The following is a 144179-nucleotide window of genomic DNA, read 5'->3' on the forward strand; positions in this document are numbered from 1 at the left end:
GGCAACAGAAGCTCAAAAAACCATTAGTCACAGCCAAGTTATACAGAAGAGCATCTCTGAATGAACAGCCAGTTGAAATTTGAAGCAGATGAGCTACAGCAGCAGAAGACCACTCTGAGAAAAATGCTGTCACAATTTCTGCAGCAATATTTGGATGGTAGAATTTGACAAACACAACATGAAAGAACAGATTCATCCTGCCTTGTATCCTGCCTTATACCAACTGAGCATCATTTAAATGCCACAGCCTACGAGAGTTCTATTGCTGGCCATGTACATCCCCTTATGACCCATTTTCCGATGGTTGCTCACAGCGGGAAAATTCACTGTGTCAAAAAGCTCAAATAATCTTAAACTGGTTTCTTGAACACGGTAGCCAGTTTCTGCACTCCACAGTCCCCAGATCTCAATCCGATAGAGCACCTTTGTGATGTGGTGGAATGGGAGAGTCCCATCGTGGAGGTGCAGCTGATAAATCTGCAACAATGTTATCGATGTTATCGTGTCACTATGGATCAAAATCTCTCAAGAATGTTTCCAGAACCTTGTTGAGCCTATGCCATGAAAAGTTAAGGCAGCTCTGAAAACATTAGATGGTCCAACCTGGTGCAACATATACATAGATGATTCATACTAGTCATAGCACTCACATTAAAACTAGTTGTGGCAAATTGAACAGGAATACAGTTAAATTCAAGTGTTTGAACAATGACACTGTTTTTTTTTGTTTTTTGTAATTTTACTTATGCACGACAGCAAAGAGGATTTTAAATCAAAGAATCATGATGTGATTGAAGTTCAGACTTTCAGCTTTAGCTTCAGGGTTTTAACTATTCAGGGATTAAAACTATTTTAATACCTAGTCCCCACATCATACAGAGGCACAAAATAATTTGACAAACTAAAATAATTCAAAACAATTTAAAAAAAAGTTGCTTTTAATACTTGGATGGAAAACATTTTGTAGTCATTTGCTGAAGTCTAGAACCCTTGGACAGCACCAAATGCTTCGTTTCCTCCCTTGAGATTCTCAGCCGCTCCTTCACTGCAGCTGCCTTCAGTTGCTCCTTGTTTGTGGGTCTCTCTCTTCCCTCAGTTTTGTGTTTAGTGAAGCAAGCTCTGCTGGGTTGAAATCAGGTGACTGACGTGGCTGTTGAGGAACATACCAGTTCGTTGCCTTGAGAAGTACCTGTTTGCTTTTGCAGTATGTTTTGGGTCACTATCGATTTGCAGTGCTGTCTGATCACTTTTGCAGCATTTTTCAAAAGAGTACAGGCCTGTACACATCAGAATTCACCCTGCTACTTCTCTCAGCAGTCACATGATCAGTAAATACAAGTGGCCTAGTTCCACTGGCAGCTATACATGCACATACGATAACATCGCTGCCACCATATTTGACAGATGGTGTGGTATGTTTTGGATAATGAGCTGCTTCTCTCCTTCTCCATACTTTTCTCTTCTTATTATTCTGGTGTGAGTTAATCTTGGTTTCATCTGTTCAAATGTTTTTTTGTTTTGTTTTTTCAGAACTGTGGAGGCTCTTTAGATGTTTTCTGTCTAATCTGGCCTTCCTGTTCATAAGTGATACCAGTGTTTTGCACCTTAAACTCTCTGTATTTACATTCATGAATGTAGACAATGGCTATGACACACCTACTTCCTTGAGAGCATGGATTCAGCTAGATGATGTGAAGTTTTTCTTAAGGAAAGAATATGCAATCATCCACCTTAGTTCTCTTCTTGTTGATTTGGGCACTCCTGACACTCTGGCAGGGTTATTTTGATTTTTCAGCCTAATTTTGGCCTTCTTCACTTGCATAAATATTTCTTTGGACCTCTCGCTGAGTGTTCCAGTGTAAAGCTGCAGAATCAATTCAAAATTTTTTATATGTTTGATTTGTCATGAAATAACAAGAGAACCTGTGTTCTGACCTTGAACAGTTTCAGTGTCTCAAAATTTTTGTTTGATTTAATTGGACACTCTTATAATGGCAGGAACTACTATTTATTACACATCTTTATGTAATGCAGCAATAAGACCACTAAAGTAATATCAGTATTTAGTCAGCAGTCATTGTTAAAGAACAAGTGTAAACAGGTCATTTGCACTAAAGGTAAGATACTCAAAGCAGGGGAAAAATACCTAAGTTGTCATTTATAGTAGTGAACAAATACAAATGAAAAGCAATCATGCAGGGACCATATGTTTACAGTTTTTCCATTTATTGCACCAGGCATAAGCAAATCTATCTGCTCTGTACTCTGTCTTTGGTTGTCCCAAAAAAAATCACTGAAGTGACTCAATTTCTCTTCTACTGTTCTGCAACAAGCCAAAAAAAGGAAAAAGTCAAAAAGAAAAGAAATCCCACTTATGCAAAAGACCTGCTGAGAGCAGTGAAAGCCTTTTGTTTTGGGTGAATTTATTGTTTGGCAGAAAGACAAACGCTCATACCCTTGTCTTTAGAGAGTTCTATCAGCCACGAGGCCAGAGGGTAGCCCATCAGCACATTGCATTATGACTTCCTTTGCAGCAGTCTGACTCTACCTCTTTACAGGAATGGGGCTTACCTCGAACAAATGTTATGACAAGAGGGTTTTAAATATGAACTTGAAGAAAAAAAAAAAAAAAAAAGCACAAGATCAGAAGTTTTTAGTGTTTTTAACCCCCCCCCCCCCCCAAATATACACACAACTACCACAGATATGTTACTATTAAAGTTATTGAATTTTCCATTGATGACTATGGCATGCCATATGCTATTTTTAAATAAATGATCCCTCATTTACATTACATACTACTGTATATCCCAGTTTCCTTAGACTGAAATACTGTTGAAATATAAAGGATAAGTGGAAGAGGATGGATGGATGGATGGTGGATGGATGGATAGATAGATATTTTGTCTCATGTCTTTAGTCTTAGAATTTCAATGTGGAACTGAATGAGGACCATTGCATGTTTAGATTTTGTTTTTTGTTAAAATGATTTGTTTTGCTATAACAAAACAAAGGCAACACAATTACCCCAATTCACAACTTCTGAGGTTTTCTTTTCATCTCATTGCCCTGAACTTTTAATGTTACATGTGTAAGTCTCATTTTCCAAGCAGGTACAAGTAAGTAATAGGTACTAAGCCAGTGTTTCTCAATAAATATCTAAATTACAAGTCAAATAATATATCAGCTCTACTGTTGTAGCATCGTTTTGCTTAAATACTTTCTTCAGTTTATTACTGAGCTGTTCACTTCAGCTGTTCAAACAAGAAGCACAAGAGAAATACCTTAAACTTCACTAGATATGATTTTTATTTTATTTTATTTTATTTTTGGACTAAAATATCCACATGTTGATGGAAAAGTAAAAAAACCCAAAGTAAAAAATGAAACAGTAAAACCCTAAATCGACATGTTGCCTGTGTCACTCGATCAATCACCAGCTTGTTTGATGCTGTGCTTGACTCTCCACCAAAACGGATTTTAAATGTTCTAATGTAATGAAATGTCCAATTAAATTCAACCGACAGGCCCAAACTTCATTAAAGGGAGTTTTGTGCAGGAATGGAATTAAGAAGACACAACAAAGTCCACATATTCATTGTTTCTTATGAGGTTACAAGTGTTTCTGTTGAATGGAAACTGAATATTATTTTTTATTTGTGTCTCTTTGTCTTTGGTTAACATATAAAGTCTGTGCATTATTACTAAATACGTATCAAAACTATTTGTTTCATGCATATTAATGACTGCGTTAGCAGCAGAACCAATAATTGATTTGACAGGGCTGTGTGTTTTGTCAATCCGTTTAAGATTCTAAAAAATGTGAATTGTTTCATTATTAAATAAAAAAACATTCTGTTATTATTATTTTACAGTAAAATATTTTTTATTTTACTGTATAGCTGCTACAGTAGTGAGATGTGCAGAAAAAAACAATTTCCTTCTCAAGAATTGACCCACAAAAAATTCCACAATGCCATGTTTCTTTGTGTGTAGCAAAGATGGATGGTGCCATGGCTTACAGAGGAAGACTTGACTTGGGAAGGCTTAGACAGACAGCTGAGAAAATTATCTTGGACAAGTTGGTATTGAAAGTCAATGACTGATGTTACTTGTTTCATACTGATCTGATCTAAAAGGTTCACGCTCGGTACAGTCACTGGAGGATTGACATTGTTGCCAAATTAGGTTTCTTTTATGCAGCCCCAGAGGATATGTAAAAATCAGCACATTGCCTTACACACAAAGAAACAAGAATCCTTGATAGAGAGAAATGAAGCAGAAATGCAGCTGTGTGCTAAGGCAGTAAGTAAGCCAAAAAAGATGAAAGCCAGATAGTTAACATCACTGACATCAAGCAGAGGGGAAATTGCATCAGTTTCTTCAAACAGTCCTATAAAATACCATAGGAGGCTTGACTGCCTATTCTCATCATAAAAGCCCCCCCCACCCCACACCCCCCCCCCCCCCCCCCCCCCCCCCCCCCCCCCCCCCCCCCCCCCCCCCCCCCCCCCCCCCCCCCCCCCCCCCCCCCCCCCCCCACCCCAAGAATCCACTGACAGTGCATTTGTAATCACAGCCCTCCTATTTGGCCTCCAAAATGCTTTCAGTTCAAGTTTGAGCAGCTTGTCATAAAGATGAAAATAGTTTCTTAGAATTGTTTTATTGTCAGTTTTAACAATCACATTTAGACTGAGTAACACCATCCATCCATCCATTCTCCTCCGGTGACCACCATCTGGTTCGGGGGCTACCACCATGACAGGCACCAACCACCTTGCAGCCACAGCTCTGAGCAGCAGCCTCAACAATGGAGGTGCGGAACATGGTCCATTCGGACTCAATGTCCTCAGCCTCCCTCGGAATGTTGTCGAAGTTCTGCCGGAGGTGGGAGTTGAAGATCTCCCGGACTGGGGCTTCTGCCAGACGTTCCCAGCGCACCCTCACAATACGTTTAGGTGTGCCAGGTCTGTCCAGCATCTTCCCCCGCCACCTGATCCAACTCGCCACCAGGTGGTGATCAGTTGACAGCTCAGCTCCTCTCTTCACCCGAGTGTCCAGAACATACGGCCGCAGATCTGATGAGACGATTACAAAATTGATCATTGACCTGCGACCTAGGGTGTCCTGGTGCCATGTGCACTTATGGACATCCTTATGTTCGAACATGGTGTTCGTTATGGACAAACTGTGGTTCAGATCGGGCAGGCCGTTCCTCCCAATCACGCCCCTGCAGGTCTCACTGTCATTGCCCACATAAGCGTTGAAGTCTCCCAGCAAGACTATGGAGTCACCAGATGGAGCACTCTCCAGCACCCCTCCCAGCGACTCCAAAAAGGGTGGGTACTCTGAACTGTCATTCGGCGCATAAGCGCAAACAACAGTCAGGACCCGTTCCCCAGCCCGAAGGCGCAGGGAAACTACCCTCTCGTCCACCGGTGAAAACTCCGACATACAGGCAGCAAGCCGGGGGGATAGAATAATACCCGCCCCAGCTCGCCGCCTCTCACCGAGGGCAACTCCAGACTGGAACAGAGTCCAGCCCTTCTCCAGGAGACTGGTTCCAGAGCCCAGGCCATGCGTTGAGGTGAGCCCAACTATATCTAGCTGGTATCTCTCAACCTCACGCACTAGCTCAGGCTCCTTCCCCACCAGAGAGGTGACATTCCATGTCCCAATAGCCAGTCTCGATAGCCGGGGTGGTGGGCCTACAGGAGGGCCAGCCCATGTAACCTCTTCGGGCTGCGCCCGGCCGAGCACCACGGGCTAATCCCCTGCCAGCAGACGCTCTCCCTCCCAGGCCTGGCTCCAGGGTGGGGCCCTGGTAACCCTATCCCGGGCAGGGTAAACTGTTCCTTGCTGTTACAATCATCGGGGTCTTCTGAACCGCTCTTTGTCTGGACCCTCACCCAGAACCAGTTTGCCATGGGAGACCCTACCAGGGGACAAGCCCCTGGGCAACATAGCTCCTGGGATCACTGGGACACACAAACCCCTCCACCATGATAAGGTGGGCGATTCACAGAGGAGAACACATGAAAAAGTAAACATATTAGAGAAACAGAAATATATTAAATTATATGTAATGTGTTGGTAGTATTAAATAGCTGATAGTATTACACACTGTTAATGTGTGTGTGTGGTGTGTGTGTGCGTGGGGGGGGGAGTTACACTTTTCGTGTAACTCCCTACTATAAAGTGAATACTGTAACTGTACTTCTCAGACCATTGACTGTTCTTTGACGCCTCTTTGGCATGAATTTGATTGTTTTGGTGACAAATGTTTCTCATCACACACATTTACTGTATGTGTGACTCGTGACTCACTAACAGCTCCTCAGATCTGATTCACTGTCCTCACTGCCAGAGGGAACGACCCCCAACTCTCTCATCACATTCCTTCCTCCCATAAAATGCTCTTGTGCTCATTTCTTGTAAGTTAGCACAAGTCTAGTTTAGTGCAAGTTAGTGTTTAACTACTTCTATATCCCATCGCTCAGTGCTCCCAAAACGCTAACATAGAGGTTCTCCTGGGGACCCCAGCCGCTGCTTCAAGACACCTAATTCAAACAATCAACTGGGTATTAAATGCTGCAGCTGCCTGATGATAACATGATCATTGAAACAAGTGTGTTGGAGCAGGGAAGCACTTACAGTAAAATAAGCAGTCCCCAGGAGAAGAGTTGAGAATCTGCCAACAAAAAAAAACAATGGTAAATCAAATCTGTCTTATTGTTATATTATATTATATTATATTATATTATATATATTATATTGTATTAACCTTACCAGCTGCTGGTTCTGTGTCCCAGGCTTTCTTTCCTAAAAGGATTGCTCCAGGAGTCATAGTTGGTTCATAGTTATACACTCACATCCACACATACAAAAACAACAACAACAAAGGGAAACCAGTATCTTTACTTATACTGACCCTGCAATATCATTATTAATGTATAGCATTAAAAAATGCTGCACCGAACAGCAAAGCTTCAGTTGTTCTCATTGGAGTTTCTTCTCTTTCATCCTTATTTAACCAGGGAACTTGGCTAAGAGCATATTCTTGTTTACAGCAGTGGCCTAGGGGAGTAGTTGCAGAAATAGGGAAGTGCTGCACACATAAACACATTTGGGAAATGACTGTTGCAACGGCAGTTGACAGCTGGCCACCAAGCAGTTTCATTACAGCGTTTCTTAGTGTTCAAATGTTCTTTTAATGGAATTTGTTGTCTCACCGTTTATGTTCATTTTTACATATTCAACTCTACTCAACAACTCCCAAGCTAACTGCTGCAATTTCTATACCTCTCATTCTCATCTTTCATACAAGGTTTCTGTGGAATTTTTTTACCTGGTGCTTTTAAAATGTGCTGCATCAATTTGAACACTTCGCAGTACTCAGTATCCCCATGCTGTAAGCGGGGGTGAGTGTCCTGTGTATATTTGAAGCCACCATTCCTGTTTGCTTTTTTTTTTTTTTTTTTGATAGTTGAGGCTGCATGTTCATCCAGTCCAATGAGCTGGCAGCTTCAGCACCAGCTAGGGTAATTATTTACAGGAGGGATTGTGGAACCTGCTAAAAATATCCCTTTTCCCTCTCTACAAGACCTCCTTGAGCTTTGAAGACAAGGCAGGAGGAAAGAGGAGCGAAGTGAGGCTGTGAAGAGGTTTAACTCATTCCATTCTTTTACAGGCTCTTAATTCTTAATGTCAAGAATTAACATGGATTAATTAACATAAGGCGGTCCTATAATCTGTAAGGCCTTATCAAAAAACAAGATTATCAACCCAAATCTAACATCTAAGCTACAATTAATCTCACCTGCTTACAACAGACGAGCATTTCCTTTATTTGCTCTTCTCTACAGGAAGGCCAGAATATTAGGTCAACTGCACATCAGCATCCTGCACTGATAAGGATTTGGTGTGTAGTGGAGAGACCTTGAGCAAGGTGTATGCATGCATATAAACCCCTGTCTTACTGTTGAATGCTGGTCTCATATGTACAAAGCCAATGTACTGGCACTGAGTATAATTTGAGTTATTAGGAAACCCTGGAATCAGGGGTAAAATGTTGCATTCAGTTTTCTCTGCAGGAACTGTGTACAGTGACTGACAATTGAAACACTTAAGGCTCGAAAATATCTCCTAGCTGATTGGCCCGTACTGCTTAAAAAAATCTGTTTTACAGTGTGCTGCAGCCATGGCTTTGCATGTCACGGCAGGGCACAGCTAGCAGTAATAAATTAAGGATATAATATGTTGCTCAGGATTATGTTACAGTATGTGTGGCTCTAACTGGGGATGTACACAGCTCCAAGAACAAGCTTGTTTCTGCACCTCGGCTTCTTCTGCTTAGCAACAGCAACTGAGGCTTGTAAATACTCTGCACTAAACATGATTTATCAAAAGGCAATAATTAAAACTGGAAGAGACCGTAACACATACCTATAGAAGTGATGCATTTTTGAACCCCTTTGTGTGATGAGGGATATATTATCTTTGAAAGGGAAATTCAGAGTGGGGGATATTTTGCAGGATAGTATTTTTTTTTTTCCTTTTTTTGGGTAGAAAGACAAAGATAATCTGCTTTTGCCTGTGATGGCCTTTTATTTGCAAATCGCCACATTGTGTTTGAGCTTTAGCTTCAGTGCTAATTACTTTGAATGTTAAATGCCAGTGTTAAGAGGCTATTGAAACTGCTGTGTATCTGTCATGAAGGCTGGGCTCTTTTCTTGTCCTCTTGAACAACAGATTAACTACCATGTTACAAACAAGTACTCAGTATAGAGACATACTTGAACTGTGCTTGAACTATGTCTAATTACTTAGGTATGCATTCAAGCTTCTTTGCTTTGGTTTTGGCCTCTTGTTTTCACCTTCACATTTTGAGGCACACAGCGGATATTTGCTGTTCTGTGTTAGTCATTTTTCATATAGTAAATAATTATATAGAATAATTCATTTCAAACAGTGGTTACAGATACTTTTTTTTTTTTATTGGGGAACTGTTAATTTAAACAAAAACTACTGGGTTATTTCATCTTTGAAAAATATGCATTTTGATGCAGTGCAGTGAAATCTCTGCTGTTATATGCATGGTAATCTAATCCAAGCATCTGGTGCAGTAATTTTTGCTAAACACGTCAGTGACTGAATTCCTTTTCTGTGGCAACTGTTTTACATCCTCAGAAGATTAAATGAATGTAAGGTGACGATGAGGCTGCATTTAGAGGAAGGGTGAGGTTGACCCTCTTTTTTTTTTTCATTGGTGGTTTTAGTAAGGTTTGTTTCAGGGCCTGAATGAGTAATCAGCATATTATTATAATTAGTTTATGAATCACCTTTCAGCTAGTCAGCTCACTAGACGAGGACATCGTCTTTATCATAGCCTGAATATAAAACCTGGCTACAACCTTTGCGTCTGAAATATGAAACCAACACAGATGCCTTAAACCTGCATTCTTTCTAATGCGTCAGTAGGAGTAGACTGTTTTGTTAAAGAAGCTGGGTGGACTGTTACTTAGAAAAATTATACTTTTGAAGAACAGATTTAAAGTTAGACGTGCAGTTTATAGGCGTGACCGAGGCTCAGGAGAGTGGGTTGTGTACCAATCAGAAACTATCCTTAGGTAATGACTGGACCCCAAGTTGGCCCTGATGCATCCATAGGAGTGTGAGTGTATGCATAAGACAAAGCACTCAAATGCAAAGAATAGAGGTGCTGTGTTTGTTGGTGAATGAGGCTATTGTACACTACAGCAGAATCTGTTGTAAGCAAGTGAGATTAATTGTAATATTATATATATATATATCGTTAGTTCTACTGTGTGGCTTCAGTGCAATATAGAAAAAAATTGTGTTTTTGGTGAAGTATTTCTGTTTATTCCCATCTCCCTATCCTGCATGCTGAGTATTCACAAGTTGCCCATCACGTGAAACAAGCCCCTTGTTTATGTTGAGTTACTTTATAATTAACAAATATGACTCCCAAGTCTAATCATAATGTCTGGCAGTTAGCATATGAACTAATTACCCAATTACATTTGACATATTGCATAATAGTCTAGCAGAAAAGAAGAAAACAAATTTGAATCTCAGTCAGCTATATTGAATCCAGCTGGGTTGCCTCTCCTGTGTATTATTGGACTATATCAGATTTGAGCACAATCGGTCACATTTCTACACCTCTCCTGTCACCTTGAAGTCTGCGTTTACAATAAAAACGTTTTCTCCTTTCCGTTCCCTCATTTCTCACTCTGGATGGCATCAAGTTGTCACTCTTTTGATTTTTAATGATAATGGCTCACAGATGGTATGTGTGCAGTATCAGGAAACAGGAAATAGACAGGACGTAAGGGAGATGTAAAATTTGAGCTACTGGTAAACAAACCAGAATAAAAGAAAAAAAAAAAGACCTTCTGTTTCACTCTGAGCAGTTTATCAAAAAAAAAACAGTAATGCAGCAAATATACTGACATTTTGAGGACTATTCATAAACTGATGCCTAAAGGCTGCTTTAAAGTCAAAAGAATGTGCCGAAATCCCTGCCTCCCAAACAGTATTCTAGCTTTTGATTTTTTGGAGTGATTTGGAGAAATTTCACTCCAGTCGTTTCTGGCATGGGGTGAAATGACTTCCTGCATGAGGGAAAAATACTCCCTCTGACATGTTTAATTGGCTTGATGGACGGTACCATACGGTCAAGCTGTTTCCACAACTGCTCACAGGGTCCAAATTCGTGTAACCTATTGCTGGCTACTCCATTACAGGCAGAATACCATATGCTGTGTTTCTCTCTAAATATTTCTTCCACAGTTTGTAATTTTGCATGATTATCCTGTTGAGGAATGTCCAATGAAGTGACGTACAGTGGTGATCTAGAAAAAGCAGATTCACAGGTGCCAAAAGAGGAATTGTGGCCTGCGTGAGGAGAAGTCAGGAGTGGCAGAGAAGTATGTGAGGCAGGTGCAGGACATGTGAGATACAGTAGTTGGTGAGGTGTGCAGCAGGAGTGACATATGGGTTCAAGGTGTGGGTGGGATTACATGAGGGATCCGGTCATCACTTGTGATGGTGAGGTTCAGAGCGGATCCCTCGTGTAATCCCACTTGCGATGTTGAGACTCAAAAGTGATGGTGAGGTTTTGACCATAAATCACTACATAAGTATACTGTATCATGAGGTACAGACATGGATGTAAACTGCAACTTGCCTGTGGTAAAATGTGTACTAAGTACAGATTATGACAAAATTAAAGAATTTTTGAACAAATGCTGGATAGGCTGTAATTGTATAGTTTTTTTATTATTTTTTTTTTTTTATTGAAATAAAGAAGTTCATACATGAAGTGAAAACAACTGCCTGTTGTTCTGAGAACTTGAGTTCCTCGGTTTTTCAAGCCAATTTAAATTAAATCCTATAGGATTTAATTTAAATTGGCTATAGTATCAGTCAAAAGTTTGGACACATTTACCATTCATATGAATGGATGAGTGTCTCCAAACTTTTGACTGCTATTGTACCCCAACGATCAAATGGTCCCCTATGCGCAAGCACAAGGCAACAGTGGGAAGGAAAAACTCCCTTTAACAAGAAGAAACCTCCAGCAGAACCAGGCTCAAGTAGGGGCAGCCATCTGCTGTGACTGGTTGGGGGTTGAGGGGAATAAGAGTACACACATCTACTTGAGTAGTACAAGCAACATGAGACTCTTTGGACTGTAGGTGGAAAATAGCATTCCATTATTTAAAAGGGACCTGGACCGTGCTGAAAGTGTCAGTAGGGTTCGAGGAGACTGCAGGCCCAGTCCCATGAGTGTTGTAGAGCTACAGCTCTACAACGCTGATGGTGGCCCTGAAAACTGAATAGATTAGAACGCCCCCCACGGCAAGACCCAAACCTACTTTAAGTAGGCATTTGCCACTGGGAAACCACGAACCACTGTTAGGAGGGGTTTCTTCAACAGGATTCATCATTTCTTCAGAGTCAGCCAATATCTTTTCCTCCTGGAGCAACACTCGGGCTGCTCCTTAAGATCTTGTGTTATCTGGCTCTTAATTTCACTGACTCCATTCAGACGATCTATCTGGTCTTGCTTGTGTGCATTATCCTGTCCTTTCTTTTATTTCATCCTTCATTCTCCTCTGGCTAGAGATTCAGCCTCTCCTATTTCCTCTTTAAGATCTTGTACAGCTCCCTGTAAGGTCTGAAGACTTTTCTTCAGTTTGTCTCTCTGGCTCTTCCAACTGGATCAGCTCAGCAAGAACCTGACTGCTTTGATCAAGGAGAAATTCTTGTCTTTCCATGAAGATTATCCAGTTCCCTCTGGAGTGGTTAATCTTTGCCTCCATTTTTTCAGTCAGAAATGCCACTGTGGCCTCTTTGTCAAATACAGCATCGTCCACCAGCCAGTCAAGAAGATATATTTTTCTTTCAATGTTCTGACCTCTTCATCTCTTTCCTGAGCAAGGCTTTGGAGAGCGGCGAGTTCAGCGGTGAGACTCCTGTTTTTTAGAGTTAAGATTTTCTCATTTTCCTCAACAGTGCGAATCTCTTCCAATACACTTTCCTTCTCTGCTTGTTTTTTCCTAACTGAGGGTCAAGCCTAGTCAACTTATCCCTGATGCTCTTCCTCCGCCTCTTCAGAACCTCCTTATTGTTTCTTTAGCTGAAATATCTCCACTGGAATTTCCAAACATTTCTTGGTCCGCTTCCCAGATGTAATGTTTAACTGGCTGTCAGCAGCAGTCGCACATTTCTCCTTCTGAGCCTGAAGTTCCAATAGGCGCAGTTATTTCTATTGTCACTTCCTCTGAGACATCGTTTCTTCGTTTGTCTGTTGAATGAATTTGCAAAAGCTTTGGTCTACTTATAGCCTCTGGTTGCCACAACCCCTGCAACGTCACTATCCAGCGCCTTGGTGGGCGATGACGTCACTCTACGTCAACAGTGACTGGTCAGCACTTTTTGAAGAAATTGGAAGTTATCGCTACGATCAAAGGCAGCATTCTAGAATGTCCATTTTAGCTCCGAGCATTCTACACATGGAAACAACAACATGTATATGGAATTATTTTCTCTGCAACAATCCCAACAATGATAATAATTATAATAATGATGTGAGGGATTTACTTTTTCAACATAATTTATTTTTGTGGTATTAATTCAAGGTGTATTTTTTATTGAACCGTTCTACTTTAAATAAACTTGTTTAGAAGTTTTCATTTTTGGCCGTTTTATATATTTTTTCCGACTCTGCACCTGCCGCACATGGTGGTGAGGATCTCCGTGGATAATGTCCCGTTTCATATGTATTTACTTGGCTACGCCTTTGGGACTAATCTGGGACATCCACTGACTGCTCAAAATTTCGTAAAGATTTTTTGAAATGAGGTCCCCCGGGATAATTTGACCAATCAGCCATTTCGACGGGAGATCAGCGAAGCGACAGGAGGTGTTTCTGGTTGTGAAGCGGCAGGAGGAGATTCTGCTCCGTCTTCCGCCTTTCCCTCCCGGTTTCTCCACTTTGCCCTAATTGGCGCTTCGCTCTGGTCCTTTGTGCACGTTTCTGTCTCCGCCTGATTTTAATCTTCAATAGGAATAGATAAGGCAACTGTAGAATATTTTTTCTCGTTTGTGTCCCCCCCCTCCAAGCTGCCCTAAAACAGCACTATAAACCACATTTGACCTAGCACAAGGCAGTGAAAACCACCCCGTTGATATCTAAAACAATTATGTTCTCCCAGAGCCTTTGTTTCCATGGTTTACGACTCCTGCTTCCACCCCTCTCCCGCCTTAAACCTCCAAAAAGAGGTTGAATATAACTGCAGTGACCTGATTGTAACATCTATTATTCTATCCATTTATGAGGGGCAGTTAACAAAATGGCAACACAATCAAGATGATTAGGGAAACTTAGCAAAGTTTGGGTTGCCTGCTTTTAAGTTTGTGTCAGTGAGTGAAAAGATGCTGCAAATGTCAGTTTGAATACACTAGACTTGCTCAGCTGCATCATAAGACTCAAATGTACAAACAACTTGTGAAAACTATCAATCATGTCAACACTAAAGTAGCTAGGTAAAATACTACTGTACAGCTGTCTGATAAATGGCGGCTCCTAGTGTGGGGCTGAATTTCCAATTACTTTTCGGGGGCTTTTCCGGTCGGGCTGGTACCCGTACAGCTTTTGAAGGATGGAGGGTGTGAATGCAAAACAGCTTTCTGTGATTTTCGGCAGCCTGGCCCTTCCAGGTCTTTGATGTATGAAACCCCTTGAGCCCTCGGTTGCTCTTGGTACGGGTTGTTTTCCTCACACCTTTATGTTGTGCTGTTTGTAATGGTATGTATTGTCAAACAGGAACAGACCAGGAAGTCAGTGCAGGTTTGAAACACTTAATGTCAACTTCTGTCAGACAAACCTCCTTGGCATTGTGATGTGAATGTGTTTAATATGACTCCCTGCAGCAAAATTCACTACACGCATTTTTTTTTTTTTTGGAAAACCTTCAGGTATTTAGAAACCTGTCAAAAACTCAGAGAGATTCAACTCACACCCTTGTTAGGACAAAAATGTGTACAAGGTCTTCTTAACATTCCTTGTTGGTCTCTGACTAAATAATTGAAGCCTCATTTGAGCTGTGGTGAATTGAGGATAAGGGTGTTTTGGCTGACTGCCTGCTGCTCTGTCAAAGGAAAGAACTGCTCTTGGTCCTTCATTGTGAAACTTCATCACTCGATCTTGCTGTGTGACATTGGCCTCTCGGTCAGTATTTAGAAGCTTTTATTTACTTGTGATGTGTTGGAGTAAGCGTGCCTCTGCAGATAAAATTTCCTCCTGCATGATGCTAAGATTAATATTGATAACTCATGGAGGGCTCAAAGCTCTTATTTGTTCAGTTGGTTTAGCAGCAGTCTGTGGCTGCTGTATCGCTCAATGACACTTTTTCATTTGTTTACTTTCGTGTGTGTGTGTGTGTGTGTGTGAGCGAGAGAAGAGAGAGCGAATAAGACAACAAAGGCCAAATGAAAAATAATTGCATTTTTTACTTCAAACTGATTAGCTTTCTGGAATTTCAAAGTATACTTGATTTCTTCAGTGCAGTCACTAATTCCAGACATGCATCCAGGATCCTGCAGGCCATTCTGGAGCATCACTTACTATCTCCACCCTCTTTTGCTGAAGTCTGCTATTTCAGGTTTATACAGGAATCCTAGAGTTCAATTTACTACCTTTTACTACCTATTTTTACTACCCTCTACAATATTTTTACTACCAGCACGAAATCGAGCAGCAGCCTTTTTTGGGGTGGCGGTGGATTCACAGCACGTATATAAGATGAGCATGTAAGATGATGGCCCATCTCGCACTGAAGACAAAACTTTATCCCACTTACATGAAGGTGTAACTGTGACTTTGTCTTGACTAAGACCTCATACACATTAATATTCCAAACACATTTCAAAAAGACTCAGGAAACCTCTGGGGTCCGGGTATATTTGGCCATTTTTGACTACTTTTGTTTTTAGCTTCATAGTTGACCTTAGAAATTGTTTACCTTGCCTTGTTTGCTATCATTTTTTCAGCACAACCTCATGTGTGTGACTGTATATTTATTCTTTCATTTTGACATACTGTATTAACACACTGGAGTTATCACATAAAAAACATAAATCCAAGTAGAAAAAAAGTTTGATTTTTTTTTACTGTAAAAATCACAAACATGCTTAACGATTTATTTTTACAATTAAAATGCAAATATAAGTTGTATCACAGGCAAAACTTGCCAGTAATGTACTCTCTTTTACCACTTTTTTCACCTGCTCCTCAGCAGCCAAATGCACCCAAATGCATCATGTTACCGCATAATTTTCTGATTGGTTGATATGATGCATTTTTCCACCAATAGGAAAAGGGTTGTCGGGAATTATTATTTTTTTTATTAGCAAGCACTTCCTGTTAGCGAAACTCACGTTTTCGCCGTTTATCTCTGCACAAAACGCGCAGGTGAGGACAATATATAGGAAAAAGCATGGCCTAAATTATTAGGCATAACTCTGGTTTTACTTGGCCTATCAATGTATTTAACAACTGGTACGTAGTTTGAAGTCTGCACTTCCGATTCATGGCAGCAGGGACCCAGTGCTATGTCATCTCAAATCGGCGATGTCGTTTTGACGGGCCAGCGCGTCCTTGGTCTCCAGAGGGTCTTTGAATGCCGGTGTTACACCAAATTCTGCGACCCATCATATTCTGCGACCACAGGGGGCGATAGCGTACATCCCTCTGCATGTACGTGCTGAATACCAGCGAGAAGGAGACTATTTACGTAAACTGCAACATTTATTTATCGTTTACCAATTTATTGAAAGATGGGTAGTAGAGGGTTTATGTATTTCAAACGATAGAATAAAAGCATTCAATGCACGGTCCGTCCAGCTGTGTTCAATGTCAAATAAAAAAAAACGCATTTCCTTCGTCAATGCGAACGAAATAACATTCCGTAAGGTTTACAATCTCCTGTTTTGGTGCTTACACAGTTTACGTAAATAGTCTCCTTCTCGCTGGTATTCAGCACGTACATGCAGAGGATGTACGCTATCGCCCCCTGTGGTCGCAGAATATGATGGGTCGCAGAATTTGGTGTAACACCGGGTCATCGAGCCAAAGTAGTGAAAACTTAAACTTTCCCATGACGAGCGCAAAATGTCTCCGCGCATGCGCACAGCAGATCGGACAGCGTAATCAATCCAATCTATCATGTCAGCTCAGGTCCTGCTGAGTAGTTAGTATTTCTATACAGATTTTATAGTAAACAAACTTAAAACAAAAAATCTGCATCAATGGAAAAGTCAAAATATATAGAAGGGGTGATGAAAAAATTTACTACCTTTTAACAGCCTTAATTTGAGCTCATTTAATTTACTACCTTTTACTACCCGTGGAAACCCTGTATTTAGGTCTCAGGGCTAATTGTACTATAAATATGACAGCATTACAAAAACCCTTTGGGCCGCAAGCAAACATGTCTTTCTGTGTGGGCTTGTTTACATAAAACTAGTCGGGAGAATGACCAAGAAAGCCTATCTAGGAGGCAAGTCCCTCCAACAATGGCAGAGGCTGCTCTTCTTTGATACGTCAATCAAGCTGACAGACAGTGCTTATCTGTCAGTGAGAGAGAAATGAACCAAGCACCTCGTTTCTCTGTCACTTCATCCATAATGGTGAGACCCAGAGTCTTTCAGAAGTTCATCAGTTGCACATCACAGATAAGGCTATTGAGATGGCTGGTGGGGGGATTGGGCAGTTTCCTGTAGGACCTCCTTGTACATCTCATCTGAGATTTGAAGAGGTTTCATGGACCAAACATGAACCACTAGCCAAAAATGAAAATGTATCTTGATGAGGAACTCACCAAGAAAAAAAAAAACAAAACAAAAAAACACCAAACAAACAAAGAAATTATCCATCTTCTCAATTTGAAAACAAGAAAGAAAACTCAGCAACTGAGAGACTGCACGGAAATGTGCTGGCATATTATTATCTCACTATTCATATTATTCAGATTGTTTGTACTTCTGAGCCCCAAACAGTCAAGAGTTGAACATCTACATAATAACAAATTTACATCAGCCATTAACCGTAAAATGCCACTCCATTGCACTTTATCTCATTTATACTTATGAAATAGGCTCAAGTGCTTTTGGCAGCAGTTTTTTTTTTTTTTTTAGTCATGCACTAAATCTCAAGTAGTTTCACACCATCTGTTGCTCTAGAATTTGCCTCTTTATTTTTTATTTTTTTACTTTCCTTTCCTTGGACCAATCCTCAGTCCATTATAAATAAATGTCCCTGTTTATAAATGTGGCTATTTTGCCTCTGGTGCCACATGGTAAATTATGTGGCTGGATTCAGTGCTAATATAAATCTTATTTTGTTAAGGGAATAATAGCAATTTGTGTTTGTGACTTGGTGTCATCATAAAATCAATATTAAGTGAGTGTGGAATGGCTTAATCAGCCTCTCGCATCACTAGTGCTTCACAAAAAGAGGGAGAGCTTGATTTTGTTTGTTTTTTTCTAACCTGGTAATCAGTGTAAAGAGGGGCGAGACACCAATGACACTGGGGATGGAGATGGAGCAGATGTGATACTGAGTCAGCAGAAATCACTGAAGTGTATGTAGCTGATCTTTTTCATGAGGATGCTTCAAGGTTGGGACCTGTGTGTGGCTGAGATTGTGTGTAATGTCACATTAACATCTGGCATTGGCCGGGACACAGCTTCCTTCATGGTGATTTTTTTCTGCAGCAGTGACGGAAGAAGCAGCTGCTATGATGCTGCAAATTAATGGTGAGACCATCTTCTGCATGTATGCAGAGTCACAGTGATTTGATTGGTTAAGAACAGGAAAATGCTATAAAAATGAAGCTTTTACCATTTATGGTCTTAATGTGAAGTGTGTTTGTTATAATATTTGTGTGCCTCTTCACACACCCCGTAAAATGCAAATATGGAAAAACGGAATCAAATCTATTTGATTTGTCAACCTATACTTGAACCAGACTATATTTTCAGTTTTATCATGACATTTGCTCTACAGTATCAAATAAAAATACCACCATTATTAATTTAGTTATTTTCTGTTGGCCTTTCTGTAATCTATATTTTCAGAGCACTAGTGATTAGAATATTCAGACTGCACTGTACTGTCTGCAGTAATGACCTCCTGTGTCTCCTGGCATCATAATTATTATTCATGGCTGGACTGCAGGTCCATAGGCCAACATGAACTGTGCATGCATTATCTGTCAAGACAGCCATCAGAACAAAACATTCTGAGCACATGCACGTAGCAGATATGCATTAATGAACTGTGCACTTTAATTGTGCAATCACGTTCCGCTAAGTTGTCAATTTTCCCAAAGGCATCCCAGGAGCTGTCAAAGTCAGTCACACAGAAATCTCCCCCTGCATGCAAAGTGTTAATCTACTGTATTTGCTTTAACCTAGTTTTATAAACAGAATAATCTGTTTATTTCCTTCTGTTCATTTTGATGTAAAAGCTGACAATGGCCTTAACTCAGCACACTTCTGTGAGATGAACATCAGACTGACACTTTCCCGTGACGTCATTTTGTTGTTGATTTGACCCCAAATGGAGAAATATATCTACAGACTGTTTACTTCATTAAAAGTGTCGGAATAGTTCTGTGCTGCCAAAAACCATCTTACCCAAATGCAAAGCTAAATTACCTTAAGTTTCCAAGAGATACTGGCTCATTTACGCTAAAAGGACACCAGAGCTGTCTGATAGACACTTTAGCAACTTAATCCCATCAGAATAATTCCTCATAACATACTTGTGACTTTACATTTAAAAAAAAAAAATACTAGCTACAACTGCAATTAAAGTAAGTGAGGGTGATATTTCAGACTTTTATTATATGGCAGACACCCATCAGGAAAATAACAAAAATAAAAAATAAAATAAAACTTGCAAATACTTACAAGACTGAGACAATCTGCTGGTCTACTTGGAGATTTGAGGGATTTCATTGTGAGTGACTCACTCGCTCAGAGCAAATGCTCTGACATGTACAAAGACAAGAAGTACATTTGGGCAGCCTTGAGACTCTCGTTAATTTATCACACAGGGAATGAAGTCAAACTATAGTTAGAAACAGTTTTTCTCCATTGCACAATGAACTAAATGTTTATTAAAAAGAATAAAGTGGTGCATTGTTTACAATATAAAAAAATAAATGAAAAGTGTTTGTACAAAACTCATCTAATCAGATTTAAAGCTTTACTCGAGCAGGTCACACTCACTGAGCCTGAATTTAAACTTTGTTATTGTGAACTTTGGTGCCAAATATAGACCATATGGAAAATAACATCCTGAGTCAGCTCAGCATAATGCTTCATGACCCAAGAAATCTCTGTGCTAATGTACTATGTGACAAAATTAACAAAGCTGAACTTCTCTGCGATGTCAGGCTGCGGCTTCTGTTTTCACCTCAGATGGAATGATTCATGAAATCATTTAGGCATCATTTTCAGGGATACACTGCTCCTTAATGATATTATAATTATCCACTGAAGATTAATTTGCTTGTGTGAGGCAAATTATGTGATGGATTACCTATAAATTGGCACAGAGCTGTAAAAATGTCTAATCCTTACAGAGCTTAGTTTTCTCACGGTGCACTGAAATGACCAAAACATGTGGTAATATATTTAAACACCACTGGACCGCTCACAGGTGCTGCTCAGTAAAACCTGGAAAGGTAGAAAACACATTTAAAGTAAACAAGACAACAATTAAGATTAGATCAGGTAAATTTTGTTAATTGCCCCTCATAAATGGGTAATTGATAAATTACTTAGCCATTAATTGGAGTGGACCTGCCATGCTCCCTGGACTCCTCTCTCATCCATCCCCGTTAAACTCCTGCCACTGAGGTGGAGACAGCAATAACGGGACGACTGACATTTGCAGCATCTTTTCACTCACTGACACAAACTTAAAAGCAGGCAACCCAAACTTTGCTAAGTTTCCCTAATCATCTTGATTGTGTTGCAATTTTGTTAACTGCCCCTCATAAATGGATAGAATAAATAGATGTTACAATCAGGTCACTGCAGTTATTTCAAACCTCTTTTTGGAGGTTTAAGGCGGAGAGGGGTGGAAGCAGGAGTCGTAAACCATGGAAACAAAGGCTCTGGGAGAACATAATTGTTTTTAGATATCAACGGGGTTTTCATTGCCTTGTGCTAGGTCAAATGTGGTTATAGTGCTGTTTTAGGGCAGGCTTGGAGGGGGGGACAAAAGGAGAAAAAATATTCTACAGTTGCCTTATCTATTCCTATTGAAGATTAAAATCAGGGGGAGGACAGAAACGTGCACAAAGGTACCAGAGCGAAGCGCAATTAGGGCAAAGTGGAGAAACCGGGAGGGAAAGGCGGAAGACGGAGCAGAATCTCCTCCTGCCGCTTCACAACCAGAAACACCTCCTGTCGCTTCGCTGATCTCCCGTCGAAATGGCTGATTGGTCAAATTATCCCGGGGGACTTCATTTCAAAAAAATCTTTACGAAATTTTGAGCAGTCAGTGGGATGTCCCAGATTAATCCCAAAGGCGAGACAGCAAAATTAAGAGCCAGATAACCCAAGATCTTAAGGAGCAGCCGAGTTTGCTCCAGGAGGAAAAGATATTGGCTGACTCTGAAGAAATGATGAATCCTGTTGAAGAAACACCTCCTAACAGTGGTTCGTGGTTTCCCAGTGGCAAATGCCTACTTAAAGTAGGTTTGGGTCTTGCCGTGGGGGGGCCTTCTAATCTATTCAGTTTTCAGGGCCACCTCAGCGTTGTAGAGCTGTAGCTCTACAACACTCATGGGACTGGGCCTGCAGTCTCCTCGAACCCTACTGACACTTTCAGCACGGTCCAGGTCCCTTTTAAATAATGGAATGCTATTTTCCACCTACAGTACAGTCCAAAGAGCCTCATGTTGCTTGTACTACTCAAGTAGATGTGTGTACTCTTATTCCCCTCAACCCCAACCAGTCACAGCAGATGGCTGCCCCTACTTGAGCCTGGTTCTGCTGGAGGTTTCTTCTTGTTAAAGGGAGTTTTTCCTTCCCACTGTTGCCTTGTGCTTGCTCATAGGGGACCATTTGATCGTTGGGGTACAATAGCAGTCAAAAGTTTGGAGACACTCAACCATTCATATGAATGGGTAAATGTGTCCAAACTTTTGACTGATACTATAGCCAATTTAAATTAAATCCTATAGGATTTAATTTAAATTGGCTTGAAAAACTGAGGAACTCAGGTTCTCAGAACAACAGGCAGTTGTTTTCACTTCATGTATAAACTTCTTTATTTCAATAAAAAAAATAAAAATAAAATAAACTATACAATTACAGCCTATCCAGCATTTGTTCAAAAATTCTTTAATTTTGTCATAATCTGTACTTAGTACACATTTTACCACAGGCAAGTTGCAGTTTACATCCATGTCTGTACACTCATGATACAGTATACTTATGTAGTGATTTAAAAAAAATCATAACCACAATCCATCCATACATTTTATCTACTTATTTGGGGCCGGGTTGCAGGGCCAGCAGCCTAAAGACTTAGTAAACACAATGGAGATTCATTTCACTTAAAGAACAGTGAATACCTTGAAATCTAGTACACTTCTCAAGCTTCAGTCTCTAAATTGAAAATAAATTACAGAATATATAAATATAAAAAAATGAATTGCAAAATAAATAAATTATAAATAATAGGAAATTAAATTGATGATAAAAAGTTGATGGCCAGATATCATGACTAATACTAGGGAGAAATGGGACCAAATCATTTAGACCAAATAAATTTGCTTACATTTTAGTGCACTGCCACAACATATTGACAGATCCTGTACATGTATTCCAAAGTTTCTGTATTAATATTGCTACGGACATGCATCAAATCAGTTTCTGGGGCGGGCTCAGTGTCATGCCAATTACACCCGTGGCGCAAATATAAGTATACAAATATAAAAGTGTACAAAATCATCACTCAAAAACAAATGAAAACTTTTTTTCCAGGTGGAATGTTCAGAAAGCTCTGATACTGTTACAGGATACATTCAGCTGCTAGTAAAAAGTTTAGTTTGAAAGTGTCTGGAAATCTCATCCCAGTCTTTACAATCCTTCAGTAATAACAGTTTTGGAGAGTGGCAGGGCATCAGTACAACTGGAAATCAGCATTTTATTACTTACGTGTTTCTCTTTCTGGTTGTTGGAAGAGCTCAAAAAGATACAAATGAAGTGATTCTGACCATTATGGAGTCAAGACTGTAACTAAACGTTTCCATTAATGGTTGAAACACTGTTTTATTGTGAAATAAATTGCACATGTTAAACTCATTGTTTTTCCTGCCAAAATCTAACAAAGCACAGCGAATCATCCACTTCCTGACTGGTAGAGGAAAATGTGGTGACACGAAGATTTGACAGACAGATTTGCTGTGGTTATGTGGCCCACACCACAGTTTGATCATAGCTTACAGATCCAGCTCAACAAAACTAATCAAATGGGTAAATGACTTTATTGGAATGAAGTCAAACAGGTTGGGATGGAGGCAGGGGGGTACTTTAAAGCTCATGCTATTGTTTTGTTTTGTTGTCAAGTTCAATGGACTAACAAGGCCCGCTTGACAATAGAATATGTTTGCATCCACCCCGGCGCACGCATGCGCACACACACACACACACACACACACACACACACACACACACACACACACACACACACACACACACACACACACACACACACACACAAATACTGAACATACAGTACATACATATAATATTCCCAGGTACACAGGTGGGTATCGATTTGCACCTTCAGATCTTCCACTTATGTTTTAGCTCAGGATCTGGAACACAGGTCACAGGTCAGGATGCATTTTTCAATTATCCAGAATACACAGGTGCTGGAAGGTTCACTGAAAGCCAATGGAAAGTGGGAAGGCTGATCTAAAGAAGACAGCATCCCACAAAATTAATAATAATACACAGACACAGAAATATCTAATGACCCATACTAGGTGTGTTACCAGCATTTTACTTGTGACTGATACTGCTTTCTACAGTATTTGTAAGAATCAATCAAATCCAAAATGACCAGAACTCATGTAATGTAACTGTCCAATTTTACTGGAAAATCTTTGGTTATTCCCTAAACTATAGAGTGATTTCATACTTCATACTAGTCAAATGTAAAAAAAAAAAAAGTCACACATAAAACAAAACAAGACAAAAAAAAAAAAAATACTGTAATACTTCTTTACAGTCTGTTTTAAAGTTTTTCTTTTTCTCTATATACTTCCACTGCACTGGGGCACAGCTGGCTGAATAAAAATAAAAGGGCAAAATGCACACTGTCAAGGCCTAACTGTTTAATTACAGTACTTTAAGAAAAGAAGAAAAATACATGTCTGGACCCATCTGAGTGGTGGTTCACATGACCCTGTAGTTTTCAGCTTTTTCTCCCTATTTTTGTGGCTTCTGCAAGAAGAAAAAAATATATGAAGGGTGTATATATATATATATATATATATATATATATATATATATATATATATATATATATAGAGAGAGAGAGAGAGAGAGAGAGAGAGAGAGAGAGAGAGAGAGAGAGAGAGATGGTCAGCTAAAGAGGCGTGCCATATTCTTGTGCCCAGACCTGCTGTTGTTATCGAGCACAACAAAAACATGGGTGGGGTAGACTTGTGTGAACACATGATTAGCTTTTACCCAATGTCAAGTCACACTAAAAAATCGACCATTCGAACCACCATCATGCATTTTTTTTGACCTGGCAGCCACAAACAGCTGGATTGAGTACAGGTCAGACCACCAGGTATCCGGGAAACAGAGAGAAAGAAGCTGCAGTATTTTGATTTCAAGTTGCTTCTGGCTGAAGAACTGATTGCGCAGGCACAGGGTCTAGGTCAGCAACTTGACAAGGGGACCAGTGATGATGATGAGAGGAGCAATGAAGATGGAGATTGCATTCCAACTACTAAGAGGAGGCATGTTGAACCCCCACCCAGTGATGACATAAAAAAATATGGGGCGCTCTTTTTGCCAAAGATGGTAGAGGCAGCAGACTCATCACGGTGCAGGAGACAGGGATGCAGAGGCAAAACATTTGTGAAGTGCGTCAAATGTAACATGTTTTTTTGTGTGTCCAAGCAGAAAAACTGTTTTATGTTGTACCACACATGAGCTGGTATTACTGCTATATAATATAAGATAATATATAAGACCCCAGCTCTAGGCCACTGTCAATGATGGAGAATGCATTTTAATCAAAAATCTCTGAAATGAAATGTTTTGTTGCAGTATTTTGATGTTTAGATGTGTTTCAGACATGTAATTAGTTATGTAAGCACTTTTTAATGCAATCTCTTTAACTTTGCTGAATGTTTATGAATTTAAAAAAGTATGAATCTGTTTAGAAAATTAAAAAAGGAAATTTATTAGTTTTACACGGTCATTAAGTAAAGAAATTTTTTATATTAAACAAGACCCAATGTCCACTGTAAGAGACATTTAATAAACTCTAAATAAATAACATCTATGAAAGGAAAATTGTTGCAATATGTTTCTTTCAACTTAAATACTTAAATTATGAAAAAAAAATCTAAATACCAAAACCTTTTTTCTTCTGGGTCTCAGCATTACGCCCCTTCAAGTTAAAGATGTCCATTGAAGACTGAAGAACAAAGAGTGACTCCTTGATGGATCTAAATTTTGTTGATAATAATGTTTGGATTGTGAAACTGTTGGTTCTATTAGGCAAATTAAAAAATAGAATTAGAAAAACCATGACATCACATTTCTCAGCTCTCATTCTTGGCAAGAACGTAGATATAAATTTTTTACTGCAAACTTTAAAATCCATGTGACTAAATCCAAAATCATTTGTGGCATATTCTGATTACATGCTGACAGATGGTTCTTTATAATAAAACTAATAAAATTAATAACTGTACCAATGTCCATTGTTTAGATTGATCATTCACATTTTTCCCCCTAAGCACACAAAAATCCTCAATAACAGTTCCTGTCTGGCTGCTTGTGTATGCATCTTTGTACCACAGGTCACAGAAAAATCCCAACTGTGGATTTAGGGTTAAGTGTTTTGCTGATGGACAGCTCAAAGCCGTTGTCTAAGCTGTTAATTGTTGAGAGAGGTGACTCTTCATCCCCCATTTGCCCAGCGGGCCAAATAAATTTGGGCCTATGAAAATGTGTTTAAAGCTAAATGTTTCTCTTAGAAGTCCTGATTTATTTATTAATTTTTTTGTTTGTTTATTTTTATCAAATAACTTGTTTGTGGATATTTTGGTTAAGGATTATATCTAATTAGGGAATAGTGTAACACAAGAAAAAAAAAAACCTGCCAAAAAGATGAGAGTAACCGCAAAAAGGGGCTTATTACTGGCACAAAAAACCCCACTTTTCTCTCAAATTGATGTTCCAGATTTGGTATTGGCATGCACTAATAGCTGTCATTTTAGAACATTGTTGTATTTGTTTATGAATATGCTTTTGCTCCTAAGAGCTAAGTCTAGAATTTATTTGCATATTGCCCGTTGAACTTCTTGAGCTAATGACAGTTGTGTTGCTTGTTGCCTCTGCTGAGGAACTGTGTGTACTTTCCGGTACAAGCCACAAATTTATTTACAGCTTGAGAGAAAGGACTCACAAAGCCCATGGGAATACAGTTTTAGACAGGGACGGTTGAAAAATGTTATATAGAGGTCAGATCAGTTTTACCCACTGTGCATGCCACTGTAAGGTAAACTCCCCAGGATACCTGTTAGTCACTGAGGCCCTGATGTGTTCTGCTGGATGCCTGGGGGGCGTGTACCACACAGGTGATGCTTTTGCCTGTCAGGTGTCTTGTGGTGAGAGTTAATCCTGTTGAAAATAGAAGTGTTTTCTGTATTGGCGAAGTAATGCAAAAGTGATGCGGCCAGCGCCAAGGAGTCAGTGATCCATCAGCACAAGGGGAGAGCATCTAATCTTGTCACTGACACACGGGAAAAAGTGAAAGTTTCTATTGTTCGTGGAGCTGATTTGTAAAATCATATTAGCACATGATGGAAACTGAGAAAAGTTTTTGTTTTTTCTTCCCAGGCTTTTGTTGTTATGTTGACATTTGTCACTGTGCATACATTTATGTGTGCCATCATACTCTTAACCTTGACATTCCCTTTCTGTCAAGCTTACTGAAAAGAGTTACATAAGAACTCTGACGTCTATCATGCCCTACTTTTTCATTTAATTTAGTTCCCTATTCTCTATTTTAAATGTTTAAATGTTAAATGCTGTGCAGATGGTGTTTATCAGTGACTCATCATCTCTCTCCCCAGTAGCCTGGTTTCTGTATGGGGTTAAATTCCTACTGCAGTAAATGCATGTGTTTTGACTTTTAGCTGTTATTACATTCCCAAGGATGTTCAGGTAGAAGCTGTGTGTGTGTGTGTGTGTGTGTGTGTGTGTGTGTGTGTGTGTGTGTGTGTGTGTGTGTGTGTGTGTGTGTGTGTGTGTGTGTGTGTTCCAGATTATTTTCTGATTTCTGTTCATTCCCCTGACTTCATAATATGTCAGTGAGGTATTAATGTTGCCTTCAAGTCTCGGCTATACTCCACAGACAACATATACAGCAGCTGCTGCTTTGCATGCTGTGTTGGTGCTGCTCATGTGGCTTTCTGGAGGTTCTGTGAATGTGAAGGAGTGGAAGGAATCTCTTTGACCATTTTCACCGGGGAAACAATGGAATAATTCCCTTATCAAGCTTTGCTTCACTCTTAAAATACCCAGCAGCAGTTTTCATGTGGAAATGACGTCCAGGTTTTATTCATTATCAGAGAGAAGCCAAGCATGAGATGTTTATTCAGCAAGTGATGTCATTAGGGTTTAAATACTAAAAGGATTCTTTGGTTAAATAATTATATTTCACATCATGTTGCAGTTATGCTTGTTATCAGAATTAAGGGTCAAAAAGGACATGAATTGTTCAATAAGCTCAACTATTCAGAAAACTAAAGATATTATGGTATGATTTATGCATTTATTTGCAATTAAATGTTAAATAAGATTTTTCTTTCATTTCCAAACTTACTTTTTTTATTAATGACACTTATGTTTAATTTCAGTTTGATGCCTACCATTTCATAGTAACAGTTTACAAAATTATGTTAACATTGTGAAATTTGCCAATATCAGCTTATAGATTGAGTCAAACTGTAAACACAATTCAATACAATTGTCCTGTGCTTTATGACTCTATATCCATATCATTCAATATCTCATTAATTAAAGGGTGAAATCTGTGAGGACTGTTTGGCTGTATGTTTTTTCTTCTTTCTTTTTTTTTAAATAACATATGCTTACATTTTGTGTCTGAATTTTGCAATGTATAGTATGTAATAATCAAGTCAACAGTCTTTGCTGGTTCTGAACTGTATCACTCATTACGCAACATTTTCACTGTAACACAGGTGCTAGTAAATAATCTGAAACCAAATTTTATGCATTGAAATTAATTGTTTTGCAAGTAATGAGGCAGATGAAATGTAGAACATCTTGCAGAGGAAGAACAAGGTGTCTCTGTTACTGCCAACAACTCAGCAGACAAATTACACCAGCACAGATGCTTTGGACCAGAACACTCTGCTTTGGATCCAAGGTCTGACTTTTCCCAGCCAGGAAATCAAAGGGAAGTTGCATCCCTCCTGATTTAAATGCGTCAGATAGTTTGTAGGATGTGGAAGATCAAATGTTTGCCAAGTCATTTGCCGGTCATTGAATTTTGTGGTTCTTTTTTTGCAGATAAACATATCTTGCTGGGTTATTGTATCTATGTTTGTATATTTTATGATTTTTCTGTGTGATTCCTTCATGTTTTTGGATCAAATGTGTCATAAGTTGATCTTACATGCTGTAATACAAAATCAAGTCTTGCTGATACCATGAATATTAATAATTTCACCACCAATAATTTCATCTCCTTTTATTTATTTCATGTAATGAAGAAACAAATTAACTTTGGTATCCGTCACCTCTGAAATACTCAAAATCTCTTTGGCATTTTCAAAGTCTCATCGTCTCTCACCCACAGAGAGGGATATGGAGCATGTGGTTATTACTGGCAGGATGCTCTGATGTGAAATCCAAAAGCCAAACTAAATACTGTTGTACTCTTTAGGAAAGAGCATTTCCAGTGTGAAGTTATTGGTAGACATCAATAATAGTCACTGTTTAGTTGTTTCATTTTTAAAAAAATTTTTTTTTTTATCTGCAGTTTATTATTTTTACACTCCCATCCAATCGTATTGGAACAGTGAGGCAATCTCTTTATTTTTGCTGTAGGCTGAAAACATTTAGGTTTGACATTAAAAGATGAACATGAGACAAAAGGTGATGGAGAGGCAAAAGTTTGAGGAAAGAAAGGATCTGCTCATGATCACAAACATACGAGGTCATCTATGAAACACAGTGGAGGTGATGTCATGGCTTGGCTTGCGTGTCTTCTTCTGGGACAGGCTCATTAATCTTCATTGATGATGCCACACATGATGACAGCACGACAAACTCAGAAGTCTGCAGAAACATTTTGAATGACTTTATAATCAACAAAAGGTTAAAATCTTTATTATTGGTTGTTTTTATTATTCTGTAATTTGTATTTTTATGCTAACAGTGGCATATGTGACTGTGTGCATGTGAATCTTTGTAGTGTGGAAGGAACAGAGAATTATCCCCCAGCTCGGCAGTTCCACTCACATCTGTGGAGGAATTCAGCTTTAGGCTTTAATTGCGCTGGTTTTGTGGCCCATAATTTCAAAGTTCTGGTTAACTCCCACCGCTCTCAGCAATAACAAGGCATTACTTTTAGTGAACAGCTTTTATTGGCACACTGTACACTATACCTGCCTAGCCGCAAACAGCAGAGACACAGTTAGCTGGTAAATATAGTGGTGCGAGGAGCAGCTGATGATACAGATATTTCCCTCAGGGGTTGGTGGTGATGAAAACAGAGTTAAACTAAACAGAAATATTGGACTTTTTGTTTTGAAATTCATCAAGTGACCAGAAGCACAGCTCCAGATAAATAATAATGGTGTTCCATGTCTGCTGGATGTGTTTGTCTTCAAAGGAATGATGTCAGCATTGTATTCACAGCTTGTTTCCACTGCCAGCTAATGACAGAAAGTTTAGTTCACAGTTTTAAAGAACACCAACAGTCACAGTTTACACATTAAATCAATTGTAAACAAGTCCAGTTCACACATTTTCAAAGAATCAAAGATTAAAAAAAAATCATAATTTAAATCCTCCGCAGGATAAACAATCAAGATCTGCTCCTAAAATACATACATAAATAATGTTTTTATTATCTTATACATTATCTGATTTATATTCTTGGGAGTAAGGTTTCCTGTGTTGGTTGGATCGTGCAGGTGGCTGATCAAGTGAAGAGGGAATGCTGCAAGGGTATGTGGATTAAGGGGAGACGCTGCTCATCGCACACCTTCAGCCTCCCACCTTCTGCACAGTAAGCAGATCCGGCGGCCCTTTGGAATCAGCAGGCCAGCAATTACTGCCTGTGAGTATTACTCCTCTACCAGAATTATTAAAAACTCACGCTGGTCATCGCACAGTATAAAGAATCTGACTTTAGTGGTGAGATCATCTCTTAACTTCAGTACAGTAAAATGTTCCGCGCCTAGTCTGATACTTTTTAAACCTGCCAACAATTCATGCAGTAAATAAAATTATTAAAAACAAAACAACTTGACATTTCAAATGTGTGGGGATGATATAAATAGGTACTTAGGAAAGACATCTCATCGCACAGCAATCAGAAGAGACACTTTGAGTATTGAAATAGCTGATCTTCTTATCTCATTGACTTAATTAGCGTTAATACATCACAGCTCAGAAGCAACTTCTTGATTGGCTTTACAGATCTTGCAAACAGATGGGTGTTTTTTTTAAACATTAGTGACTTTTTCATCTAACCTTTTCTTTGAAAAGGTTGGTTTTTCAGTCCCTGTTATTGCTGGGTGGCTTCCTTACTGTCTGGATTGTCTTAAAAGGCAAATTTTGGCTTATATTGTAGGGGGAAAAAAGCTGATATCATAGTGAATGAGCACAAACTGTAGGGAAACAAAATTCCATGCCAGTAAATATTTCATTTACACTTACTGTTACATTACTGCTATACTTGCACAGCTTCCCACATACTCTTATTGAAAAAGTTTACTAATTTCTTAATAGAAAAATGTACACCAGACAGCATTACACATTCTTCTGTCATTAAATAGTGGTGTAGATAGAAATATAATTTCTGGGAAACAGGATTAATTTTACCATCATCATCTGCTGCCAGCTGTCAGTGTTTACTGTGTATTGTAGCAAAGCCCCTGCATTTAAGTTGCACCTTTCTATTTCACTGTAAAAATAATGCTAAATAGTGTATTTAAACATAAATTGCCTTGGTTTTGCTTGGATTGCTGAAATGCCCTTTGCAGTGGAAGTAGCCTCAGCAACGGCAAAAAATAAATATGCCACAGCTGGTCAGTAAGAAAATCATCCTGATGCAACCCTACGTTCACTACAACTAAACTGTTTTCCCATTTACATTTATGTAGCTACAATGTAATCACCATTTACTGTATAATGTATTGTGGATACAAGACATACAAGACATTCAACTCCTGCACCAGAGTTTGCAGTTCAAATCCAAACTCCTTTGTTGTGTTTGCTTAAGATTAGGGAAAGAGGAGTTTTGCTTCAGTATAATGGAATATATATTTTTCAGCAGTAAAGAAAATAAAAAGTTGACTCATACTAAAATCTTTATAAATGATAATGGTCTATAAGATTAAATATTTTACCAGAAAAAAAAGGTGTCCTTTAACATAAAATCTATATTTTTAGCATCAAAGTACTTGAAAACAGACTCGCCCAAACAATGCAGTCCTCTGGTTTTGAGGTCATACATTTTAAATAGAACTATATCACGTTCTTAAATGTATTTTTTTTTAACCATTTGATCTAGATTATTGGAGTGATAAAACTATCTGTTGGAGAGCCATTAAAGCTCATTTGTCCAATTAACAATCATTCTGTTATTTGGTAAATTTCCATTACTTATGTCAGATTATGTAGCGATGGCATGTAATTCCTCCATTGCACTCTAACCTGCTAAGAGAGGCTAACTCTTTCCCCTGTAAAAATAACATCTGATAACAACAAGAGTCAAATCTCGTGACTTCTAAAATGTGCTTATTACTCCTGCAGCATAGCTGTGCCATTATTATTATTGTCAATCAATGTGGTTTATTTTAATTTAGTGCTTTCAGCTGTGACTTGAAGTGAAGGTGTGATAACAAAGGTATATGAAATATAAAACATGAAAAAGATATTCACAGATCCAAGTCACCGTGAAATACAGGTGAGTCACATCATAATTTCATACACTTGCCTGCCTCTTTTAATATTCTACTCACCATTAATCTCCAGTGATCCATCTTCATAGGCAGTCACTTTTTTCCCTCACTGCCCCACTTTCACCGGGCTATTGTTTTATTTCATGACTTCTCATGACTTTGCCACACATTTAGCTACCTTTCACTTGCTTATTTCGATTGACTTTTTTTTTTTACTGCACATTGCCAGGATATTGACTGAATTTTTTATTTATTTTTTTCCATGACTGGCTTATGCGATCTTGACCTTGTTACAGCAAGAATAGAAGAAAGGGCTACGGAGTAAAAACTGAGATCTATTAGACTTGTGTACCTCGGTAATATGTCCAGTGGACTGTAACTATCTCCCTGCGGATGACTAGACATCTATGCTTTTCAAGGAAGGAGCATTGAAGGAAGTGCCATCACTTCAGCTCCTCTGTGCCAATTGCTCCAAAATGGCCAATTTCCTGTCTAGGATGTGTGTTTTCACATTTTTATCATCCCCGGCCGTAGTTATCTAGTTGCACTTAGGGCCATCAGTCATCGATGCTGCGTTTAGAGGAAGCCGATGTGCAGTAAAACTGACGGACGGCCTTCCGCATGACTGAAGATGTATGAGACATGCAGGCAAGCTAGTGGGGCTTTTATTTATTTATTTACTTATTTTATAATATTTTCAGTGCCGCCAAGAGCTGCCAACAGGGAAAATAGCATTGCTTACCAGAATTTCAGGTGTCTTTAGAATGACTTCCTGATGTTTTATTTGTGGCTGCTATAAGACTTTCTTATATTAAAGTACAAAAGTGTTGGTTTGCAGTGATTATACAACATAGTTTTAATGTTTCTGGAAATATTTCCAGACCAAGTGCAGTGTATCCTAGTTTAAGCAGAATGTCACATGTACACATTTTTTGTTATGCTGTGCATACAGTTCAGATGCAAATCAAAAATTTGGGATTTGGAATTTGTGTAAACTTTGGCAACAGTCTCTTGTGTTCAGTCAGTTGCTTTACACTTACAAGTACACTGTGTACAGTGTCCAAGACATCACTCAAAAGGACAGAATTCAGTTGTCTTTGCTTATATGCCGTCCATTAGAGTGCAGTACAATAGAATAAAGAAACTGCATGACCTATTTTTTTATATCAAGCTTAAGAGCCGAAGCTCTGCATCTACCAGATTTATTCTCCTACATCAGTGTAAAAAATATCAGAAGCTGTTGTACTGTACCTCAAGAATACATATTTTTACTGCATATTCTGCTGGAGAGGATAACTATGTACAGCATCAGAAAATGATTTATTATTTGCATAAGCACAATAAAGGGACCCCTCTCAGTAAGCTCTAATGGGAAATGTTTCCTGTTCAGCTGCTTGCTTACGTACTTGCTTTCTTAATTTGTGAATATTCTTCACTGCGTGAAACTTCATCCATCAGCAAGACAAGGGAGATATGTGGAGTAAAAAATGATGCGCAGAAAACCCATTTAGTTAATGTCTGTGAGTCTGTCTGTTTATAACAGAAACAAAAAAAGAAGTGTCTGTTTTCGGTATGCCGGTAAAGTCTAAAATCTTTTTGTTTTCATCACAGCGATTGCATTTCAAACATTATACCCTGTCGGGTTTTCAGTTTTATCTGATACCATGTCTGCTTTTACTTGATCTGGAATTGATGAATCACTTCTCAAAGAATGGTTGAGTGAAACAATCTGTGTATTTTCAGTACCTGCAACATAATTGGTTTCTCGTGCTTTAGGGCAGCGCACTGTTCTTTGTCTAATTAGACACCATTCCCTCCAGTTGGACCCTTTCATTTTTAATACAAGCTGTCAAAAGTAGATCATATTTTCACCAAAGGATACCTTTAGGCCAGCCGTTTAAAATCAAATAAGCTACACTGGGGTTTCTGTTTGTATTTCTGGAGAATTCATGTAAACTCTGTTTGAGCTCTCAGAACAAAATATTTTAGAAAAATGTACCTGCTTGGACTGACATTCAAAGCCATCCCATTGACAAATAGCGATCTGGACAGCTTTACCCTCAAATTATTGCGCACACTTAAATTTGAAGGGACAGAAATGTTGCATTATCATAGCTAGCATTTTTTCCTTCATATATATATATATATATATATATATTCTAATGAATGTGCTCAGCTTGACTCTGTTATTTGGGGCATAAGCTGTGAAAGGGAATTAAAAAAACAAACTCTATTTTCTGTTGCCTACATTGTAAAGGGTGACTCTGCCTCCACACCTAAACAAAAGAAAAGAATCACAACCTTGTATTGTGAGCGCCAGTAGATTTTCTTTGTGTGTGACGTGCTGCAGCTACTGCTCTGAGGTTTACTGCTCTTGATGGATGAACTGAATTCAACAAGTTGTAAGAACGATGTTTCACAGCTATCTTAGCTGATTTCCATCCCCTACACTGACAGTACACTGTTTATACTGTTGCTGTAAAGGTTGAATTAAGTGAATGAATCGAAACTTCATCAGCTTAAATTCAAATTCATCTCTGCTACACTGATGTAACCAAACTTTGACCATGAATACAGTCGCTGTGCACCAGTCCAACATGGAGCTTCACTGTAAATTCTCCACAGTATAGCAAACTTAGTGTACTTTGTTACTTCCCCCCGCTGTCTATTACACAATAATTATGGTATTTTCTTTACATATGCAGCTCCCTTTTCTTCTAGGCCCTTTGTCCAAAAGTGTACTCAGTTAACCAGTTCATTGACTGAGTAGTAAATGCAAAGGCTGTGTTTTTTGTTACAAAGTGCACCCTTTCTGCTTCTAGATTTTATCACTACAAAATACACAATAAGTAAGGAAAATATGTAAGCATGGTACCAAAGGCAGCGCGTCCCTGTCCTTCAACATACAAAAGAAAACATAAAAGCATGCAGCCCTTGTAACAAATAAAAATCTTTTCAGTTATGACTTTGCCAAAGGCAGTGAATACGCCTGGGTTTTTTTATACCTGTCCCAGTATTCTAGCTGTTGAGCTGTAGCATGTAAGCTTTCAGTGAGTGCATAATATCTATTAACAAGAGCTTTTATTGTCCTTATTTTTGAAGAGGCAACAGGTTGTGGTCTTGAAATTCAGAACCATGATGTTCGGTATGGACAATGTTACTAGTCACCAAAAAGCCACTTGTATATTTAATTTAAGGTAAGTAAGTGTAAAACCAGCAAATGACCCTCAAGAAAGATAAAAGCTTTTCAAGTATCATATATTAAAATATCAGAAATTTTAGATATGCTGTTGAACCAGCTCACTTGTGTGTGAAAAGGCAATCAAGTCAGTTCCATATTTCATTTTACAATGAGGGAGATGATGACATCCTTCAACTGTACTCTTGCAATGGACTAATGGCAACACTTTAACTATTGTTAATAAATGGTAAATGGCTATTAAATGAAACTTTAGATAATATAGTTTGTGTAATATTAAATAATTACTTTAATTATTTTTTTTTTTTAAAAAAGCTTATAACAAGAACCAAAAATCCTATCCTTTGCCAGTTTTAGTTGTTTTGTGAAGCTTTACATTTATTTTAGAATGTAACATTACTTAAATACCATAATACCAGTTGAGTATGTGAGTTGCTAAATCTTCTCTGAAAATGCCAAACAGCTTATTCTGCGCTTGTTTGGTATCATTTATTGGACTGGATGATTGAAGTCTGAAGAAACAAGACATTTTGGCAATTTAACAATTTATTCATTTAACAAACAGGGGTCTCAGCAGCACTTGGAAAACCATACACGGCCACAATAGCCTGACAGCTTCCACTCCCGCTGGTCACCAGCTTGGTCACACACTGCAGTGGGATGGCATCCCATTCTTCAATCAGCATTTGTTGCAAGTCAGCCAGTGGGATTATGTTGGTCACTCTGGCATCAACAACATGGCCAAGCTGATCCCGCAAGTGTTCAATGAGGTTGAGGTCAGGACTACAGGCCATCCTCTCCACTCCCAAATTCTGGATGTAGGTTCTGATAAACCCCACTCTTCGTTCCCAGACTGTGGAGATTTTGGGATTGCCACTGGTTGCAGAATCTCATCTTGATATCTTGCTGCATTGAGATTACCTCCAGTGACGACAAAGCTGATTGTCAGCACCTGGGGTACCAGAAGCTCAAAACTAGCATGTCATCATCTCCCTCATTGTAAATAGAAATAGAAAGTTGGTGACTAGTAGCATTGCTGTAGTTCCCATGCCAGGTCACAAGTTGGTGGTGTGTAGAAGTGTCCAAACCATATGCCGTGTTTCCACTAGTACCTACTCAGCGCAGCTCGACTCGACTCGGCACAGTTTGTAGGCTTTTCCATTAGGTCCTGGTACCAGGTACCTTTTTAGTACCAACTCAGCCGGAGTTCAAAGCGATCTGAAAATGTGACATCGAAGAACAGCATGCCACTGATTGGCCAGAGAATGTTGTCACTAGCTGAGTCATGAGAACGACTCCTTCACCAGGATCAACCGCACCATTTTTAAAACCAGACAATAGTAAACTGGCATTAGCCACCGTTAGCTTGCCTCTATCTCATCCATTGCTGTGTGGTGTTTTGAGTCGCAGACAAATTATGTCAAAAGACTACTGCCCGCATTGCAGTAGTCTTTTGACAATTGATGTGGTACTCAATTGTAATGAAAACAAAACAAGACTGTGTCGAGTCGAGTCGAGTCGGGCTGAGTAGGTACTAGTGGAAAAGAGGCAATAGTGCACATGCGCCGGTGCCCTTGTACTCAAAAACTAGTATTTCAGCCATTTACACGGAGACCGGAGCAGCTCTGGAACCCATTTTCAAATTGTATCATTTTTAGGGACTGGAAATGTTGTTCTTGTGTAAACAGCAGGCCATCAAAACTTTATCATTTGCACTTGAAAATGTTCTCATGTAAACAGTTGTTAATTTAAGGGGAGGTCACGTTGCCCAAGAGTTTAGTTTGACTTTTGGGAAGTCTTTTCTATTCACACAATTGAATATCATTAAGTTTTTTTTGCCTTTCAGCTCGACCTACTTTTGACACATATGCACAAACACAGACACATATACAAAAAAAGATAAGCAAAAAATCATCCCCTTGCACAGTATTTTGCCTTTATGTCAATAGGCAAAGATTGCAGTTCAAAAGTAGCCTTGTTTTTCTTTTTAAAATAAAGCTGAGGCAAAATAGGGCTTGATCTCTTGGAGCAAAAAGTGTGTTTGTGGAAGATTTCCTCTAATCCTTGCAGCTAAGTGCAAAACAAGAATCCAAGGTCAGCTTTCCAAAGGATGCAGGGGCCATATTTCTATCATATAAAGGGATTTACAGAGTACAGCTTTGTGGTGTGGAGGTTCTTAGCTGCCATTGTCTACCGACTCTGCTTGTTTACATAAGCAGGTATGCAACCTCTAATATAACACACAAAGCAAAAGCACATGCTTGAAAGGCACCACCCAGGCATTGCTTCGTTATGTGTGTATATATGTTGGTTTTGGCCTGTGATGTTGCTATGGAAGCATATGGTGTATTTATGCACATGGGTTTGTTGGCATGAGCTTTTGCACATCTTCATATGGAATATGAAGCAGCTCATTTCTAATAAGAGAATAACTTGGATTTGAAATGTTACTTCTGCAAAGGTGAGAACTCTTCGTGATAGGTGAGATAAGAAATTCGAATACATTATATTTGTATGGAATTTGTATTGTTTGTGAACGCATGTGCGGGTGTGTTACATATGCGTCATTACTGGGAACGATATTAAAAATATCCCAGGGAATTAATCTCTATTGCTTATGATGTATGTTTTAATGCTCCCCCTAAATGGATATTCAGTAGTCATTAATCTTAAATATGAAATGGCTTCTGTAATTATTTCCACAAGGACCTTGCTCAGAAGAACTGACAGCAGGACGTCAATGTATTTTCCTAAAATAAATGTATAATCACAGAAGGGAATGAGATGATCATTTTTTTTTAATATTATTATTTCTTGTTACATCACAGGTTCAAAGTTTAAGGATAAAAAATGTGGCTGTGCAGAAGTGAATGATGGATTCAGATATTGTTCTAGCAGGTATGGCAGTTTGTTGGAAACGTGTTTAGTCTGTAAACAGATTTTGGGCTCAAGGGTGAGCAGCAATGATCTCTTGTAAAGGTGTAGTCTTATCTGTCTAAAGGCTGTTGGGGTGAGACTTGGCTTTTAAAATGATTGAAAAGCATTAGTGCATGAAGGTCATTGCCCCACATATTGGCAAGCACCCTGTGCTACCAAAGATTATACTACTGAGCCTTGACCAGGGTTGGCAGCAATAGCTCAGAGCTGAATCTACATACAGATATTGGTGTTTTTAACAGATAAGTAATACCTTAAAGTGAATGATGATTTCTTTAAAAAAAAAAAAAAATATGATGGACAGATGTTGAATCCTTGTGCCACAAAGTCACAGGCCAGCGTATTAAATGAAAGTTGTCTAAGCAACAAGGACATGATGAACTAGCAAGGTAGCCCTGGCTTCCAGGAATGCCCAGGGGGATGACTTCATAATCCCATCCAGTGTAAATCAAAATACAGACATTTATAGCTTTGACCCTCTGTTTTGGTTATAAAAGTCTAACCACTGAGTGAGCCAGCTGAAAACATTTCAGAGTCAACAAAAATCTGATTGGATACTTCGGTTTTGAATAGTATCAGGAAGTAATCCAGTTATTGCTAACTAAACTTGACAGAAAATAAAGTTCATATAATTACTAGAGAATTATAAACATCTGAAAATAAATGCAAAATATGAAATGTTGAAGAAGGCCCTAAGGTTCCCTTCTGATGTATTTGGTGTTTGAACATCAAACACTTCAGAGCTCTCTGCAGAGCTCTTTCTTTTTAGTTTTTTCTTTTTTTTTTTTAAAGTGTTTTAGTTTTGCTTATGCTTATCTTAATGCATGGTTTACATCACATTCATTTTGTTTTTGACATTTGACTGATGTTTTTATCAGGCTTGATTTACAACAATCGAGTGTGCTGGATTTTTTTTAATACATCGTTCATGTTCAAGGGCACTTTTACTGTTGATGGACACATAGGATGTTGTCAGTTTTATTTAACACATTATCCTTTTCTATGTATTGGTGTCTGTTTTTCTAGGTCATCGTACAGTTCATGGATTTGAAGTCAGTTATGATCATCGTACCCTGTGAATATCCACAGATCAATTGGAAGAAAGGAGCAAAATTACAGAAAAAATGTGAATGTGGAAAAATATTTTGGCAGCAAGACTCTTGTGAGACATCATATAGCTAAATCACAGATGAAGGTAGGAGATAGTGACTGCAGCTCTCTGAGTCTAGACTCTGGTGGTGATGGAGCAGAGTAACCACATGGCTGACGGAGATTTTGGATGGGGTGCCCTGGGAGGAGGAGGGTTGAACAACAGATGTCACGTAAAGCAGACTGACAGGTCACAATGAATTTAAAATACAGGGACTAGGGGCTGATTGTCTTGGAGAACATGAGCAGATAATTATTGGGGAAAAGTAGTAACAATGTAATTACAAATGGAGTGAATCTGAGAGTGTGGGAAAATAGAAAAGACAATAAAAATGGAAAATAGAGCTGTAAGAATAGCCCATATCAGAATAGCCCACTCACACCATATACCTGTAGACTCTGAAAAGGTTATCTGTTTCTTTAGCTGCATTCACACAGGAAGCAATTTGCAGTGATGTGGTGACCAGAGACCACAGAAAGTCAATGAGATTTATGGGAGAAAAAAAAATGTTGGCAACATAAAGTGGGCGGGTCTCAAGATAAACTTTTCTCAATCTTTTGTTCGAATTGGGCTATTGACTACCAGTGAGAGCACAGGATCCCAATGATTGACACGTGACAGGTGTCACCACTGTGAGTTCTCCCAGCTTGTGGTTTGTACACACAGTTCTTTAGTTGAGACACTTTCTTTATATACACGCATGCTTATGTTTGCTCCACTTAATGTGTTTGGCTGTGGAGTGCTGGCAGCTCTGAAAATGCACACTGCTGAATGCCTCGTCCATATGTGTCTGTCTCCACCCTGCATCACCCCCCCCCCCCCCCCCCCCCCCTCCCGCCCCACAGCAGAGTGAGGGAATCACACCCCCACCAACACCACAACAGGTTAGTTATCAAGGTTATCAAGAGTAAGAGATGTCAGGGTTTTTTTTTTTTCCTTTTGTTAGTGATTGGGGATTTTGACTCATATAAATTTCTGTCATATCTTGTTGCATCCTGTCTCACAAACTCATTTTTTAACTAATATTATTTTAATCTAAAACCACATTAGTGAAAATGTCTTTTGACAGAACATATTTTTTCCATATATAACTTCTAGTTGATTGCAGAAAACATGACATACAAATATTACATACAGCATTATTTTAAAGATTTACATTGATTAGTAAATGATTAGTGTACCTCACTGCCCTGTTTCAGTATACCTTGAGGTTAGTGTAGCCACATGTAGTTGTAACTGCAACAATATATTCAGTTACAATGGATTCAAATTACATGATAAGCAATCAACTTTATTGAAAATTTATTGTTTGGTTGTGTTTGGTATTAATACTGCTAAATGTGTCTTCCAGTCATTCATTCATTTTTGTTGAAAGTATCATTTCTAATGAACACTTTACTGCATCCACTGTGTGAAATATGCCATATGCAGAGCGTCACCTCACAGACTTCCCTTTGAACATCAAGTTTAGTGTTTCTGTATCTCAGCCATTGCAGATGATGTTTCTTGCCTTTCCGTTTCTGGCATTAAGTGAACAAACTGTGACAGTTTTCCATTTTTTTAGTTGAAGTTCAGTGGAAATGGCCACTTTATTTGACACTGTATCAGCTTGAAGTATGTTTCCTCTGAAAAATGCATGATTTAACTAGTAATTTCCATTATACTAGTACCTGGAAAACTGAAAAAAAAAAATCTACCACAGCCATTTTTTCTTGAGGTTTCCCCCTAAAGTAGCTTCTACAGTACATCTAAATGTTATTCATTCTGTTAGGGCATGCAAATGCTCATATTTGTGTGAATGCTGGGAACTGGTTGCCCTGCTTTGCCACATTAACATATTCAGTGAGGGGCCTGAAGAAATAAACAAAGTAGAAAATAAGCTGAACATTTGTATGTAACTAAACACAACCTTTAAAATCATGTTTCGTGTGTCATGGCAGTATGTAATGTGGCTGTAGCTCAGAAGGTAGAGCAGGTCACCTGCTAATGGGAAGGTTGGTGGTCTGATCCCTGGATGCTCCAGTCAGCATGATAAAGTGCCCTTAGGCAAGATACTGAAGTGCTTGTATGAATCGGTGTCAATGAGGCATGTTGTATAAAGTGCTTTGACTGTAGAAAAGCGCCATATAAGAACCAGTCCATTTAATGTTTAAGCTTTTCCTTTGGCATCTAATACCATTTAGCCCCCAAAGACTTTTCAGAAATCTGAGAAAATCCCCATTTATGTATTTATTTGGAATTTGCCAGAGGAAACCAAACATGTTATTCACACGTCTTTGATGTAGGTACTGGTCGTAAAGTGTACCTGTCGCTTTTTCAAAGGACAGGCTCGATCACAGAGGTATTCGTCCTCAAGGTCAAGAGTAGTAGAAACGTAGAAGTCAAGAAATTACTTCTTCATCCACAGTAAAAATTTGAAATCTAAATCAATGATGTTCTGATTCCTCACATATTTTTACCACCATGTTTTGCTTTCTGTATAGAAGAACAATCAAGAAAGATTGACAGCAGCCTTGAAAAGACCTTTGGATGGCTTCCTAGTAAAAATGGTGCAAAAGCAAAAAAGAAAAAAAAAAATTCCAAACTTGAAATTCACTTTAAATTATATTCTTTATATTCCTTATTGGCTTTATTCAATGTTTAAAAAAACCTCTCAGTATAAAGGGAAAAAAAAAGTCCAGTTGTTAACTTGAGCTGAGGTAAAGATGGACATGCTTTCTTCTTTTCCACCCTTGAGAGCTGTGGAGTGTGCCAGTACAATGGCAAGACAGTAAGCAGACTTTAATTGATTCGGCCAATTATTCTGTCTGCTGGCAACAAAGTATGGCGAGTTACAATGAGAAGCACATTGGTTTAATGAGACTAGATGTCCCAGGCCTGGTTTCAGGGAGCCTGACAAGCAGAATACTGCAGTTGGCTGTGATGATACAAGACATAGACACAGCAACAGTCCATTGCACCCAAACCTACTGTATCCAGCAATGTGGGAATGTGGTCTTTCACCACACTTATCACAGTGACATCATCTAAGGCGCCTGCATGCAGAAGATTTATGTTCTCGTGAGGTTAAGTGTGCTTAATAGCACATGTGATGTGGTATTTTTCACCATGTCTACTTTAATGGTTAAATTAGTCTTTATTCTCTTTGATCTTTTCAATGGAAAACCAATCTAGGAGTATAGCCTCAGTGAAAGCATGAACTAGCTGTTTGACAAATAACCTTCCGTCCTATCAAGTGGCAGTAACTAATGTGTTGCATCTGAGGAAAATAGCATTGATCGTGAGAGTCATTTACTCCCCTATTGAGAAGCAATTTGTTTGGTGTTTTTTTGCAGAATGTGAAGTATGGTTACACAATACTGGAGATGTAAGTCTGTGGGTGGGAGGAACAGTAGATGATGTGCACCACACCAACGTTTGAGGCAAAGGTACCTTAATGATCTGATTTGAGGATCTTTGAAAAAGAATGAAGGGCAATGACTCATTTGCAAAATAAGATGCATCAAGGCGATCACAGATCAGACCCTTAGAGCACAGGTTCAAGCCTTTTCCTGTACCCACAATTACTCACACCTTTGTGCGTATCATGGTTGGAAGGAGAAAGCAATGTTAGATAACGGTACTATCAAGGGAATTACATTAGAACCCATGAGACTTCAAAAAGGGTTCTTTACAAAAGCAATTATGCTGCTTGTTTGTCTCAAAGCTTTCTTATCCCACAACTTTGTGTCAATAACCTTAAAAGTAAATAGCTAAGTAGGGCTCAAGGGGCTGAAAATACCACTGAAGGTCACATTTAGACTTTCCTGAAGGGTAGTTTACAAAGAAGGTAAAACAACTGGTTGTTTTCTGCTTTTTTCAGAACATGAAGATTAATTACGGGGTCACATTAAAGATTGACACAGATGTTAAAAGCCTCAGTAGACACACTGTGTGGAGCCAGAGTACACTGGAGTAAACATCTGCATTACACAATGGGAGCGCGTCAACATAAACTGCATGTTTAGACTTTTAAAAGCCAAGAGTTTCACAGTCAGATTTAAGTTGTGCATTCAACAGACAGTTTATTACAAAAAAGACTATATATATATATATATATATATATATATATATATATATATATATATATATATATATATATATATATATATATATATATATATATAAAATCAAGCTTGTCAACTTGCAATTTAGGATGCATGAAATGTTTATTTTCATTCAAAAGAATAAATAAACTTGTACATGTGTAATTTTTTTATGAACAGCAATTCTACTTTCTATTCTGTCACTAAAACAACATTTTATTTCATCCTGCAGAGTGTATTGTGTACACTGTAACAACAAACTACTTCAGACTAAAAAGCACACTGCCTTTCATTCACACTTTCTGTTCAAGGCTATTTAGGCTTGTCACGAAAACTGAAATGACTGAATTGATGACGAGCCATTAATTTAATTCCAAATAAAGACACAAGGTCTTCCTCTGAGTCTGCTGTTGTTATCCTTTCAAAATAGTCCAGGTAGAAAAATGAATGTAATCAGTGGTGAAAAAAAAAACATGGCACTAAGCTTTATGAAATACATATACTGTTTATAGCTAATAGACATTTCATAATTTCTTAAAAGGACAGGAAAGAAAAAAATACACAGCCTGGCTTTTTGAAAACCTGCAGTATGGTACTTTTATTTGTAATCAGTTTCAATCATATGTCAAACATGTTTATTTTGCAGTATTTGCTAGTTCTTCATACCTTAAACAACGCAACCAATACAGGTTGTGTCTGGTGCCCTTTTGCTATATAAATATAGGCCTCCAACTGGCACAAAGAAAGAATAAATAAATAAGGAAACCATTTGTCCTAGGAGAGTAATGGGATATATAAAAGAACAAATACAAGTATGACGAGAATGTTTCAAGGGGGGAAACTGCAAAATAAGCCTGGCACGAATCCTGGACTGCCTCAGCTGAGTCCTTTTAAAGAAGAAGAATAGCAGCTCTATTCTGAGTCCCTCCCAAATAACCAAGCTCCTCACCCTATTTCTAAAGCTGAGCACAGACACCTTTCAGAGGAAACTCCTTTCTGCTGCTTACATTTGTGATCTTATTCCTCACCTATGGTCACTCCCCACAGCTCATGACCATAGGTGAGGAATGTACAGTACCAGTAAAAAATTTGGACACTGTCCAAACCTTTGACTGATACTGTAGATCAGCTTGTAAATCAACAGCTTTGCTTTCACACTCAGCTTTGTCTTCACCACAACAGACCGGTTCAATGTCCACATTGCTGCCAAGACCACACCAATATGTCTGTCAATCTCACACTCCCTCACTCATAAAGAGACCCCAAGATACTTGAACTCCTCCACTCAGGGCAATGACTTGTCCCTGACCCAGAGGGGGCATTTCACCCTTTTCTGGCTGAGAACCATGGCATCAGACCTTGAGGTGCTAATTCTCATCCCAACTGCTTGATACTCGATACCAAGTGGGGAAGGCACAACAGAGACTCTACTTCCTCAGGAAGCTCAAGCACCCCCCACCTCCCTCAACGCTTGCTGGTGAACTTTTATAGAGCTACCATCGAAAGCCTCCTGACCTACTGCTGCACAATCTGGTTCTCCAGCTGCACAGCACGGGACAGGAGAGACCTGCAGCGAGTGGTGAGAGAGGCAGAAAAAATCACTGGCACCTCACTTCCCCCCCCTCAGTGACATCTACAACACCCGACTCCAGAAAAAGGCTCTCTGCATTGCAATGGACACTACTCACCCTGGACACTCTCTGTTTTCCCCCCTCCCCTCAAAAAAGAGATTCAGACAATTAAAGGCAAACACGAACAGGCTGAAACACAGCTTCTTCCCTCAGGCTGTGAAAGCCATCAATCCCCCACCTTCAGCCAACCTATACACCCTGATGGGCAAACAGCCGAATTAATGGACAATCGACTCCAATGGACAATTACAGTGAAATCCACTGCAACCCCAGTGACAATAAAAACAGTGACAATAAAAATTCTGTTCTATTCTACTCAGCTGAAAACCCTCCTAGTATAAGCAGGAGGTCATGGCTGAAGCCAACAGAACAACATCATCTGCAAACAGCAGAGATGAGATCCTGAAACTACTGAACTGGAGATTCTTAACTCTCCACCTACTGGCTATGATAGAAATTCTGTCCATAAATATTATAAACAGAATCAATGACAAAGTGGCAGCCCTGCTGGAGACCAACACCCATCGAAAACAAGTCTGACTTTAAAGCCACTAAAGCTAAACATTCTCTAGAAGCAGTTAGAGCATACAGTTTGTCTCATGCTAAGCTCAAGGCATACTGGCATGTGACAGGAGCAGTTACTACCTTCCTGGGTGTTTTTTTTTAATATACAGGACCCACTGCACCAGGCGGGTCACAGCCATAAACAGGCACAGCACACAACCCGGACACTGCCTCTTCACCCCCTTGCCTTCTGGGAAGCGTTACAGGACACTGTACACCCGGACCTCAAGACTGAAAAACAGCTTTTACCATAGAGCTGTTACACTACTGAACACTGACAATAACAAACCTAACAGACTGTAGCTCCACCTTCACATCCACTTGCACATCCACTACGCCACTTTAGCACACTGCACTCATTTATATATATATATATATATATATATATATATATATATATATATATATATATATATATATATATATATATATATATATATATATATATATATATATATTATATTATCTTATCTTATCTTATCTTATCTTATGAACCTTTTTTGAATAGAGTTTCCAGCTGAGAGTTAGACAGTCATGTCAGTGGGTGGAGTTTTCCTCACTCCCAGGAGGCTCATTGCTGCTTGGATTGGGGCTTGCAGTGTAGCAGTATCAGAGCTCCTTTTTCATGTGTGGCATGACCAGGGTACACCCCAGCTCGATGTCTCCAGTGTTCTGATAACTTCCATTCTGGGAAGTTCCCCATCCAGATGATAAAGGTAGTAATTCTGAGTGCCCCTACCTCTGTTGGTACTTTGTGATACTTTAATTTAGAACACATGGCAAACATTAACTGAATAAATAGTTCCATTTATTAAAACTTCATAATTGTAATTGGGTGCTTTTGACTGGGATCAGAAGATACTTTTATTTTTAAAAAGTACTAATAAAAGCAAGAAGAAACATTGATGTGAAACCACTAGGAATAAACTGATTGACAAAGTCATAAAAATTGAAATGAGATATGACAAAAAAAAAAAAAAATCCTCTGGGATATGCACAGACCCCAGTCGATAGGATGAGGGTTAACGATTACACACAAGGTGTCATCATTGCAGTAGGTGTATTGGGTTATGGCATTACTTGGTCAAAGCTATCACTCCCCACTAGTATATTTCAGTGCAAAGGGTTACTGGTGCGAAGGAGTGTAAAGTAACCAGAGACTGGGCATTTTTTAATTAAGTAGCTGTTAAGGGCTTTAGTCTAACTAAGCACATTTTAATGCTTAAAACTAATCAAGTTGTTTTTAAGGTCTAAACCACATCAGAAAGTTAAAAGCCAGTAAATATGAAATTAAACAGAAAGTAGGAAAAACACAAATACAAAGCACAAAAGACAGGCCCAAATGGGAGACAAATGATGGTGCCCTGGCTGACATACTTGCAACATGTTACCAATACCTCTCCAGAATCGTTATGGGGCCTTTCTAGGTCTCTTAAACTGGGCCATTATTTCTTTTCAGCCAAAGCACGAATATCAAGAGACACTTTCTGAGTAATGGTAAGCTGCAGGCATCTGATTATATGATGCCCCAGGGTGAGAATGTGTTGATAGATGAAACCAAAGTGTGGGTAAAAGTACTCAGTTTTGCAGGACAGTGCTGGTAGCCAAGGACTGTTAATGATGGTAACCATGGGAATGTCAGAGAGTGTTTTGCAGACTTGTTAAGTTTGATTTTTAGTGTATTTAACATTGTGAAAGGGTGTATTTGGACACAAACCACTGATGCTTCAAAAAATTACACTATGTGATACCTGTGGTGTTAAAATATGACATGAAGGGGGTACACTCAGCTTTAACGTCATTTGGGGTTCTTCACTACTAGCCTTGTGTTTGCATGCTGTCTTTGCTTCCAAGGAGTTGATGTCATGTTATCAGCAGCTGTCCCTGACCTGGGCACACTTTCCACTTTACCATTACATTCTTGTCCTTTGTGCTGTAACAATAAAAGCAATGTCCATATCTGCACTCCAGAAAAGTTATAGGTTGGTCTAATATTTTACTCCTCCCTGCACATAAACTGAAGCCAAATGATTGTAATGTAAGATTGCCAGGAAAAAGGGCATGTTCATGATTTTTTCTTTCTATCATCTTGTGGACAAGTGAAGAACCTTTGTAATGCAAGTAACAACACAATTGTAAGTGTAATGTGATTACTGAATGTAGTGCAGTAATGCATTACATTACTGCATAGAAACAAATTAACATGTATACAATAATGGGTTAGTTTGTATTACACCCAACAGTGCACTTTACAGTGAGGTGCTAAATTTGTCTATAAATAATCTTTTTTTTTTTTCATGCATTTTGCAAATGGAATAGATTCACAAACTAATATTGTTTTTAACTAAAAAAAAAAAACGTTATTCACCACAGCTTATACAGGGAGGTACAGCATGCATTACTGTACATGGTTTCCTGAGCCTACCTTGCCTTATCAATCGTTGAGGAGACCTTTTAATCCAGCTACTTCCCTGTGGCATTGGCTTCCCTCCAGCTGGGAGCAGCAAGTGTTTATTGGCTGTGGTATCAGTGGGATACTTGTGGTGGCCTGCCTCACCTTTAATTCTGAGATTCTTGCAAGCATCTCTTTGACTTCAGCTGTCAAGTAAAAACTTTAGCCTAGTGTAAGGACACTAAATAGAATAAAAGAAAGTCATCTCCAGAGCTGTCCCAAGGGGACCCCCCCCCCCCCCCCCCCCCCCCCTTAAATGGAAATGAAGACTGCTGGTCATTATGTGTTGCTGTTTTAATTGTTGATTTGTTTGTTAAACATGAAATGTTTAATAAATGACATCTTTCACCACAACATTCAGATCTTTACATTGTGCTTTGGAGTTCCAAAAACATTGATAATGCACACATGCTGTCAAAGAACATTGTAGGATGATAAACTATTGTCAGAATGTTATGCAGTTTACACTAATATTCTGATGAAGCATTGCAATTAAATGGTCAAAACATGGGGACAAGTTATAGCAAGTCTGCACTGGGATATTTGTTTCCTCCCAGTGTAAGAAAACGAGAGAAGTTCTTTCCAGGAGATTTGTGCTGAGTCAGGATGCCCGTGAAAGGAGGCTGTGCACATCCGAGGCAAGGAAGTGCTGTGAGAAATGATGGAATGATGAAAAATGGTGGATTTTTAAAAAAATCTGATTTTACATTGGACTGTGCATGCCTGCAAGATACTGATAATTTGAATAGTACAAAATACAATAAAATTAATAAGCGGATCAACGTTAGAACAGGAGATTTCGTTAGCATTTTTCGCCATGAAATCTTAATTTCTTGTATAACTGAATCATGTGGCTTTCCTTGATTCCCAGTAACTTAGAATTTATTGGCCTGCTATTCTGGAGTTATATAGCAAATTGGACTTTGAGTGGTAATGTCACAATACTTTGATATTCTTGAGTCTGATTAGTCTGGCTTATCAGTTTACCCTTTCCTTTAGATATTTTATTAAAATGTGATGCCTGCAGGTCCTGATCATGTATCAGCTGTAAGACACTATTGATGGAGCAGACATAATTGAATAGTTATATGGGTTTCCTTCCTTAGTCTTTGCTTGTAATTCACCTTCAATCATCATTTCACTCATCAGTGTCAAGAATAATTCTATAAATGAAATACAGCTCCACAGGGGACTCTTTGTATGAAAGAAGTCACCTACTATTTCATAATAGTTCTTCTGAGGTTAAAAAAAAAAAAAAAAAAAAGAAGTGCTAAGTCCATAACCATGAAAGGCTTTAATATTTGACAGCACGTGTTATTACTTTAGAATACTTCAACTCAAGGCCTGAACAGTGAACCCAACTACTGTATACACTCACAGGAGACGCTTCCACTTTGCATCAGAGTTAGTATGACATGCATTAAAAATCATTAAAAAAAAAGTAAAGTAAGATTAACATTCACTGGAACAGCTAAATAGAAAGATGTACTAAAAATGTCATATTCTTAACAAATGTATTTTTGCTACAGTTGTTTCTGGGAGCTGAGAAAATTTCTTTGTCCTGTTTTTTTTGTGTGTGTTCAACTGCAGAGATACTGGAAATACTTCCTACTGTGGTTTAGTTCAACTCTCTCTAAATACTTTCGGACACTTCAACCCTCTGTAACAATCCAAGGAGCTATTTAGACATTGGCTTTTTGTCACTGAAACAGATCATAATGATCTCAACGCAATCCCCAAACTCTATTCATTGCAACGCATAAACAGCAAACACACACCACAAGGGAACTGGCTAGTTGCCCTGACCCATACATTGAGAAATGGCCATAACCCTGGAACAAATAAAGCCGCCCAATACAGAGCTATCATTTCTCCACCTAGTAATTGCCTCAGAAATGGTGTAGAAATAATGAGATTCAGCTGAGGCAATGCAGTGGCCAGTTTGAATGCAACACTTTCCTTCTTTAGCTATGCAGCTGTGAATGTGCACACCCAGTTGCACAGTTCCACAGTTGCATGTGTATGTGCAAATGTTTATGTATTTGCTTCTGCAGGGTAGGCAGGTTGAAGAGGTTAAATGGTTTCATTTGCTACTGCACAATTGCTGTGTTGATTGCCAAGCTGTTGTGGAACTGCTATTGTATCATAGCTGTACTTATCCAGTAACCTGGAAAAAGCTGGTACAAACAACACTGATTTGAGAACAGATTTCATCTTGCTGCGTTTTGTTTAAAATTGCTTGTATTTTCTTTTCGCATTATTCAAAATTGTTTGAAATATAATCAAAATGCAAAGCTGGATTATGGCCATAAATGAAGTACAAGCTGCTCATTATTTCCTTTATTTGATTCAACGCTTCTCAAAAGTCTTTGAATAAAATGTCTCAAAAATGTTTATAAAGTTCTGAAGGCAGCAGAAAGCGGAAGTGAAAGGAAACTCTGCCTTAAGTGAGAATGTCAGATTTCAAATCTGAAGGTCAGCAACCATCATTTTTTTTCTGGGAATATCAATACCAAGAAATGTTTTGGTAAAGATACAAGCATCAGAATTGGTCAGATGGTAATGGTGGAAATAATGTTGCAGCAATCACTTTCAATACACTATCCTCCCCATAGGTAGGAAAGTGTATTTAAAGAAAAAAACATTTTTCAATTCCAAGCACCAAAATTAGCATCTATTTAATGACGATGCAGTTCAATATTGCAGCCAATACAATTAATGATGAAGGAAAGCTGATTATGCATCTGGGAACCCCAAATTCTAAAACATAAAATCCCTCAGGGTGATTAAAGAAAAGCTCTTGGTTTCAGTAGTGTAAATTCTACTACTTTGTGTTTGAACCATTTCCAGCAAATGTTGACAGATGCAGCTCTGTTTGACTGCATTTCTGACAGACTTTGGATCTCAGTGGGTTGCCCGCGCTGAAATGTGTATTGTTGTAAATCAAACAAGACAGAACTGTGGATTTTGTTTTTCATTTGATTCATTGTGATTAATAAGCCATACACCATGTGGTGCAGTGCTAAACTCAGATAGCAGCTGGTAGAATTCTACCAAGGTCAGAGAAAAACACTCGAGGACTTCAAATTATTTCCTAGATGGAGGGTGAAAATGCAAGTAAGATGAGAAACTAACTTAACTGAAGAATTTTAAGTCATGGATTGAATTAATTGATAATATATTTTAACGTATATTCAGATAGGTAGATAACACACCCATAATAGTGCCCTTAGAGATACAGTATATTGCAAACACTGCTGAATATGGTGCATCACTCTGTGTCTGGACACCCATTTGCCCAAGATTCATTCTCTAATTTTATTCCTTGGCACTTGTGCCCCATGTGGAAATCAAAGGAAAAAAACTGTGGCACATCTTTGTGGTCATCAAACCACCATATTTTCTTTTAGAAGATCCCAATTTTATATTTGTTTGAAGCGAGAATTAGTTTTTAAAAAGGGGGTGGGGTGGGCTTATATTCATCAAGGTGACAGAAAATAGAGAATGGAAGATAACATAAACAAACCAGAGTTATTTGTTTAGGTCTTCTTTATTTGTTCATATTTTGAGGTGTTTCCTTTTGTGTATTTTATCTGGTTCACACTGACTTGTCAACTTGATGTCAGCAGTATACTCTCAAAAATTATGTGAATACATAAAAATAAAAGTCTTTGACCTCAGGGGATAATAGAGAATACTACATCGTTGCATTAGAATTAATACAATTAATTACAGCAATAACATACAAAGGATGGTAGTATTAATCATAAAAATAATCTTTACTGCTGAGTCATGGCAGCACACCCATTTTCAAATAATCAGGCTTTAGTTTCTCCAGTACTAATTAATAGCTACTAGTGAAATTTGTGCACCACTTTATACAACAACACCCGTGGTATGAGTCTCTGTGCCAGATCATGTTTTATAAAGATCATTACCAGTCCATTAGGTATGCCTTGTTTCATTGTACTTTCATTGTACTAAGTTTTTTGTTGTTGTTTTTTGTTTATTTGTTTTTTTTTTTTTTAACATTAGGAAACTGTGCACTCCTGTAGCAACTTACCTGATACAATTACAACTGATCCATTTTCTAGGCTAAGAGAGAGGTTGGCTACCACTTGTATCTGTGATCTCATTCTTTTGGTCACTACCCAAAGCTTGTGACCAAAGGTAAGGGTAGGGATGTAGATGGACTGGTAAATCAACAGCTTTGCTTTCATGCTCAGCTCTCTCATCACCACAGTGAACCAGTACAGTGTCCGCATCACTGCAGCCGCGGCCCCGATCCATCCGTCCATCTCTCCCTCCCCTCTTCCCTCACCCATGAACAAGACCCTGAGATATTTAAACTCCACCACATGGGGCAGCAACTCCTCCCTGACCCAGAGTGTGCACTCCAACCTTTTCTGGCCCAGGACCATGGCCTCGGACTTGGAGGTGCTAATTCTCATACCTGCTGCTTCACAAACCACTCCAGTGTGAGCTGGAGGCCACCACCTGATAAAGCCAACAGGACCACATCATCCACAAAAAGCAGAGATTCTGAGGCCACCAAGGCAGAAGCCTTTCAGCACTTGGCTACACCTAGAAATTCTGTCTATAAAAATTATGAAAAGGACAAAGGACAGCCCGGCAGAGTCCGACACCCATCAGGAATGAGTCTGACTTAGTGCCAGCAATGCAGCCCAAGATCTCACTGCAGTTGTACAGGGACTGCATGGCCTGTAATGGCAGGCCAGACACCCAATACTCCTGCAGCACCCCCCACAGGCTATCCCAAAAGATGCGGTCGAATCCCGTATTCAAGTCCACAGAACACATGTAGACTGGATGGGCAAACTCCCACACATACTCAAATATCCTTGAGAGGATAAAGAGCTTGTCCACGACCAGGATGAAAACCGCATTGTTCCTCCTGAATCTGAGGTTTGAGTAACGGACGGACTCTCCTTTCTGACACCCTGTCATAGACCTTCCCAGGGAAGCACAGGAGTGTGATCCCCTATGTGTTGCACACCCTCTGCTCCCCCTTCTTGAAGATGGAAACCACACAGAAACCTGCACAGAAGTCCAGTAACAGAACATCACTTGGGTTCAGATTGGGCAGGCCGTTTCTCCTAATGACAACCCCTCCAGGTTTCACTGTTGTGGCCCACATGAGCACTGAGGTCTCCCAGTAGAACAACGGAGTCACCACATGAAGCAACCTTGAGCACCCCACCCAGAAACTCCAAGAAGCCTGGGTACACTGAACAGTCAGGACCCATTTTCTGACTTGAAAGTGCAGGGAAACAACTCTTGCGTCCACCAGTGAAAACTCCAATGTACAGGCAGCAAGCTGAGGGAATTCAAATACACCCACCCTAGCCTCCCACCTCTCACTGAGGGCAGCTCCAGACTGGAACACAGTCCACCCCCTCTACAGGAGACTGGTTCCAGAACCCAGGCCGTGCGTTGAGGTGACCCCAACTATAGCTAGCCTGCATCTTTCAACCTCATGCATTACCTCAGGCTCCTTCCCCATCAGAGAGGTGACATTCCATGTTCCACCAGTGCCTCCACCCTTGGCCGCCCTCCAACACACACTACACCCAACCCCTGCAGTGCCTTGTGTGGGTGGTAGGCCTGTAGGAGGGTGGGCCCATGTCTCCTCTTCAGGCTGCACTTGTATGGACTAAGGCCCAACCACCAGGCACTCTCCACCTAGCACCCTCCCCACACCTGGCTCCAAGGTGGAGTCCTGGTAACCCTATCCTGGGCAGGACAGACTGTTCCCTTGATCTTCTTCTCATGAGGGTCGTCTGAATCGCTCTTCATCTGGTTGCTCAACCATTACCGACATAGCCCCTGGGATCCCTGGGACACACAAACCCATCCACCACAATATGGTGGCAAAGTGCACAGAGGTGGTGCAAAAAGCACTAGTAAAAACTGATTACATTCAGTTATTGAAGGTGAACTTGAGTGTGTCTGGTTTTTTAGTTCCAGCATGTAGAAATGCTCAAAGCAGTCAACTCTGCAGGATAGTCTTTACCTTTAACATCTCTGGTGTCACTGTGTGTCACTGTGTGTCAGGGCTTTTTCCAGCGCTATGCATCCTTGGAGACTATTTCTAGCATTTTTCTTATTGATAGATGCGTTCAGATTCACTTCCTCAAATTTGTCCCTCTGCCCTAGATTTGAGAAAAAAAAAAAACTCTTCCCCAGCATCAATAGTGCAGTCTAGTATTCTGTTAAAGAAAAACAGTTTGTAAACCTGTTGTGGATCCATTACTATCTCACTGTGTCCTTTGTAGTTGAAGATGTTTTTTTCTTTTTTGGTCACAGTGCACTTTTTCAGGAAACCAGGTCTCTGCTTCCAACTCCACTGCCAGATATTTTTCATTCGACTGTACGCTTTCAAATTTGCTGTCAGTGCGATTGTCCAACAGGAATCATTTTGTCACTTTCAGCTGTACTACTGCACTAAGTACACAGTGTCTGTAGAGTTTTACCTGCAATATTTATCTCATTTAAAATGCCATACCATGTTATGATGGGGCACATGAATGGTTACCTTTTGATCTTAGCTGTAATGACTTCAGCTTCACATCTAGTTTTAGCTTCACAAGCAGCAGTTAGACTTTCATCTTCTGGCACTTATCGCAGTGCATCTTGTACATCTTCTAACCGGTGGTGAATGGGGTTGAGCACATCTATACCTGACTTTTTTAATATATATATTTCTATGTTTACCTCTTATTTGATCAACTGTGACCTTGACTTCTCATGTCCATAATATTAATATCCTGCATCAATCACTTATCTCTGTGAATTCCAGGAAATGCTCTCTAATCTCTACACTTCTCCTGTGTGTTGTAAAAAAAAAAATGTACAATTGCTGTCGTCTGTTCTGTTCTACTCACAGTAGGAGCACAGTCTAAAAATATGGAGCAGCATCTAGCTGACCGCAGCATTGTGAGGATTTCCTGCTGAATCTGAGATGCTTGCATTGCTGTGACTTAATTCTGAATGTCCTTGCCTAAATACTGAGTGTTTATTTCTTTTGAAGTTATTTTCCTAATGCGTCCAGCCATAAAACTGTCAAATCATCTTCACTAGTTAAAGCAAACTGCTACTGTTCTTCAAACAACATATGTGCTTCTGTGGGATACTGGGGTTTGAATATACATAATCTCATAAGACTAATCAACTGCCATGACTCATTCTCAATTCATTGTCTTGGTAGCCTGTTCTCACTGATTTTGTATTTGCACTATATGTACAAAAGTACTGGGCCACCTACACATTACACCTACAGGAGCTTCTTGGCTGTGGAAACCCATCATAAGAAACTCCTGGCACACATTTTTTTTTTTGCTAATGTCAGTGCCAGAGGAGGTTTGGAACTCTGTATGTAGAGAGTTGGCGACTCAGCACCCCCCCACTCTGGTTCCTACAGTAAACTCCTCCACTTTGCACTTACAGCTGATCATGGAATATATTTATCTTCAACAACAAAGAAGTATGATTCAATATTCTTGTCCATATGATGTGTGTTAGAATTCCTGTTCAACCGTTTGTGAAAACTTTCTAAACACAATGTGATTTTTCACTGGCATCTTTTTGATGGGACTTTCTCCCATTTCCACAAAGTTTGCAAGAAATTTCCATACAACTTTATAGCAAAAGCAAAACATTCTTTCTCTGTGAATCATTGTCATAGCCTTTCTATTCTCACCCCAGTTGATAATGTTGAATATCAAAGACACACAAAAAAATAAACAAAAAAATAAAATAAAAATCTGTGTTCACTGTCCCTGGTAAAATCCTTCCCCTTGGTTTTATACTGTCATCTTATTCAACATGTATCAAAGTCCTTGGGGTATTATTTTGGGGAATCTGATTCATCAAAAACTCTTCAGTGTGTACAGTTATGTGTGAGCAAAACCGTGCTCTGATAATGCACCTGTTGGTGCTTAGCCTAGCCCGTGAACTCGATGATAGATTTGGACACTTCCTGTTGTGGAGCATATGATGGTGGAGGAACAGTTGTTGTGCTACCATTTTCTTAGTTTGGTGGAGCAGCTGAAGGCAGGCCATCCTTATTATTCACTTGCTATCTGAGTTCAACCAAGCCTGTTCTTAATAAATCTTCTATTTTTATATAAGCAGTCAGATACTTGACATGCTGTGTTGTTTCTCATGGCTTGTGAGAGCTTGGAGTGGCAGTTGGGAAGCAATGGCCAGTGCAGAGTAACTGCCACATTCCTCATCAGTATATTTTTTTTCCCCACATTTCACATTTTCGTCAAGGGCCTCCACAGGCAAACTGGGAAATTGCCTGACAAGGTTGACCCTGAAACGTGTGAGGAATTAAAATGCAAGCTGTCTTTTAGTTACTTGGTATGAAGATGTTTGCCTGAGAAAGCAGATTTTTAACAGAAACAGGTTTTTGTGGCCCGAGTGGAGCTCTAGATGACAAACAGTTTTGGTGTGTTAAAGACAGTCGTATTGCAAATAAATGTTTTAGAGGGGAAGGCGAAAATTTGATATGCTATGATACCAACATGACAAAACTTTCAAAATAGAAGGATGACATTTATGCATTAATGGATTCAGAATGCCTTTAGAGTATACAAGATAGGATTGTATGGATCAGCTGATGAATGCTGGGTGAATACACAGGACAGAACAGCAGACTGGCAGATTAAATCCATGCTGTAAAATGGGACTGAGCAGATAGTTGTGTAAGGTTTAGTAAACTCTGCATTTATTCTCCTTCTCGTGTTTTAATTGAAAGTGTTACTAAAACATGATTGTGGTTGCATGGAGCAGTTAGTGCTCTAATATACTTCCAATGGCTATTTCTTGAGACAAATGGGTCAACTATTAGCAATAATATAATACATTTATTATTTTAATGTTTTGTTAACTAGTTTGACTTTTGTATGAAATACAGTATTCTCTATTTTTTTTTTTTTAATTATGCAGCTCATATACATCTGCTTGTTTTTTTTCATGACTCACGTGTTTTAGTGACACCGTTAAGCGCATGAATAGTGCTAAGGTTGCAGGCGGGGGGAAAACTAGCCAGAAGCACTGAGCTTCTCAGAGCATTTTTATGTGTTTGACAACAGCAAGCTCCACTAACACAGGTCATCTACATCTTAATGAGAAGCTTCTGTAACATGTACACTGTAAGGCCGTATACTGTTTGAATCAGAAACATGTTTCACAATGGAAAGGTTTAACATTTCATACTGTATTATACCAAACAGCTTTAAAGGTTTATTGATGATTGATTTTCCAAAATACTCTTAACTAAGCTTTGCCATGTATGATCGAATGTTTTAACTAAACTTCAACTTGATGTCTGCTCATTTACAGGCAGCCTGAGCTGCAGAGAAAATGAGATTAGACCTTTTGCAGCATGCAATCACTCAGTGGATCGACATGGATTTGGCTGTCAACAATTTACTAAAGTCATGGTGGCAGCTATAAAGAGATTGAAATCTCTCCCTGCCCTTTGGAATAGTGCAGTGTAGTGAAAATACTTCAAACAGTGATTACCAGTGTATCCTACTCCCAATACCACCCCCTCGCCCTCAGTTACTGTCTCAAAAACAAAGGGATAGGATTTGATTCAGGTCTAGATTAGGTTTTTGTGTGCCTGTGAATTTGTGTGTTCATGTGTCCACATGTTTGTTGGGATTTTTATATGTGTCTGTATTGCACAGAGACCGAGGGGTGGCAACATCTTTTACAAGGAGCTCTTGTGTCCGGAAGCCATTGTCTGTATGCCAAGATGACAAGCGAGTAGCCCTGGCAATGGATGGTGCCCTGCAGATGAAAAAAATAAATAAAAACAGAGCCATTGTTTCAGAGGCCATGAGCAGAATATCTGCAGGGGTCTGAGGCCAAACCACTGCTTGTAATAGCTTGTCTATAGGGAAACACATTTGTCACATTTGTCTTGTTGGCAAAATGAAAACCCAAATGGCTCTACAAGATAAAAGAGCAACTACGCTGGTTGACCACTAAATGTATAGTTTAGGTGGTTAATTTATATAAAACATTTTGGAGATTTTTCTGTATGAACTTATTTATGGAAATATGCATCCTAAAGCATTTGTTTTTAAACAAATTAACAGGGGATATCAAAGTTGTTGCTATTTTTCTAAAGTTAAATTAAAAAAAAAAAAAAATATATATATATATATATATATATATATATATATATATATATACTGTTTTGGATTTTGCCAATGCAATGATCAAGCACCATTGTCTCAAAAGATGCAAGAGGAGACAACACAGCTGGCCTATAAAAACACAAAGAAGTGAGAAAGCTCCTGCCGGTTAAAGTTAATGAAAGTTAGAATTAGAGGATAAAGAGTTCTTTTTATTATTGGATAGTATCATCAACATGCAAGGAGGACCCATGCAGATCACAGAATGAGTGAACCCAGAATAGCTTTCTTGCAGCTCATTAACATTCAGCTCTTCAGACTGCAGACAACACACTCAAAGATCTTAAGGTGTAACTCCAATATGTCTGTGTAGATTCTCAGTTATCCAGGTCATAGTAGTCTCTGGAGCTTGAAAAAGGCGACTGGACTTCTTTTTGTTTCTTGAAGACGTTTCACCTCTCATCCGAAAGGCTTCTTCAGTTCTCAACCAAATGGTGGAGAGACCCAGGTATTTAAACCCCTGTGGGCGTAGTCCCCTGGAGGTGGTTATGACCCTCTATTGATCATGTGCGTGAACACATGTGCCCAGGTGTGAAGAGGGCGTGGGTCATATTTAATCAGTGGTTTCAGTTGAAACCAATTTAGGACTCCGCTCCATTGTTTCCTGTGGCCTATTGAGGTCACTGGAACAAAGGTGTGAATGGGGGTCTCTCCACCATTTGGTTGAGAACTGAAGAAGCCTTTCGGATGAGAGGTGAAACGTCTTCAAGAAACAAAAAGAAGTCCAGTCGCCTTTTTCAAGCTCCAGAGTGTAACTCCAATGTGAGGGCAGGCTGGCTACTGAGATCGCCTTCAGAAAGGTGAAGCTCTTTGTGAAAATCTGCATTAGAAAAATGCTGGCAGGAGACTCACCAACTTCCTGCTGAACAAGAAAAGAAAAGAAGGCAGAGGATATATTTGCTCTATAAACCAGCACTGAGTATCAAGGACACTAGAGTGCATGCTGAACTAGAAACATCTGATAGATGTAGGCCTACAGAGACACACCAAGATAAAGGTAATACTTGAAACCCACTGGAGAGACTAACAGTGCAGAAAAGGTCATTGAACTTTGTCCAGGGAATGACAGTGGGTCTAAATAAAAGTAAGTAAGACAGAAAATGTTTTCATTCTTAAAATGTACTTGAAAAAGACAAAAAAAAATCATTTACCTAAAGGACAACATATGTTTTGAGTACAGAGAAAAATTTGTCTGGCTGAACAGGCTGATTTATTTATATTAACTTGGTACAGTAAATCGGTCTTAATCCAAATTATATTCTTTTGACTCTTAGGGTCATTGCAAGAAAATAATTCATTACTCAGCTCCCTTTACTTTCTGCCATTGTCTGCCATCATGATAATAGCTGGGCTGCTCTTTTTAATCAGCATGAGCTTAAACACCCAGCAAACTGCAGCTATTGTTGGTGTAATTGTTGATCAAATTTAGCCACGGTGTTACTGAATTGCTTTGCTAAGACTGACATCTCCTAAGAACTGAAAAGATATGTTGAATTTTAAAACTTCTAAAAGAAAATAAAATAATAATAATAATTCTAGTTTGCACTCATTTTATCTCTAAACACTAAGAAAGTTTTTATCGTCTTTTTGGGTTATCTGGATATTCTTTCATTGATACTTTTAAGTGTTGTTGTTTAAATTAAATCGTGCTATGGGCTGCATTATTTAAAAGTAAAAAAATGAAAAAATAGACTTCTATCAAAATCTTAAATGCCAAGAGAGAAGCCTAACTGGGACCTGTAGGACCTTTGTGTGCCTCTATAGCATCAATTCACCTTGGCACTGATTATCCAGAATCTCCCTAAGTGTTGTATAAGGCTGAGATCTGGGGGCGTGCCTGTGCCCTATGGATGGGAGCATTGTCATTGCTCAAGCATTGTACATTAAACTTTAAATATTTCCACTATCTAGCTACTTTCAAATAGTGATCTAAGTTTATCAAAAGAATAAAACCACTCCTGTGCTATATGCTAACATCTGCTATTTTTGTTGTTTGAACATTCTGCCTGCTTCAGAAACTGAAGAACAGCACCATTGTTCCAAAAAAAAAAAAAAAAGGGGGGTATCAGAAAAAAAGCAGTATAAATCAGTGATAATGTAGAATACAAGAATGAAAATTGCAGAGGATTATGCAGTCTCATTTGGGCCTCAGTGATAGATTAAGCCCCAGCATTCAAAGACATTGTGTTTTGTTCAAGGGTGGAAGTGACTTTGCCGAGACACTGCGAGATAAGAAGCTAACTGTTATTAGTTTAATGGGAATGATAGTCTGCCCAAAGCAGTGTGTGCAAGTGGCATGGGAGCATCATTTTTCTTTGCAGTCTTTTTTGCACAGCACTGAGGCTGAGTAGCAGTGAGAGAGAAGCAGCCTGCCAATTGTTTTGTGGGAAATATAACCCACTGAAGACAAAGTATTGCTCATATGACCACTGGGCTAACAGAGCTAGGTCCAAGTTGCCTCAATTGGAGTGGAAAAGTATTTATTCTTCATTATACACTATGATAGGCCAGACAATACATTTGATATTATTATGGTCTGTGCTGGTGATTCCAAAGAAACACTAGCCTTAGAATTAGTATCCAAGGAGGTAAGTGGGATTCTTTTTTACTGCATTCTTTTCCATGTAGTACATCTATGGGAGCAACTGTGTAAAAGCTACCATATAACAATCTTCAGAAATTGATTTTGCCATCATTATGGGTGCTTAGCTGTTCAGCAGTAAGGTTATCATTGTGAATATTTGGTCATCTTTATGACATGTCATTTTCATGTTGGATTGAAACTTTTGCTACATTATGGGTTCCACTTCTTTGTCATTAAATATAGTTCTATATCTGAGGGCGTCATGCTACAAAAGCAAGCAAAGCAATCACTCCCTAAACCATATACAGTCCCAGAACAATATTCTTTACATTATGAGAGGTTCTTAATAGTGTACATTACTAAATTATGAGTTTGTATGTGTGTAGTTTGTGTATTTGCAAGGGTAAAACTAGATGTCAGTAATGCCAGATCCAATTCTTTGCATATTTGGTTGCTGCCTGCAAGCCCATATTACAATGCTTATTCAGGACCTTGGCAATTCAAAGCCCATTGAGGGCACTTTTCCCTTCCAACCTCACTGCTTTCCATTTTCACTGCACCAGCCATTTTACATAGCAGCACAATAACACAAGTCAGGGCAAATGAGTGTGAGAGTGAGACTGAGTGACAATGAGTGAGTCAATGTATGTGTCTATTATTTATGTGTGAGTATGTCTGAGTAACAGCTGGAGTGTGTTGCCATTTGTAAGGATTAGAAGAATTGTGGGTAAACAGATGGATTTTAGGCCCCCGCTACTGAAAAGAAAACGAGGGCAAGAAAAATTGTTCTTGCTGCTGCATCTGGACCTAAGAGCCAACAGCTGTAGGAAAGTTTGTGGTCTTGTTCACCTCAAAAATACTGTGCAATGGAAATATCACAAATGTAGTAAATTAAAAAAAATATATAACTGACTGCCAGAGTCAGTGACTGGATTTCACCTTTATATATGAATAATTTTGAACTGTGCAAACCTTAGAAAAATATCATATTGATATGATCAAACAGGTCACGCAGGTCAAACAGGTCAAACCTGTGGGTTTCACAACTATGACCAGAACATCTGGATTTCCTTCCTGTATGAGCTGTTGCTGAAGGATGAGAAGCTTTTCTTGTTGTGAAGTTTTGCTCCCCTGTATCTGGGTTCCTGTTTTGATTTATTCATTTATTTATTTATTTTTTTTACTGGGAAAAGAGATTGACATAAGAAATTGACACTGGAAGTGGACCATGGAAATGAACCATGGAAGTGTTATGAGGAGTCAAATGTGGTCCCTTCCAGGCCCAATGCTTGCCTAACATCCCCCCAAAGAGTTTCTGGCTACTGCATTTTGTGGCCCACTGCAAATGTGAACAGTATTTATGCCCAAACCATAGATTCCTGTTTTACCCCAAATCCTTCTTTATACTCTTGTAAAAACTACAGAAATACAGATTCTCAATACAAAGAATAATAAGGAATTTTTGGTCTGCAACATTGTTTAGTTGGATGCAATGCATGAAATGATGCAGTTTCCCAGCAGAGAATCTCGTTGCAGTGAGAAGATTAATTTTATTCTCTTTTTTTTAATGTTTTTGGTGAACGGGTATATGATCACATGCACTATGGTTAGCTGCAACTCATAGTAAGAATCAGTCTGCTGTTCTAAAATATACCGTTGGGACAAAAGAAGACAGAAAGCCACTGGTGAATTCAGCTTTCACCTCATGTTGAAAACTATTTTCACTCTAAAGTTTCCATTTGTCACCAGAACACCAGAATTTAATTTGGCAATATAAATTAAGCTAGAGTGGAAGTTATCCTAGCTTGCAGAAGCATTTCATGATTCATTCTGAAAATGTCTCTTTATTTCTGCACACAACTGTTGCAGTGGTGACTCTTATAATGATGCCTTAGACTGTATTGGCATCAGAATTCATTAGAGGGTGAGGCTTATCAATACAGTTACCCAGCAAGTATGACAGCCTTGAAGCTCAGTATGCAGAGCCACTCACCTATCAAGAACGACTGTATCATAACAAGCAAATGGTTATTTTATCATCTAATCACAGACTCATTCATGATGCAGAGTCGTGATTATCCATGTGACAGAAACCCCTCACACCCAGTCTTACAGATTAAGGACAACCATGCATGCCAGTGTTGAGGAACACAGCCAAACAAATTAATTATTGATGGGATCCTTTCAAAGCCCATGGCGTCACTAGGTATCCATTGTTACCTCTGTTGTTGTTTGCAGGTCTTAGCATGGTAAAGAGAATGGAGATGAAGCAGACAAAAATAAGGACTATGAACCCAGCCGCTCTCCTCCTGCCTGTGAAGTGTCATGTAAATTCAAATTTTCCATTTTTTAATCTCATTTTCTCTGGCTTTGATTCATCTAATAACGCAGTGAGCATATTTGACTAGAATTGCAAATCTATGAATAATCATTCATTTATTTATTAACTTTTACTCATAACGACCTGGTGAAACATGTCCACAATCATTATTCATCCACCCAAACATTGCCTTCCACCTATCCAATTCAAGGCCACGGAGGGGGGGCCAGGTGAGGCAAGGTACACCCTGGATAGGTCACCTGTCTGTCACAGGGTTAACACGGAGAGAGACAGACAGCGACTCACATTCATACCTATGGGCAATTTAGAATCACCAATTAACCTAACCCCACTAACTGCATGTCCTTGGACTGATGATAACCCACACAGACACGGGGAGAAAATGCAAACTCCACACAGAAAGGCCCCAGGACCTTGCTGTGAGGCAGCAGTGCTAACTACTACACCACCGTGCTGCTTTTAAGTGTCATTATATCAGACTTATTTCAATTGTTTATTTATAACTTTGCATCCATAGGAAAATATATTGTCAGTTCTAGTGTAGTGATCAGGAAAGAAAAAGTCCCTGTCATACAGAATAGTTTCATAGCCAGGCAGCGGGGAAATAACCCTAAGTTACTAACCAAAAACCTTGTACTCATTGTAAGGGTACCTTGGCCATGCATGATCTGCTGCTGAAGATAATGACATGTAGCTGTGTTGCCAACACAGCTTAAACTGCTGCAAGCATGTGTGCAGTGTAGTTTTAAGATGCAAAAAGACACATTTCAACATTACCCGACAAATTTTAATGTAGTTTTACGGTATCTCTGTTGCTTATAAGTGAGAAATTGCCCGAAATACACAGAAATATAGGGTACATTAGCACATGAAAATATGTTTCAGATTTAAAATCTAAGTCCTATAACTCTTCACCTACCTTTTTGATACTGGAATCAATTAATTTTCAGCTTAGTTTAAAGATAGCACATTTTGCATTTAATCAACAAATGTAACCACCGTCAAAACCGTCTTTCAATTACAAAATGCTCTATTATTTACAGTAATTACACAATTACAAATTAGCTAATCATAAATTAGCTAATCACAAAAAACACAAATTAAAGTCTCTTTCAGGTGTCTGCAATGACGAACACATACAAGTGACAACAATGGATTTAAAAAGTTGTCACACACTTTTTGTTTTCAGAGTTGTCTACACATTCTCTTCATTAAAATAACATGCAGGAGCTTAAAGGACAAGTATAAGTTATTCATTCTCTGAAGAGGCTGGGCCTTCACAGAGGCTAGAGCAAAAATCATGTAACTCCAGTTTGCATATTTTTTCTGTTACTCACAATATAAAATCCATTCAGTTTGTTTGAATTTAAGACCATTAAAACTCTTTTTTTACTCATGGGCACAGTGCTTTGCCAGTTTTACCATTCTATGAGTTCAGGTCCTTAATGGTTATGATACTGATAAAAGCTCTTGGTAATATAGATAAGAACTGTTTAGAGTTTTTTGTTTTGTTTGTTTGTTTTTTGTACACTGTTGGCAAGCGTAACCCGAATAGCAAACTAATAATTTGGAACTTGAACATCTCATGACAGACAGTGCAAACACCATAAACTTATAGATATCTACAAGGAATACATCCAATTTTCGGCCCTGCACACCTTAGCTAATCAGTTTACATACCGTATGTGTCAGTGTCAGTACAACACTCTGAGCCACGTTCACTTTGCCATCACATTAAAGACAGTTCAATTCAAACAGGTTGGACAATATAAGACTCATGTTTTACTAAATACAACGCCAACTCCAAAAAAAGTTGGAATGCTGTGTTGGAATACTCTTCTACTATGAAGTCATGCTGTTGTAATAGCTGCAGTATGCGGTTTAGCATTGTCTTGCTGAAATATGCAAGGCCTTCCATGAAAACGACATCATCTTGATGAGAGGATATGTTGCTCTGGCTCATGTTAACATATGGCTTCTTCTTTGCATGATAGAGTGTTAACCTGTATTTGTAGATGGCTCAGCAAACTGTGTTCACAGACTATGAATTCTGGAAGCCTTCCTGAACCCACGCAGTGATTTCCATGACAGATTCCTCTCTGTTTTTAATGATCACAGGCATCCAATATTGGTTTTTTTTAAGTCTTGTCCTTTGCACACAGAGATTTCTCCAGGTTCTTGGTATTAAATTATGTACTGTAGGTGATGAAACACTCAAAGTCTTAGCAATTTTATGTTGAGTAACATTTTTCTGAAATTGTTCCACAATTTGTAGAGGGTGAGGTGTTGCTGCCATCAAATTCAAAATTAACTAAATTGTTCATGAAATGGTAAAATGCCTCAGTTTAAACAGTTGATGTGTTTTCTATGTTCTATTGTGGGGGGAAAAAAGAAAAGAAAACGTGATTCTGAGATTTGCAAATATTTGCATTCTGTTTTTACTGACGTGTTCCACAGCATTCCAACTTTTTTGGAATTGGGCTTGCCTTTGCTTTTTTCTGCTTTAAAAAAACACCATCTCTGAGTGATCCTCCCTCAGACTTCACTTAAAAATCACAGGAGATAAAAGATCAGGTATGTATTAAGGAGCATACTCCACAAACTGCCTCCTGGAAGAAGCAGTGTGTTGTGAATGCCTCTGTGTGTTTGCCTGCATGTACCGGAAGCCCACAGTGCCATCAGGCCTTTAAAAAGGGAACTGCTACTTTCTCACAGACTCCTTCCCTTCCTCCTCTCACCCTCTGTTTCTGTTTTGACTCCAGTCTCAGACTTATCTGATTACATTCCTTTATTTTCCATGTGGTTGTCGAAGAAGCATTTGTATGTTGCAAAGGTATCACGAACCACTGTGGTTGAGTTTACCCTCAGAATATATTGCTGTTTTATGCCCCATGTGCCTATGTGCGTCAACGTTTCTGTGCGCTTCAGCAGAGAGGCTGAAATCTGGAAAGACATGTCTGGACATATAAGGCAGGTTTACGAAATGAATAAACCAAACAAAACAAAAAAAAAAAAAAGAACGAATTGCACATGTGTGGTGAAAGAAAACGGCCCACACGCCCAGACAAACAGTTTTACCACACACACTTGAGTAGGACACCGGGCAGAGTGCGTTCCGCTGATCATCTCCGTCCCTCCCTCCAGCAATCGGATTGCCTGTGCCACTGACGACAGCCAGTCACACAGTAACGGGAGTGTGCTGTGGAGAGACTGCATCAAGGAGCTGTGCGCTTGGATCGGGAGCGGTGCGTGGGAGTTGTTCTGTCTCTACCTGCCATTTGCATTCCTTCTTTATTCTCATCGGACGAGTTCGGGCTCACAAGGAGCCCCATTGCCAAGGGAGGATCGCACTGTATGTGCGCGTTTGTGTGGGTTATCTGTTTTAACGACTGCCATCGTCTCAGAACTGCGGCACTGCCGTGGTGGAGACATTCGTTGGAAATCAGCAGGAAACGGCTGGCTGGTGTCTGTTCTCTCCTGTCATCTTTTTAAAGCTATCTATCAATGCGATGGACTTGAGATAGTGCGTCTCAATTTGAGTGTTGGTGGCTGGGAGTTGCCGTCGGGAAGAAATGCGAAAGGATGCTTGGAAGCAGTGAGGGCTACAGCAGGTGAGTATTTGGGTTAAAAAAATGTTCTTTTTAAATGAAGATCCATTTCAGTTTTCGTTCTTATGTCAGTGCCGTTTAATGTGGGCTGAGGCCAAGATTTTAGAGGTGGATAGTATGCAGCCAAACCCTGGTCTCCCCTGACTACTTTGAAGAAACCATCCATCAAATATGTGAATTATAGTGTGCTAGTGGCGACATCAGTTCATAAGAGAGGTTTTCTTAAAATTCCTAGGAGCGCATCCCGATATCAAATTAAGAAGAAAAAAAAATATTCCTGCAAGTCCCAAATGGTAAGGGCAGAATCTGTTGGCAGGACAGAAAAGCAAACGGGGACTTGAGTGTGATTAGGCGCGTCCTCTGCAGGTACAAAAACATCCAATAAACACACATTCGCAATTCATTTGTAGTTTTGTTATCAGTGCACATTTTAAACGCGTAATCTGCTTTTCTCGCCATTTCTGTGTGTGCGTGTACTCGTCCGAGAGGACGAAGGCTTAAAGCATTAATCAAATTTAATTGTCCCGCGAATGTGTGCGTGCGTGAACGTGTGTGTGTGTGTGTGTGTGTGTGTGAGAGAGAGAGAGAGAGAGAGAGAGAGGGAGAAGCAGAATATGGAGTGTGTGTGTGTGTGTGTGTGTGTGTGTGTGTGTGTTTGTAGGGAGGAGAGTGAATTGCAAAATGTTATCTTAATCTAGCCTTTATTTGGCCAAATATAGTCTCTGTTGCGATAACATTTCTCATTGTGTTGAAGTGTGAGGCAGTCGTGATCCTCCCTCCTATGCCATTTTATTCATCTGCAAAGATGGCTATCTGTTAAATGGGCAGAGTATAAAAGCAAGCAGGCTTCTGCAGCGGTGTAGTGGTGCAGTTTTTTTTTTTTTTTTTAATCCTCTGAAACGACTTGGGACTCTTTGTTTTCAACAAGACTACAGACGTGGGGTCTATATATAGCACCAATTGCGACGAAATAGGCCACAAGATGAAACTTGTGCGTTTATGGTGCCACGCTCCATCTGTTGTTTGTTACTAGAGGCAGCATTTTTAGGGAATATGAAAGCGGCCCCTGAATTACCGCCACCCCCCTTATTGTGCAGCAAAGCGTGTTATAATATGTATACTGTTATATTCATATAATTCGCGCAAAAGCTGCTGGGCAGAGTATCAGAAGACTCTGTGATGCTGTGCTTGCAGACATTCATAAAGTGCTGTAGCTCTATTGGTTATAAATAGCCGGGAGGAGCGGACAGCCAGCTAGAACAGGAGCAGCCTCCGGTCGGTCCATCAGCAGCAACAGCAGCGGCACAGCCTCTCTGGAAATATCTGGGCGCACAATCTAACATGATAGATAGGGGGGTACACTTTGAGATATCACACAGCGACAAGGGTGTGGCGCGCGCGCATGTGTGTATGTGTGGTTGTGTGTATGTGTGTGTGTGTGTGTGTGTGTGTGTGTGTGGGGGGGGGGGGCATTAAACCCTTCCATGATTTATTTTTGTGGTCTTTATGATATTTGTACTGTATGTATGTACACTGTCTATCAAGACAGCTGTTTTGTGCTGCTTTGTTGGTCTCTTGGACTCAGTAATGACTTTAGAGTGACCCTATTACAGTAAGTGTTCTCTTTAATCCTTTCCTGTGGTTGTTAATTTCATTCCCAGGCTTAAAGCCCTATTTTTGTCATGTTTTACTGTTTTTTTGTTTGTTCTTGTTTTCTTTGATGATTGGCACACTGCTGACTCAATCATAGCTGCTTTGCGGCAGTTAAGAGGCTCCTGAAGTGTGTGATCCGCTTTGTCCAGACGCCCTGGCTGCCTTCATTAAACAAATGTGCAACCGCTGACCTTGACTATCCACATTTTTCAGTAGGATTCACCTCTTTGCCCTACAGTACAGTAGGCTATGGGACACATGCGGAAAATGCTCCTCTCCTTTCTGCTGTTGACATGCAATATTGAATTACAATGCACCGATCAATGTTTGCAATAAGCTAAATCTCGACATAGTGGCCAGTTTAATACAGCGTATCCGATATCACAGGAAAATTATGATCCTCATAACACCATTATATTTCAGTGAAGAATAGTTATGTCTTAGTAGCCCATGCTTGAAATGTAATCATATATGGATAGAGAGTGGAACAGCAAACTAATGAGATCAGACTAAAAACGTGTGCAGCATTATTCATTCATGGTAGAAATCAGCCTCACCACGGAAAGCAGACTGGGACGGAGAAGCAGCCGAGACAAAGTGGGTGGTGATGGTGTGGACCATGATGTTAGTGTATGATGACTGATCACAGGCTTGCTTTCTCACAACACGATAAATGACCAATAGTGAGCGGATTTATGATGTGTTAACATGTATCCTGGAGACACTCATCCTAGGTGCAAAGCTAACACCTACTGCATTGACAAGGTGTTTATTAGCTCCCAGTTGTGAGGCCACGGTGCCTACATCATGCCATGATGACAGTACTGAGAGTTTTCACATGAGACAGCAATTATGTTGTTTTTCTAAGGCCTGGCTGCCATTCCAGGTTTGCCTGAGGCTGGGTGGCATGGTTATGGAAGACCTGTAGTGGGATCATAGTGGCTATTTGATGGAAGGGGGAGGAAGTATCTTGTTCACATGTCACTTTTGTCCTCGGAGGATATCTTTAGAATTGGATGAGGAGAAGGAACAGCTGCACGTGTTGTCAAAAAACTCATAAACATTTTTATTCGTTTTGTAGCTTCAGCAGTGCAATCACTTTCATGTAAGTATTTCTGTCTATTGAGAAAGTGTCCCAGACAGCATACAGAGGTGCTAGAAACAACTCCTCAGCGGTGTCAACAACAATTTATTTCTTTTGTTTCCCATGAGGCTAACCTGCCCAAACTGAATGCGACTTATGAAATGCCATGCAATTTTTTGTTATAATGTAGCAGCTGGCTGCCATGTATGGCCTGTGTCACTTCACAGATTTAGGCTACGTTCATGTGTTACACTCTGTCTCTGTGTCTTTGCACCGCTGTACTTACTAGATGTGTTAGTTATGTGTTGTTCTTGCAGTGGTGCAGCTTAAGGGTTTGTAAAAAAAAAATAAATAAAAAAAGAAGCTCATGTTTAATGTGTCAAACAAATTGTGTTACTCTAACAAAGCTCATTAGAATATCTGTTAATGCAGTCTGGATTTCTATCATTCCTATCTTTACACTGTGCTGTGTAAAGATACTTGTGGGTACGTAGCCAATGCTCTGCCCTCAACTTTACCTTGTGCAATAATGGCCTTCACTGTGTCACATCTGATTTCACATTTGCAATTAGAATTGCATTGCCCTTAATCCTACAGTGGTGGAAACGTTAACATGATTATTATTGCACACTAACCCAGAATTTAGAAACCAAAGCTGCAGCTACCATATAATATACAGAAATACATTTGTTTCAAGTCTTGACGTGTGAGTTCTAGCAGGAAATATCAATATGCTGCTGTGACTTGGCTTTAACGTTAATAATTAACTGTAAAACATAAGAGTCAAAGGTTTGGACTTTTGACTGGAACTGTATCTTTCTTGGCTCATTTCAGTCAAAAACAGGAAACTAAAAATAACAAAAAACTAAAATCAATTCAAATAAACAAGCAGTTTATGCTGTAACTATATTATTATTTGAATGAATGCTTTAAAACTGGTGTAGGCAACATATTTTTTGTCATTTGACAGAAAAAATAAAATAAAAACCGCACATATTGTATTTTGTTTGCATATTGTATTTCATGTGACCTGAGAGGGAACTTACACCCCTGCAGCCTCTCTGGGCTCTGCTTTCAGAAGTGAGAAAATTGAACCTGTGACAGGAGAGTTTGGGCAATTATACATAAAGTATCATAAAAGTAAAGTATCTGGAAAGAGCGGGGTTTTAATCTTCTTTGAAGCCAAAAGTCAGGATTGACTTATTTTCAGAGTGAGTGAAGCACATCTTTGTGCCTGTGTTAGTCAGGTGGGGGCGGTTTAAAATGGAGAGGGTAGATTATTTTCAAATTCTGGCTCTTACGTTTTCTTTCTTTCTTTCTTTTTTTAATGTTTGTCTTTTTTCAATTTCTGCCTACTACATCCTCAAGTGAAATGCCATTGTAGTATACAGCCTTGTTAGAGGCATGTGTAAATGCCATGTATTTACATTAGCCTGTGGGGTTCATTAACATTTAAAGGATTCATGTTTGAAAAAAATCAGACAAGTGCAGCTAATTCTGATCTACTTTCACAGTGGTGTGAAAAATGTCTTTAGGGAAATTCTGCAAAGGGGCTTTCAGAGAGACATTTTGTGTTTGTGCAGAAGATCAAGGTCTTCACAAAAAAAAAAAAAAAAAAAAGTAGGATTTTGAATAGCAATAAGCAGTCAAAACTGATTGCATGCCTACTTTCAACTTTTAATAAATTAGGATTTCAAGAGTTTACATGAAATGCATGAAACTACGGGTCAGGTGTTTGGGAGATGTGATTGTATTTATTAAGGCTTCTCACTAATCCTGTGCAGTGGAGTAATGAGTGATGAAAGAGTAATGAAACTCTGTTGCCAGGAAGCCTTAAACACGCACCTCTTAGATGAGTGTGTATAAACGCCACTCTGCTAAACTGTTACTGGGCTGTAAATGATGTTGACTGAGGGAGTTGATGGCCTAAGACTGACAGCTTTGGATAGGACTCCAGAATCAAAACACCTGATGAGAAGTCAGTGAAGTGAGCCTCAGCCATTCAAAACACACCCCATAGTTTCACTTATTTACAGTTTACAGTCATATGCCATACAAATGATCTAGTGTGCAGCCATGCTCTGTGCTATAATTACTTTTATGGAGAATAATGGTTACATTTCAGGTGTATAAGCAGAGCATGAAACACATCAAAACTGAATCATTGAATGTGATGTTCCTGATGTGTAAATTCCATATCCATCACTGTTTACATTGTCTTCTGTTCCTTTCCAACTGTAGACAATGGATATTATTGTCCCATTTGATAATGTCACATGCATTCATTACTGGAGTTTGAATAAATTGTGTTGCAGTGGTGATGATTACTATTGTGTGCCAAAATTACAATATGTTGCATCTTCTACTCAAAGCATTGACTCAAATAGTGCCATTCGGTGGCAATTTGAAACACAATTGTGATACAACAGCAGCTCCACTCACACAACCACACTTGAATGGAGCATATGATATTTTTCATAAGTGGGAACAAGATTTGTGTATGTGCTCCACCTCCCCGATGTAATGGCTGTTAAAATAGCTCGTTGAGATTCAGAGTTCACGGAGTCCGGTGTTTAGGTGCAGTCCTAGTACTCTTGACACTCTTCCCCGTGTCTAGTAGGCTGACTGAGAATGTACTTAGAAATGGAGTTGTCATTTGCACCCAACCTGCTCCATGTCTCCTGTGATTTCAAATTGATGCGGTAGCTTAAAACACAAAAAAATATATTGTGGATAGCATTTCTGAGGCAAACAGACCCTCCTTTACGTTACAGTTGGGCAATTAGTGACCAGTGGTTGGCCAAGTCATTGCTGGTTCTTTTTTAAGGGTGATTTTTGTCAGTGCATTTTGACAGTTTAGTTATCTGCTACCTTGAGGATTTAACTGGCAAATGTAGTGCTGTGTAGACCCTGGCATTGTATGGTTGAGGGTAACTACTGTAGAGCAAAGGCACTGGTGTCAAAGCCTCCAAATTTCTGTGTACAAGTTAATAAGCTATCCCAGAGCCTGTGCTAGGAAAGCCAGCCATGTATTGTTACTTCTTTACCGACACTACTGTATAGCAAAGGTAAACCCCTATTTAAAGGCTACAAAGTGTCCTTCATCTGATTGCCTCAGTGCAGTCCTTTAACCTGCTATTATTGTCCATTTTAAAATGTTAAAATATAGTTAATTTTGTACTCTTTTACTTAACAAGTGAATAGGTTGCTTCTGATAGTATGGTTGATGAACTGATGGTGGCCAGTTAGAAAATGTTTTCATATTTCCCAATCAAACTTTGCTTTGGGATAATGAGCTTTGAATAAGGTGTTTCTGACCTTCTATTGCCGTTCTTACTATTTCCTGGGACTTGAAAGGTTAAAATCACCATTAAAAGCCACTAATCCCATTAAAATTCATTAAGAACATGACACCCTAGTGTCAAAGTATAGAAAGGCTATCCTCTGAGATACATGGATTAAAGTGTTCTGAAGATAATTTAAATATTTTAATGTGCTTCAAGTTTATTATCCCACCCTTTCTTAAGATCAGCGTAGTTACTTTTTATCCATTGACTGTCTGTTCCCATTCATCATGTGATTCAAGAAAACAGGGGCCTTGCTTTGAGGTATAAAGGGTCAGGAGCTTTTAGTTCCCTCAAAGCTCGCTTTCTCCATCTCTTTGGTCCTCTCCCTCCGTTTTACTCTTTCAGTTTAACTTCCCTAAAAGCTCTCTCGGTCTGGTTTGTCCCTTCATTTTGTCTTCCTCTCTACGACTTTCTTTCACCCACTGTGTTAACAGAGAGAGAGAGAGGAATAACTGAACAATGTAACAATGAACTGCTAATATTGTTGATGGAGCAGAGCGAAAGTGCAGGGAGGAAACAAGAGGTCAGATTTCAGGTTATCGACCAGACTGAGTGGCATGAAGAGATGTTGTTTTGCTAGACACGAAGAGGCAGTAATAATCCCACCTACAGTTAGCGCTGTCTCACATCTCGTAGAAATTCTGGGACTTTACATTTTACAATCAGGGTAATCAAATAATTTTCTTATGATTTTAGGCACCAAATTCAGTTGACATCTAAGATAAGTCTTTAAAAGGAAATACACGATTGTGTCTTTTGTATGTTACAGCCATATAAACACCACATTCTGATGCGACAAACAGTTCAGCAGCTGTCTTAAACATGCCAGTGATGTCAAAATGATGCAAATGATACAAATAGGAGAAATCCAGGATGATCAAGGCTGACATTAGTAATTATTTTATAATTTATTTATTTACTCCCCCCCACCTCCCTAAAGGTCATTAACAGTTTTCAAAAATACAATTTTCCAGTTTTGCTAATATAGATTACATCTGGAGAACACATTTTAAATTCTGTTTCTGCCGTTCTTCAAATCTGAGGGAGAGAAGAAAGGTCAGTTTAACTGGCAAAATGGTGGCGGTAGCATATGGGTGGAAAGGGAGGGTGAGACTGATGAAAGAGCCATGCAGCGATCAAAGACGAGAAAATGAAATGGCATTTGACCTTGTTGGATGCTGGCGTGTGTTGCACTGCCACAGAAGTGCAAAGTAGTTTGGGAACCTGTGGGAATTGGGAGGGGAAAGAGATCAGGTCTGAGGAGCACCAATGTGGTGTGAGAGGATGGTCCGGACAATGTAACCCCCACGTCTCATCACTGATTCTGCAAAAGATGCAAAAAGATGGGAAGAAATAATTTTGATGACAAAATGATTTTCACATAGAAACAAATATATCTTCAAGGAATTGATGGGATGACTCTCACTATACATAATTCTTAATTTTATGATTATGATATTAGGTAATGGCCTCTATAAATCTACTGTAATGCCCTAAACAGTCTTTAACATTAGTGATAAGTGTAGATATAAAATAGAGCTGCACAGGAGAAGCAGCATCTGCAGATGGTTGATATTTTTACTTTTTAAATGGTCAAACAAATAGATCAATGAAATTTTCTCAGATAGCTTACTGGTGAGAAGGCACTTATGGCTGGGACTGGCTGTAGCTCAGGAGGTCACCTACTGATCGGAAGGTCAGAGGTTCGATTCCTGGCTACTCCAGGCTGCATGCCAATGTATCCTTGGGCAAGATACTTAACCCCAAGTTGTTCTCCGACGCAACCATTGGAGTATGAATGTTAGATAATTGAAGCACTTAGCTTAGTTAATCATGGAAGTGCTTGTGTGCATGGGTAAATGTAAACATGCCGTATAAGCACTTTGAGTGCTCAGACTGAGTAGAAAAGCACTATATAAGAACTAGACCATTTGTTAAGTCATTGTTTATGCTATCTCATCCCCTCAGCTACTTCTATATATAGGAGCATGTTTATCAATCCAGATTTGAACATGTGAAGCTTTAAAAGCAGCAGGATTTTTCAGCACAGTTAGCTGCACTTCAGCAATGTTGATTTACATGTCCTCCGTAAATGGCATACAAGTTACAGCATGACAAGGATAACATGACAAGAGTACAAAGATGGAATTCTAAAACGTGTGTTCACAAGCGTCTGCCTGTCAGCATGCTTCAGCATAGACATTGCTCTTTGCAGGGAAACAAAGGAAACAGACAGCCATTCTCATTAATTAAGGCATGAGTGGCAGAAAGGATCTCACTTCCTAACTCTGCAGATTGAGGCTGGATGGGCTTTGATATGAGTTGCACTCACAATATAACAAGGCTTTTTTCTAGCGTTAAGAGTTATTAATCCACATGTAGTGTACATGAACTTCTACCATTTTAAATCAGTTTTAGGAGAACTGCTTTTAACGTCTTCTAACTTCTTCTGAGGGGCGAACAAGCGTTGAAAAGGGATTTGCCAACCTTAAAGTCATCTGCTGTTACTGTTCTGGGTCACCTTGTCATTGATCCACGTATAGCATGTGAAATACCTAGATTGTCTTTCTGAAAGTAAGATTTTGTTCCCTCTAGTACCCGTAGGATTAGCGGAGCTATAGAGATGTGATTCTCTTTCTTTCCACTATCTCTATGACCTCCTCTTACTACACAAAACCAAAGATATGGAATGGGAGGATACAAGGACAGCTCAGACGAGTAATTTTGACTTTAATTGCTTGAACCTCCCCTGAGTGCTATTGCTTAAGTACTCCAAAACTGTTGTTGTTTTCCTCCACATAATCTTTGTTTATATGAAGGTCAGCATTTTTCTCTAAGCTTCTTATGAGAGAATTTGGAGCAGGTGGATTGTTCAGAGAGATGAGACAATGCTCCACTGCTGGAGTTGAGAGTGAAAGCGAACTGTCCCCTTTTTTCATCCATCCAGTGACTTTACGAACTCTCTTCCAAGCCCATCTCAACCATCTTATATGCAATAGTCTTTGGGTTTTTTTGTTTTTTTTTTTTCAGCTTAGACCTCATTTCCCAGTCTATATCAATAGTGTCATTATGTGAGGTTTTATCTGGCTAATTAAGGCTTCATCTTTCTGGGCAATCTCTCAGAGGACATGGATTAAGCTCCCCTATCTCTGCTCTGAAGCCACAGTGGGGTTGACCAGACCTGCTCATTTCTTTGTGGATTGTGGCAAGAGAGAAACCCCCCCCCCAAAAAAACTGACATTACAGCTGTGTCAATCTCAGGGATTGGCAATAATCAGAATAGTCCTACATTTTCTCTTATTAATGTATCCAATTGTTATTATTGGCGTCACATTAAATTTAATGTGCCTCAGTGTAGTTTCATGTCAGCATCGCCGCATACAACTGATACTTGCGACTCAAACAAGTTCATTGTGCATTGATCCATCATGTTATGTTGATCCGCCATCATTTCAAAATGAGAAAAAACAGAATGAAGTGTTGGTTAGATTTTAAATTAGAGCTAAATGAAACTGTGTTGTTTTCAGGTGCCAGCTAGTTTATTGTGTGTGCTTGTTGGTGAAAGACCTATGTGTGTGGTGAGTGATTTATTTATATAAAAACAGACTGACCAAGTTAGTAGAACTATTGGTCTAAAGAAAAGCAAGTTTAAAAGGCCCTGGCAAACGTTATGGCTTAATACCATTTTAGCTGCTCAATTGATATCTGTCTGTTTATGGTCACTAATTACACCAGGCTAAATCATTTATCTTGTGAACAAGGCTCTCCCAGTGGTATAGCATGCATTCTTTTTCATCATGCTAGAAATAGCAAATACACTCGCCATTGTGTGTGTCTCTCTCCAGCAGCATCACTCTTCATTTTTTTGTGCTTGGTCCACAGAGTATGCATTATGGAGGATGGAAAGCTCTATCTTAATTGTATGTGAACCTGCTCCTACCCCGGTGTCAATGCTATTGAGTTAATGTCACAGAGAAGATTGCCCAATCCTTATTGACAGGTAAAAATTTTATGGGAAAACCTTTATACTCTAGTTTTATATGTCTATTAAACTAGAATATAAAGATTTTTGAAGAACCTGTGGTACTCAATTTGGGCAAATATCTTTCTGTGCAGGGGCGACATAGCTACAATGTTTATCAAATACCACCACAACATTAATACTTTAAGTTATTTTCACTGCTACGTCTAAGACATCAGGCGTATGTTTCAGGAGAAAGCCGAGTTGATGGCTTAATAGACATTTAATTTACAGCCATCCATAGTTTGCTGTGTTTGCACAGAGAATCAAATGGTTTCTTTAAGTAATAGTACTGATCCACAGTCATTGTTTGCCAGTGCAAGAACAGTACTTAATGAATTTCAAACACCTTGTTACTCTGGGTTTACTCTCATTAAAGTTTAGTGCTGAAAATGACCAGATGAAAGCCTGCATCAACACTCATTAAAACAACTGCGAGTGTGCCCTGCCCATACGAAGAGACGGTGAGGTGGCGAAACTGCACGGTGCAGATCTGTCACTATTTTTGGGAGGTTAGATCTACCATTTGACTTTTCCCATACTGCTGTGGAAAAGGTGAAAAAAAAAAATCCACTCTTTTTGTCATGGTGCATAAACACACTCTGCCTGAGAGCTTGCATTATAATAACTGACTGGAACAGTTTTTTTTTTTTTAATAAAGCACTTATGAGACAGTGTTTTGTCTGAGCTCTTGCCGTTGTAGGAGATAAATGCTAAATGAGGAAACTGAAGTTATTTGCACAGGCAGTTTTACTGAAGTTGGTACATTTGACAGCCATAAATCAAGAATTGTGCAGAAGTGGAAAAGAAGGCTAAAAATAAATTTAAAAAAAAACTGACTCAAGGTTGAGGCTATTTGCCTCTTTTCTTTGAATCATGTCAAAAATATGATAGTGGTGAACGTGATACATCTACAAAGAAGTTTATTCCTGAGGTTAGTTTTGTTTGAATAGCGGTTCAAGATTGCATTATTGGATATCCTTGCCACTGATATTGAGCATTTATTTTTATATTCATAAAGGGAATTCATCTTCAGTTACAGTAAATGCAAATTATTCCTTGCCAACAGCAGCACGTACCAAACGTGACGCCACATTTGCTGACGTGAGCTGCACTTGGGTGTCGTTTCAGCTAGTTCTCAGTTTTTGTGACTTTATGTGGGCGGTGCATCCATGCTGAAGACACAAGTGTACAATCATGCTGATTTTAACACCATTTCTATGATATATAAGTGCAGAAGCTCAGAGATTCCCAAATTATACAGAGATGTTGCAACAGCTTGAAAAGATAAGACGGTAAAAATCTCTGAGTGGCGATGCCTGTTGTTCTGGAGAATAAATACAAGTAAGCTGATGGTTATGCTTCAGGGCCCTTCAAAGTAACATAATAGTTAACATGTAGACTAAAGCCAGACTGTATTTTAAAGGCGATCCTGATGATAATATTACAGAATTTATACAAGTCTCTAATGTTTTAGATAAACACAGATATACATTGGTTAGTAAAGCAGTTCGATATGATTATGTATTCGTTTGCATATTTTACAGTAAAAAAAGATATTAGTCAGGTAGCTAGCATGCATACCACATGGGCACAAATTCTTTCAGCAGTGAGTTCCATGATGCCAATAAAAATCATTGGGGAGTGCCTCAAAGTGAGCTCCAGGCTTGCCCCCACTCTACTCCTTATTGGGGATGCTTGGAGCTACACTGACATTGTGAGAATGGACAGTTTAGGTAGTTTTGGAAATCAGACATAGATGAAGTACTTTGAACATATTTCAGTATTTATGCTGAGCAATTTCTAATCCATCAGCTAACACTACTGTATGCTTTATTGATTAAAATCTGTCATCTCAACTCAACTCATGCAGCTAGAAAATGTATTTTGTCTTGCATTCTGCTTAAGTTCCTACTCGTCCTTTACTCAGCCCTGTACTATGCAGTAAGCATGAGTAAGCAAACTATACATCAGGTGGCAATAGCATTATCTTTTTTAATAGTGCTAAATCCATCTCAGCTTGCCAGATATTTCTTAGTAATTGCAAGCAGTTAAAAAAAAAAAGTAATAATGACCGTTGCAAACAATTCCTGTATGGCTGGAGCACGTGTTTGTCAATGTTTTGCCTCTAATATAGGCCATTCCCTACTACATTGTGCAACAACAGTACCCTCTTAAGTCCCATCCTGGTGCATTAGTGTGGGATTTTATGCATGAGGGTCAACTCTCTATCCACTAATTACAGCTCGTTTCCCTTTAAAAGCTGTTATTGTGAGCTGCAGGCACAGCTAAGCAAAGGGGACATTTTCTTTGCCACACTGGGAAGAAAGCCTTCAGATGCCACTCACAATTAAAGTCAATATGGCTGTGAGCCTCTCCACACTGTGCCCGTCATACTTCCTAGCAGCAGATAAGATATGGCCTTAATTATTCATTATGAGATGAAGGCATGTTTCCATGTTGACTCCTTTAATTGAGGAAGCAGTGCAGCTTGCGGTCTATTCAAGGCTATTAAGGCTACATCTTACCGACATATTTGAAGAAGTTGATATACTGGTTGTTCCATAAGCCTGCAAAAGAGATCACCAACAAACAGATTCCCCCCACTTGCTGAGGGTAACTGCCAAATCCACTAACTTCATCTAAGGGAAAAAACGTATTCAGTCACAAATTCAGTGAGAAGAGCAATATGTTCATCCCCTCTCACAAATCGTTCATTTACCCTCCCTCCACCCTTGAACAAATTTCTGGAGCTATTTAGTAGGGCCCTTGTGTTGAAATTTACAATTTTAACATCTTCACCTTCTAAATAACGATTCGTCCCCCCATAGCACTACTCGAGGACAGTTTTGATTTGCATAAGTACTGTCATTCTCAAATTAAATCATACACTATGTCTTGGTAAATGCTTATGTGCCATAGAAGAGGTAAGGGCTTGATTCAGCTGCATAATATTAACCCATCACTCAAGAATGATTAATTCTGAGCAAAAAATGTGGATTATTCAAATAGGTTTGGATGTTCTGGCAGGATATGTGATTGAGTTGACAGGGATTTTGTTTGTTTACAATTTTAAATGTCCTTCAGCTTACCATTATCAACTGATATATATATATATATATATATATATATATATATATATATATATATATATATATATATATATATATCAGTTGATAATGGTGTGTGTGTGTAGTACAGTAGTGATATTACTGTGCAATAGTGCAATAGTTTAAGCCATCAAATCAGTTACAAATTAACAATTATTTTACTGCATTATGCATTCAATTATTTTTGAAAACTTTTAATATCCCAAACCTTCGAAGAATGAATATTCAGGTTTCAGGTCCTTTGCTTTTTGCACAACAGTCTGTGAATTCATTACAATAATATTGGTGAGATTTCAGTGTTTTGGTGTGTTTTGCTAATCAGTAGTCAAAGAAACAGTTTCTCTGTTTTTGGGTAAGAACAACAAATTAGTTCACAAACGACAAACTGCACCTTAACTACAAGTTACTGTATCTCAACTTGTTGGTTTGAGTTCATATTACTACAGTGCACGCTATTTGACGTGGTGCCACAAAAAAAATAAATAAATAAAAAAATCGTCAATATAATAAACTAGCATAAAATCAGTTTGCTAATTCTTCAGTAAAACTTATTAATGATATTATGAGGGTGGACTAAAATAATAACTCATCCAAGCAGCAGCAGCAGATGTGACTTTTTAAACTCTTTATCCTAATTGAAACTAAAACGTTGATCTAAAAATTATATACAACAGTGTATCGAGTTCTGCTGACTGAAAAAGAAAAAAAAAAAAAAAGGCTTTGGCCCATCGCTTCAAACAGACTTTCTAAAGTACCTCACGGGGCCTTGTTAGTGCAGACTTGTTCTCAGTCTTCCAAACTAAACAAAGTAGAACAGGCCAGGTTCAGCTCCAACACAAAAACACTCACCCCAAATCAGTATGCAGTATGAAATGTAAAGCCCTGTGACCTTCAGCAGTTACTGCTTCTTCTACCTTTATTGCCATGTCTGCAGTGTTTTCAGTTTGGCCCCTCGAGCTCTGAGTGTTGGCACCTCCTGTGTTGTTGGGAGAAGACACCATGTCTAGATATGTGCAACCTTGACTTAGTTGCTCTGTCAACAAAAGAAATCAAGCCTCAAAATGGGGTCCACAGCGTTAGGTAACAAAGGCATGTATCGCCGAAGCTAAGGGCTTTGTCACAGTATCTTTGCCTGTATGTGTATCGCTTTGACCAATCAGACACACACATAACCCTTCAGTTGTTGTTTTATGCTAAACTACGACTATGAAAACAGCAAACCTGTGCACATTAGCATATCGATGCTATCATTTAACTCTCAGCAATATTCCCAGAGCTGCTTGAATGGCCAGACAATTACACACAAAAATGTAACTCCATTACTGCTGTTATTCTTGGCAAGGACACTCTTGTAAAAGAGATTTTAAATCTCAAGAGTCATGCTTTACATGTTACCTTTTACTGGTCGTAAAGACTGCATTACATTTCAGCAATATTATATTAAGGTTATTTAACTGTTGTGGCTAACTCTCATATCCAAATTGTTAATGACGTCTTCCTGGACATGTTGAAGGCCCACACGTGTAGTTTACATGTTAGTTTGCGTATAATTTACGCAAAATATTACAATTTATCTATAAATAGGCTATTAATCAACAGACATTAATGTGTAGTTACTGAGTGGAAAACAGGCTACATACTTGTTTTTGTCAGCATCACAGCATTCAATGTTTTTTCTGTCAATGTTAACAAAATATATGATGGAGAACTGACTAATAAATATGGTTTTGAATAGAAAATGATATCACATTTTTTAAACCCTTTTTTGTTGGTATTTCTCTAAGCACAACTTTGGCAGGCTTCTTTTTACTAACTGCTTTGGATGCTGTGAAAAACGTGTGGGCTCTCATTAGCGAGTCCTACTAGAGTCTTTCCAAACTCCTGGATTCACTTTATCTCCTTAAAAGGAAAGAAATGATTCTTTGTACGGATTTGGCAAGACAAGGCTGAATAGTTTAAAATGATGGAACATCACACTTCCTAACTTGAACACAAAACACCCGGCAACATCTGAAAATAAGAATAAATACAAAATAGCCCCAATTAAGAGCCTTGATAAACTCATGTTTAATGAAATATGATTCTGAAAGTTTTAACATCCAAAATCATCACACGGCCATTCTCACCCATTTACAAATGAACCCCTCCCACCCCTTTTAATTAAACTCACTTCATTTATATCACTAAAGGCAGACTCATTATCAGAAACCTTTGTCATTATATTTTTGTTTTCCACAATATATACACATATGTACACTAGCTTGGTAATGCGTTCCTGGGCACCTTAAATATGGCCGATTTGTTGCTGTATAATAGAATGAGACATCAGCGAACAGAGCACCGCACAGAAACAAAAATGACCCCCTGGAGAGGTGAAGTTCAGGAGAGACGTGTCTACAGTTTTTTTTGTCAGAACAACAGCTGGCCACTGTTGGAATTCTGCACCTCGATGCACCAACCAGCTTCTTCACCTGGATTAGAGCTTTACCGTCCATCTGTCGGGCGTCGGCTTACATTTAAGCCCTGCCATATCACAGGTTCATACCCAGCCAACAGTCCCAGCAGGCAGCATAGCTTCTCAATGACACAAGGTTAACATTTTTGTCCAAATTCACCCAGGCAACATTAGAGCAGTGTGAGAGCAATCTTACTACTATTTGCTAAAGGTCAGAAACTTGTGGTTAAGATGCATTTAGCCAAAGTGTCACTTTCAGTGTTTGTTGCTAATCGGAAGCTAGTTCTAGTTAGAGCAGTTGTAATTTGAAATAACAGTAAGAGAATATAACATTTTTGTCAGCATACACAAAAAAAAAATCATTATTAAAAGACAATGTGACTGAATGAATTATGTTGGATACAGCTAAAAGGCATCATTTGAAATTGTAAGTATGCTTAGGAGATTCTGGGGACAAGGGTGTAAGGGCATGTTAAAGAAGAGTAAATAGATAGTGCGGTAAGATTCCAGTGCAGTCTGGCCATTTAGGATTAGGCGAGCAGCTGACTAAGTGGTTTGCAAAGGAATGGGCTTTAAAGGCTTTTAACACTTTGTGCCACAGATAACGTCAGCATCATCTTACGGATTTCCAGGAAGCTTAAAGGTATTTAACAAGGGTATTTAACAAGGCTCAGAAGTGATATCTTGTGACAGGTAAACTAAAGCATGATTTGGATTATTGAGTGATGATTAAGTCTTAACAATTCTTATCCTTGCTTATTTTTGAATGCGCTTATTGTTAAAAATGGAATAATAAGATATGCACAAGAAATCAATTTGTAGCTTTCTACAATGTGAATATTAAGGTTTAATGTGAATCTTAAGGCTGTATGGGAACTGGCTGAATGTTTTGATTATAGCGTTATGGTTCTAGTGTTATATTGTTAGCCTGTGTATGCAAATAATCTGAAGACCAGCTGAAGAAAATAAATGTCTGCATTGCTGAAGTGTTTTTCTTACATCAACCTGCTCTTCGTACCTTGAGTTTTGACAAGAATTTTTAAACTGGGTTCCGCACCAAAGCCATAAAATTTCTAATAAACTTTACTGAATCATAGCATCTTGGATATTAGGTAATATAACTGTGTGAACAATTATAATGGTACATTGAGTTTCCCACCCTTACTCCATTGTAACAGCAGCATAGGGCATCATCCACTTCAAGTATGAAGCAACATCTTTGGGATCCCAGTGGATCCTGGCATAAAGGCATTAATCTCTCTATTCATTGATCTAGTTATTACTGGTCTTGGACCAGTGGGCCCTCATTTATTGAACACCACTGTCTTATTTCTCTTACATATTCATTCTTTTGAGCAGCACACCCCCTCTCACTTCACCTCAATTAATGTAATTCTCTGGGAGCTCAGTGGAGTGCTGATTGGAATGAAGGACTGCATTCAGAATGCATGCCTGTGAAGGGGTGATAACACCAGATCATTAACAAACCAGAGCTGCAAATGTTTACCCATGGATAGCATTCTTCATCTTAATGTGTCCCTATCTTTTCATGTTTCATTGCACATTTGCTGCTAAAGCCATGTGCTGTAAATTTGGAAGCTTCTCTTTCATAAAAAAAAAAAAATGCCCAATTTCCCCCAAATTTACTTAAATATCCAAATGCATTGTTATTATTTTTGACTAATCACGTGCGCTGTTGTATATATGGAAGAGTGCAGGGACTCGTTTCGTTAGGAAGCCTAACTGCAATCCATGACCTGCTGAAGTTGTAGTTAAGGAGCTTTACAAACAAGGGATTATAATTTCATTATTTCCCTGATTGGTTTAAAGTGTCAGTGGCATTAGGGTCGAACATAATGACATCTCACTGACTGATATCCAGTATGTAATAGCCACACAACATAGGCTAACAGATGGAGTCTGAGCCTGTGATGAGGCCAATTTTTCTTCATGGGCATCTTACCTTGTCTTATGACACACGCATGAACCACTCTGTGTCAAAGCACTCAGCACTGACTTGATCAGAGTGGGTTAAGGGACAAGAATTATTAAGTATGGCTGGAGGCAGCATAAAGCACAGCAAGCTCTGGTGCAGGTCTCTGAATTCAGACAAACTCTCATTTCTGCTGGTTCTGGCATCACTTGATTACAGATGTTATCATCAAATCCCCAATCTGAACTTTGACCTCAGAGTGAATAAAATGAAATTGAATAAAGCAAATCTAACCCATAACCCCCTTTTCATGATTCTGCTGTTCAGTTGTCTACGGGTTCACTGGGAAAAGAATTATCAGTGTTAGGTGGCCACAATGCTAGTAACATGTTACCCCATAATTAACTGTCAACCAGGCTATCACAGATATTTTTCCCCTTCTCTCTGCACTATCAATCTGTCACATATACTATGGTCCGCTGAATCTGCTGAAATACAAAGGTGCATTATCCATCTTCACAGACCTCCTGGGCATCAGGAAGAACCATCACATGACCACTCAGAAATTGACTTTAAAGAGTTTTTTCCCCCCACTAGCTTTTGTATGCTTTTAATAGATAAGGAAAATCACAGAGAGACAGAAAGTGAGAGAGAGAGCGGATGGCATGCTGCAAAGGGACCAGGACGGGCTGCCGTACTGAGGACTTAGCCTTGGCATACAGGTCGCATTATATACCAGTTGAGATATTGGGGCATTGCAAAGGCACATTTAGAAAAAGAGATGAAACTGCATACCACTGGCAAAATTCACTGTATTGTGACAACAGCCATCACACATTGACAGGAGTTCCCCAAAGACATGTCTAAAGATGAGTGCAAATTAGATGTGAAGGATTTTTTTTTTTTTACAGCTTGTTTTTTTTTTTTGTGTTTTTCTTTTTAACCTCTTAGTTATAGTCCAACTCCTTGTGCTGTAATGTAGGAAACATTGCCCTGCAAGTAACCATTAGATGTTTCATTAAAACTTTAATAATCAACAACAACCAATATTTCAAAATTGTTGTTAGCGAAACTATTAAATAAAATTAATGTTGCTCACGCTCTTTTCTTTTCTATTTTGTTTTGTTTGTAAATGGGAGTGCAGTTATGATACACTTTGATAATTGGATTGCTGTTTAAAAGGGCAGACTCACACTAACCAGTGGAATTGAAGTTGTACATATGTATCTGCCTGTTTCTGATTCACTCATGGTGCATGGTCTATATTTGATTCGTGAGCTAAGTGTCATCCACAGCACATGCATCACGCTTTCCGCCATTCATCTTCGATTGCATCATCTTGCAGCTGTTGCTCCACCCCCTACTGTTTTAGCTCACAGGGCAAATTCAGATTTGAAGTAGGAGGAAGAAGAAAACTTATATTACCACAACAAACCACAGACGTGCCCAGCAAATGTTTCCACAACACAACATGACTTGGATTACTGAAACATGCAGTTGATTCCACCAGACAGTGTCCCTTTTCTTCATATCAGAAGAAGAAGAAGAAGAAAGAGCTTTATTTGTCACATACATTTACATGCAGTGAAATTCATTCTCTGCATTTAACCCATCACACACATGGAGTATGTAGTACACACAGCACAGCATGGAGCAGGGGGCAGCCAAAGGGCGCCCGGGGAGCAACCTGGGGGGGTGGGCTTGCTCAGGGACCCACAGTGATGCCAGCCCGAGGATTTGAACCAGGGTCCTCTCAGTGACGAACCCTCTTCTTCTCCCCTAGGCCACCACTCCAGGCCAATCATGGAGATAGCATTGACCGATTTATTGTCTGGAAGGTGTGGTGTGGAAATGGTGGTCAGCATTCCACAGTGTACACAAAGGGGTATAGAGGAAGATGTGTGTAGATTACTGGAATGATTTTGCCTTTCATTTTCAAGCTATGATCAGTACTTTCTCTTCTATAAATAGGTCTCATGGAAAGCTATGCATTTACAGAAGCTGCTTGCATTTAAAATACCTTTTGAAACTGTGCACTGGCAAGTGAAAGAGGCAGAATTTAAAAGTGCATGCACATACCTTATTCCTTGTAACCTATTCATCTTTAGTCTGTTCATGAATATTGCAGCAGGACACACACGCTCTCTACTCTTCTCTGTTCTGTTAGCATTTGTGTCGCATGAGAATGGTGTCCTTTTAGCACACACAGTTGTTGAACCTGCCACCTGCCAGAAAATACACATAATAACCAAAGAAAGTGTTTTTTTTTTTTTAACAACCTCAGACTGCTGTTCTGTACATCCCCCACATAATGTAAAATTGTAGCATTTTAACATAAAACTGCATTGCTTAAAAAAAAAAATCACCTCATTGCTCAAAGATATTTAAACTTAGATACCTTTTGTCTGTTTTCTAGCTGATGTTTTTCAGTTTTTGTACAATTTGCTTTGTATTTGTCTATTGATTAAACAAATGTGAAGTTGAAATCATTATTGTTTAACTCTCTAAAAACATTTCTCTCTGTCTCTCCATCTCCCCAGGTAACCGATAAGATGGTGGGCAGGGAAGCGACTGGGAACAGCTACCTGGTGGCTTTCTGGCAGCCTATTCTGATCCTGATGCTGAGCACAGTGCTGTCTGGATCCACAACAGGCTGTCCATCCCGGTGTGAGTGCAATTTTCAAGAGCGATCTGTGATGTGCCACCGCAAGAAACTCATGACAGTTCCTGAGGGCATTCCTGCAGAAACAAGACTGCTGGACCTCAGCAAAAACCGTATCAGAACCATTAACCCAGACGAGTTTGCCAACTTTCCCAACCTCGAACATCTGGAACTCAGTGAAAACACAATCTCCACTATTGAACCTGGAGCATTCAACAACCTTTATGGTTTGCGAACATTGGGGTTACGTAGCAACAAGCTAAAGCTTATCCAGCTTGGTGTGTTCACAGGTCTGAGCAATCTCACACAGCTGGACATAAGTGAGAACAAGATTGTCATCCTGTTGGACTACATGTTCCAGGATTTGTACAACCTCCGCTCTTTAGAAGTGGGTGATAATGATCTGGTTTTCATCTCCCATCGAGCTTTTCATGGCCTAAGTAGCCTTGAGCACCTGAGTCTTGAGAAGTGTAACTTGTCTTCTGTGCCAACAGAGGCTTTTACCCACCTTCACAGTTTGATCACTCTCAGGCTACGCCACCTCAATATCAATGTCATACGGGATTATTCTTTTAAGCGACTCTATAGGTTGAAAGTGTTGGAAATAGCAAATTGGCCATATTTGGATACGATGACCCCAAATTGCTTGTATGGATTAAATCTCACTTCCCTTACGATTGCAAATGCCAACCTGACCACAATTCCTTATGTAGCCTTGCGACACTTGGTTTATTTGCGCTTTCTCAATCTTTCATACAACCCCATCCATACCATTGAAGGGAATAAGCTCCATGATCTTCTGCGTTTGCAGGAATTTCACCTTGTGGGAGGCAGACTGGCAATGATTGAGCCCTACTCTTTCCGAGGTTTAAACTACCTGAAAATACTCAACGTGTCTGGAAACTCTCTTAGCACTTTAGAGGAGTCTGCTTTCCATTCAGTTGGCAACCTGGAAACCCTGGCCCTGTATGATAATCCCTTGGCCTGTGACTGCCGACTATTATGGGTTTTTCGACGGCGCTGGAGACTGAACTTCAACAGGCAGCAGCCCACCTGTGCATCTCCCGAGTTTGTCCAAGGCAAAGAGTTCAAAGACTTCCCTGATGTTCTTCAGCCAAACTACTTCACGTGTCGCAAGTCTAGGATTAGGGATCGCAAACCTCAGCAAAAATTTGTTGATGAGGGAGCCATTGTTCATTTTGCTTGCCAAGCAGACGGAGATCCTGCTCCGGTGATAATGTGGCTATCTCCACAGAAAAAGGTTATCACCACCAAGACGATTGGAAGGCTGTCTGTGTTGCCAGATGGTACTCTTGAGGTACGCTATGCCCAGATTCAAGATAATGGTACATATGTGTGTATAGCTAGCAACGCAGGTGGAAATGACACCTCCCTTGCACACCTTCATATTCATAGCTACTCGCCTGACTGGCCACACCAGCCCAACAAAACTTTTGCCTTCATATCCAACCAGCCAACAGAAACTGGCGCTAATGGTACAAGAGCCAATGTCCCTTTCCCATTCGACATAAAGACACTGATTATTGCGACTACAATGGGATTCATCTCTTTTCTTGGTGTCGTCCTGTTTTGCCTGGTGCTGCTGTTCCTCTGGAGCAGAGGTAAAGGCAACACAAAGCACAACATTGAGATTGAGTATGTGCCACGGAAATCAGACGCTGGCATGAGCAGCACCACAGTGGATGCTCCTCGCAAGTTTAACATGAAAATGATCTAACAGAGCTGTGGAATTTATTAATTTTGAACTTTAAAAAAAGACAAATGGTAAAGAAGACATTTCCTTTCCTCTCTTACAAACCTGTGGATCCTGGTCTGTTAACACAGAGTAATATGATTTTTCTTTCCTGACTGATGGACAAGAGGGCAGTTCCTGACTTTCAAAAGTGAGAGGGAATGAAACCACACCCAGTGTTACATGGCATCTGTGGTTTCCACAAGGCCTGTGGGGGCATTAATTGAAAATCAGATTTGTCATAGGCAGTTCTTATTCCTATGGATTTATAACAAGATAACTATATTAAAAAAAAGAAAAACAAAACATTTTAAAAGCTAGAATGCGAGGGGCAGATCATATTTTGGCCGTCTCTGTTTTTTGTGCGTATTTTTTATTTAGTGTTTGCTTTTTTCTGAGGTTAAATGTTCTCTTATGAATGAGATTTGTATGGGTTGTTGAGCACATTAAACACTGATCAATTTCAAGTACATCTTCATCACTGTATATCATTGTTATAATTGTGAATGCTATGTGCCTCTTTTTTTTTCACCAGTCATGGTTGTTCTGTGATCCAGAAAATGTATTATGTCACAATATGAAAATACACAATTATTGGAAAGACAAAACCGTTAATGACATCTGAATTTCACAGCAGCCCATTCATAACCAAGAAAACAACAATAACCGGTCTGTAAAATCAGATTACAATTGTATCACCTGAATTATAATGACAAAAATAATTTTTAAAACAAGTATGAATTTAGTGACATCCATCCGTATTTTTCTACTGATATAAAATCTCAGTGCTAAAAAATAGCCAAAAGATATGTAAGAATAATTGTATTTTTTAGACGAGACAATATTTACAACAATAATTAGTACTGAAAAGTAGCATAAAATAATGTTAAATGTGTTGTTTAATATGAAACATTAGCGACACATTTTTCCATTCTTGTTTGAGCTGAGTATCTAACATCAGTACCACTCAGTTGATTTTCAGATGTTACCCAGACAGTGCACACAGATGGATCAGTGGCCGGATACAAAAGGAAAACGAGAAAAGTGCTTGAAATGATGCTTTGTTCTCACAATAGACCCACCTATTCACAGCAGTTTTGCCATCCAAAAAATAAAAATAAAAGGTTGGCCCTGGCACCTGGATACTGTAAGCACTTACTCCTAAGCTTTTAAATAGCATTTTTTAAAAAATTATGTATTAATATTAGTTTGTGCTCAACATGATTAGATGGAATAAAAGTTGTGGTGCTCACGCTTTTGGGTATGATGTGCTCCTCAAGCAGTAGAACATTTCTGTCATTGTTTTGTTTTTGGGTTTTTTTTTTTATGAAATTAATGCTTTATTCATGACAATACTGCCTCCCCCAGTAAAGCCATGGAAAAATTACCTTCCAGAATCATTTACATGTTCGCTTTTTCCTAGAAATGTGCATTTATTTGTCAGGGGGAAAGAACTGCAGCGTATTATGCTCCCACTTGGTCCTGCATATAAAATCTGAAGTTACCTTTCCAAGTACACAACGGTTGTACAGCTGGGCTTTGCAAACATGTGAGGATAAAGGCCAAGTTATCTATGACGGATGACATTGCAAATTACATCACGGTAATGGCTGGAAGTTTGGACTGAATATGCAGATGGTTGAAGTGACACAGATGGTTTCACCCATGGAGCAATCTGAAGCAGCTTTGGTGTAATCCGTTTTGCATAAAGGAAAAAAACAAACAAAAAAATAACAAACAAAAAAAACAACAAAAAAAAACAGCTGGATATGGCTCATGGTTCTCCCTCTTGCTGATTATGAATGCTCTCTTTGTTCAAAGTGTGGCGACTGTACCTAGTCTTTTTTTTTTTTTTTTTTTTTTTTTTGTCCCAAGTGATTTGGGGAATTCTGGTTTTGGTATATGTTATTCCTTTTTTTTTTTTATTTTGACCATGGACTATACTGACCATGTAGTCCAAGCCAACTTTTTACAAAAAAAAATATATATATACTAAAAAAGAAATCTATGGAAAATACATTCAAAATTGTTCTGTGCAATAAAGGTAATATGCAGATTTTTTTTTAATTAACAAAATTTTGTTGATGTTGAATTGTTAAGAATATGGTATGTTGTATTAAACAATCTATGGACTTTTGTAAAAAAAAGTCTTGATTTTAAAGATTCGATTGTTTTTCTTATAGAAAAAAAATCACAGCTGTGTATTTGTAGATTGGTAGATTATATATAGTGATGACTTTTCCAGGTGCTGAAATTCCACATCACTTATGTGAAATTGCCATGATTTCCATTAATTATTTCACTTACAGCTACCAGATTCTGATTCAATGTTCTTTTTTTAAATTTAGCATAATTTTTTAAAGTTCTGCTTACCTGGTAGTTTATGTGTATCAATGGCCCAATGAGGAACATAATGTTTGATTTTTTTTTGAATACCTCATTAAATGATGACACAGACTGAAAGGAAATTTAATATCATATGTTTCAGTACAGGGGAAAATTGTAGTTCAAGTACTCATTTGCTTAGCCTCATATTAACCACCATTAGTAAAGATTCACAGGCACTATGATGCATTTTGGAAACATTTTTAATTTACTCTGCACTATTGTAATTTTAAAAGAGATGATGTTGGGAAAGTCATCGGCTTGTGAACTTCAAAATGTAACCAAATACTGGCTGTCTCCCAGGTTTATTCTGCAATGTGTCTTAGAAAAACGTTAACCAATTAGGTCACTCTTTCAAGGTTATGGGAAATGACCAGGGATAGGACTAGGACAGCCTGGTTTCATGAAACACTTCTGCCCTTCAGTGAGTTTGGCTCTTTGTCCCATTCCTTTTTATTCCATATCTTTGCTGCCTTTTAGGACTCCATGGGGACTTTTGACGTTCTTTTTTTTTTTTTTCCTCAAGCTGTATCAAAGCATGCTCATTTATCTTCTGACTCAAAAACAGACAGGCAGAATAGAAGAGGAGAGAAGCTATTCTTGAGGCCTCAGAGCTCCGGGGAGTAATGGAGACATCCATTGTTTTCATTCCTCAGATATTAGATCTGTGCTTAAAATTCTAGGTCAGGAACAGGCTGATGGATTCTGACACCATGCGACAAGTTGTCTTTCCTCAGCTGAGCATGAAAATACAGACACACCTCTGGGTCTTCCTAGCACTCATCCAAATCCACGCGCTTAACAACATCTGGGAAACACAGCATGTAAGCAAACAAAAGTGGAAATTTGCTGTTGGCTGTGCTGCTATCAAAAAGTGGAAGTTTCAGATGCCTAAAATAAAAAGCAAGTCATTGGAGATTTATATGTTGATGTGGAAGCTAAACTCATGGCAGGTCGTTGTTTCTCATATCCATATCAAAGGACCAAATAATCTCTTGTTATGTGGCATTTCTACATTATACCTGTTCTGTGTTTCTGCATCTGTTATCATCATAAACCCTACACATTTTTCAATATTCCTGATTGACTTCAATGTTAAATTCAGTATTTATGGGGTAACTACTGTACCATTAATTTTATTTAAAATTCCAAAAGATGTTACATTTTAATAATTTTAATTAAGATGCACCTAACAATGTTATTAATTGCAATAACAACCCTGTTGAACCCTCTTGTCATATAACTTTAAAAATTTGCTTGACATATACATAGACTCTGGAATTCTTCTCTACAGTGAGTGAAAGTATAATATGTGAAATAAGTAAGTTTAAAACAAAACATAATTTGAATTAAAGCTAGCAAAATGGAGTGAAAGCAGGCATAAGTTAGTATAGTCAAATAAATGCTCATTAGGCACACACCAGTGGCATGGGGTGACTTTTACAGAAAGGCAATAAATGAATAAAAAAAATAAATCTTCCTCCACTGTTTAAGACAAATTGTACCAGATTAAAAAATACCATTTTGTTGCTCCCTGTCTCTTTTATATATATATATATATATATATATATATATATATATATATATATATATATATATATATATATATATATATATATATATGCTGACAGCATACTGTAGCTTTCTGCACTCCTTCCTGGCTAAAGAATTCTAAAATATTATTACTTTTTTAGTTATCACCTTATATTTATTATTTGCTGACAGTGACAAGTGATTTTTATAGAACCATTCTTTTAGTGAAAGTAGTAATAAAGCATCTCACTATACACTATTGGCAAATTGTACATAAATGATCAAAAGTAAAAGTACTTATTCTGCAGAAAAAAATGTTCCCCATCAATATTTATATGGATCAGTTTTACTGCTGCAGATGTTTAAGCTTGAGCTAATTTGAAATACTTTATTTTCCAATTAATTGCCAGAAATGCAGCATCTTCTATACAATCACATTTTTGTAATGTGGTTGTTCTGTGAGGAACCCACAATAAATAGCTTTTAATGAGTGCAGAAACACAGGTCTACATCTGAATTTAAAAAAATATATGAAATCTATTTTTAAATTTAAAAGAATCACAGCTAAATGAAAAGGCTTGTGCACTGTGACATGGATAACTGTCAATATCTACAGATTAAAAATATTAATGAAAAATTAAGGTGGTGACTTTGCAAAACAGCTGGTTAAACTTTGTTTGGTTAACCAAGTGATTTCCCTTAGATGCTAAAATGCTGATGGAATCCCCACCTGTTCAACTTGCCGGTTTTATTAAACCAGACATGACAGGAGCTGATGCCCACTCGCCATCATCAGATCTTTCTTTGCTAATGTGCTAAATAGTTATTAAAAACTTTATCACACTACACTCTAATTTCTCGTTTACTTGCTAATGCTAGCTCTGTTTCCACACAAAGTCCAGCTTATGACTGATCTCAGAGCAGTGAAAGCACAGCCAGGGGCAGTTTGCCTGGTACACTGGTCTTCCATCAGGTTCCTGTCAAAGACCAGAGGTTTATCAAACACTGGCATCGTACAGATTTCAGTAGGTGCATAGCAAAGCAGGGTTAAACTTGCTTCCAGAGATAGTAGCCAACTAGAAGATGGCAGCAATATAAAGGATAGATGTAAACAGGCATGAGAGAAGTTATATGACAGAATGCTGTTTGAGATAAAAGGAGAAAGATTGCCTTCACTTTGGTGTGTTTTATTTGATGTCTGTTTTTTAGATTTAACTTGATACACATTGTTTGCCTTGCTTGACCTGACAGAATGCCACTGGTGTAGACCATAAAAACCTGACAGGACTGTAATCAGTTGTCAGAAAATTGGTTTCATTTTGCATAATGTAGTAATGATGTAGACATTTACACTATTACAACAATTCCAGGTTTATGTAATAGGTAAAATATTGTCTTGAAATCTTTAAATCGAATTATTTTAAGTATTGAAATTCATTGTATGGAAATTGCCAAAAATCAATCTAAAGATCTCATGGGAATTCATCTTTGAGGAATAAAACCCAGCCTGTCCTGGGTCTACCCAGCTGCCTCCTCCCAGTTAGCCATGCTCCAAACATCTCATCTAGGAACAACCCAGGAGACAGCCTAATCACATGCCCAAACCACTTCAACTGGCTCCTTTTCAGAGTGGAGGAGTGGCTCTATTCTGAGCCATTCCTGAATGACTGAGCTCTTCAACGTGTCTCAAAAGGAGAGCCCAGACACCCTTTGGAAGAAGCTTGTACCGTCAATCTTATTATTTTGGTCACTACCAACAGCTCTGTGCCAAGGTGAAGGGTGGAACGTAGATCAATCAGTAAATCAGCAGCTTAGCTTTCACACTCAGCTTCAAGGTAGTTGAGCTCCTCTACTTGGGACAGCAGTCTCGTTCCCAACCTGGAAAGGGAACTCCAACCTTTCAGGATTGAGAACCATGGCCTCAGTCTAATTCTCATCCTAGCCATTTCACACTTGGCTGCAAACTGACCCAGTGAAAGCTGAGGTCATCATTCAGTGAAGCCAGCAGAACATCATTATCTGCAAAAAGCAGAGACGAGCTTCTGAGACCCCCTCTGACCATTGACTGCATCTAGAAATACTGGCCTTAAAAATTACGAACAGTATCTGTGACAAAGGACAGCCCTGTGGAGTCTAGTATCCACTGGAAATTAATCTAAGTTATTACCAACAATGTTTGCCAAGTTCTCACTACAGTGCGATCCCCTTGGAGGTACGGAGGTGTCCCCAGCCATTCTCAGAATGCTGTGAAAGTTCTGCCAGAGGTCAGAGTTGAAGATCTCCTGGAGGCGCCCAGCACAGCCACACTATATGTTGGAGCACGCCAGACCTATTTGGCATCCTTTTCTGCAACCTTATTCCGCTCACTACCAGCTGTTGATCAGTTGACAGCTCAGCTCCTCTCTACACCCGACTGACACATACCCACAGGTCTTATGATACAATTTCAAAATCAATCGATCTGCGACCTAGGTGTGCTAGGTGCATTTAGGAGCACCCTTGAACATGATATTTGTTATGGATAATCTGTGGTTAGCACAGAAGTCCAGTAGCAAAACTTTTTTTAATCCCCCCATGATCTTCCAGGTTTCACGGTCATTGACGTTTCCCAGCAGGGCAAAGGAGTCCTTTGCTGGGGCACATTCCAGCATTCCATCCTGGGACTCCACAAAAGCTGGGTACTCTGAGCTGTCATTCAGTGCATAAGTTTAAACTCCAGAGTGGATTAGAGTCCAGCCCCTCACCAGAAAACTGGTTCCAGAACCCAAGCTCAACTATATGTTGCTGGTATCTCTTAACCTCTTGTACTAGCTTGGATTTCTTTCCCATCACAGAGGTGGCATTCTGTGCCCCAAGAACCAGTTTCAGATCAGATCGCTAAGACCTCTGCCTTTGACCCCATGCCCAGGGTAGTGGCTCATTCAGGCAGAGCTGGACAGTCAATGATGAGCCCCTCTGGTAATCCTGGTAACTCAGATCCAAGCAAAGTAACACAGTCCATTTATATTATATTATACATTTTGTCTGGGCCCTCACCCAGGACCCATTTGCTTTGGGAGACTCCACCAAGGGCAAATTGCCCCACAATTCAATGTTAATAAATAGCAATGACACTTTAATGTTTGGAAATTGTTAAAGGAGTGTACCTCAGGGCTCATTGGATAGATAGTTATGCTGAAGTTCAGTTATCAATCATATATGTGAAGCCCAACAGATGGAAAGTAAAGACTACAAGATATGACTATTAAGTAGACTGTGATTTTGTGAGTTGAACCATCATTAGTCTGATTATTTACAGTAATAGTCACATTTGGAATTTCCATCAATAGCAATGCATTGTTTTGTGTTTCACGTGGATACCAAAAGAAAAAAATATATAAACACTGCATGAAGGCTTTTACCTTTATTGTGAACACAGAAGCCTATTGAAAAAGACCCCAGTCCAACCATTTCAGGCTCTTCCAAGGAAACTGGTCTGAAAAAACAAGGTAAGACCATCTTGTCTCATTTTAATGAAAGTCTATCAACGCAGAAGCTTCCTTTTTTCAGAAGCAATACGTGGGTTCCTGGGGGCTGGTTAGCTTTTTTTTTTGTTTTTTTCTCCATGAATTGTTCAGAAACTAGACATGGCAGCTTATATTACTGCAAACACAAAGACTGAATGACAAAGTTAGGAAGAAGCTACCAGAGAAAGCAGGCAGAGACAAAGCTGGTTTATCTCATTGTTAGCTGGGGCATAGACTGACTGATAAAGAAACAAAAAGCTATGCCTCACTTTACATAAAATTTTATTTAAGAAAAAGAATTAGGGCATCAACTCCCAACACATTTTCTCCAAATATCCTCCATAATTACAAGATGATTGGGGTAAAAAGTGTGTTCCTGGTGGTGGCCTGTCTATTTATACTTCCAACATAACATTCAGAATTTTCATATTTATTTAATATGCCTAAAGTTGAATAGTGGGTGAGTCTTTGATCCTTCTGAGTTCAGGGGTTTATGTCTGGTGTGGCTCCCATGAGAAGACTTAGCTGTTGCTTTGATGATTAGTAGAGTTCTGCATAGTCAATAAACACCTCCCTGAGCCCTGCTACTGCTAAAAACACTGGATCCCCCCCTGAAACACACACACAAACACACACACACATACCTCCTACCCCTTTTGCTTCTTGTATATGGCTGCTTTGCTATTATTTTACTGTTGTGGCCAGCTTGTGGCTATGAATTATGGACAAAGAGGGCATCCAAAAAGGCAAACTACAAAGAACCACTTTGACCTGGACCATGTGCCACAGCCCACATCTCTGCAGGGAACTCAATCTAGCCTTCTTATTTATTTAACAATCCCATGAAAGAGTCATAAGTTCAGGGTTGCAGGGTCAGAGCCTATCCCAGCTGCCATAGGACAAGAGGCAAGGTACACCCTAGCCAGGTCACCAGTCTGTCACAGGGCTAACAGACAATCATTTACACTCACACCTATTTAGTAATTTAAAATCACCAATTAACCACCAACTGGATATCTTTGGACCATGGAAGGAAGTCAGAATTACCCACAGAAACATGGGGAAAACCTGCAAACTCCACACACAAAGGCTGCAGCCAGATATTGGATTCGAGCCCAGGACCTTCTTGCTATGAGGCAACTGTGCTAACCAGGGGCGGGGTGGCCATAGGGAGATTCGGGAGGTTTCCCGAATGGCCGGTTGTTTCCAGGCCGGATTGGCTGGTGATCAGAATTTTTTTTTTTTAACCCAATTAAGCACAACAGCGCTCGCGCGGCCACAGGTGCAGGCAGTGATGGTCGGTCGCGAACGTTTCGGCTCTTAGAGCTGGCTCTTTTTTCATAGGGAGGGGCTACAAACACAACAGCCCAGCAGTGTTAATTTTGTTGATGAAATATTTTCGTCATAGTTTTCGTCAACGGCCCTTTTTTCATGACGAAAACGAGATAACTAAAGAAAAACTACCTAAAAGGATAAAAACGATAACGAAATTAACTGACACTTTCGTCAATGAATGAAAACGAGAAGAAAATGCTTGGCGGGGACGAAATCCAATCAGAACTGATTTAATTTTGTGACAGGAAGGGACAAGTTAGGAAAACATCCAATCAAACGCACAGTTGCACAAATTTGCTCTAAACCCGGGAAGGACAAACTAGCCTGTGATTTGTCTTTACTTCCGATAGAACTAAGTGATGTAAACAATGTCAGCAGGGAGAAAGAGAAGAGCCGATGTATGGACACATTTGTCCTTTGACGTGACAAACAAAACGATTTGTAAACCATTTGGGGCGACTATCTTGGGTAAAAACACGACAAATCTTAAATGACATCTGCAAACCAGTCACCCAGATCTCCATGTAAAGGTAAGCATTTTATTGTCATGCAGGGTAAAGTGTTTTTCCCAGTTTAGCGTTTGTGTTTAGAGAAAATCTCCACATCGCGGTGGATTAGCCTTTCCTAATCTTAGTCCTGAACACTGCCCTGTACCTCTCAGAGCGTGTCCTGTTGTAAAACGCTCGTATTATCTCAGTAAGGTGGTGTTAATGATCAGGTGTGTGGGAAGCAGGTGAAACACTAATGTTAATATTAATAATATTCCATAACTTTTAATAAATGTTTAATTTTGTGTAAGTGTGTATAATGACTAATTCAAGGGAACTGAAGAAAAAGATTTACATTTTACACTCTTTATATTTTAGTCGACTAAATCAACTGTAGATTTAGTCGACCGTATTCTTAAGATAATTTCGTCGACTTAAACTTGACGAAAACTATTCAGATGACTGATTATGACTAAAACTAAATTAGATTTTTTAGATTGTTGTCAAAATTAACACTGCAGCCCAGCCAGCACACCTTTAGGAGAGGTGAAGGGCGAGACACCAGCTAAGGGGGGGGTTGACGATCTTTTTCCCCCTTTTGCTGCTCCGTTGTACGATCAGATAAAAGGCCTCTCCAAACCAAGCTCCCGGGCTGAATTTCAACCCCAGCCCGCCCCTGGTGCTAACCACCACTCCACCCTGCTGCCTCTCTTTACGTACCATCTAAGGTCCACTACAGGTGTTTACGTGTTTCAAGGTCCATCTTTCCAGACACCCGTCTCCCATCACGAGTTTTCCAATTCAAAAAATGTGATCGCTAAAAGAGTGCATCTGTCTGCCATTAAAAATATGTTTTCGGCAACCAAAATAAACGCACTGAAAGGAAATATCTCTAGTGACTCTATCATTTGTCCTCACTTTATGGGGCAAGTGATTGTTTATAGGCCGATGCATTACCACAGTGATTTGGCCAATTATTATTCAGGTAAATAGGTAAGAAGGTAAGGGGCCAATCCATCCTATAATTGTGTTCCATTTCCAATTCCCTTGCACAAGTCCTTAATGTTCCACTGTGAAATAATTGAGAATTCAGCTTCTGTTTCACCTTGAAGTGTGTAGTTATTCTGCAAATAATTTGGCTTCTGCCTATTTGCCTCAAGGACGGCAGGTTGCAGAAATTTGATGGTGTAGCTGAGGTAGGTGCTGTTGTGAGATAGACGATGTGATCTGATGAAACAGCAAAGCCAGGCTGCTACTCCCATTTGTCAGCATTGTTTCAAGATATCTGCAGGTGAGTGTGGGTTTCATCTTTCATTATTTTCTCCATCTGCTTTCTGATATTGTGTTTTTGTCTGTCTGTAGTTTTTCAGATGGCCTGCTATATGTTGTTTAAAGGTTCAATATACTAGTAGCTCTTGTATAAACACAGTGGCAATGCAACTGCAGGAGTTCAATAGGATGCTTTTAAGTGACAGATTAAATGATTACTGCTGGGACATAAGTCAAAAATGCGGTATCTTTTGGCTCCCTTAATGCAGTTCATTGTCAATTTTTGTTACCCATTTTTGACAGGCTTTATAGTGCATTATAGTTATAGTTCCTATGACTTGCAGACTAACACTGCCAGTGTTAGTCTGCAAAATCACATTTTGAGTTGAATATGAATTTTAATTAGCATCAAATTCAACAACGAATTGCAAGTTTCTTGAAGTATATATGACTTAGTTTGGTGATGGAAGTTCTGTAAAGATAAAGATAATTGCAATTCATGTAAAACAAACAAAATTACATTATGTATGCACTCTTTAGCTGTCTCACCACTCTTTTGTTTGTCTCTTTAGCAGTTAATTGATCAGCTAAAGTTAGTGACCGACTTGGATGTTCACTAAGTAATGTTCCCAGGTGTATTGCAGTCCCAGAATAGACAAGAAGCGCAATAACAAAGTCCTGGTATGTTGGCCTTTGCTCACTGCTCAGGAGAGGTATAGTAATCCTGAAGGAACCAGGATCAAAGTTCCGACCCTTAAGCTGGAACAATTTATCTCTTTTTTAGCATGGATGAAGGAACAAAACTTATCAGTACTTATTATTGGTGAATGTAAATAATGTTTGGAACTATCAACTGCATTATAAAGCTGTTACCACTTTGAAACTCATTATTTAGATAGATAGATAGATAGATAGATAGATAGATAGATAGATAGATAGATAGATAGATAGATAGATAGATAGATAGATAGATAGATAGATAGATAGATAGATAGATATAGATAGATAGATAGATAGATAGTTTTAAACCAAACAATCCATGAACAATGCAATAGAAATGCAAGAGTTGTGCTTGGCTTGTGTTCTACAAATAAACAATTCCCAGAGCACAGCTGTTCCCACTCAGTGGCGTGTTTTGCAAATTGTTCATATTCAACTATGAATTAAAATAATGATGGGTTTTGTTAAAAAGCCTGTCATCATTATGATCAAGTGTGCTCCTTATATTAGAGGTGCATATAGGCATTGACATAGAAAGGAAAGGACTCCATATACACTGATGTTAATTACAGGTCATTCTCAAATGAGTTGATGTATTCAGAATCATTTATTTTTGACAGCACCATAATTATTATATGGAGTGTACATATCAAATAAAGCAATTTCCTGGAACAGTTACTAATTTTCTATCAAGGTAATAACTGTATGACAGGGTAACTTAGAATGTCAATTGATATCTTAAAATTCTAACAGACAAATGTTCAAGCACAGTTGACAATACAAAAGGGGCTGAGATCCATCCAGTTGTTCTCTATGACCCAAATCCCTCTGAGAAAAAAATGTGGATATCACAAACAAGTTGAATGTCTCAGCAATGACTTTCTCTCTGCAAAGCCCTGGGGATGAGCAATACAACAATGGCGAGTCACCACATAGCTGTAGAGATATTACAAATCTAAGCTGTTTTGGCTTTTTTTAACAGTCTCACTGCAGGAGCCCACAGAAGAATTTTTTCTTATTCAGTGGGACAGAATTGCCCAGCTTTGCTCAGCTTTCAATTATTTAAAAGAAGTCACAAGGAAAAAGATGAGGGTGAGAAAATCCTGTTTCTCTCACATTACGCCACAAAGGAGACCTCTAGAGATGCTTCAGTTGTCTTATAAAATAATACAGAGTTCTCTGAAATATTTCTATTTTCCTTTTTCTGGGTTTCACTCATTGTCTTACTGTGAAATGGAATTATTATTATTCAATCAAAATCATGTCAATTCCACTCACTCAAGTTGTATGAGTTCTTAAATATTAAAAGAAAGTACACCCTCTGTCAGCTTTAAGGTTTAACATATCAGTACATAATAAAATAATTGTCTAGTCCTTGTAAGGTCTTAAAATTAGATAAATACAGCCTTAGACAAACAACAACATCTGACATATTACACCATACCATTATTTGTTTAACTAAAATGAAGCCAAAATGCAAAAGCAGTGTGTGAAAGGCTAAATACACATAATGATTCAATAGAGCCACCTTTAACAAGAAAAAGTTGAAGTAATAATTTTCTGTATGACTCTATCAGTCTCTCACATCATTGTGGAGGAATTTTGGCCCACTCTTCTTTACAGTGTTTCTTTAGTTCATTGAGGTTTGCGGGCATTTGTTTATGTACAGCTCTCCTAAGGTCCCACCGCAGCATTTTAATCAGGTTGGCATCTGCACTTTGACTGGGCCATTACAACACCTTGATTCTTTTCTTTTTCAGCCATTCTTTTGGAGATTTGCAGGTGTGCTCGTGATCATTGCACTGTGGCATGACCCAATGTAGGTCAAGCTTTAGCTGTCAGACAGATGACCTCACATTTAACTCTAGAATACATTGGTATATGAAAGCAAGGTGCCCAAGTCCCTGCAAAACAAGTCCAAATAATCAGCCTTCCACCAATGTACTTGATAACTAGAATGAAGGATTTGTGCTGATATGTTCACAAGTCTTTGTTTAGATTCAACTTTGCAAACCTAAGCCGTGCTGTTCAGTCGTTTTTTTATAGTATTGTCATGAACTTTACATTTAAAAGTCTGTCAGTTTTGCAGTTTGTCTGAACATTGCACAGTTTGACCTTGGGGTGAATTTACTGGGCCGTCCACTCCTGGGAAGATTGGCAACTCTCTTGAATGTTTTCGACTTGTGAATAATCTTTCTAACTGTAGAATAATGGACTTCAAATTATTTAGAAATAGCCTTAGAAAGTGTCCAGTCTCACTTCCAACTGTTCCAACTGACTATAAGCTATTTCCTTTGCTTTTATCTACTTCTCTCTTTGCTGTATACCTAGCCCTCCAGTACTCCTGTCTAGTTTCTTTATTTCCCTGACTATCCCACTTTCTTTTGTGAACCTCTTCCTTTGAATACTTTCCTGTTCTTCCTCATTCCACCACCAAGTCTCTGCATCATTTTCCCTCTGTCCAAACACCTTCTTGGCAGTTTCCCTCAGCACTAGAGCTGTACTTTCCCGGGATAGCAGCAAGAGTTACCAGTCATATGAGATAGGCCATGTCTTATCTGCTTCATGAACTCATTCCTTCCTCTTCAACTTCCCTCATTTAATTCTTGGCTCTACCTTCACTAATTTTCTCTTCTTAGTTTCCAAAGTCACCCTACAGACTACCATCCAATGCTGCCAAAGCATAAAAACAAAAAAAATATTCCCCACTGGCCCAAGCTTGGGTCCTCTGCCAGAGGCCTAGGAGCTTGGGGGTCCTGTACAGTATCTTAGCTGTTCTTAGGACTGTACGCTTCTGGACAGAGACCTCGGATGTCATTCTTGGAATCTGCTCAAGCCACTCTTCCAGTTTGGGGGTCACTGCCCTGAGTGTTCCGATCACCACTGGGATCACTGTCACCTTCAACTCCCACATCGTCTCTGGCTCTTTTATTAGGCCTTGGTATTTTTGAGCTTCTCATGTTCCTTCTTACTGATGTGGCTATCACTTCATATTTCTACATCTATCAATTTCTTGATTTCTTTCTTCTGCTGCTTGTCCACCACTACTACTGTATGTCCAATTGGTGAGCATCACCATTTTGTCCATCTGTATCTGGAAGTTCCAAAGGACCTTAGCTTGGTCATTATCAACCACATTTGGGGGCATCTCCCATTTTGACCTTGGGACTTCCAGGCCATCCTTAGCACACATGTTCCTGTATACTGTGCCAGTCACTTGTTATGGTGTTTCATGTATCCCCTGCCTGCTAGCATCTTGCATGTGCTGGATTGTCTTGCCTGGTGTGGTAGACCCCAGCCTCATTCGATCTTGTGATTTGAGCTTGTTCCTGTGCTCCCATGATTAGTGCCTCTGTGCTATCTTTCAGTGCAGCTTTGTCCAGCCATCTTGATCTTGATCTGATTGCTGTCTTGATCTTGGCCTCTAGTCGTTTTTTTGCATGGAGGGTACTGCTCCTTGTTACTGTCATTCATCTTATAGTCAAGCGCCTCAAGGATCACTGTTGATGTGGTATAGATCAGCTGGTTGGTTTCAGTGATGGCCATAGTAGGGACTGTGTGTGTAATGCTGAAAGTACCCTTTGAAACTAGACTTGCAGACTCTCAGAGGGTGCATCATGTAATCCTCAGGGGGTACTTCACATAGTCTGCCTAGCCTGGGGGACCCTTACTGGATGCATACCTATGGTTCCAAAGATGGTAGTGTTGCCACTACACTATCCAATACACTAGGTTAGTTTGAATGCTGTTTGTGCGAAGTGCTTTAATGGTAGTCCTACTGTATGCAAATATATATCTAATTTACCAAAGAATACTACATCACGTATGTCAAGCCACATAGGTGAAAAAGGACAAGCACAGAAGGCAAACTTTAGATTCAAAACACACTGACTGCCAATAGCCAAATAACACTGTACCAAAGATATTTATTTACATTACAGACAGCACAATCTGCAGTGAAGTTTCTCAGTAAACACCAAACCACCTCAAGTAGGTTGGTTCTGCAAGTTGCACAAACACAATACAAAGGTCTCTCCAGTGCATCAACTTAATTCAGAGAATGAATGGTTGCTTTTTTCTATTTCACACAACTGATTCTCTGCAGAGTTTGCATCTTTTAAAAGGACAACAACAGTTGTGGAACAAGCTGAATTTCCATTTAGAGTCTTTTCTTTGTGCATTTGCATCAACTACTTGTGACACAGGTTCATGTGTCATGCACATGAAATTGCAGAACACATATGCAAGTTTCTACACAACTGAACAAAGATGCACATATTTTGTTCATTCATTCTCCATTTGTCCCGAGAGGAGCTGACTGAGCATTGCAATTCTTACTGACAAATGTAATTTAGTGGGGTACCCTGACCTGATCTGTGAGCTGCCTACAACCAGCCATCTACGCATAGTCTCTCTTGGAATAATCTCTGTCTCAAGAAACTTTTGTTTATATCTAAACCACTTCATAATTGAGGCGTGGTTCAAGGAGCCACCTGGTGCTGTCACCTGAAATTACAAATAACATGATTACATCATGTCTGGTCATATGATAGTAACAGGTGGGGTGCACTATTCTTAAGAAAAGTCTGCACTCACAAGTTATGATTTTGAATCTTATTGTTATAAAGGGAAAACAGAGAAAACATTGCATAGCCTTTTTCTTCATTTCCATGGAGTAAAAAAATGCATATAATGGTCAAAGTCAACTAAGCTACTGTTGAGCATCCTTTGGGCCTTCCTTAGGCTTTGTAGTTGTTTGTGAATCTGTTCAGTGGTGAAATGGGGAAGGGGACGTGTGCTTGTTTGTGAAACATGGGTGCATCTAAAACTGCACTTGATGATGAAAAATGTTACAAATGTAACTTTTGACTTCTTATTGATGTATGCATCCTTAACTGGAAGCTAAACAACTTCAGCCTGGAGACAGTAGATCTGAATTTCTACCTGCTGGCTGCTCATCTTAGGCTCAGCAGTCTGAAACAATGCTACTTTCTAATCTCATATTGCTCGTTCTGACAGGACATCTTGTTTGTTCTGTGACATATGCCACGCAAAGACCAAATGCTCCCAGGGTGAATTTACCTGAGGACTAGTTTCTTGACACATTAAAGAGCAACTCAAGAGTCTCAATGCTTTCTGAAACCAAGAAAACGAGTGCTTGAAAGAACAGTGAAAAACAGGCTGGTGCTACTGAAATAGAAGCAGACTGATAAATAGTTTAAAAAAGAAGTTAAGTACTAAGTGTAGTTTTATTTAATATGTGTATGTCAGGTTTTTGTGAGGTACAGAGGCAGATGCATAGGTGCTTCATGACAGTTGCAGGGTTATACACTCAATAAGGGAAAACATCTATTTTAACATATCTAAAAACGTGCATCATTCAGGGTGTGCATGGTTATTATATAGGTTGGTTACAATAAGTACTTCCATCTCAATGTATAAGTTTCTTTGCAGTCTAATCAAAACAAAATACTATGGCTAACTTCTCTGCATTTCTATAAATGACACAAGCAGCTTACTTGCCTTAAGCACTACCTACTACCCAGGCCCAACAGTATAATGAATTTATGAGAAATGGACCTTGTTTTTTTACCAGATATGCAGAGGCCGACTTTGCTATTAAAGATAATTAAACTTGCTCAAAGAAATGAGGTGCAGGAAGCTACAGGGAAAGGTCTGATTGCTTCGGCTCTGTGTTACATAAGCTTAATTCGAAACTAATCTTTGCAAGGTAAATGCATTTGCTCTGAAGTTGAGGCCAAATAAAATGATGTTGCATTCTCCAATCAATTGTCCTTGTGCACTAAAAAGGCTTCCAAAATAAGATTGTGTAAATTTAAAATAAATGGAAAAAGGAGTAAAGCGGTAGTGAATGGATGGATGGATGGAAAAAGGAGTAACACAAAAAGTGAAAGTGAAATGACTAAAAATGCAGAAAAAAAAAGAACAAAAACAACACATACCTAACTAAACTCAGGTATGATTGATGTGATTTAACTAAATATATTTTATTTTCTATTTAATTATAACACTGATTAAAGGAAACACTATTCCAGCACAATTATATGTAGTTAGGAAGCCAACAGCTGCGAAAAAATCCTAAATTGCTCATAACTAAACACTTCCATGTGAACACAAACATCTGTAGAAATAGACACTTTGGGAAAAATGGCTATACAAAAGAGAGAGAGAGAGACAAAGAGAGAGAGAGAAAGAGAGAGAGAGAGAGACAGACTTCGGTTTATTACCTGGTTTCTGTCCAACCGTAGTGAGAACTGGGTTGCTCTTGGTGGCAGTAAATCAGATTCATTTCTAGTGGATGTTGGACTCCACCAGGGATGGATTTTGTCACAAATTCTTGTAATATCAGAATCAAAGGAGACTTCGTCTGTTTTTTGCAGATGATTTGTTTCTGTTGGTTTCATCAAACCTTGACCTCCAGGTCACAGTGGGGCAGTTTGCAATTGAGTATGAAGCAGCTTGGTGCTGAAGTAGCACCACCAAGTCCACCAAAAGGCTATAGTTCCCAGTCATAAAAGGGTGGTGTGTCCATTCTGGGTTGGAAATGAGTTGCTGCCCCAAATGGAGGAGTTTAAGTACTTCAAGGTCTTGTTCACATGTATGGGAATGTAGGTGTGTGCGATTGACGGATGGGATGGCGCAGCATCTGTAATAATGTGGAAACGTCAGATGTGGTGAAGAGAAAGCTGAGTGTGAAAGCCAAGTTCTCAAGTTACCAGTCAATCTACTTTTCCACCTTCACCTACAGTCAGATCAAAAGGAGCCAGTTGATCAGTTTACCTCCTGGGCACCGCGTAAGTGAGGTGTTTTGGGCATGTTCAACTGGAAGGAGGCCCCGAAGCAGACTTGGGACATGATGGATGATGGAGGGATTATGTCCTTCTTGACAATACCTTTATGTAGTTTTAATTTGTATAGTAACAAAGTAGAACTACTTAAGTACTGTACTTAAGTACTAAAATGCAGTATCTGTACTTTATTGGAGTACCTATTTTTTCCCCTACTTTCACTTTTACTCCACTATATATTTTTGATTAATTTAATACTTTTACTCCGATACATTTTTCACGTGCTGAATCGTTACTCGTTACTATTATGAAAACGTTATTAATCATCCCCAAGTCATAGTATCAATGCCAGAGCGGTAGATGGCGCTGTCACGGTTTATGAAGCTGGCCATCATTGGGCGATTTGAGCGATCAAGCCTATAAAAAAAACGCAGGCTTCGTCTCCGCCTTTTGCGCTGTTGCTTGCAAGTATTGAGGACAGAACGCGTCAGCTTACTGTCCGATATCGAGATGGATGACGTCCCAGGAACACCTTGTCCAGGTTTGTCTTTTAGCTGCTCTGTGGACTGCCCCTCTGGCCTTTTGAGATGTTTTATTTGTGTTTGTTTTTTTTGTAAACACTTGTATGGCCTTTTATCATTGTACTCCAGCTTCAGCCAAATACATTGTGCCTTTCAAATGTTTGAAATAATATAAACAATGATAATCAAACTTTTGACTGCCTTTCTTTAATATACACAGTACTTGTACTTTTACTTGTACTTGTACTTTCGGTACTTGAGTAGCAATTTTTGAAATACTTCTACTTGCAATACTTAAGTACCAAAAAAATTGAGTACTTCTGTACTTCCACTTGAGTATGGTTTTGAAAGAACACTTCAACTTTTACTCAAGTCAATTTTTTTATATAGTACTTGTACTTCTACTCCACTCCTCTACTCCAGTACTTTATACATCTCTGAGTATAGATGCATGCAGAGTTGTAGCACCTATTTATTATTGCAGAAAGACTACAGATTATCAACCTTAATCTGTCCTAATGGAAGTATTATTGCGTTGTACATATTTCATGTTTATTTTTCTGCTTTGGAAAGCATTTGACCTACATTTTACCAGTGCCTCAAATTTGACTTTAACATAAGGAAATATATATTATGAGGACTGAGTGTCATGAAATACATGAGATGTATGTGTTTACTTTCTCAATCAAAAATGAAGCAGACATTTCTATTTATTTGTGTTTCATAATGCTGCCAATCAAGAATTTACCCATATATATATTAGTTATATATTAATAAATAAAACTTAAACAGAGCACTAAGGAAATCAAGGCTATATCAAGAGTACATAAAGCATGTGTTGCAACAAACCAATCTAATGCCAAAGAAATTTATAATGAAAAAGCAACTCCAATCACAAAAAAAAAAAAAAAAAATCTGCAATCCAAAGCATTTTTACATTGTTTTCATAGCTGTGTCTTAATCATATCCATCAGATCTCTGTATATTTTTGGGAGGTTCTGAATAATTAAAGCAATTAAACAGAATGTGAAATTCAAAGCAAACTTTGCAGCCTAGCTAACAACTGTGAACTTTGAAGGAATATACTACTTTTATTGTGTTCTTCGTTGACGCTGATTTGAAATGTACCTCTGCTCAGTTTGTGTCTGGACCAGGGTTATAATAGTTTTGGATTTTACATTATAGTTTAGTTTCAGTTAGTTTTTTACTTTTTTCTCTCTAATTCAGTTAGTTTTAATTAGTTTTCAGAGTGGTTTTGCTCGTTTTTATTAGTTTTTATTTTTGGTTTTATGCTTAGTTTTAGTTAGTTTCAGTATTAGTTTTAGTATTTTCATACTTAATCAGGTACGCTTTAAAGATCCCCTTTAAAGAAATATATTCAGCAACCAACTGTTCACAGACAGCAGAACTACATGCTAAATGTGTGTAATATTAAGGACACACATGAACATCAACAGGGAGAAACAAAGAACAATATGAACTCCAAAACTCGATAAATTTTACAATAAACTCCCAATAAAGTTCAGCCTCAGTGCAGCAGATTAACAACAGCTACATGTGGTGTTTGACAAAAACAAACTCCTTGAAGGAGTCAGAGCTCAAATCCAGCTGCATCCTGATGTTCTCACCACCTGATGCTGCTTCTGTTTTGGAGCTAGCTTGGTTAGATGCTCGCTGATTAGACTTGCAGGGACTTTGCGGCCTCTGTAGCCTACGGAAGTGTCCGACCTCATGTCCGCATTTATGCATGTATAGCTGGATTGCGTGTGTTAATTACCTTGTGGTTGTGTGCTGGGGGTTTTTTGGTCCTCGCTCTTTGTGCTCAGTTTTTAGGGTGCAAACATATTTGTCCCTGTTTTTTCACTTTCTTCATTCCTTCACGTCCATTCCCATAGTTTCAGCAGCTCCCTCCAGGAATTTGCTGACATTTGTGAGTCCTTATATTGATGCTTTGATTATTAGCCCTGATTGTTATTATCTGACTGATAAAGTAGCCGGAAACGCACAAGGACTAAACACAACGTTGTGGCTGCGTTGACCCGACGAGTAGTCACGTTTCTCTGGAGGTGCAGGCCGGGTTGCCTTGTAGGATGAGAGCGGTTTCCGTAGCTGCCTTGTGTGCGCTTCTCAGGTCTACTTTGATGTTGGTGTTTTTTTTCCTGACTAAGAAGTGTTCCGTACATCATCCACAACATCATCCACAACAAGACACTCGCTGCTATCTGTGCTATCATAGTAAAAAAAAAAAAAAAAACACCACATGGGACTCTCTGAGGAGCAGCGCGGTGTGCGCACGCACGCACATGCGCACCCATTTGCCCGACGGCGTTCCGAGCTTAAACTCGGAGAGAGGAAAAAAATGATTTCATATCAATCCACAAGACTTTTGAAAAAATAACAATAACTATAATTTCAGTTAGTTTTAGTTAGTTTAGTAAACTCACAATTCAGTTTTAGTTAGTTGTCGTTTCTTCCTTTTAATTTTAGTTTTTATTTATTTCAGTTAACGACAATGTTTTTTCAATTTCAGTTTTCGTTATTTCGTTCGTTTTCGTTAACTATAATAACCCTGGTCTGGACTCATTCAGCTCACAGCCCATCTGACCATCTGCCCTTCGGTACAATTAAACAGAAAAATGATAAGCTAGTCAAACTGATCTGAAATGAGTATGAAGTGATGCTTAATTAAGCAAAGCTTTCAAAATTCTCAGTTGTCTCAGCCCCATCTGAGAAATGCATTTTTGAAACATCAGCCAAACAAGCCAACATGTGAACATGTCCAACAGCAAAACACAACACTGCAGTAACACTGCAAACTGTGCATATGGCTCTCCTTTTTCCAACAGTTCATCAGTTTCAGCAGAAACTGAACACCCATGGTGGATGATAAATAAGAAGTTATACCTGAGATTTTCACTGCACACGTTAAAACTGTAATTTGAGCTTTTTGACTTTGTACAACAGAAAAACATGAACATAGATGTGAGATACTAATTTTTGTGATATTGTAAAAAATTTCAAATTGAGCAGCACAGTGGTGTGGTGGTTAGCACTGTTGCCTAACAGCAAGAAGGTCCTAGGTTGAAATCTACTGGCGAGTTGAGACCTTCCTGTGTTGCACGAGGTGCTGCAGTTTCCTCTTACAGATATGCACGGGTTAGGTTAACTGGTATTTCTAAATTGGACGCGAGTGTGAACGTTTGCCTGTCTCTCTGGGATAGGATCTAGTAACACATAGTGGTAAAGGCTGGAAGACAAAAATGCTCTATGTTTCATTTTGTGTACACAAAATCAAAAAGTTGTAGTGTGTACTTAGCTCTTTCTTCTCTTTCTTCTTCCCATTACTGACATGCCAGTAGTTTAATACCAGTGCTAAGAAGGTGTCTTCTATGTGTGTCTGCTTATGTGTAAGGTAATCTTGGTTTTGACAGGCACATATATGCACAAGTCACTTGTTTGAATGCAAAGAAGCAGTAAACACTGCTTGTCTATAGGATCTGACAAAATATTTCACTGTTTTTTTTATAGGATGTGATCAGTGCAGTCTTTCTCTGTGCTACTGAAACCTCAATTCAAGCCAATAAACTGCATTTATCCTCATTTTAAAAAAGAAAAATAAAATAAATATTTTGCATTCTTTACTCAGTGGCTGTCAATGACACTATAGTTCAAAGCTCTGCCTGCTTTCTGTGCATTGTAATAATTTCCAAAGGTATTTTCCAGTTCTTGGGCTTTCTAGGTACTACTGCTCGTTTCTCACCAAGAAATAAGAACATTTTCTCATGAATCTCCTTGAGGCAATATTTTTAAATGTGACTGGAAAGGTGTGTGTTTCTCACCCCACTGAATGATCTGAGACACCTTATGTCACTAATTTCTGTGAAATGGTGGATGAGATGTGGTAAAAACTATCCCCTCTGGAAGCAAGAAAAAGATGGATTAATTCAAGATTTACATAGAAGATTACTGAAGCTTTATTTAAAATTTCCATATTTACACTAAGAAAACAAAATGGCAGCATTATCTTTCTTTGAAACTGGTGCAACTTTTGTTGCAGAAATTTTCTTTCTCATTTGACTAGAAATGTAAAGCAGTTGCGATGTAATAATACTGGAAATTGTTTTTGTTTGTTTGTTTTTTTTTTATGGCAAATATCTGTTTAATTCATTCTAGAGTTTTAACTTTTAGATTTTTTTTTTTTGGAATAAGGTTATATTGGTACAGGGTAGTAGAGCCTGCAAAGGCAGACTTCGCTTTTCTTCCTTGTACCTTTTGTCTCCTGGGATGCAACAGTTTGACAAAGTGAGAGAACAGCAGGACACGGGAGAATATCAAGGGAAGCAGCTGAGATGTCTGCATTGGTGCCACAGTGCAGTTGCTGACTATGGAGATTCACTCAGTGCCCTCCAATGCAATGCTCCAATTCCCCTGATTAATATTCTGTGAATCTCTCCTCAGCTGTGTCCTGGACACCAAGTCACTCTGTGATGGAAATTACTGTGTTAAAAAAAAAAGAAAGAAAGAAACATGGAATTCCACTTCCTCAGTTTGGAAAGCATGCAAATGGAAAATGGAAATGTGCAACTGAGCGCATGTTAGGTGAAACATTTATATGATGATGCTGGTGGTGACGATGATGCATCTGTCTGGAGAGCATCTAACAATACACAAAGTCTCTATCAATGTCAACGTGCCTTTGAGCAAGACATCAGATGTCAAGATGTTTTACAGTCAGTTCACTAAACTGAGTCCATTAACACACAAATTGACCGTGAGACCTGTTGTCCAAAGTAGCACCGTTAGCAGTGTGGATGACACGTGGCCGAATACTGGAGAAGCCAATAAAGAGTTCAAGAAATATTATGAAGCATTTGACCATACACAGTGGGTCCTCTCAGTACTGTTTGCAAATATTCTCATACATGGCTAACAGGCCAAAGACTGGAAGAGAATTTGCTGAGAGAACTGTCTGTGTCACCCTGTAACAGCGTAGGAGGACTCAGAGCACCAGCTTATGCCAGACTGAGGATTACTACCTCCACTCCATACACACATTAATTCAGTGCTCAAAACCTCTCTATTAGATTAAAAACCACTTTCTGTGTCATCATGAGCCAGACTGTAAGGTTTGGTGTGTGTTTATTTATTTACTATTTAGTTTATTTGTTGTTTGTTTGTTGCTGACCACATCTTCTTCATTATTCTGCATTACTTATGCTTTCCCTCCTACAGTTTATGTTCTGTTCACTATTCTGAAAAATTGTTCAGAGCCAACAGTGCATCAAAGACTGACAGATTGAGAGAAAAGACAAAGATATGTGACCTGAATTAAAAGCAGAAGAGCCTTGGCAGATGGATTAGTTTATGTACCGTGGAGTTGTTGCTGACCCAGGAATGGACCGAAACATAATGTCCCAGAGGTGTTCTACTGGATTTAGGTCAGGTGAGGGTGGGGGCCACTGAAATGCATACTCTTGCCACATGCCGTTGGGCATGGCCGTGCACCAGGAGGAATTCCGGACCCATTGCACCAGCATAGGGTCTGACAATGTCCATCCATCCACCCATTCACTTCCGCTTATCCTGTTCAGGGTCGCGGGGGGTGGGGGGCTAGAGGGATAGAGACAGGGTACACCCTGTACAGGACGCCGGCCTGTCACAGGGCTAACACAGAGAGACAGACAATCACACTCACATTCACACCTATGGGCAGTTTAGAGTGACCAGTTAACCTAAGCTGGTCCTGGTTAGGTTAACCTGATTAGGTTAGGTCTGAGAATGTGTCCAAGGATTTCATCCTGATACCTAATGGCAGCCAGAGCTCCATTGCTTTGACTGTAGAGGTCTGTGCGTCTCCATAGATATACCTCTCCAGACCGTCACTGACCCACCACCAAACCAGTCATAATAAACAATGTTACAGGCAGCATAACATTCTCGGTGGCTCCTCCAGACCCGCTGGCACGCGTGTTCAAAGTGGACCTGCTGCCATATACTGTATGCTCTCATATGGCACCGGTGGTGGATCTATAACAAATGCCAATCGGACTCCACAGTGCAGGGCAGTGAGCACAGGGCCCACTAGAGGACACCCGGTCCTCAGGCCACCCTCATGAAGTCTGTTTCTGATTGTTTCATCAAAGACATTCACAACAGTGGCTGCTGGAGGTCATTTTGTAGAGTTCTGGCAGTGCTCATCCTGTTCCTCCTTGCACAAAGGAGCAGATTCCGGACCTGCTGATGGGTTACGGACCTTCTACGGCCCTGTCCAACTCTCCTAGAGTAACTGCTACTGTCCTGGAATCTCCTCCATGTTCTTAAGACTGTGCTGGGAGACAATTAAATTTTATTTATATAGCGCCAAATCACAACAACATTATATTGTAAGGTAAAGACCCTACTTTCACAGACACAGCAAACCTTCTGGCAATGGCACACATTGATGTGCCATCCTTGAGGAATCGGACTACCTGTGCAACCACTGTAGGTTTCAGGTATCGCCTCATATTACCAGTAGTGACACTGACCATAGCCAAATGCAGAACTAGTGAAAAAACAGCCAGAAACGATGAAGAGGGAAAAATGTCAGTGTCGTCCACCTGTAAAACCATTCCTGTTTTATGAGTTGTCTCATTGTTGCCCCTCTAGGGCGCCTGTGGTTAATTTCATTTATACCAAAGCAGCTGAAGCTGACCAACAACCCCCTCTGGTACTAAACTGAGCAGATCAATATCCCAGAGGTTAACTTGACTTGACTTCAGAGAGAAAATAGTCATAGAAATTTGGAGCATCTAAACTGTCGTGTTTTTATCCAGTTTTTTTTTATCCTTCCAACAGAATTTTTTGACTGCAGAGATAAGGGAGGAGAACCAACCTGGAGGCGGAGTACAGTCGCTGGTGTCATTGCTAATAGTTCACATTGGGGAGAATTGTCATTTTTATGTTGGCAGAGTTTGTCCTATCTGCCAAGGTCTTCTCGGATATTATGAAGCAATGGGTTAAAGTTGAGTTTGAAGATATCCTTTAGGTTAGCTAGAAGTTATCTGGTGTCTTGGGTTGTAAGTCCCCAGTCCCAGCATCATGGAATGTGCATGGTTTAAAGGCAGAATCTCTGGACCAGTTGAATTAGTAACTAGAGGTCTTACCAAGTTACCAAGCTGTTGATTAAAGTTTGTACTGACAGAAATGAGGCTGATAAAGACATCAGCATGTATAAACTGATTTTGTGATTATGTAAATTTTCTGCTGGATCTGTTATGTTGTTAGTCTGTTGCTGAGGCAAGAGGTTCAATAAAAAAGAAATGGTGATTGTGGGCATCCTTGCCTAGCACCTCTGTTTAAACTGAATGGGTTGGATATTTGTCCATTAGGGATTACAGATGCTGTAGGAGTGTTAGATAGGATTTGGATCCAGCTGATTAAATTAGAGTCAAATCCATAATGTTATCTTTTTGAATGGAATCTCTTCAAGCCCAACCATTATCAACTACATACACATGAACTGCAGTACATACCAAATAAGTCATCTATGTACACATAGAAAAATCTCATAAGTATTTCTCCTTAGTTTAGTAAAATAAAATATTTAATTCAAGCAGTACAACCATCTGCTATTAATGACTTATTTTACTGGCTAATATGACATTATAATTAATTTAGCTTCATCTAATATGGTTATTTTACAATACAAGTAAATGGAACATGTGGTGTAGGTAACAGAGCTTGCAGTAGTTTAGGCCTTTTTGGAAAATGAATATGACCTGGCAGCACCATTGTGCTCATGTAATTTACTGTTATAGTGACTTTCCCATGCAATTGGGTCTTCAGAGAGAGGACTAAAATCAATTTAGTCCAGATGGGGGCTGGCACAAAAGGCTAAGAATAAGAGGAGACACCAACAAAGCCGTCCCCAAACAAAAACCAAGCCCAAATAGTTCAGTTCTGAGGAGAAGTATGGCATCAACTGAACAAGGCTAATTTGGACTGAATACCTACTTTAGATTTGGATGCGGCGTTAGATGACAGACTGGCAGCATTTATTTGGGTCCCAAATACTTAGTCAGAGCCTCCTGTCCTCCCCTGTGATTTTCTCCTCCCCTTCTCCTAGTTAATAATGCTGCACATTATTTCCCATGCAGATAGCCATAGAGCGTGAAATCAATTTAAGAGCAGAGGAGTGTGAGAACAAACTGAACTGGAGAGGAATGTCTGAATTTTAATATTTTCTCATTTAATAAAGCATTCATGTGCTCTGTGATTTAATAAACACTATTCAGAGAAGGGAGGGCTCAAGTTGGAGGAAGAGCTTCTTGCAATTTTTGTTGAGGGTTCAAAAAAGGAATACAAAAAGATTGGGGTATTTATAATAAATCTATTCCATTCCTTACTTTTCTGTGTCTTCAACAATTGAAAATGAAAGTGTGGGAAGGTTTACATCAGTAGGATGTCATGAAGATAATCGATGATCCTACAGACAAGTTCAGTAAAGGTCCAAAGAAGTTATTGGTATGTTATTGAGACAGGCAGAGTTTGCTTCTGGCAAGCAGAGACAGAATGAGTAGGAGAGCTGAGATGTAAGATGGCGGAGGTGGGTCAAACCATCAAGTCACTGAGCTGTGCACACAACAGGCACAGTACTCTAACCATAAATAAACCACCTTGACAAGACAGCATCATTTATCAACATTAGACTCTTGTGAAGCGAAACCAGATAGTCGAGCCAACAGTCATTTAAAGGAAAACGTCTTTCCCAAGACAGTGAAATAAATCTCATGTATTTGTGGCTGCGTTTTGAATATAAGTATTGTTTTTATTACATGAAAATGTGAAGCTCACAAAGCTTTATACTGGAATAAAAACTAGACAGGACTTTGAGGTCTGTGGATTATTAGTAAAGCCTCTCTATGATGTGTGTTGTTAGATGAGATTATCTTTTTGTTTAATCCTTGGTTGAGTATTTTTCACTCATTCAAGTCTATAAATAATGTTAGAAATATGAACAATAGCATTAAAATGCTGCATACGGTTTCACAAAGACAACATAGTTGAAATAAAACTGTATTATGTGACTACTGCCATAAGAGAAAAGTTATATTGATGTATTATTTCCATCATATCATCTTAACCTTCATACTTTACTATATGTAACCCAAAATAAATAACAGCACGATATTAAACGTGCAGGAGCATTTGTACTGCGCCCAAACAATCTTTTTTTTTTTTAATTCACCAGAACAACAAAGAAGTAAATGATCATCTCAGTTCAGTTTCACCACCTGGCAAATGGATTATTTTGCTAAAGCTGCTGGACTGTTTACCAAGACACCGTAGACCAAAATTACATTTTCTTTTCTCTGTGACTGGATTACGGTAGAGCACAGTGCACTGTCAATAATGTACATGGAACAAACAGGTAGAGTGTGATCAGTTCACTTAGTTCGTTCCCTCCTCTGATTGGATTCCAAGCTCCGTCCTCAGTAGCTCCCTCAGGATCTCAACTGAAATTTTTGCTGGCTCACTTTGTAAATAAAGCTTTATGGTGCAAATGCTGAACTTTATGCACCCTGAGTAACAGCCCTCGCAACTCTGGTTATACTTTAGTGTTGGCAATATAACACCTTGAAAGATCTTTCCAATTCCACTAGAGTTGGCTGTCATTGGTGCCAATAAGCAGGAGAAGATTACAATTTTATTTCAGCAGACATGTGACACACACACACACACACACACACACACACACACACACACACACACACACACACACACGCACCACTACCACTAGCAGTGTATTAATGACTTTAGAGGAAAATATGTTTACTTATATTAGCCTTAACTCAAACACAAAAAAGCCACTCAAAAAAAAAAGAAAGAAACAAGATAAATATAATAATGAACAGTTTATGATTGTTGCAAAAGATTCTTTACAATGAGATTGCAAAAATTTACAGCCTATACCCCGAATTAAAAGAAATAAACTAGAAGCACACAGAGGGCGCAAACCTCCGCCAAGGCCATAGGGTCACTGATGCTGTAATACGTGTATCTAAATACTGTGAAATAATCTTTCATCTTTCCCAGACAATAGTGAAAAATCCTTTAAAAAATTCCTGGATCCAGATCGTGATCCGGATCACCGCCAAAATTTAATCACTTCTTCCTCTTGTCATGTCCAACTACTCCACAAAATTTCATCAAAATCCGTTCATAACTTTTGGAGTAATCCTGCTGACAAACAGACAGACAGACAAACAAACCAACGCGACCGAAAACATAACCTCCTGGGCGGAGGTAATAAAATAACAACACCAAAACAAAAATTGTTATATCTGTATGTCTATTGCCAAGTGCCTGATCTTCTTAATTTTACTGAATCCCAATAGCAACAGCTAGTTTGGGTGTATATATATAAAAAACAGTTTGTCTTGACTCATTTCCTTGTCAGTATGTTTGATTTGCAGCTGGACTTCAAACAAAGCTAAATTGAAACAACTGAAGTAAAAATCAAATGTTATTTTTGCTTTAACTATTTTAAAACTATTGAGCTGCTATGTTATGCTATAAATATGTTTTTATTTTTTATCAAAGTACACTTCTTTTAATTTCATTCATTTGCGTAAACAAGAAGGTGTCACGGTCAGGTGCTGTGGACTCAAAGCAGACGCAGAGAGATGGGTTAAGTGCAAGGCTTTATTTACAGTGAGGAAAGGGAGATGGGCAGGCGGGCTTGGAATGGAGGTGGAATGGGGGCTCCCGTGGTGGAGAGGTGAGCTCAGCAAAGTGGTGGAAGAGGTGGATAGGGCTCCAGGGGTGGTGTGGAGATCAGGCAGAGTGGTGGGCATTGGGGGTGAGACTGTGCTTGAGGTCTCCAGAAAACACAGGGCTCTGGGCTCAGCGGCTGACTCCTGACTCCAGGACAGGCTTGCTAAAACCCACAAAGAAGACACAGGTAAGACAAGGCGAAGGGAAGCAACAGAGACTCATGAGAGGTGGCCAAAACAAACTGGTTCACAGTCAACGATCCAGCGACGGGTGAAAGCCTTCTGCCAGCTTAAGAAGAGCAGGATGATGAGCCGATCAGAAACAGGTGTGGAAACAGCTTCTACGATGGGCGGCCCAGGAGGGAGGAGACTCACAAAACCACAGCTCTGGAGAGACGCGCCCACCAACATACACACACACCCACACACCAGAGAGAGCAATAGAAAAACTCACACATCCCCAAAAACTCCACAAACCACCCAGGGACCATGACAGAAGGACTCATAGTTTAACAGCTACTCTGTTTCAATGCAATAGTTTTGTTTTTTAATTTAAGTAAATAGTTTTCATTATGTTAGTTCTAGAATTTAGTTGATGAACAAAATGTGGTGCTATTTTAATGAAAAGACAAATTTAAAATATCAAATAATATTTACTTAGAGTGTGTCACCTTTGTTATAATTTCCCAAATATGGGTTGAAGTATTTCTTTTTTATTATTATTCTTAGGATTACTCTCATGAGGCTCAAATGTTTTGAGGCTCCGTAGGGACTTTCGTGATGGAGGTGGACGACAGTATGTCAAATGTATGTTGAGGATAGAACAGTCCAAGAAATGAGTTGGTGCAGCAGCTCTTTTGGGTATAGTAGCTGGATGAGAGTTGTTGGCAGGCCAAAGGCAAGTGCTTTGATGAGTCTGTATTCATTTTACTTAAAAAAAATGAACTCCAGAGAAACAGAGTGTCTTCTTTTCTGAGCACCGCTAGTGCAAAGTAGGAATCGTGCAGAGCAATATTGCCTAAAATTCAGAGCAAGTTTCTTCTCACTCATTGAGACATCGAGCATCCCACAAGTGAGCTGTGTTCAGATGCAACTTGTCTCATGTTATGCGGCCATTTTTGACATCTGGACTGTTTTTGGAGTCCATCTTTTGGCCGTAAATAGCCAATAGCCTCGTACCTCGACACCACAACGGTTTGACAGACAGTTTTCAAACTAAACTCAACTTGTTACTTTCCTTCACTCCAGGCCAGCTCTGTTTCACTCTCATGTATGGTTTAACATTATCAAAGTTGTACAGTATAAGTACAATTATTTTCATAAACTCGCAATGCGATACATACTGTAAAAGTCTTGATGGTCACAAAAAAAGTCTAATCTACAAATCACTGGTACGCAAACACACTTGAAATTCCAGAAGTTGTCTGGTACTGTGTGTGTTTTGGATTTTACAGGTTTGTTTAATTTGCACCTTTGATGTGTGGACACGTAGCATGCTAAGATGTTTTTGCCAATATCCCACCACAGATTCGGAGCATTCACTGCAATAAATGCACATGCACTATAGGCAATGAAAGGAGAATGCAATAATTTGCAAATGTTTGCATTTTGGTTTTACAGTAGAAATCGCCTAAGTTGAAGTTGCACAAATCAGATTTTTGCTCTGGTCGTATGGCTTCTGCAGGTCCCAATTTTTCCTAACGTTAATTCCAATAAAAATCATCACCTAAATCGGATAAGACAAGTCGGATTTTCACCTACCTCGAATGAAAAATCTAGTCACGTTGTAATGTATTTCCAATTAAATGCAGAGGTGGGAAGTAACGAAGTACAAATACTTCGTTACTGTACTTAAGTAGATTTTTCAGGTATCTGTACTTTACTTAAGTATTTATTTTTCTGACTACTTTTTACTTTTACTCCCTACATTTTTACGCAAGTATCTGTACTTTCTACTTCTTACATTTTCAAACAGACTCGTTACTTTTTAACGTCAGAGAGAAGTTTGCGTTTCCGGTCAGTGCGCCATCAAACATCAAACGATCTGAGCCTAAACGGAGGAATAATAACATATAAGAGACAATCGTACTGCGTATCCTCCATCATCGGGGCTTATCTCGTACAAAGGGATTAAATACGCAAACCCATATAATTAATGTATCATTTATAGCGCTATAATTGAGCCGGACCGAGTCCGTAAGTTGCGCTGCGGCACATAAACAGCTTAGCTAGCGCTACTGAAGAGGAGCGAGCATGAAGGGAGTAACGTGTGGCAGGTAAATGCAACGTTTCTAAATGCTCAACAAATAGCAAGCACACAAAGTGTGTGCAGTTTGTCACACAGTGTGTCTGCTAGCTAAAAGAAGAGCTGCTGTATTTCAGGGAGAGCAAAGAGAGAGAAGTTCACTCAGAGATGGAGAAAGAGGACAGGAGAGGAAGAAGAGAGGTTAGATTTAAAGGTAAGGACTGGAAAATAAACTGAAGTATGCTGACTTTGTGTTATTCAAAGATTCTATGAAAATGCTGCAGTTTAGTGTTTAATAAATAGGTTAGTTTGTTGTACTGTATTTACAGTAAAGCTCTGTGTTCATGGTCAGAGTTACAGGTTACATCAGTGCAGCAGAGATGAGTTTGAATCAAAGCTGCTGATGCTGAGATTCATTCACTGAATCCAACATTTCTACAGCGTGTATGCTGTCAGTGTAGGGGATGGAGATCAGCTCAGAGAGCTGTAAAATACTGGGTTACATCTTTGTGAATTCACTTCATCCACACAGAGCAGTAAACCTCAGAGCAGCAGCAGCAGGTCAGCTGATCACAGCCTGCACACCAACATCATTTACTGCAGCTACAATAGAAAGCTGTGATTCTTCTCCCCATGCAGAGCCACTACAGCTGATCTTAGGGTTCCTCCACCTTCTGAATCCCACTGTAACCCCTGAGTATCCTCATGTTGGTGTTTAGGTGGAGGCACAGTCACCCTCTGCTATGGAGGACACAGAGAACAGAGCTGTGTTTAAATTCCCTTTAACAGTTTGTGTCCTACAGAACAGATTCAAGCTGAGAGCATTCATTAGGATTAAAATTTAGATTGGAATAACATTTGTACTCTCATGTACTATTTTATATTATTACAATAATATATAATGAGGTTCGGTTTGTTTTACACAAAAATAGTAGGTAGAAACATCCTCCAAAAAACTACTTTTACTTTCTTACTTTGAGTACATTTCAGAGCCTGTACTTTTTTACTTTTACTTAAGTAGAGAAGTTGAACCAGTACTTTGACTTTTACTAAAGTATTTTTTAACATAAGTACTTGTACTTCTACTTAAGTACAGAATGTCAGTACTTTTGCCACCTCTGATTAAATGTGAACGTATAAGTCAGATGAGTTTAGCACTAAATCCCTCCTCAGACCAATTCAAATATCTACGATCTATGCAAACTCCATGCATCGACGCATTCATGCACAACTAACAACGCCTGGAGATTGCTTCAGTGTCTATACAGTCACATGTCATCTGGATTGGCTGCACTGGGCAAATCAGTTCATTTCACCGGAGACAATCATGGCAAGCCCGGGAGTCAAGTGTAAGCTACAAACTCGCACTTACGAGCAAAAATATGAGATTATAAAATTTGTGAAAGCAAATCCAGGGATGAAGCAGAAAGCCATTGCCGCAAAATTCGATATTAGACCGCAAACTGTATGATATTTTGAAGAATTTTGAAGAATCATATTTTCACATAAGATGGATTTTTTACAAGTCGGATGAAATTCAATGTGCCATTTGAATCAGACTTAGGTGATTTCTACTGTATGTATAGTTTAAACAGTATTTGAAATCTGGTTCACCATACAGTTTTTCAATTTAAACAATCTCAAAATACACCTAATGTATCTAAAAGCAACCTTGATAAGAGGACATTGATTGGTTTACATGTAGATTACTGATATTATACAGCCTCAAACAAACCTTACATCTCTGAACTTTACTCCAGAATGAACCCGGCAGCTACAACACAAAGTAATGATGAATGTTTAATGGTACGTTTACTCATTATTCAAAGGTGTAGGTAGTGTTATAGCGCTCAATGCAGAAGTGTTAATCATACAATGTGCCATAAAAGTCTTGTCATTGATAATTATTGTCTTCCATAATGTGATCTTTTTACAAAAGCATAAGTGAAAAAAGATGTCGCCACTTAAATATGTAGAACTAACCTTACAATGTTTAAATTCGCTGAACAATTGACACATGTCAACATGATTGACCTAGGACGTCTGACATGCTGTGTATTCACCTTCGATTGGTTGAACATGAATAAGTCAGCTCCAGCCTTCTCCATCTTATCATCAGCGGTTAAGTGATGGAATAGAGGTCAGCCTGTGCAGCAACCAAGACGTGAGATGTTTCTATGCCAAAGGATAATAAGCACAGGCAATTGAGTCCCAATGTTGTCAGGGAGTCACTATCTGCCTTCCGCTGGATAACACAAGGGGATCAGACCACCGCTTTTCTAGGGTGGCGAGGGAGGTGAGTTTAATGCCACTCTCCAAAAGCTATTTCAGAGAGCTCACCTATTATGGCCTTTTCAAGGTCAGGAGACAGGAAGATAAAAGTCGTCTTTCTTCACGGGTTGACTGCCAACACCAATCCAATTTCCCAAAGGGTATAATGCATAGTTCCAAAAATGCATTTTAAAACAAACCAAAATCTAGTATCAAATGGTTTTCCTTAATTTTTAGTCTAATGTGTTGATGATGTAATTGTGACATTACTTTTTCATGAATTTAAAAAGTATTAATTAAAGAAAACAGGTGAACTTTGCTAAATTTCTGACTGATGGCTACTGCTTTCTGATGTTTGGTATCTTCTTCTGTTTCTGAGTCTGTTTCTTATCATTTTGTACTTCATGATTTGGATCATGTAGTTTTCTCTTGGTCATGGACAAGCAAACATGCATGCTTAATGCTTTGCAGTCATCATGGAGAGAGTTCTTTTTCAGAGTAAATCTATGAATAGTACATCATCTGTATCACCTGGTTCTAACTGGCAAGTCTCACTTAACTATGAGCTCTTTTTTCATGAACTAACCCTGAAACTACTCACCCGGGAAAATTTTAATAACTGTCAAATTACTTTTCAGCCATTACAGCACAGAAACAGACTTACTGAAGTCAGGACCTCACATGTTCACGTAATATGCAATATTTCATCTTAAACTGAAGACATAATAAAAGGTGTAATTTAACTATTTTATTATAATATGTGTCCACTCACGTGTGTGTGTGTGTGTGTGTGTGTGTGTGTGTGTGTGTGTGTGTGTGTGTGTGTGTGTGTGTGTGTGTGTGTGTGAGGCACATTTACAAATATTGACAAGAAAATTATTAAAATATATCAAAGTAAATATCTTTTAAAATTTCTGGTTTGAAGGTATCGTCATATAAGCGACATCACTCTTTTGTGTTCGTGGCCAGCAGGCATTTTCTCATAGCAACCTGTGTCATTAGTCCTCAGAGTCACAAATGAGCTCTAAACATGGTTCTCCCAGCAGCTAGGTGCAGGGGCATGGAAATGAATATTGATATCTTCCTGTGAAGAGCACAGGTAGACTGTTAATAACATGGTTCCACCAATTTAAAAATTTCCATTATTCTTTCCAGGAAATGAGTTTCTCAGATGTATAGATTCCAGTGAATACAGATAAAGAAAATATAGGTCTGAAGCTTGAATTCATCATAGTTTTAGCTCCATTACCTCTCACACACAAAACACAGTACACTCTGCAGGCCTTCTGTTTTGCAGAATGCAAGCCTTTACATCTGTCATATGTACCACTCCAAGACGATGTTTAAAAGAAATGCATTTCCAGTCCTTGCTTTGCTATCATACTCTGACCGCCCACCACTCTCATTTTCTTCAGCAGATAAAAATGGATCTCCACAGGGTTCTTGTTGGTAAACCTGCATAAAACTGTTGTCCCACCAGCCACACTAACACCTATGTGTCATGCTCCTTGTTAGTAAAAAGCAGGCTTATAAAGCAATTGAAAAACAGTCTGATGCAAGCAATTCACCCCTAAAGTAGCTGACTAATTGTTATTTGTCACATCGGTCTATAATGATTTTATTATGGTGTACAGTATATTTTATACAATATGCATAGCAGGTTAAAAACAAGTACAGATATAAGATTACTGCTTGTATCCAAACCTGACAGTGACACTGACAATTTTTGACATGTTTATTTGTTCTAAGTGGTTATTAGTAGCTAGTAGTAATGTGCTGAGAGAGAAATTTTGGTCTACTACCAAATCAGGCATAGTGATGCCTAGCCAGGCATCAGATGTGTGTGGAACAATCCAATTGCTGTAACCTTCCTTAATATTATTAAATTATTCTGTTATTCTGACATAAAACTGTTCTGTTTTCCTGCAGTAGGCTGTTAAAAAATGAGCAAAGATTTGTGCAATAGAAATCTAGCTAAGAAAGCAAAAGGTACTAAGTTTATTACTATGTTATTATTACATTTTTAATTACATCCAGTTTACTTAGAAGAGTATTAAGAATAAAGGAAAAAAATTAGTGCTCAAAATCTCAACTTAAAGTTACAGTGTGTAAAATTTCACCACATGATATCAGTAGATTGCAGGTTGCAGTCAACTGAATTCTTTTTTCTTACCCCTTCCAATTCAAGTGCCTAATCCTAACTACGGTGGCCGCTGTAGCATTTGATTTAGACTGTATCCCATATCGGCTGCGGCCGGCCGGTGTGTTTCTACTACTCTTTGTGCAACAACAAAAAAAAAAACTTTTCTGTACACTATATTTTAACATTTCATATAAATATTTTGCAGTAATTGTACGTTTTTATCCGAGTCACCTTAAAGAACTCTGGCCGCCATTCATTTATAGTGAGTGTACTCAAAGCCCCAGAGTCTTTTGGTATCTGGGTAGGCTGTCAGTCCACTGTTTACCTCAGCTGTCAATATGCCAGGTGAGAAGCATCCATGTCTATTTATTCTGGAGGAGGCTGTAAAACTTTGTGAAAGATGAGTTGATGAGTCACTGAAGGTCACTTCTGTCCAATGACAGCAATACTAAGATGAGTTGTTGAGGATATCCTGAACTTTTCTGTAGATAAGTGTTGTTGTTTTTCAGCATTAGTGAAACTTTCTTTAAAGTGGATCTAACATTGTTGGACTCTAGCGCTTAGTGAATAAACTCCCATATGACCTGAGAAGTGTGCTTTTTAGGGTGCTCGGGCATAACATTAGCTGGCATAATGTTAGCTTATAAGATAGCTGTTGTTGTCTTTTCAGGGTCATATGTCTAATCTGCTGAAAATACATAATTGCAACAATATCGGGAAAAAATAAGCATGTTAATGCACTTTTTTGTGTCTCAGAGTCCTAACTTCAATTCAGAAGATGAGGCTTGAGGTTAGGAATACAAGGATACGGTTTTATTACGATACCGGTTGAGGTTTTTTTTTTTTTTTTTTTTAATGTTTTCAGTTCTTTGGTGAAGGGGGCCCCCTTTTCTGATGATAAAACACAGACATGATCCTTTATATCTTGAGTGTGAAGATGCAGACACAAATTAAAATTTGCTTCCACGGCATGCAAAGACCTACAAGTTCTCTTCTCCTCCACCTTTGGCGTACTCCATTTGTAGATGTGGCCAGTCTCTAACCACATACTGTAGATACTGTACATGGTTAGGTAGAACAGTAATGACCGTTTCGGCCACTGTACTGAAGATGACGGGGCAATATCAAATTAATGGATTAATTCTAAGTTTGTGAGAATGCATTAATTTGTTGGAAGATGTAATTACACACAAATCAATGTATATTTATGAGTACAATATTATTTTCTTCTATTAAAGAATCTAAAAAAAAAATAAATGCTTGACTGTACCTTTAAGCTATGTGCTCTATTTGTTGTTGAGTTCTTTCTTTCAAATACATCACCATGATTGACTTACATATGTAAAGCATTGGTTCATAGTCTTCGGTTCATTTAAATTCTGCTCAGTGCCCTAAAAGATCTATGGCCACCACTAAATTATGTGCATAATCTCAGGGCATTCAGAAGCAGCCTACTTCTGGAAAACTAATAAACAACACAAGCTCAAGCATCGTATTTATCGTTGAATTTTACAAGGCACCGTGAAGCTTCTTTGACAGCCACAATGTAATGTGCACGGTGCATTTCCTCCAGAGGATATACAGACCATTGTATACTGTTAAGACAGATCAGTCAGTGTGATGGAGACCACCTCAGTAATGTGCAGTCCTGGCGGTAACACACCTGTGTCAAATCACTCATCAGGTTTCCACAGTTCACTGCAGGTTGGGAAAGTTTTGGAGGAGATGGGTAGTTGAAACGTGCTTGAAGCAGACTTTTCTCTCAGTGAACATTATCGCCAACACAAGTGTGAAAAAATACATTAATTATGATGTCAGAACTCATGGTGGCTTGGTGCACGCTGACTCAGTGCACTAATACTTAGCTATGCACGTGCTTTTCTCACTGTGATGAGTCAAAGTGTTCACCATAGAAGAGATTACACTTATTTAAATATTGTGCTGAAAGTTTTTGTGTTTGTTTTTGATTTTGTGTCTGTCATTTCTGACATAAGTTAAGAAGCGGCGCCCAAATTCATACTGTACATAATACCCATTTGCTCTTATGCTGGATTTCCATTATGCTGAAATTAAGCTTGTTATCACTTTACAATTTTTAAATATCATTCTGTTATTACTGATAGACTGAATATATCCAACTCTCTTATAAATAATAGTGTCAAAAAACATGGATGCTTCATATCAACCTTGGCATGACAATTTATTGTTATGGAGCTTTTGTGCAGTGTACAGTGTACATTTACCCTTTTTTGCAGTTGGTATTAGAAGCTATGTGTTTGTTTTTCTCATGATTTCTTACCAGTTTAAATGTAAATAATTTTAGCTAATGTCCATACTTTGATCTATTTTGTTTGTGTTAATTGACATTATTAAGAGTCATTTTGAAGCAAAACAACAAAACTACTGTAGCTGAACACGAGGCAGTGGTTGTGTAAATCAGATGGAAGTCCCAGTGATGCCTAAAGCAGAATGACAGCATTTCAGATTATCCAATAATCCAGTACCCACAGTGGGAACATGTGAATATTTTGTGCCAACTTTTTTTCCCCACATAAATTAAATTTAAAAAAAAAAAAAAAAACATTGTATTAAATGCTCTTAGCTGCACAGGAATTCACATGAAAACGTTTGAAAAACAACAAAAATAAAAGATTTGGGGGTTAGAAATGAAAATTTTAATGATCAATTACTATAATATGATAAAGTCATTTTAAAATGCTTCTCATTGTTAGGTATTCTGATTTACATCCATATTTGTGACATGCCTTTCTGGCAAACACAGTCGCTTCCTCTTGAAGTATTTTATTGATACACTGGTGCCAAAAACTAATTTTTACACAGACTGTATATAAGAAATGTTTATAGCCAGCGTGAAGAAAGAAAGAATATCACTATCATTGTTGCTGCATTGTTTTCACCTTTTGATGTTAGCCTGGCACTTCGTTAATTCGTTCATTGTGCGTTTGCCCCTGCAGTGGTTGTTAAAGTGACAGTGGATAAAATGACCAAAAGCATTTTTTGGCGAGGCTGTTGAAAGAGGGTGCTGTTCTGCACCACATCACAGTTTCCTTGTAACCTAGCAACCACCATCAATGCAGCACACGGAGCAATGAACACAGAAGAAAAAACCACATTCAGGGAAGACGTTAAGTGAAATTATGATATATCTTTGAAGATATTGTAATTCCAGTTTACCTAGACAACCAAAATAAAACGAGTGAGAAAATGAGGGGTCAAAAAGTTACCATACACTATAAGAGTGTAATTTATATTGCTAGAAGCTAATCAGTATAAACAAAAGATTAATGAATAATAGCAGAATTTCACTCTACAAAAATGTGCTGCAAACCAACACCATCAGGAGGTCCACGTATACCTGTCATCCCACAACTTAAAGCCTCAACAAAATCCAGACGGGTGAGTTATAAATAAAAACTCACCCCCTGTGTGGTTGTTATGAAGGGGGGGGGGGGGGGGGGGGGGGGGTGGGGGGGGGGGGGGGGTTATAACTGATAGAAATCAAATCTGTTGTTTGTAAGAGGGTGTTAACAGGTTAATTTCATCACCAGAATCATTACTTTATGAGTCCTAGTGGTGGTCCTTCTCTAATCAGTGAACAACTTACACTGACAAATGAATAATTTCACAGTTTAATATAAACACTCATACTGACAATGCAGTAAACACCTTATTCTTCAGATGAGCTGTTATTGTGATTACAAATTATTGACTGTCTGTATTTTGATAGCATTGTTACTCACGAGTTACCCTGTGATTCCCACCCTTTGTTGTAATGAGTGGCACATTGCTGTGTGTACATTGAAAATCATCACATATCCATTTTAGCATCTTACTTTGGTCACATGCTCCCAAAATGGTACGTGCACCCACTCTCAGCTTCCATTACTGGAGAAAATCCTTTCTGCCAGAGAGAGCTGATGAGCTGTGTTGGAGATCCTTATTGTGTAGCCACTGTGCGTTGGTCATTAGCTTCCCACTGGGTGCAGCAGTATGCATGGCCTCCCAAGCTGGCAGACAACTCCACAGCCTCCATTCCTCAGCAAGCACCTCTCCACACATCATGCAAATTCCCTACTGAACTTTTGCATTAAAACCAGCATATTAAATCACCTCCTATGGGAAACAAACCCGAGCCTTCCCCACTTACACTGGATTTTTATTTATTTTTTTTTTAGTACCAGAATTAACAGCATGTTAACAGAATTTCCATTGTTCTGTATTAGCTGTAACTGCTGTCGCAATGGTAATGAATGAATTTTAGCACCTCTTAAAATCTGTGGCTTTTCACATAGATTCTGTCTCTGTTTGATGGAAGGTTGAACAGATTTTCCCCAGCCGGTTGGCTCCCCAGTGTTATCTGAAATTCTGGGCAGAAGATTGCATCAGCATATTCAACATAACTGGGAAATGTGGGAAATAAGGCCAACATAAGTTTTAATATAACTTCTCTGTAACCTGACGGTGATTTCAAACAATCTTTTAGAGTGAGGTCAGAGTGTGCATTCCCTCTGCTAACTTAATATCTCTAATGTGTTTTTGTTCTTTTTTAGTTGTTGTATCTGCATGCCGAGGAAAACAGTTAGAGGACACGCAGGTGTTGCTCTTCAGTATTTTGCACTTTATTTCATTCGTAACCAGCCTGATGGCAACTGATTGATATTCATTTTCATTTGATTTTCATATAAAGAATAAACACAATGCTTGTTTGAAATCCAAGGAGCAGACTGATCAGAGGAAACAACAGTGCAAGATTAGGGCAGTAAATGTCAGCAATAGATGCTATTCATAGAAATCTATTTATTTTGCACCTCTTTGTGGTCTGCTTTTTGCAAATAAGAAAATGCTATATTAATTATACTTTGCTTGAAAAAGTGTTTTCCATGTTTACGCACACACCTACACACACACAGTCACACAGAGATGTCACATTTATCTATCAGATACGACTGTCCCGCTCTGCATGCCACTGAGTAATTTTCTTTGAGTTACTGTCAATAAAATTCTGACATGTAAACAGGGGGCAAAGGTCGCACAATTTATTTATTTTGTTTTTGTGTATCTTTAATTGCACATTTGAAAATGCTATTTGCCCATTTGAATGCCAGAATATCTACTTCAAGACAGTGAAGGTTGCAGTCTGAATGGCCATAATTTCAAGTGCACAGGAATGTAGCAGAAAACGAAAACAGTTTTGTGAAAATAAAATTAGTTAGAAAGCAGAATAATAAAGGTGGGGGGGGGGGGGGGGGTGGCTGGAGGCTATCCCAGCTGCCATAGGATGAGCGTTTATTACCAAGAGAAATAAAAACACTTGAGGCTGTTTATTAAAAGCTCTCATTTAAAGTTAGTGAACATTTAGAGGACCTATTTTTTGTTTGTTTGTTTGTTTGTTTGTAACCAAAAGGACACATTCTTTAATGCTGTATAAATAAAGGCTGAACCTAACTTTAGTTTCCAGAGGTTTTCTGTGTCATATTGTAATACATTGGTCTAATAACTTGTCATGTGCCATTTCATAATCAGGTTCACACACTATTACAGCAAAGTAGTACCCAAATTAAAAAAAATAAAATAAAATATTGACACACATTAAATTTGTACATAACTTTGGCCTCTTTGAAAGTTAATGGAATATTATTATTTTTCCAGACAAAATAAAGTGTCCCTTTTGTATCAGAGGCACCTGCTCTGACAAAGGGGGAAAGCAGCCTGAAATAAACCAGTTCCCCGGGAGAAACTATGAGAATGGAGAAAAAAAAAACAAACAAACAATGAGCTGCATAATAGATAAGAGTTGAATACAAACTTTGTCATGCAAAAGCTAAAATATTTTCACTCTCTCAAAGTACAAATTCAAATCCTGAACCACTTTCTTTTTTTCCCCACTTAAGCTTCATTTCACTTGCTTTGTGGTTAAGTGTAAGCAGCAAAACGACTTTCTTAAATTAAGGAACACATCATGGTTTGAGCTAAAGTTTTGAATACACACTTTTCTAAGTTTGTTTGAAGAGTTATATTAGACTAGAGTACAAAAAAACATAAGGAGTTCAGGCACAGACATTAAAATACATTAATTTCAAAGTTGTTCTTTCAAAAAAAAAAAAAAGTACATCACATTTCAACATTATTTCACTAACTGCCATATTCAGTTTAATTTTGACCAAGGATCTTGCCAGTGAGTTAACCACCATGCTTTAAATGGCATTTAAAAAGTATTAGCGTTTCTGTTTTAGTTTGTGCCTTTTTTCACTCTGTGCTTTTCTTTTAAATCGAGGAAACTCATATTCGTCTCACCCTGCAAAGCTTCAGCTGCAGGCTGTTGGATTTTATAGCCTCGCAACTCCCCTGTGAGGAGATCACAGCTCCACCAGATATTGCCTGCAGTGCGCACTTCCAAGTTTGGTATGCCAACCAAGCGGTGGAGTAATGATCAGTCCCTCGAACAAAGGAAACAAGGGGACATTTTGCTTTTTCATTGGTTGTGTAATAATATTAATGAAATTGTTTCCTCTGGGCTTGCAATACTGTTGTTCATACAATCATTTTTAATAGGTTTGTTGTTCTTGTGTATCCAATAAATGGAATCAGCCCTTTGCTCAGTGTGCTGCAGCCTAAAGCAAGATGTGCTGCATAAACAACAGCATAATGAAGAACATCTGTTGTGAATGCCAGCATCACACCTTGACGTATTAGGTGGAGGAAGATGAAAATAAATGAATGAGATTTCGTTCATTTCTGTTTGATGTCCTAAATATATTACATAAAGAAATGCATATTTTACTCCTCTTTGTTTCACTAAGTCATGCACGCAAACTCATATTGTAAGTGTCTTGATCTCAGTTGCATGAGATGGAAGTAAGGAAATGTGTTTCTCAACAAAGATTTCAAAATCTCATCAGTTTCACAGGCACGCATCAGTGTCCACAGGACAATAATTATGTAATGTAGTAGACCGTTCTCATCCCCAGGGCGTTAATTAGCTCCTTTTTGTCAAAGCCACTGGTGTTCCTTATATATGCACAAGCTATTCTTTTTGCTTTGCCCTGACGCACTAGGTTATGGCATTAGTGAGACAAGTTAGACAAGCTTCCTTTCATGAAGGTGTACATTATAAGCAAAAACCACAAACTTGCATTTTGTTCAAATGTTAGGCATCAATTAAAGATGTGTCATTGTTATTATTGTTGGCATAAAACAAATCTAAAACAATAACAAACTTCTCTTAGGACAGTGGTTCTCAAATCCAGGCCTCGTGGCCCAGTGTCCTGCAGGTTTTAGATGTGTCTCTGCTTCAACACACCTGAGTCAAATATAGAAGTCATTAGCAGGACTCTGGAGAACTTGACTGCATACTGAGGAGGTAAATCGGCATTTGATTCAGGTGTGTTGGATCAGGGACACATCTAAAACCTGCAGGACACTGGGCCACGAGGCCTGGATTTGAGAACCACTGTCTTAGGAAGTCCTGTGTGTAGAAGTCCATACATATTTGTGATACATTATTGGAAGTTTCTCCAAACACCGGATCTAATTTGTGTGCTGCAGTGGAAAGCATTCAATAATACACCCCTGACCTGTTTTCAAGTGATTAAATTTCCATCTTGCAAAAGCTCTAGGAATATATTTGTTTCCCTGCTTTTATGATGGAAGCCATCCAGCTCAGTGCACTAACGCTGCTCAGGTTAATATGATATGAGTGTATTAGGAGCAGAGATATCACTAAAAGTGGGTGCAAGCAAATGACAAACAGAAGTTTCTAACACTTCAAACTAAAGTGAGAGGCAATTTCCGCTTTGTTTCTTTTCAAACACCTCTAGCCTAAAATATGTGTCTGCATCAATGAGGGCAGTAGATTGATTTGATGCCAGGGCAAAAAAAAAAAAAAAAAAAAAGAACATTAATGACAGTTTTAAATGCTTACTAAGTAAATAAATGGAAGATAAACAAGACTGGGGTTTGTAAAGCTCTGATTTTTGCAGCTGCAATCATCTTTTCAACAGAATATAGTGAAATATTGCAGAACTAATTGTGCCACCAACAAGATAACAATTCACTTGACCTTTACTGAAATACTTAGTGCTTAGACTGCAGGATTTGTTTGCACCTTGAAAAAAGAATTATTCACACTTTGGGCATCTAATTCAATATATTCCAAATTCTTCCCTGCATAATAAGCACTTTTAATCAAAACTGTAACAGAAAAAAGTATAATAATGGTAGTAGTATTAGTGCTCTACCAATTTACATAATCCCTAATGTGCATGTTCATCTTTCAGCTACTTTAGAGAACCCTGTGACATTCATTAAACATTGTTTTTTTTTTGTTTCCTTTTATGTTTCTGAATATGTGTTTTCCCACTAGTTTAGGGAAGAAATTAAAGCTTCTCAAGCAGAACTCACAACTCATCCTCCTTCTCGCCTCACAGGTGTGCCCCACTTTGGCCTCATTGTTACCAGTGAACCTCACAAGGTAATGTCCATAGTATTGCCGCATGTATTGTTTTGAAAAAAATGTAATCATTTCAGGCATAAATAGAAATTCTGTTTGCTGAAGCGCCACGGTGGAAACTGCACACCAACATAAAAGTGGGTAATCTTACAGGGAGCTCTCTCTATTTTTAGATCTGCTCTTTAATTTTTCATAAATTGTTTGCTATGTGTGGTGCCTGGCATTCCTGTCTCTGTGGCAGTGTTGGAAACACACTGTCATGAGGCAAGGGCAAAAATAAGGACATATTAAAATTCGAGTTTTTCTAACCTTCTGTGTGATTTATAATTTCTCTTACTCATATTTTAGCACATTTTTATGGTTGTTTCTTTAAACAAACTGCCTATGTCTTGATAATTATTTAAAGCTTCTCTGTCCCTTAATAACAAATTAACTTTTATTAGCAAATCCCACTGACAGATGCTTTTATTCTTAATAATTTGACAAACAGAAGACCATAATGTCAAATTTAAACAAACTGGGTAGTCAGTAGTGGTTTAAATTAGGTTTGTTTTGATAAGATCCCCATTAGCAGCAGCAATACAGCAGCTATTAAAAATAATAATCAATAAACCAAAGGTCCACACTAGAATGGACAGTGGGCAGCATAGTTAAATATGCCATGTGTTTTGCTTTTAAAAAAAGTGCCATTTTTTAATACTGAAGTCATCCAGACTATGAAGGAACATATAAGGAATCATATACTAAACTCAAATGTGTTAAACAAACCAGAATATGTTTTAGATTTTAGATTCTTCAAAGTAGGCGCCTCTTCCTTAGATGACAGCTTTGCACATCTTGGTATTTTCTCAGTCAGCTTTATGAGGTAGTCACCGGGAATGGCTTTTAGTTAACAGCTGTGCCTCGTCAAGAGTTAATTTCTTGAATTTCTTAATGTGTTTGAGACCATCAGTTGTGTTGTGAAGAGATAGAGTTGGTATGCAGTGAATAGCCCTGTTTGAGTAATGTTCTAATCCATATTATGGCAAGAACTACTCAACTAAATAAAGAAAAATGTCAGTCCATCATTACTTTAAGAAATGAAGGTCAGTCAATCCAAACCATTTCAAGAACTTTGAAAGGATCCTCAAGTGCAGTCGCAAAGACCATGAAATGTTATAATGAAACTGGCTCTCATCAGGACCACGCCAGGAAAGGAAGACCAAGAGTTACTGCTGTTGTACAGAATAAGTTCATCAGTGTTACCAGCCTCAGAAACCGCAAGTTAACAGCACCCCAGATAAGAGCCCACCTAAATGCTTCACAGAGTTCAAGTAGCACACACATCTCAACATCAACTGCTTAGAGAAGACTGTGTGAATCTGGACTTTATGGTCAAATTGCTGCAAAGAAGCCACTTCTAAGGGAGAACAGCAAGAGGAAGAGAACTGCTTGGGCCAAGGAACACAAGGAACAGACATTAGACCAGTGGAAATCGGTCCTTTGGTCTGATGAGTCCAAATTTGAGATTTTTGGTTCCGAATGCCATGTCTGATGAAGAAATGGTGAGCAGATGGTTCCTACATGTGTAGTTCCCACCATGAAGTATGGAGAACAAAGTGTGATGATATGGGAGTGCTTTGCTGGTGACACTGTTGGCAATTTGTTCAAAATCCAAGTCACACTTAACCAGCATGGCTACCACAGCATCATGCAGCAACATGCCATCCCATCTGATTTGTGCTTAGTGGGACCATCATTTGTTTTTCAACAGGATAATGACCCCAAACACACCTCCAGGCTGTGTAAGGGCTATTAGACCAAGAAAGAGGGTGATGGAGTGCTGCGTCGGATGGCCTGACTTCCACAATCACCTGATTTAAATCCAATTGAGATGGTTTGGGATGAAGGCAAATCAGCCAACAATCAGCACCTCAAGACTGTTGGAAAACCATTTCAGGTGATTACCTCATGACTGAGAGAATGCCAAGAGTGTGGAAAGCTGTATTCAAAATCTCAAATCTAAGACATATTTTGGTTTGTTTAACACTTTTGAGTTTACTATTTGGTTCCTTGTGTTCTTTCATAGTCTGGATGACTTCAGTATTAATTTACAATGTAGGAAATAAATAAATAAAAACATTGAATGAGAAGGTGTGTCCAAACTTTTGACTGGTACTGTACATATACAAAAATAACCAGCAAAGAGCTGTTATTTATAACATTTGACTGCTGAATACGTTGCACTTCTGCAGAGATCCTCCTGCCAAGCAGTTTCATAAACATCTACAGGGCCCCAAAATACAAGGCAAACTTCTTTGTAATTTACTGAAGAACTATCAGCTGTAAGTATTATCTTTAGCGGTGTTGTTTCAGGGGTGATTTTAATATACATATTGATCATTTTAATAATAGCCTAATCGAATAATGGATGATTCCAAGAATGGAGTAATCAGAATCATCGTTTACCCAGACCTACAGTACCAGTTAAAGTTCATATGAATGGGTAAGTGTGTCCAAACCTTTGACTGGTACTATATATACTGTACACATACCAGCTCTGTCGAAAGGTTTTGTCTTGACAGGTTTCATTTTTAAGTTGCTATTACCATTGATACCATTGCTATAAAGACAAAAGCTATTTCTGATAAGAAGCAAAAAGCACCATGGAGGAATGCCACAACAGCTGAATCTAAAGAAAAAAAAAAAGACAGTGCAGACAGGATGGAAGACAGTGGAAGAAAAACCACACTTTAGGTTTAGTTTATGAGGATAGACTTCTTATTTTTAATCTGGAACTAAAACAGGCAAAACAGATCCCCCACCCCCACCCCGTGAGATTATTAATAAAATAGCAATAATGCTCACACATTATTCTCTATCGTCAGCAGACTGACAAGTCCCCCTGCACCAGTCCCCTCAGAAATGTTATCCACTAAGTCAAGCAATGATTTTCCATCTTTCTTTCACCAAAAAGCCCAGAAAACAAGCCAAGCCATCATAAGCGGAATATAATGACAGGCTCTGAGCCTTCACAGACTTTTGTCAGCCTGACACATTTTCAACCACTAGACTATGCAACTTTTACAGAAATTGTTCAACATATGAGACCCACTACTTGCTGCCTCAATACCATGCCTACAAACTTTTAAAACACGTTTTCACCTGCATAGCAGCAGACATGCTTCAGATAATCAATAGGTGTCTCTGTTCAGGCATTTTCCCAAAAGTTCTTAGACAGCAGTAACCAAACAACTAACATAGATAAATTATTACAGGCCAATATCAAACCTACCATTTGTGGAAAAGATTATTGAAAAACCTATTTACCAACAACTACATGTTTTTCTAGTGCAAAATAACCTTCTTCGTGCCCTCCAGCTTGGATTCTGTCTGCATCATAGTACAGAGACTGGTCTCCTTAAAGTAATAAACAAGACTCATCTAAATAGGGGCAGGTCAGAAACTTCTGTGTTTATTATTGGATCTCAGTGCTGCATTTGACACAGTTGATCATGTGATACAGCTGGACAGACTAAAAATATAGGTATAGGACCTTCTGGCACTGAATTAAACTGGTTCTGATCATATTTACAGGACAGGGACTACTTTGTGCCACTTGTTAACTATGAATCTGAATGAAGAAAACTAACATGTGGAGTTCCTCAAGAGTCCTTTCTTGTACTTCTCCTATTTAATATATACACGCTCCCTCTTAAATTATAGACTATTATACTATTTCCTGTAATTGTTAAGTAGATGACAAACAACTGTACATATCATCTCAGGACTATGGTCCTCTGCACTTACTTAAAAATTGCAGTGAAGAAATTTGTGAGTGGATATGCCAAAACTTCCCACAATTGAACTCAGAAAAGATTGAAATAGTTGTTTTTGGCCCTAAAGAAAAAATAATAAAAGTTTCATTGATTCAGAAATGTTGGAGTAATTTTGGCCTCTGTCCTACATTTTGACGCATAAAGACTATCACACATCAGCCTATTACCATCTTGAAAACATAGCAAAAATTGAAGGATGTCTAGCTAAAGATATTAAAATACTTGTACTAGTTTACAAACAACTAAATGGACTTGGACCAAGTTACACTTCAAATTTACTTGTGCCTTACAAAATGTATTTAGAACTCTCAGGTCAACAGGAAAAAGCCTTCTTTGTGTTCCCAGAATTAAAACAAAACAAAGTGAAGCAGTTTTTAGTTTTTCTGGTGCTCATCTGTGGAACAAACGTCCTATATATATATCCTCTCTGCAAATCACCACCTTATGGTGGTCGACAGGTTTGTGTGACCTAGAGATGTCTAGGGATTTGTGCCCTACAGTAGGGTCTCCTAAGGCAAATTTGGTCCTGGGCTTGGGTCCAAACAAAGAGCAATTCAGACAACCCTCATGAGAAGAAGATAAAGGGAACAGAGTGCTCTGCCCAGGATAGGATTACTGGGCCTCTACGCTGGAGCCAGGCCTGGGGAGGATGCTCAAGGGACAGTGCCTGGTGGCTGGACCTTAGCCCATGGAGGCCCTGTAGGCCCACCACTCACAGGAGGCACTGTAGGCATCAGGTGCAGTGTGCAGTGGCTAAGGGTGGAGGCCCTGGCAGACCGATCCCCGGCTATCAAGACTGGCAACTGGGGCATGGAAAGTCACGCCTCTGATGGGGAAGGAACCTGAGCTAGTGTGTAGGGTTGAGAGATGCCGGCTAAATATAGTCGGTCTCACATCAGTGCTCAGCCTGGGCTCTGAAACCAGTCTCCTGGAGACGGGCTGGACTCTGTTCCAGTCTGGAGTTGCCCTCGGTGCGAGGGCAACTCCAGAAGCTGTACATTAAAATTTTACCAGTGAACAAGAGGGTTGTTTACCTGTGCGGGTTACCCAGCCTTCTTAGAGTCACTGGGCAGGTGCTTGAGGGTGCTCCATTTCATTTCTCCAATGTCCTACTGGTGCAACCAAAGGTGTCCTGGTGCCACATGCACCAGGACACCCTAAATTGCAGGTCGATGATCGATTTTGTAATCGTATCATCAGATCTGCTCTATGTTCTGACACCAGAGGTGAAGGGAGAGATCAAGCTACCAGTTCCCACAGGCTAAGTCCTATCGTGCTTGGTTAGCCTGTGGGACTTCGGGGACAGGCCACGTGGAACTGTGGCTGAAGTAAAAACTCAGGTGTGGGAGGAGTTCAGTGAGAGGATAGAAAAAGACTTTTGGACCGCCTCGAAGTGATGCTGGAAAACTGTTAGGCTTCTTGGGAGGGGAAAGCGGTGCTCTACTCACACTGTGTATACTGTGGGTGGGGTGTTGCTGACTTCAACCGAAGATATAGTCGGGCAGTAGAAGGAATACTCTGAGGATCCCTTTAGTCAAACTGACATGTCTTCTGTAGATGAAGCAAAGTCTGGGGACAAGGGGGATGACTCACACATCACTGGGGGTGAGGTCACTGAATAAATTTGACTAGACTTGACTTGGAGAGCAGAAATATGCAAAATTCTCAAAATATATGAAAATATTGATTTATTTTTTTTCTTTTCTTTTGAGACCATTTGAAAATGTAGACACAAAGTAATGAAACGCATTTTTATTATGACTATAAAGAAAGCATGAGCTTTGGGGGTGTTTTTAGCATTGTGTAAACACAGATACAGCACCCTGTCCGGACCACCATGACAGTGTCAGTGGTTATAGGTTGTAAGACTATCTACTGATTATTATCTTGATACTGCAGGATGCAAGGGCACTGTTTTCTCCACCACCATTAATACTCTATGTGTGTCATCCTGACTGAGTTCAATAATAATAATAATAATAATAATAATAATAGGCAGCATAATGGCGTGGTGGTTAGTACTGTTGCCTCATAGCAAGAAGGTCCTGGTTCGAATCCACCTTGGCCGGGGCCTTTCTGTGTGGAGTTTGCATGTGGGTTTTCTCTGGGTACTCTGGTTTCTGCCCACAGTCCAAAGACATGCAGACAGGTGGGTTAGGTTAATTGGGGATTCTAAATTGCCCATAGCTGTGAATAGTCATCTCTGTCTCTCTGTGTTAGCCCTGTGACAGGCTGGTGACCCGTTTGGGGTGTACCTCTCACTCTATGACAGCTGGGATAGGCTTTTGCCCCCCCCCCCCCCCCAACCCTGAAAAGGATAAACCCCTATTACATGTGAGATTCACAGTGCAAGCACACTGTATATCCACAGCTGACATCATGGTACAAGTTAGGAAACGTGCAGATGTAGCAATGTGTTTATCCCCAGGTTCCAAAAGCCTCCATCATAGTTGGAAAGTAGGATACTAAAAAAAGAGGCTAACAGCTGACTGGCCTGTGGCTGAACATCAAGCGCATGATGGAACTGCACCTTGTGCTCCAGGAGGAGGGAGAGAAAGAGCAAAATTGCTTAATGTGCCAAACAATATTTCAATTTAATTCTCTGGATGTGCTAGAAATAGAAAAACGATGCTGACATAAAAAAGACATGTGCTTGTACCGGTGAAAAAAGTGGTTAAAATATTACCTGAATATATTGAGTTTAACACAGTACTGGAGAATTGTTTTCATAAGTGAGATAATAATGAGAGAGATAATAATGAAACGCTGATTCAGACTGTCGGAGAAAAAGAAAAGCCAGTAGAATAACTTAGCTAATAATACTGCATTTAGTCAACATCTTTAATTTGAACAATGTTTATTACATTTGGCATGCCCAGTGAATCATTTCATGTTTTAAAAATACATAGAGCAAAATAAGAAATACTACTTCACAGCTACATATCAGCAATCCCAAAAAGCACAGAAAATATTTAATCAGAAAATTTCAGCCATGATTACCATTGTATTCACATTGATTCTCACACAATCTGGAGTTAGTTCTGCTGTGCTGCTGCTGTTTTTATATGCTGTGTCAGTGAGCTAAAGATTCATCTGGTTTTATTCTGCGTTGGTTTGAGCGATGGCATTATACTGCTGAACTCCAGGACAGCTTAGACAGTGACAAGCAACAGATTTTTTTTTTTTCTTTCTATGAAAAGAGGATAGGGAGGAATCTGCCCTGCAGTGGCTTGTTCCCTGTCATCATCAGAGTGAAATAACAGCAGTTCAGCAGAGGATAAAAAAGGGAAATTAAGATGTTAGTTGAAGGATCTGGAAGTACATGTAGACAGAGGGATAAATGGTTTGGGAATACCCAGTAAGAAAAGGAAACGCTTTAACAGCTTTAGGAACAAACAGAGGAAGACTTGAAGTATTAGACCTGAGTGCTGAGTTGAGATGGGCTTCCTGGTTTAACTTACACTTCACAGTAGCTTTGTTTGCTTTTAACCTGTGCCCGCTCTCACATAGCATGTCAGTCTTAATATCTGACTTTCCACAGATTTAAAAATCACATATTTCACTGGTGAGTGAGTGAGGATTATATCTGGCCTTGTGATTGTTATAATCCGCTGCATGTAGCAGCCATAGTATTTTAAGGACTAGAGAGACATTCCCACCTGGTTTGTTGTAAATCAAACTTCAGAAGCCAAACAAGCCAAGTTAAAATTATACTTTTATTTTAAGTAAATTGGTAAATATTAAGCATCAAAATATCAAGCTTGACTGATATGACTTTTTCAAGCATGGCAGTATGACTGCTTTTGCGGAACAAAGAGGTTGTGAGTCAGTACTGTTTTGTGACCCATGGAGTGAGTCACTTCTGTAAATACAAAAATGTTTAAGGCTTAACAAGCAATATGTATAAAAATAAAACATTTAGCTGCTCACACAGCCTCTGTAGTTTATCTGCAGCTGCTATGTGAGCAGCCTGTATAGATATATTTTAATAAAGGCAGAATTTTTACCAAAGATTGAAAATCTCCACAATAAAAAGAACGACTTTGCTTTTCTGTCTTGAAATGTGATGTTTGCTGTTGCCCTTGCTTTTATTTGCATGCCTTTTTATAATAGCTTTTCTAGTGTAGACTCTCTATCTTGGGAACACAATAGAAACAGAGTAAATGTTTTTCTTTTACATAATCAGGCACACAGGTCCACAGCAACACTGTCAGGTCTCCCTGACTTGCAACGTTTAATGCTGATTGCTTGTAATACAGGTGATCCAAGAACCAAGGCTTTATTACTTTTAAGTGTGTGTGTGTGTGTGTGTGTGTGTGTGTGTGTGTGTGTGTGTGTGTGTGTGTGTGTGTGTGTGTGTGTGTGTGTGTGCGTGTGTGTGCACGCTTTAGATGTGCATCATGTCTAAAAAAATAGCACATTTAAAACATCCATCCATCCATTTTCTTCCGCATATCCGGGGCCAGGTCACAGGGGCAGCAGCCTAAACAGAGAAGCCCAGACTTCCCTCTCCCCAGCCCCCTATCCCCCAACATTTAAAACATAAAAAAAAATAAATAACTGACCATATTAACGTACTTCGATTGATCTGTAAACATTTCAGTTACAAGTAAGTTAAAAATACAGATGCAGCCACTGAAAATTTCCGGCCGATCCGTGACGCGACCTTGGCCGGTCCTTGGCCGATTCGTGGCCGAACCTCGGCCTAAACGCGATCCCCCGCTAATGACGTAGGAATTCCGGCCACTGGTGGGAACGCCCCTAAGCAGCATTTGGGGAAAATGGTGGTAATGTCTTGTTTATCCACCAGGAGGAGCAGTAATAGTGGAAGCGCATTCATTTGCAGCCCGCTGTATACTGTACCAAGGATCCTCACATCATTGAACTGTAATTGTAAGCGGAACTGTCCATTAAAAACAATAGAAAGATGAGAGTAAAGCGGTCATTATAGTGGAGCGGTGAGTATTGTCTGGAGGGACGGGCTGGGCTTGAAGTTCAGCCCGGGACCTCGGACAGGCTGTGAGCGCTGCACCGCCAGCGAAACTGGGTAAAAAAATAAATAAAATAATTCTGATCACCAGCCGGTTTGGCCTGGCAATGACCTGGGAAGCCTTATCCTCTCATCAGTGTCACATTGTTCTTCCAAGTCTTCACAATGTTAAGCTTTTTGTTTGTTTATATTTTCCCTTTTATTTTATAATCAAAACTGCGACCAAAATGGCTATAAAAGGCCTTTTCTTAAAGGATAAAGTGGTGTTTGAGCCACAGTTACGACGGAGCGGCGGCTCCTTGAAATGGGACGCAGCCTTCCTGCGGCAGACAGCTAGCAGCAGGAACCGGACGCGCCAGGTTAGCCTAAGAAGCTACTGAGGCGTCCGTGACAACCACCATAGAAACAGCCTTTTAAGACCGTTTTAAAAACATCCTCAGAGTTCAAACGAGCAAAAATATATGATTTGAAACAGTTACAGCCGCAGAGCTGTGGCGGCTTCTTTAAACGTTGTTTACATAGATGATCATGAATGATACGATGTAGCTAGCAGTGTAGCTAGCAGTGAATGAGGTGACGTCATTGTGTGCGCATTTCACAGCTGTCTGTCTCAGTCTGTTGTTGTTATTATTCTAATTAACATGCGTTTACTTTCTCTGGACCATCTCAGGTCCACCGTTACAATTTCAGCCTACAAAATGATTTAAATATGAACACACACTCTAACATCAGTGCGCTTTATGAAGTCCAATCCTTAAAATAAATATTATGTTTGTAAACATTCATGTCTTTGAAATAAGTACAGATGTTCATGTTTGTCATTACCATTTTATTTGTTTAGAGAATTGTGAACTTCACATTGTATATCTAATCAGAGTCTCAGCAACCTTCAGTCAGAGACTGAGACTGGATCACAGCTTTAACCTCTGCAGAGTCACAGACAGACACAAACCTTCCAAATCACACACAAGCAGCCCAGTCTCATCATTTTTGGATGCCTCTACGGTACACTACACTGTGATCAATATATTAAAAATTATAAATGAAAAGATAACATTCACATAAAGCTGTTTGAAAGTAAAATTAATAGGTACTTTCCAATAATATTTTTAAGGATCTCTGTCAGAGACCAGACAGAGCAGCCATGACTCTCAAGAACCAGAGACTGAAATATGGAAAGAAAAAAAAAATCCCTATGAGAAATAAATGTGCAACAGTAAATATTTTGTGCAGTGGAAAATAAACGTTTTGAATCAAAAGCTTCGGATATCATCAAACCAGAAATATAGAACTCATTTTTTTCTTTAATAACACACCTTAGCATGTAGTAATGTGACACATTTCCAAACAACAATACATAGATTTTATTCAATGTTTTGATTGTGGCAGTGAAAACACATGTTGCTGTGCACTGAGACCATGAAGCCCACTTCTCTGAAGCAGCTTCTTCTTCTTCTTGGCATCAAAACAGAGGTGGGAGAAATCTACCAAAAGGAGAAAGAACATCTGAGGTGAAACCAGTCAGGACAAATGATTAAATTATATATAGTAGTTCAATACAGCCTCTCAGGTAGCTTTGTGCTGATTTCAGCTCACTGCTCCTGTCTGTGGACCCGTGGTTTTTATGTTTGTAACCACTTAACTTCCATTCATCTATTTAACTCAGGGAGGAGAAATGTCAGGTTGGTGCAGGCTGGTGAGTTTAGGAGGGAGGTGCGTTTGGTTCTCTGTTGTCATTATCTGAAAGATTTGGTTCACCCTGTGGCTGGGCTGTATCTGGGGTTATGTTGGACCTGTCACACTTAGCAAGTTTCCCAGGTTGGTGTTTATGGTTTAGAACTTCTAGTTCTGGAGCAGCATCTGTGGCTGTGTAGGGTCCTGTTGGTTTTTGCTGTTTCTCCAGATCTGCGTTGGAAATTAGGTTATTGATCTCAGTGCATTCCTAAACAGGCTGAACAAGGTTATCTATCGTCACCCTCCTAAAAAAATGGTCAAAGACATTTTTAAAATTTTATTTTTGTCTAAATTAAATTTTCAACATTCGGTTCAGTTTTTTGTGTTTTCTGAAAAGCCTGAAAAAAATCA

The 144179-nt window shown here is 39.0% G+C and overlaps 1 protein-coding gene across 2 annotated transcripts; it reads left to right on the plus strand.

The window, feature by feature from the left end:
* The first annotated feature begins 30096 nt into the window (after nucleotides 1-30096).
* On the plus strand, nucleotides 30097-91283 carry lingo1a (leucine rich repeat and Ig domain containing 1a). 2 transcript variants are annotated; one of them, XM_030731505.1, is made up of 2 exons: nucleotides 30097-30184; nucleotides 86960-91283. In XM_030731505.1, exon 2 carries the CDS (start codon nucleotides 86972-86974, stop codon nucleotides 88817-88819), a length of 1848 nt encoding a protein of 615 aa, XP_030587365.1. In that variant the 5' UTR covers nucleotides 30097-30184; nucleotides 86960-86971; the 3' UTR covers nucleotides 88820-91283. The 2 variants fall into 2 exon arrangements, with proteins under 2 accessions (XP_030587365.1, XP_030587366.1); XM_030731506.1 differs by lacking the exon at nucleotides 30097-30184 and adding an exon at nucleotides 66339-66819.
* The last annotated feature ends 52896 nt before the right edge of the window (nucleotides 91284-144179 follow it).

Source organism: Archocentrus centrarchus, chromosome 6 (assembly GCF_007364275.1).
Source record: "Archocentrus centrarchus isolate MPI-CPG fArcCen1 chromosome 6, fArcCen1, whole genome shotgun sequence".
NCBI classification, from domain to species: domain Eukaryota; kingdom Metazoa; phylum Chordata; class Actinopteri; order Cichliformes; family Cichlidae; genus Archocentrus; species Archocentrus centrarchus.

What these genes read in the sequence shown, in the direction of transcription:
- lingo1a (XM_030731505.1), top strand. Translation starts at nt 86,972, where the DNA reads ATGGTGGGCAGGGAAGCGACTGGGAACAGCTACCTGGTGGCTTTCTGG.